This window comes from Ptychodera flava, chromosome 10 (genome assembly GCF_041260155.1).
Source record: "Ptychodera flava strain L36383 chromosome 10, AS_Pfla_20210202, whole genome shotgun sequence".
In the NCBI taxonomy this organism is placed as follows: domain Eukaryota; kingdom Metazoa; phylum Hemichordata; class Enteropneusta; family Ptychoderidae; genus Ptychodera; species Ptychodera flava.
Window position 1 is genome coordinate 9,735,620 of NC_091937.1, and position 104,698 is coordinate 9,840,317.

At 37.6% G+C, this 104,698-nt stretch overlaps 2 protein-coding genes across 2 annotated transcripts; both read left to right on the forward strand.

Moving 5' to 3' along the window:
- Positions 1–4,737: 4,737 nt before the first annotated feature.
- On the forward strand, positions 4,738–63,747 carry LOC139141939 (cation-independent mannose-6-phosphate receptor-like). The gene is made up of 45 exons (XM_070711714.1): positions 4,738–4,906; positions 14,215–14,566; positions 18,338–18,578; positions 19,398–19,636; positions 20,053–20,221; positions 20,806–21,001; positions 21,504–21,607; positions 25,286–25,585; positions 26,062–26,205; positions 26,663–26,800; positions 27,423–27,588; positions 28,000–28,117; positions 28,733–28,905; positions 29,577–29,733; positions 31,202–31,369; positions 32,072–32,293; positions 32,642–32,831; positions 33,234–33,542; positions 34,557–34,744; positions 35,190–35,270; positions 36,171–36,390; positions 37,047–37,178; positions 37,506–37,751; positions 38,489–38,552; positions 38,739–38,886; positions 40,215–40,347; positions 42,111–42,239; positions 43,379–43,653; positions 43,908–44,129; positions 44,839–44,985; positions 45,320–45,502; positions 45,765–45,960; positions 46,404–46,480; positions 47,939–48,099; positions 50,017–50,147; positions 51,101–51,245; positions 51,641–51,718; positions 52,053–52,136; positions 52,748–52,941; positions 53,946–54,052; positions 55,959–56,044; positions 56,570–56,722; positions 57,479–57,551; positions 58,842–62,793; positions 63,154–63,747. The coding sequence occupies exons 1-44, from the start codon at positions 4,752–4,754 to the stop codon at positions 59,160–59,162; spliced, it is 7,515 nt and encodes a 2,504-aa protein (XP_070567815.1). The 5' UTR covers positions 4,738–4,751; the 3' UTR covers positions 59,163–62,793; positions 63,154–63,747.
- A 1,832-nt stretch (positions 63,748–65,579) lies between these two features.
- LOC139141940 (uncharacterized) lies at positions 65,580–79,572 on the forward strand. Its single transcript, XM_070711715.1, has 2 exons — positions 65,580–65,763; positions 78,019–79,572. Exons 1-2 carry the CDS (start codon positions 65,666–65,668, stop codon positions 79,520–79,522), a joined length of 1,602 nt encoding a protein of 533 aa, XP_070567816.1. The 5' UTR covers positions 65,580–65,665; the 3' UTR covers positions 79,523–79,572.
- Positions 79,573–104,698: the final 25,126 nt, after the last annotated feature.

A 104,698-nucleotide genomic window follows, 5' to 3' on the forward strand; every position in this document is an offset into this window, starting at 1 on the left:
TTTTAAATGATTTGCAACTTTACTTCATAACAAATGTATTGATGCTCCTGTTTTGCTTGATAGAAAACTGCCATTCTTATGTTTGCAGATGATATTTGTATCAACCTCACAGCATGGTTTGCAGCACTCACTCAGGTTGCTTGAATCCTTTTGTAATAAGTGGCGGTTATCAATAAGTCTCAAGAAAACAAGGATTGTATGCATAAATATAATGTTTACATTTACGATAAGAGACTAGATATCTTTCCTCATATACTTATCTAGGTATCACTTTTATTCCATCTGGAAATTTCTTTAAAAAAGCAAGGCATTGCGTTCTTTATTTGCTTTTATGAAAACCTCTAACTCTCAAAATGGGACACCTGCATGGTGCAACTGCATCTTTTTTGACTCTCTAGTCAAACCAGTGTTATGTGTAGATCAGAGGTGTGGGGTTTTACTTGTTTAGAAAAGTAAGTTCAAAAGATTTAGTGAATAGTTTCTGAAACCTAACTTTGAATTTGAGATTGTTCAGTTGAAGGCATGCAAACACCTTCTTGGTGTCAACAAAGTGCATGCATCCATGCTTGTTGGGGGAACTTGGCGTATCTCACTTCTGCCGTGTGTTATCGCTAATGTGATAAAATATTGGGGTTTTTTAGAAAGCCTTAAAAACAATAGTCTCCTTGCCTTAGCATTTGAACTTGGAAAAAAATTGCATGAGAAGGATCTACCTACATTTTAGACTTTGTTAAATCTATCTCTGCATTCTGTAATTGTTCACACTTGATGAGAGTGAAGAATTGTAAATTTCTACAGTAATTAGGTCAGTAAAACATTCCTTGAAAGCAAAGTTTGTTGATGTCTGGAAGAAAGCCATAGAAAGTAATGAGAAACTAAATATTTATTGTAATATTAAAAGTGTTTTCAAATATGAGAAGTATCTGTCTGTTGTTCAAAATCCTTTTGATAGAATAGCATTATCAAAAACAAGAATACCAAATCATATTTTCCCAGTTGAAGTCGGTCGTTATAAGAATATTATTAGACACCTTAGACTTTGTACTTTATGCAAAAGAGATGTTTGAGATGAATTTCATTGTACAGTAGAACGTCGATGCAAATAGTTCGGATATGCGATCTTAAGGGAACAGGGTCACCACAGGCCGCACATGTACAGAGGTTAATATGCAGTCAATATTCTGACTAAAACATTAACTCATACCTGACCTTAATAATTTCGTTAGCAGCGCCGCCAGCGGTAGAAATAGGTCAGGGAACCAGACTAAGAGGAGAGTGCCAGAGGGGGTGTCCCCTTTCTTGTGTTGAAAATTTTGAGAATTGATGTATGGAATGGTGCAGTCTATTGCAATCAGAGGTGTTTTCAATTTTTTTTTTACGAAGTAAAACTGTCTGAAACTGATATGGGACACCCCAAGGGGGAACGCACGAGAGGAAGGTGTCCCCCTCTCGCATCGGAAATTTTAAGAAATTTATGTGCACAATAGTGCAATATGAGAGGTTTTTGCACTCGGTAAAACTGTTTGTAAATGACATTGAACACTAATGTATTTATTACATTTTTGTATGATCTGTATTTGAGTCAATAATCAAACAATGACAATACATTTTTTAAAAAGTCAGCCAAAAGACAAAACTAGTTACAAAGCTTTTATCTTTGGCAATCCAAATATGACGAAAGGCTCCCTGACTAGACAATTCATGCTGAAAAGATCTTGTCGTGCCATGCCATATCGTAAAATAATTTAAAGTTGTACGCGCCTCGAAATTGAAAGACTTAGGCTTAAACTTTTGCTCAGACTTTTCGTAAGAGAGCATTAAACTATTCCTTTTCGAGATTCAGAACACAAATCCGGGGTAATAGTGCATTGCACAATTTGTTGGCACGTGAAATTCAAAATTGCCACCATCCCCTTGTTAGTTGTATTTTCGAAAACAAGATTTTCTATTTCAAAAAAATATGTCGGGGGGGGGGGAGGGATGTAATTACTCGATGAGCTGCAAAAGAAGCGGCGATGAGTGTTATACTAACGAATTACTGTAAAAGTTTGAGATACCAAAGGCGCTCTACCTTAGTCATATTTCTTGATAACAACTTTTGAACAAACATTGTGAATGTCACCATCTCAACATGCGGACGGACTGGTATTCCACGAGATATTTTGTTTGGGTAAGGATGGCTTAGGAGATCATACCTTTAGGGATCTGGTCCGTTTCTTCGGCCGGGGGGGGGGCGATGGATTATTTTTCGCCGACGTCAAAAAGTGGCTGACCCCCCCTATTCCAAATTTTGAAAACAGGGTGACCCCCCCTATTCCAAATTTCTAAAACAGGGTGACCCCCCCCCCCGGGCGCGACAAAGGTAAAACAAAAGATGGACTATATATATATATATATATATATATATATATATATATATATATTTTACATTTTACATATATTTATATTTTAAATAGTCATTCTATGTTTTAGTGAAATTGTTGACATGTCAGTTGTAAGATAGGAATTTCAAAGTGTCAATCTTAAAGTTTAAATACAGTACATTTTGAATGAGCTGTATTTTGAATCAGCTGTGAATGTATTTCACACTTTCTCTGCTTAATACCAGATGTCCTGAACTGTTGTACAGAAATGGATGTCAATCATTATATCAAAGAGGAAAAAGCAGTGAATCAAAAACTTTATGGGTGTTAAGACTTGCCAACCATCCAATTAAATCTACTGAGGAGCCATAGAGAGCTTTTTTAGCCAAATCTGATGTGTACAGTGTCTGAGAGGACCTTTTCTTGTGTAACATTGAAACCATAAAAGCACAGCTAATAATGACAAAAACTGCCTTTTTTAACTGTTATTTTGTTCATAAAAAAGCATCTTTCTACAGAAAACCTATGAAACAAAGGAAAATAATTGCATCAATGAGAAGGAAAGATATCTTGTCATTTTTCTATCTCTAAAATAAGTCACTGTATCAAATATATATTGTGAAATATTTGTGCATGTTGCTTTCTCATACTGAATTCTCACAGAGAGAACAGAAAAGTATCAGGAATTTGTCATCCTTTTCATATGAAATGCAGATTTCATATGGTACACTTTCACTTCAGCAAACATCAAGATATCTCTGAAAGTATGGCGCCCGAAGGGCGCGCCAAAAATATGAAACATCCTGATATCTCTGATATATATGCCTTGTATATTAAAGTCATGCACCTGAAGGGCATGCTGAAAGATGTATGATATATTAAAGTAATGAGCTTGAAGAGCACGCTGAAAAATATTGAACATACAGATATCTCTGATGTATGTATGCTTGATATGTTAAAGTTGGGCGTGCTGAAAAATATGACTGATTATTAAAGTTACGCGCCCGAAGGGCGCGCCGAAAAATACAACTGAATGATGAATTTGTGGCTGACACTAGCATTTTAGGCAATGATGAGCCTGTGTCAAAATTCAAAAACACACTGACCCCCCCTATTGGGCATTTCAAAACCATGGTGACCCCCCTATCACCAAGTCAAAAACAGGGTGACCCTCCCCCATGAATCCACCGGCCCCCCAGGCTGAAGAAACTGACCAGTCCCTTAAAGACAAATTCGTCCCTCTCTTTCAACGTTATTTTGGCTATTTGATGGCACAAGTTTTACATATTTTCCTGATAACTGAACCACACTGACTTGCAAGTAGACTAGCCCACAAGTCGCGTTGCGTTTTCTGTTTTTTTTTGTTTTTGTTTTTGACATTTAAATAGAGATTGTCAACTTATACAGTCATTCCGTCTCTCCTATTCCTTTTTTTACCCCACGTTCCGGATATGGTTTTGGCCAGGTCACGTGATCGAGGGGTTTTGCCTTCGTGTACGTTTTTGCCCGTTTATGGGTCCACGCATAGCGACCAAACTGCCATCAACCAATCACACCACGCACGTAAAATTAAATCAATACAACTTTTGCTGAAATGTATTTATTTTATTACAACATTATTAATCCAACAGACTTTGGGCAAGTCTAACATGTGTCCAGCAGTCGCCACTAAATCATTAGTGTAATTGACAACAATGAAGTTACGGAACAGCACTGTTTTTTGTTGCCATGGTAATTTCTCACAATACAAACAGGATACCAATCAGAAAGGCTCATAGCTTGCTTTATAATGATTAACAGTATGTCTAAATAAGTTATCCCCGATATGCAAAATGAAATCTTAATCTGCTGCCATCAAAGGAGTGTTTTTGACATGCGCAAAGCATCACTGATCGAGAAATAGTGTAAAAACAACTAACCTATAGTTGCAGTGGTTATTCAACTACACAGTATGTTGACATCTGTCTCTAGGATGCCTATGAACATATTCCACAAATACTGAGCAAGAATTCTTTCATCTTTGTTCGTTTTAGCTAATTTCTGCTTCAGTGTATTTCTACCACAAGTTATTGCTGAATATGCTTTCATTTTATTCTGGTTCATCCTTTCATATGTGATTTTCTGTTACTTTTTTATTTCCTCGTGAGCACAAAAAAAGCTGACGCGGCGAGTCTGAATTGACGCGTAGGAGGATGAGAAACAAACTTTTTTTTTCTTGGCCTTACATCGGCTTCCCCCTGGAAATCAATAGTTTCACCCTTGCCTTAGGTCGCCCGCATCGCCAAGCGACCTCATCGAAAGGTGACCAATGACCTTATCATCGTCATGTGACAGTCACAGCTGACACGACAACACGCACGACGACTGCGCAGAAGGAGAAATCACAACATGGCGGAACACGGTGCCAGTACACGGACGCTATCCTCTCTGGTATATTTTGTCAAACAGGCGGCCCTCTTACTTATACTTTATTCATATACTGAAAATTTCGTCAACGGAGACTGCACTGCCGGGAACTACGATTTAACACCACTCACAAAATGGTAAGTTTTGTTATACAACCTCGCTCACACTCGGTCGATCCCAATTAACGCTTGCACAGCACACCGCCAGCAGACGTCGATCCACCCCTTAGTTGAAACTACAGTGTTGTTTGTTCGTGTTTCCCACTGCATTCGTTCAGAGGTCCAAGTCCAATGAATGCAGACCATCGAGAAGAGGTCGAAGAGGAACGATGGTCGTGTTTAAACGTGGGATCGCGAAAATGAAAGTTTCCGTTTGCAGAGCAGGTAACATGACAATGACGTAATATTTAACCGCACGGCCCACTGCTAATATATTGTGGTACTTGTACTCCGACCAAACTGTTCTAACGAAAACTTTTCACCCAGTTTGGTCGCAAAACACAAATGATAAGAAATGTTAGCTGCAATACAGTGGAAGATTTTTCAATTACTGCAATTGCAAGTTTGTCATTCTTCTCAGTGGGGAAGACCCGAGCCTTTGCAGACAGCTATGTGTTCACTTCCTGTAGGCTGTAGTAACACCAACCTCCTACAACTTGCAAGTTTCATTGAATCGGTGGATTAAAGCTTATTAGTAAAGGTACCTCCAAGAGAGAGCCTCACGATGAAATAATATTATCCACTGACCACGGTTTGATAATGATGTTGAACTCAAAAAGTGTGACTATCACAGAATCAAGTTCAGACCAGTGAAATTTTTTAAACAGGTACTGTATTTAATTTTGATGTTTCAAAATTGGTAAAGACTTCCTCAAAGGCCCATCTGCTTTCTATGGCAAGTGCTTTTGTGCTTTTGAGGAACTCCATCCCAATTTTCCCAAGTAACCCTGACCTTTGACCCCTTCAAGGTTGGCTGTACAGCGCCAAAGTAATATCAGGCAGTGAAGCCTTCTTCAGAATGTCTTGTACAAAATCAAATGACATTTGATGTTTCTGAAGCAAATTAGTTCCAAGCTTCCTTTTGTAACAGAAGTTCAGGGTTGCTGCCACCAACTTAACGGACCCAGTCTTGAAATCCTAGTGAGTGTGTCCCTCTTCCTTCAGAGTTCATTTCGTAACAATTGAGCAAGTTACAAAGTTGACAAGCAATCGCTGTGAGGTTAGCAGCTTGCACACCTGACAATGATTGGTAATAATAGCAGTCTGCTCAAAAGATACTGTTAGTTAAGATGTAACCTTGCGTATCTATTACCTCCAAAAGCTACAAAACACATAAAACATAGCAGTTTAGTACACAGAACCTACTCTACAGAAAGTACAATGAACGAATAAAGCCATAAAAAGCTTTAAAATGGTGTAAAAGCCCTTTAAAATGGTGTAAAAACTGCACCAGTGCAAGTGAGAACCTACTCTACAGAAAGTACAATAAATGAATAAAGCCATAAAAAGCTTTAAAATGGTGTAAAAACTGCACCAGTGTGAGTGTGAAAGAGATAAAACTATGGTACCGTAAAAACAGCAGATAAAAAACACTGATACCCAGTATTTTCTATCGGCCGTTTTTCCGGTACCATAGTTTTGTCTCTGAATAAATCCATGTACCATAACCCCTGTGATTGTAAGGACCCCAGCCGAGTACTTTCGGGCCGAGCAAGTAGACTAAGGGAGCCGTCATTATTTATTGCCTGGGGGGTTAAGAGGAATTTCGTCGGAAACTCCGAAATTTCGAGTAACCCCCCCCCTGCCAACCATGATGGATTTGAGTAACCCCCCTCTCTAACTCAGAAATTTTGACTGACCCCCCCATTTAGAAAAGTAAAATACAACAAGTGTACATGTATTTGTAAAATTCACAAAAATACGCAACAGTAAAGAACCTTTTAAATCTTGATGTACCCTGCTAGACTATCATTGGTTATATCTCATGATGGTTGAAAAAGGTGAAACCATTAAAATGAAATTCAAAGTCACAACAAAATATAGATGTAAAATCTCACACTATAACCAGTATTCCACCATAAAGTATATTGTTTAATTTGGATGGGTATCATGACAGGGTTTTCACTAGGATATCTGACTGGGCAGAATTTGAAAGTACATGGGAGAGAACACATGAGAGGATGATGGGGAAGTGTCAGAGGGGTGTTCCCCTACATGTATCTTACGTGGAAATTTTTGAGAAATTTACATGTGCAATGGTGCAGTCTGATAACTTTTTTAATTTGCTTTTTACTCTAGGTAAAACTGGCAGTGTTAGGTCACCCAAGGGGAGAGTATGAGAGGGGGGTGTCCCCCCTCGCATGGAAAATTTTGAGAAATTGATGTGTACAGTGGTGCAGTCTGAGAGGTGTTTCATTTATATCACAGCAAAAATTGAGTAACCCCCTTCTTCGTCTCCACATTTTGAGCACCCCCATTTGAAGTTTTTAATTTTTGAGTGAACCCCCCACATTCCTCTGATCCCCAAGGACATAAATCATGACAGCTCCCTAACCTTTTTTATGAGAGCAATGTGGGTAAATTGTGAGATCTAGGCAGTATTCTCTCCCCAACATATAGTATGAGTTCACCCAGTTGGGATTATCCATGGCTTGTAGTCAACATACCATAGGCTTGACTAACTCCATCAACAACCCAAAGAGCTAATCCTCCAGGCAGCCGTCCATAAATGAACACCTCCTGCAGTCCCGGAGGGATTAACTCCTCTCTAATCTCTACTCTTTATGTAGATCAATGTCCTGCGAAAACTAATTCAGATATGTGATGAGTCTGCAAATTCTTAAAGTTTGCGTGTATTGATGTAAAAGTTGATATGCATATCATGTTATCATACAAATCTCTTTCCATCCCTCACTCTGTCACTAGTCCATTAAAAATCGAACATAGCTCATCACAAATATAATCCAAGCAACTATTATATTTTCCTCCCTGTTAGATATTTCTTCTTCCAGCAGATTCAAGGGGGCAGATAACAAGTCAGAAATGATTACACCGTATGTTCCGTACATATAAGTCTATCAGCATGCTCCAAGTACAATGCAAAAGTTGGATAACATTGACCGGAAAAGGGAGGACTCTTGTCCAGTGGACAATCATACTTGATGAAAATAAATGATATTATACTTCTTTGATGATTTTTCAGTAACATTTGTTTTAAATAATCAACTACAGTTTCTTGCTCTGCTGCCAAATCGTGTTTATGATGTACAATGTTGAGATTGTTGACTCAACTTGTGTACAGTATATAGAGACTACATCGCTTATTGTTGACAAGTAAATTTTTATGCAGACTGTTGGTAAAATGTGTACTTTATAAAAATACATACATGCTGTATTGACAAGCTAAATAGTGGGTGTTTCAACATATCTTTGGGAGTAGGACAAGAACTTGCAATTGACATACAAAATTCAGCTAGTGAACTGTACTATCCCTTTAAATGCAGCCTGGTCTGTAGAAATAAGAATGGCAAACTATTTATTGAGAAATGGGTCAATTTTTAAAGAGTGCAAACACAGTACTTCAGATATAATTTATGCCAGACATATCTGTCATATTAAGTTTGTTGATTTCCTGATTTAAATTCAGTGGTAACATAACACATTGATAGATTGTAAATTTATCACATGGTAAATTTGTCTGTACCATTTAGGGATCCGGGACTGCCAACATTAGTCTGTTCCAAATCCAACTAAAAGCTTGTTGAATTCATTTGTCATTTTTGCAAACGTGAGGCCTAACACATGAACAGCTTTCCATTTCCAGGTAAGGCCATTTAAAGAAAATTCTTTGTTTGCCATCCTTGAATTTTTGAAAAACCTACCAGCCAGCCAGGGAAAAAACAAACACAGACAAAAAACACAAGTGTAATATCATAAGCTCAATTTTTATTTATGTTCTTGTGGAAAAATATTAATGTTTATTTTAAAGTGTTAACATTGTGTTTGTTTTCTTAATTTTCTCTGAAAACCTACCAGCATGCGGTCGGCAAACAAAGAATTTTATTTAAAGTGCCTAATGTAAAATATTTTATATGAGTTGTGGCGACCCATTTCCTCATAGGTGTTTGGAAGCACTGTATGTACCAGGGGTGTGTGCGTGTACCAATACATTTACAGTGTAATACTACAATGGCTAATGAAAATCACAGGTTTGACATATCATTATGGATAATCATCTTAGAGAAAATGGCATATAAAGCCTTAGCCATTACTTCCGCTCAGGAAAGTGTTCAGATTTGTTCCAAAAGATGTAAAAAGTATTTGGGCATTTTAAGAAATGAAAGGTGGAGTAAAGGTGGAGTACATGTGCCTGGGGGACAGATATTTAGATGCTAAAATTTCTACATTACCTCGCTTGTTTGCTGCTTGTTTTGACTCATTCAACGTGTAAAGGATGTTTTCATCACTTTGTTTTTGTGAAAGTAGAAACATAATTATTGCTATGTAGAGTTTACATAAAGGGTATTCTGTCCATTTGTGATTTCAAAGAGACTAAATTTCAGGAAAATCATTTCTCTCATTCCAAACTTTGCACAGTGACGTACTGCTCTTTTGAAACTCTTGATATGAAAAATATTGGTTGAGAGTTTCCTTGTGGAAAGTTTGAAAATATTAAAGCTTCTCTTGTATTATATATGAGTGCCTGTGATTGATTGGTTGTTTAACTGATTATCCAAATTACTAGAAAGCTCAGGACAGTTTAAAGAAACTTTCACTGAAATTCAATGGCATTAGGAACACTATGGTATGGTATGTGTGTGTCCTCTGATAATAGAATGAAGAAATGATAGTCTTTTAAAATGGATAGATAAAATCAGAACATCTTTGTCAGGTATATATACTATAGTTCAGCTTACATATAGAGTATAGGGTCAGCAGCTGTAACTAGTGATAATTTTTTCATTATTTTTGTTTAATACTACAATTGCAAATTCCCATTACACCATACTCCCTAAGGCATGTTGAAACACAAACTTATCTATGTCAGAATGCACTGTTATTGTTTACATTTGAATTCTAGCCCGGACCAGAATTCACTTTTGAACAATAACAATGAAGTTCACACATGTACAGGCTGAGTTGACAAGCTGAATACTGTGTATCCCAATGTGCTATGGGGAGTAGAAAAAGAAACTGCAGTCGACATTAAAAACAAAGTTAATGAAAAAAATAACATCAAAATTTATAGCTACTGGCTCTTTGAATATATCATCAAGAGGAAATCTACTGGTATTGTCTCAAATTGGTAGTAGAATAAGGAAGGGGAAAACAAGAATTCTATTTATAGCAAAACAAACCAAGGTACAGCGTTCAGTGCATATGATCAGCCAATGTACTTGTGTAATCCTGAAACTAGTAGAACTGGCAGTTAGTGTAAGTGAAAGATAGTAGTATGTGTAACATCTGTGACAATATGGTGGACATGTAGAAAGATTATTATATGTAAAAGCATGTTTCATGAAAGGGAATTTTGTAAAAATAGAATTGATTTCTGTGTGGGCCTGCGCAGTGTAAATAGTACAGACAATGTTGCAGGTATCATTAGAAGCTACATAAAGTGGTCTGTATAGAATGCACTGAGAGGGGACAGATATTGGACTCTCAAGCTTTTACAATACATTTTTGGTGGTGATTCATTTTGAAGGTGATTGAGAAAATAAACTTTTCACAGGCTTATTTCAGAAATTTCTTTCCTCATAGAGTTATCACAGGGATTGCAGGCATTGAATGTCCAGTGTCCATAAATATCGGGTAATTTGTTTCTTTAGCATGAAATTTTGCTCGATGACCCCTGATTTTTATTCTTGATTTTGAATGAGAATGGTTTCCCTGAGGAACGATTGGGCAAAGGCTTAAGTCTTTTAATTTCAAGGTGTGAACTTTATGTACCTTAACTTTTTTCATCCCATCAACATGGATTTGAATCATACGCAAGTCAATGTTGATGTTAGGTGAGTGTTTGCCAACATTTTGGTCAATATAACTTGCATTGAAAAATGTATAATCCTACATGTATCATCTCAATTTCCTCCCTCCTTATGGTACAATGTGCCTCGAGGACAGATAGTCAGACTCTCAAATTTCTACAATTCTTTTCTGATCCACCACTTGTAGGGGCTCATTTAAAGCTTTTGAAGAAAGAAAAACTTTCACCGTCTTAGTTTTTCACAAAATCCAAAATTTAATTTTCCCCACAGAGTTAACACAAGGATGGCGGCCATTTTGAATTTCAAATATCGCAAAGTGTTTGGTTATTTCTTTTGCTAGTTCCAAACCTTGAATGGTGAACCCCCCGATTTTTATTGTTGATTTGGCAGGAGAATGGTTGAAAGTTTCATTTAGGGAAGTTTGAGCAAAAGATAAAGTCTTTCATTTTCAACGCGCATACTACCTTAAGAGAAAGCACACTGTTGCATCATACATGTCCATGTACGCATACGCATAAATGGCAAAAGACTGAAAAACTGAAAGACTGATCATTAGTACAGTAGAATACAAATGATCTCAGGTGGTTGACAAAATATCAAAAAGGTTTGCCAAAAGCACATTGGGTAACTTATTAACAGAGAAGTGGTTCTAGTACCTGCACCTGCATTTTACAGGTGTGGCTGAGATGCGTACTTTGCCGATTGCATCCATCATTTCAACAGTTTAATGTACTCATGTGAGTCCAGGGATTTAGATGAGACAGTTTGCTGATGGCTTCAAAACAAATAGTTTACTGATGGCTTCAAAATATATAGATTGAAGTACAAATGATGTTGATGGAGTATTCTTGAAAGATCAGTTGAATGGCTTGTCGGTGTCAAAATAGACTTCCGCCCTTCGTGATGATAAATTTTGAGATTACTGAGCAGCTTACAGTGATAAATGAAAAGCTCAGTACTCTATAAAAAATATTCTGAACTATGCGATGTCTTTCTTTTCAGCCTACATTAACTTATTTACTAGGAGAAATATTAAAATTGTTCAAAAATGAAAACTGTCATTTTCAGAAATCGTGAACATCCGCAAAAATGTACAGTGTGAATGATGTCTTGGTGAAATTTACATAATACCCATGTATATTTCTATAATTATAAATTACAGTATTATCAAACAAAGGTCTAATCGCATGGTGATAAACATGTAAAAATATAGTTGCTAACATCAACCAGTTTTTGATGATTTGTCTGCAAAAATTGCTCCAGATCATAAATAATTCAGAGGTATGTCATTTGATAGAGCTCTACATAATACAGTTATACATGTATCAAGCTGTTTCGCTTTTATGTTGTGTCAGTGCAATCATAATATTTGCTTTGTTGCTGTGTGGTGTTCTTCAAACGTCACAGCTCATTTGGAAAATTTAATGAAGAAATACTGATCATATGTTGGTGTTTTCCACAAAGTAATTAAAATGAGAAAAAACTGCTGGTTGAAAAATAAAATCATTATTTAAATAACTGTGAATTATTGGTATGATTGAATCAAATTCATGCACAGCATATCAGTGGCAGCACACTCTTTTCCCCAAAGTGGCTGCCTACATTATTCAATAAAACAAAATACCCCAACAAAAAGAAACCATAGTACGTGTTTTTTTTAAATCTGTGGAAATACTAGCTACATGTACATCCATGCATATTAATTTTCTTGGTGTTTTGTCCAGTATCTATGAAAGAAAATTGTCATCTCCTCTTCTGTTTTTCCAACATGACTATTTGTGACATACAAATTTATATACACATATTACCCAGTCAATATCATATATTATTGCCTGAATACATGTACATGGGTTTATGTGCCCAAGAGCAGGTGACAATTTGTCCAACTCCAGAAGGGCAAATTGTCTCCTGCTGCCAGGGCACATAAACCCATGTATTCAGGCATTAATATTTTTATCACGTGCCTCTTCACAGTTAATGCTATACGACATTTAGTTAAATGCAGGGCATTCTCAAACAATTTTACTGTTATAGACCAGCATCAAACAAATTTTAACGAAAGTCAAAATAGCAGTGCATGCATGGATATTTTACATCTACCATTAAGCTTCTACCTTGACGTCAAAAACGCCAAAGGGCTTCACAAGACCAGGTACATGGAAACTGGTCCATACCTTTACATCGTTCACACAGCCCCCTAACTCCCCGGATGTTCCTATTCAAATCACTGCACTGATATGCACTCACATCCAGGCATGTAATAAATATGTGTATGTTACAAAAGCAAGCAGTTAGTCATCAACTGTTTTTATCACAACATGTGTTGAATCATTTTCTTTTAAAAAGCGTACTGAACTTTCAGTCTGGTTTTTAAATGACAGTGCATTACTATACAATAGATATGTTCAATCCACAAACTCATCACAATATCGGTGCATACGTTTAAAAAATGTTTATTGAGTGATACTTCGTATCCATGGTAATTATTTGGCCTACTTTAAGTGCCTATAGGTGCAACTTTTGAAATTTTTGCACTTTTTTTGATTTTAATATCTACGACAGTAATTGTTATTGTTAACAAGTGAATTTTTGCCAGACTAGAGTTCAAATTTTACAATAAGAGTGCATTTTAACATATATAGACGCTGTGTTGACAAGCTAAATAGTGGATAGAGGGAGTAGAACAAGTAAGTTACAATTGACTGATAAAGTAAAATTATTGAAAAAAAATCATCAAAAAATTCAAGCTACTAGCTCATCAATTGCACCGAAATCATCATTGACAAAGCAGTGACTAATCATTGTTTCCATAATCAAACCTAATTTTCTTGAATGTTTGGTAATTACTGAAAATTTCTTGAATGTTACCTGTCTGTCATGTTGCAGCAATGTTTTATTTCAAAATGCAGAGGAACATGACTACCTTTTACAAACAAACAATCACTAAAGATACCATAAAATAACATTGTGTCAATTTTGTTCAAAATATGGGCTTTTAGCTGTCAAAATGGAGCACTATACCTTTTTATGGAATTCTCAGCATACTTCAATTAATTCAATAATTGTGGATGTTTTCCATATTCTTCCATCTGCTATGTTAGTAAAAGCAACATTAGCCTGAGTGTATTTTCACCTACATGTGCTTGCTGTGGTATGTTATAGCAGTTTTAGTCAGTACAAAAGAGGTTTACACTACATGAATGTATATATTTACTTGGGCCTTCAAGTTCAAGTCATTGTTAGAATGCAATACAGGACGTGTTGTTCCTCAATGGTCTTGACCAACTTGACCTAATGGTAACATATGAACTTGACAGGATAAGGGTTAATGGAAGGTGATACCTAAAGATCTTTCCTTTATCACTGTGAGTGTGAGCACTGTCGTTCATCTTTTGAAGACATGAGCTTTGCCTGTTTGCTGTAAGGTCTAATTATGATAATGTTTGTTGGTATTTTCAGGAATTGGCAAGTCCAGACGAAATCAGCAGACAGCAAAGTTGTGATTTACCACATTGCAATGTGTCAAAATTTTGGGACCAGCGAACAAACAGAGTGTCAAGGAAGTTCAATCTGTAAAGAAGACAATGGCCAATTTGTCAACATTGGCAACTATACGGACACACTCTCCATGGAAAATGATGATGAACAGGGTGGATTCCGTCTAGATTTCAAAGGTCCAGTTTGCCAAGTTCCTCATGCGACACTGCCTCCTGGCACGATGACAGGTGGTGTTTCCGATGGCGACGATGAACCAGTTGAGAAAGTTGAATATGTCACCACCAGCATCAACTTCAGATGTGGCAAAACACTGGTAAGTAATGTGAGCAGATGCACTTAACTTTGTCATATTAAACTTAGTGAGCAAAATCATGTCTGCTAGATAATTCAGTAAACTTGCACTCAGGATAACAGTCTGGATATATATATAGAGGAGGCCTGCCTCTACTATGGTTTACCAGGCTCCCCTCCCCACATCCCTTCAGCATTTCTTGTTAATAATATAGGATCTTTCTCTTCAACTTGCCGTGTCTCATAAGACTTCAAGCAGTCATTGAATGATACAACAGATAAATCTTTGATATCATATATGTATATTTATCCATAGACCGTAAAAAAACTACTGTCTATGATTTATCAGATAAAAATCAACCACAAACAGCGGTTTCAAAATTTATAAAGTCATTCAGTCGTACCAAACTGGTCCATGCTTGAAGTACAACATATCAGTTTTCATTCATGAAATGTATTAATCAGTGTCATTTAAGTAAAGAAATCAAATGATAATAATTTGTTTTGTTATGAACGTCAGCTTATTCATCACCTGTATGTACATGTACGCAAGTATACTCATATAATCCGGCAGGGTTCTGCCCACGCCGGACGGCGCTGGTCGGGCCCGTCCGGCACTCAGAATTTCCGACCAGCATTGACAAGTGACCGACCGGTATGGCGCGTAATCAAGGCCATATTCTAACTCCCAATTTTCAACTATACACTCGACATTCAACATTCAAACTCCCATTTTCAACTATACAACTCGACATTCAACATTCAAACTCCCCATTTTCAACTATACAACTCGACATTCAACATTCAAACTCCCCATTTTCAACTATACAACTCGACATTCAACATTCAAACTCCCCATTTTCAACTATACAAAGCGACATTCAACATTCAAACTCCCCATTTTCAACTATACAAAGCGACATTCAACATTCAAACTCCCCATTTTCAACTATACAAAGCGACATTCAACATTCAAACTCCCCATTTTCAACTATACAACTCGACATTCAACATTCAAACTCCCCATTTTCAACTATAAGCTTACAACTCAACATTCAACTATCGAACTCAACATTTGGGATTGCTATTCCCCATTTTCAACTTTCGAACTCCACATTTTCAACTCTCGAACTCAACATTTAGGATTCGCATTCTCCCTAGGCATCCCTAACTTGCTTCATTGTAGTTACCCACGTTTTTCCTCTGGGCTATACTACGTCAGAACGCGTCATAGATACGTCACATGACGTTTCGGAGTTTTAGAGTTATTCCTATGTGATGTTCTAGAGGGTCCAAAAATATGGACTGGAAACACTTGTGATGCTATCAAGATTTACCGCCGACCTCCGCCATCACGTAGGCCTAATTCGGTCGCTATCATGTCGTCTAATCAAGAGCATGCATGCGTGGCTCGCCATGGCTTATTTTAAAATTAACAACTCGCTTATTAATTTCCACACTATTACAGTCAAAACACAACTCAAACACTAAACTAGCTCTGCGTACGATGCTGTGTGTTCCGCTACAGCTAATCGCCTGGTGAGCGTGGCGATTAGCTGTAGCGGAACACACAGCATCGTACGCAGGGCTAGGCAGGGCTGTGTGTTACCGGCGTTATACGGCCCTCCCACCACATGTAGCGGGAGGCCGTATAACGCCGGTAACACACAGCCCAGTGCAATGCAGAGCTAACACTAAACACACCAAACCACATACAAGACGAGATGGCTGATGAGTGAAGCCACTTTCCCTTTATTACACCGTGACCACTATGTTCAACATCATGTATTTCACGTTGAGCGGCTTGCACCAGCTGGACAATACGCTCACTACACATTCAAATGCCACTTAGGCCTAACTGTGACAAAAGTCTAACAAGACTCTCACACCTACGTGACACATCTCTCCGTCTGTCGGGCTGGTCAAGGTCAAGTAGCAGCCTAGACAAACTCCACACTGACGTGGTCACTAACGAACCCGGTGTCGTCCAAAATTAACTGCGAGGTCACCATATGTTTGGGACTCCCTAACAAAGTGATAAGTAGTTTCATGTAAAATGACACCGACGATTTTTTAAAGTCGTATTTGACTATATGTATGCTAATTTTGGCTTGTGTTCGCTGGCTAGTGGTCTAGGGGGACCTATGACTTCGATAGTTGAAAATGGGGAATACGAATCCAAAATGTTGAGTTCCATAGTTGAAAATGTGGAGTTCGAAAGTTGAATGTCGAGTTGTATAGTTGAAAATGGGGAGTTTGAATGTTGAATGTCGCTTTGTATAGTTGAAATGGGGAGTTTGAATGTTGAATGTCGAGTTGTATAGTTGAAAATGGGAGTTTGAATGTTGAATGTCGCTTTGTATAGTTGAAAATGGGGAGTTTGAATGTTGAATGTCGCTTTGTATAGTTGAAAATGGGAGTTGAATGTTGAATGTCGAGTTGTCATGGTTGAAAAGGGGAGTTAGAATATTGGCCTGATTACGCGCCATAGACCGGCACTTGCAGTCAATGCTTGAACAATCAACATGAATGTCTATGACACTTTGAGGTCAAGCAGTTCATAAAATTGCATGAAGAGTTGATGAAAACAATGGTACTATAGAATGCCTTTCAATAAAATGCTATTTAAACAATACCACTGGTTGATTACCGTACGCTGATTTTGCATATGAAAAGCTGTTCAGCTGTTGAACGTACGTTCACAAGATCATCGCCCCAAATGAACTAGACACGGTTTTCCTGTCACACAGTATCTCTGTACGATCGAAAGAAGGAGAAAAACTGAAGTTTTTTTGCTTTGTATCAAGGTTTATAACACCACAAAAATGAAGTACGGAAGCGAAAATGAGCACAAAAAACAGGACTTCTAACTAAAACGTACTCTTCAATGTTCAGTTCAAACTCAATGAGTGGCATTGTGGAAAGACTGCATGCAATGAAAGTCACGAGCAAGTTTGGTGTCAACGAATCCAGTCTTTGAATTATCAATGAACACTCACTTATTTTTCAGGTCAATAAGCCAAAAGTTACTTGTCCGTGGCAACAAGCCTCTCTGTTTGTGAATTTTCCCATTCTACAATGACTATCAAGAAGCAATTGAAGTGAATTTGACATCGAGAAATTCCACTTTCAAACTATGGCCGATTAGCCAACCCCTAAGTTCTTGGTTTAAACTCTATAGAGTCTGCGCATGAGCAGTAACAAGACCACCTAGGTCATTTGAAAAAACACTGGATGCTGGTACAGTGCAATGGTAATCCAAACTTCATAGTGGTGAGGGATGATATAAGCACAGGAAAATGATGACAAAAAAGTGGTACATTATTTTTCAGAAGCTTCAAAAGATTCCTTTACAACTACTAAAGATTTTTTTTCTTTCTGTTTTGTTCATTAAAACTGAAAAAATACTTTGAAGGTACAGTGGAATTGGCTATTATTTGTATATCAAGCCCTAAGAATGTAAAATACAAGCATATAAATGTTACAGTTTTTCATGAATATTAATGCTCATGAAATATTAATGAGCCGTCCAGCACTCTTGGAACTCCTGGGCAGAACCTGTAATCCAATCTTGCCACTTTTTATACGATTGAAAATTTGTAAAATAATATCATCATTGATTGTATTACTTTGCTTAAACTATTCACTTCTTTTTGTTGTTTTCTTTTGGAATTTTAATATGAAAATTAAATTCTCATTTTTTGACCTCCAAAACATGACATTTCACCTGTCAATTAAGTGCAGTTTTCATTTCATTACGTATCTTCCCACAATTTTTATCATCAAAACACAGGGATCACCGGAATTCATTGAGCAGTCTGGCTGTACGTATTTTTTTGAGTGGTACAGTACAGTAGCTTGCAAAGCAGTCACCAATCCAGCCAAGGAAGAGGTGAAGTGCTTCGTCTACGACAACGACCACAACAAGAGGGATCTAAGTCCACTGGTTAAAACAGTCGGAGGGTACCTGGTTGACTCGGAAGACGGTGAAGACTTGTACATAAATGTCTGCCGTGATATTACACCTGAAACAGGTACATAGTTGGTAGTCCTCTTCACTTCCATAGTGCAGGGTTCAAAGGTCAAATGATCAAAGGTCAAATGATGTATGTTAAAAATGTCAAATATGAGCTGTCCATCTATGTAATTAGTCCCCATGGACACCGTCCAGGGAAACTTATAGGTTTGGTCATGTCCGTGTGTGCGTGTGCGTGCGTGCGTGCGTGCGTGCGTCCGTTCACGCAGATATCTCAGAGATGCCTGGAGTGATTTAATTGAAACTTCGTACAAGGATTACTTCATATGTCATACAGATGCATGTGTATTTGTTTTGTGATACGATTCAATATGGCTGCCAGGTGGCCATTTTATTACAATTTTGTCATGTACAGAGCCATAACTCAGGTATGTTCCAACCGATTTTATTCAAAGTTGGTACAAGGACATTGACCAATGTCATAGCTATGCACATCAATTTGTTTTGTGATACGATCCAATATGGCCGCTGTGCGGCCATTTTGTTATGATTTTTTCCATGTACAGAGCCATAACTCAGGCATATCTCAACGATTTTATTCAAACTTGGTACAAGGACATTGACCTATGTCATACATATGCATGTCAATTTATTGGACATCTCATTGCTCGTCAACAATCTGCATGTGAATATGGATTGGTTTTTTGGTCTATAATTAGCAAAATATAGCAAGCCAATGGTGGTTGTTTTTGCTGAAAATATCTTACATTTCAAAACATCATTAGCTCATGTTAGACTTTCCACAAAATTAACATTTTTAAGCAAAGAGAATGAACACCTGTATTTTGATGAATTTTTTTGTGATTTTCTCATCCAGGTGGCGCCACTGAGAGTTGTCCGCAGGGGTCAGCAGCATGTTTGATCAAAACAGACACACAGACATCGTATGATATGGGATCACCATCCCTTGCGATGGCCCTGACTGTGGCAGATGATAAAACATTATCTCTGCACTATGAAGCTGCTGCTGTGCCAGGGCTGGCTGAGTGCAATGGTCTCAAACCACAAGTTACAATAAAGTTTGTTTGTCCCCAAGATGAGGGCATGCGAGGTGGGGTAAGTGGATATATACTATTTTTGTTGCTACATACTACCATGCCTCTATGATGATAGTCCCTCAAGGCAGAAAAAAAGTAAGTAAATGATAAATAAATAAGTGATAGAGAAAAAAAGTAGATCACAACAGGTAGGATTTAATCAGATTTCGCTCATCATCAAGTAGACTGAAAGATCCATTGCTCAAGGGTGTAAGAGTGGGGAGTGTAAAGAGCGCCCTCAAGTGACAGATCTTTCAGTCTAATCAACAAGCTCAGCACAAAGTGATTACTATGGCACATGCTTGATGTAAACTTTGAACCTTGATCTGACTTCATATTGGGAAACCTACAGAGTTCAAAAGGTTATCAAAGGAGAAGCAAAGACATTTTAAACCACAAGGTGTTTATTTCTTTGTTTGTTGTATTGTCTTTCAGGGAAGAGATCCTGTCCTCTTATCAAACATCAACTGTAGATATGAAATTGAATGGATCACAGAGTATGCCTGCAAGACAGAATACAGTGTTGCTAAGGCTGGCGAGTGTGGTTTTACACAAGAGAATCATGGCATTGACATTGACCTTTCACCTTTGACCAAAGATCCTGGTGAGTTGGACTGACTTTTGTGTGTCTGGTCAGGAGATTAAGAAATGGAGATATTCACATCTGTCACAAATTTCATCCCAGCAACTACATCACTTTGTTAACCTGCAGTCTACAACAATACTGTAAAATATCCCTTGATTCCAAAAATACTGTGAACTTGTACAGAATCTTGCCAGAATTTTCTGACACTCTAAGTATGTGTGTCTTCAAAATCAGTTTCAACCCAGGTAAAGAACATCTGCAGCAAGTTTGTTAGTGAACAGTGATTAACATCAATGCTCTGCGTAATATATTGTCAGGCAACAGTACTTTTTACCCAGTGTGTTTACGAGACAATCATGTGATCTCTTACATTTCCTCTCATAATTACGTGTTTTCCGTATCATGTTCATCATACCTGTTGTCATTATAACGGGTATAATGTCATTATCATGATTTTTAAGTATAACTGCTAAATTTTATGGACTTAAACTGCATCAATCTCAATTGACTGAAGGGTTTTTGAAAATACACGCTATCACTGATCTCTGACTCGTGGCTTAGCTGCAGAATTTGAGAGCTAAAATCTGTTATTTTATTCACAGAGACAGAGAACAAGTACACTACTGGAGGAGTTGGTTGGGACAGCAAACATTACACCTACTTCATCAATGTGTGTGGAACTATCTCAATGGATTGTGATGGAGATGGCCGTAATGAGGAAGACGCTGCCGTGTGCCAGACACTTGATGGAGGTACCTGGGGTGCTGTTATTGGAAGAAACTCTCAAAGGATTCTCAGGTATGTGTGTAGCCTAGTGTGTGACTACAATAAAGAATGTAACTTTAACCCCTTTCCTGCCAAGTTCATATTTCACCATCACGTCAAGTTGGTTAAAACTAGTGAAGCAAAACATGTCCCATATGGTGCATTTTAATGAAGATTTGAAGATTTGAAAGCCCCTGAAGACAGAGATACTGTAAACATGATTTGGTGGGTGAAAATACTTATGGTTTTGGCTAAATACTGCTTTTTACTGACTTGGCAGATGGGGAAGTGATAATGTCTGGCAGGTAAAGGGATAAAGAAGTGAGCCCTGGAACTGAAAGATATCCCTTTAAAAATCAGCTCCAATTGTCAACTCGAAAACTCAGTAAAGCATTTCTTTTTTGAAAATAATGTACGATGCTACCCTATTTTTGTTCATAGACCTAGTTTTTAAAAATCTATGTTTTGTTGTGCTTTCTGAGGCAAATCTTGCTCAATGTAACATCATGAAGTTTTGTCCAATTGTTTCTCATAGATATTCAGATGGGGAATTGGTGTTGATTTACAAACATGGTGCAGTTTGCCACCACAATGGATTTCAACGCACATCAGTGATCAACTTCAAGTGTAACAAAACTGGTAAGCCTTGTTGTATTTTTTCCTTAGAAATCTCTAATTTTGCAGACACAGACTTTCTTTGTTACCTCTCTTGTTATTGTAATATAAAACAGAGGACAAACCCTGCCCAAATGACCAAGGAAGTCTGAGATCATATTTTAAACCTTCTTTCCCCATTTCTTTGTGTAGCAGTCCAATGTTACCATGGAAAACAGTTGGAATGGGCCGAACCATTGTGCTAAAGGGGTGAAAGTACATTAGATGCAACTCTTAAGCCTAATTTGTCTATGCTGTTTACTTTAATTTTGCGGCTAACCATTGCTTGTGGGGCATCTGTTCCTTAAAATGTGAGTGGAGTGTGCTCTATATCTGATAAGAGGGGAGCCAACTCTGATCTCATATCAAAAAACCTAACTTTCTGATCTGATTCGTGTCCTAGTTTTGACTCTGGTCATGAGCAGACATCCAACAAGTGACACACTTGCTCTGTAAAGCAGTTTCCTGTTCCTCCTAAACCAGATTGCGTATTCTCATTTGACTTCAGTCAGCTACACTGCCACTGTAGCAAGCCAAGCCAATGTTTTCTGGAACCTTCAGAAGTTATGTTTATTTTGTTTGAAAATATCTCAGTGATTTGTTAAAGCTAGCTTCAAATACATGTACCTTCTGTAGAGATAATCATACAGTTGCTGCACTGTAGTGTAGCCATCCCCAGAATTTGAGGAAAGATCACTGAACTATTGCTTCAGTCTTCACAGATCATGTACCGTACATAGATTTCTACAACACACAAGGTGCAATAAAGATCTATGAAGACTGAAAAATTGATAATCAGTGAATCCCACTTTGAATTTTTCACATGCTACAATGCAATTTATCTGTAAAGAATGTTATCATAGAAGAAGTTCTACAAGCATCTTTTGTTGGGGTTGTTTTTGATAAACATTTGACATGGAAATTTCATATTAATGAGATAAATAATAGTCGCGCCAGCGGCTTATGACTACGCATGCGCTTATTCATAATATACTATGCGAGTAACCGGAAGTGTACCCTTCTTTCTCATGATGGGCGCCGCCATGTTTTTTTTGTTTTGAATACTCGTAAATAACAAATACGAAACAAATTACTATGATATAACATGCCTTTTATAAAATATACCTCTTTTATTAGCCAGTAAATGTTATTATACACCTTGTCGCTGATACAAAGTATCGTTGATATAGATAAACGGAGAAAACTGTCGTGCATATGAACGGGGCATACGCAAAGAATGCTGGGATTGAATTATAGAAGAGCGCCCCTGTGTCAATAATTAGATTCAAAAATTGCAAGTTTTTAGACGGAACGCTATAGTTTTCAGCTTGCAAGTGGAAGGTGGGCAGTGCGGTTACCATTGCAATGATAATTATTGCATAATACGTCCCTTGTTTAACGCCATAGGCTGTTATCATTGTAAAAATTGCCAATTTTTGTCCAAAATTTTTACACGCTACAGAAAATCTATACCTGCCCTGCTGCAGGGTTTGACGTCGTGTAAGTACGTGAACTGCTTTCATCAGAGGGAAACTGGGCATAGTTTTCATATAAACGTTTATGAAGTAACAATTACAGTTTATCATGAATCAATACAAATAACATTGCCAATCTTAACCCCTGGCGCGACACCAAGGGCTGAGCCCTATATAATATTAGTATAAGAAAAAAAGTAGGAATCAATTTAGGTAAGAAATTATGTACCACAGCAAATTTAGTACTGCACTACAAAGCTTTTATTGAACCAAATATTATGTATGGTCTTGAGGTTTGGAGAAGTACATATCCATCATATTTACATCAGATTTTTATCACCCAAAAAATGCTGGTATGAATAATTACGTTTTCAAGATTTCGAGAATCTACTGCACCTTTATTCTTCAGACTAGGTATACTCGATGTCTATAAACTTCATAAATTACTTCTGGGAAAATTCATGTTTGATTTGCATCATAAAAATATACCGCATAATTTGAGTGATTACTTTAGATTAGCTGATCATTGCTATGACACTCGATTTAAACTAGGTCAAAACTTGCCTTTACCGAAAGTACTTACAACTGCAGGACAGTTTGCAATTTCATATATGGGTGCCAAAGTCTGGAACAGCCTATATTGTCAAACAAAGTGCAACAAGAGATTTATTTATGAACTCATTAAGACAACATCTCTTAAGTGAATACCAAGATGTGTGAATATTTATCTATTTTTTTAGTCCCCACGGACACCGTCCGGGGGGACTTATAGGTTTGGTCGTGTCCGTGCGTGTGTGCGTGCGTGCGTGTGTGCGTGCGTGCGTCCGTCCGTGCGTCCGTCCGTCCGTTCACGCAGATATCTCAGAGGTGCCGGAAGCGATTTCATTCAAACTTGGTACAAGGATTATTTCATATGTCATACAGATGCACGTCGATTCTTTTTGTGATACGATCCAATATGGCCGCCGTGCGGCCATTTTGTTACGATTTTTTCATGTACAGAGCCATAACTCAAACATATCTCAACCGATTATATTCAAACTTGGTACAAGGACATTGACCTATGTCATACATATTCACATCAATTTGTTTTGTGATACGATCCAATATGGCCGCCAGGCGGCCATTTTATTACGATTTTTTCATGTACCGAGCCATAACTCAGGCATGTTTCAACAGATTTTATTCAAAGTTGGTACAAGGACATTGACCAATGTCATAGCTATGCACATCAATTTTTTTGTGATACGATCCAATATGGCCGCCGTGCGGCCATTTTGTTACGATTTTTTCATGTACAGAGCCATAACTCAGGCATATCTCAACCAATTTTATTCAAAGTTGGTACAAGGACATCAACCTATGTCATACACATGCACATTGACTTGTTTTGTGATACGATCCAATATGGCCGCCGTGTGACCATTTTATTACGTTTATTTCATGTCCAGAACCATAACTCAGACATGTATCAAGCAAATTTATTCAAAGTTGGTACAAGGAGATTGACCAATGTCATACATATGCATATTAATTTGTTTTGTGATACGATCCAATATGGCTGCTGTGCGGTCATTTTGTTATTTTTTCATGTACAAAGCCATAACTCAGGCATATTTCAACCAATTTTAATCAAAGTTGGTACAAGGACATTGACCTATCGTATGTCATACATATGCACATTGATTTGTTTTGTGATTCGATCCAATGGCCACCATGTGGCCATTTTATTACGATTTTTTCATGTCCTGAACTACACCTCAGACATGTATCAAGCGAATTTATTTAAAAGTATTTTTATCACAGACCTAATGAAGAGGACTCTATCCTCTCTGAGGACCTGTAATCAAAGCACTCATTAACAAGTGGGGACTGTGTCATCAACGATGACTTGTTTCATTTAAAATATAGAATTTTGATTAACAATTGACGTAATTAGCCCTTTAAAACAAATATTGCAATGTAAATTTCATGAAAATGGGGCCAGGCTCGATTAGCTCTAAGCTATTATTCCTGGCTCCAACTTGCCTCTTTCCTCGTCATTGTATACTTTGTGTACCTTGTATACTTATACTTATATTTGGAATTGGCAATAAATAAAGTAAAGTAAAGTAAAGTAAAGTAAAGTAAAGTAAACTTGTCATGAACAGTCTAGCACTATCCTTTAAATGAATTTATTGTATCACAGCTGGCCATGGCAACCCAGACTTTGTCACAGAAGACGAATGTACATACTTCTTTGAGTGGCAGACAGAATACGCCTGCCGTGACCATTCCCGAGACAGCAACTGTCGTGTCACCAGTGCCGATGGCAAGAAGCGATATGACCTCTCACCCCTCGTCAGAACAGAGGGATCGAATTGGGAGGCGTTGGTAGGTTTGAGTGAAAGTCAAGATTGGAGATACTTCATTAATGTCTGTGGGGACATATTGAAAAGTGATCCAACGACAATGAACTGTCCTACTGGATCTGCTGGTTGTATAGTTGGTAAGTATTTATCATTTTCAGTATTTTAAGTATATATTTTATTATTTGTTTTTCACCACACCACCCCCGAGGTCAATAGGCATGCGATCAATCACAGAAAATCTGAGTCATGTACCTTCTCTGTTAAGGTAGAATGTCCCTCAGGGATAGATAGTCGGACTCTCAAATTTCTACAATTCTTTTCTGATGTACCACTTGTGGGGGGCTCATTTTAAAACTCTTGGAGAAAGAAAAACTTCAACCATCTTAGTTTTTCGAAAATTCAAAATTTAAGCATTCTTCACAGAGTTAAACACAGGAATGGCGGCCATTTTTAATTTCAAACATTGCAAAATGTTGGGTAAGTTGTTGCACTGATTCTTTCACTTTCGAGGCGTACACTACCTTAAGTGCTTCATACTGAGGAAATATACAACAAAAACAAATGGAAAATTGCACAGAAATGTTGATCTTATATCTCCATTCATGAATTTCAGACTCACAAGGACCCCAGAGCCTTGGTAAATATCATGACCCACCTGTCATTGATGGCAACACTCTCAAACTGACGTACTCGGATGGCTCTGTGTGTGCTGATGGGAAAAACATGCAGACAGTCATCACATTTGTGTGCTCACCAGGTAAGTAAAACTTTTTGGGAAAAAAACACTTTTTCACTAGTGACATTTGACAACTTCCCTGTGAAGAGTTTTGATTCATGTTTTAGAATTCTTATGTTTGTTTATGCAAATTGCCACTGGTTTTGGTTGTTAGTTTAATATTATAACGGAAACCCATGGTGATACCGTGCAGGTGCGCCATACTCAGGGTATTTGTACGAGGGCTTGCAGTGTGTTCTGAGGCAGTCTCCCACACAAGCATCTAGCGTCTAGCACCAAAATGAACATCATATGTTGTACACAATGCCCTTTTGTTTCAGAGACTAGTTCTTTGTGTTTGTACATATTTTAGCAAGAAGAAAATTGGAATAGTTAACATATCATCAAAAATTACAGTAATGATCCCTTCAAAGTGTAACCGTAGTATCTGCTTGTGTAACAATATTTCACTGAGACCATGCTTTCAATTTGCTCTCAGGTGACCTTGAAAGTGGGCCTGTTTTGATCCGAAGGTCAGACGGTGACTGCTTGTTTGAGTTTGAGTGGCACACAGCTGCTGCCTGCCCACTGGGAAAGAAAACTGGAGACGACTGCAAAATAGTAGATGAAGATGCTGGTGAGTACTGAAAAATATTGTTTTGATTTTGATGATTAAATCTATACAAAGCTACTGGATACATTAACCTTTCTGTAGTTTAGGGCTTTATTCATCATTATTCTCTTCCACATGGCAAGTATAATATTTGTTGAGCGTGACCAAAATATTTTTTTGCCAGGGAATGCAAAGTGACTTTCACCTCTCCTGTTTCTCTGTGGGAATGGAAACTTGAAAATGTAGAATTCAAAGTGAAAGGATAGAGGCTGCATCTTCACCAGGAAAAAGTGCCAAATTTTGAAAGACTGAAAATCATTTTGCTTGTCCTGGTTGCGAATATCTTATTTCTAAGATTGCATAGTACAAATCAAGGTAACATAACCTCAAATTAACTTATCCCTTTCTGCAAACCACCATTAACAGGGACCAGTCCCCTGATGCTGTTAGCTTTAGCCATCTACCGGTACCATAAATTGGTGGAAGGATTTTTGTTACAGAATCTTTGCAACAGTGCTCAGTGTGAAAAGGATGAGAAAAAATCTCCCTGCAATGGCTGTGGCAGCCTGTAATATATAAACAGTGTGTAGAGTCATGTCAAAAGATACACTCAGATCTGTAGTAAAATCATTTTTCCACATTTCAGGTTTGTCTTTCGATCTGAATCAGCTGGCTGTTGACGATAAAGTGACTGTCACAGACAGTACAGACAGTCACTATGAATACTACATTAATGTGTGTAAGGCTGTCACAGGTACGGATGTCACAGACTGTGACAATGTCGCCGGTGCCTGTCAGAAGGATATAACTGGGTGAGCTGAAAATTCTTATCCATATTTCAAAAGTAATCTGAATCTGAATTGGACTGCAAGTAACATAACAAGTGTTTGTAAGTCAGACACTGAAAATGATTTTTTCTAAATCCAAATATTTGTACACTGATCATTATATGTACTAGTATATCTGAGACTTGGATTGATATGACAATAGATCAGTTAGGAAAAGTTATATTCAGATTTCCATTCATAGTGAGTGCTTTGTTAAAGGCCAGGGACCTGATCCCCGGGATCAAGTTTGTTTTGGTCTATAAGAGGATTATGGAATGTCATAGCCTTTTGTTTTCCATTGAAATTGTAATCTAATAAGTAGCTTTACCTGCGAGACAATCTGACGCTGGCATACCGGTAGGCCTTTAACCTCAGAGTTTTTGATGTTGATTTCAGCAATGGAGCATGGAAACTTGGTGAACCAAGCAAAAAGTTGGAATATTTTGATGGAGTTATACGACTTGTGTATGAACATGGCCATCCTTATGCACATACACCTCCTATAGACAGAAAGGTAGTATCTTTATTCATCTTGAAAGTAGCTATTTCAGCAATGCAGTTGATTTTTTCCTACATCATATAATTCATTCTTCTTTCTGTCAAAATGTATATTGGCTCAAAGAAGGGCAATTTAGCTTTTGTATACAGTGAATTTAGAATATCCGTGCATGAAAGTAAAGAAAACAGACAGTAATTCCATTGTGTATTAATACATGCGCATCTTGTGTCTCCTATCTAATTCAAAGTCATTTCGACAGACTGAAGGCGCTGTTTACTGAATGTCTCATACCTTTGCTGTTTTTTTCACCTGTTCATTCAATCAAATGTCAAACATCTATTTTTGATAAACTCAGCAATGTCAAAAGGGGCGACCTCTGTCTGCAACAAACAGCATCGGTGTGATCTCTAACCCAGGGGACCTTTGACCTATGCAAATCAATCAATTTTTTTTGTGTGCGTCACCTAGCTCCCATCAGTACCTTTGGGTAAATCAGTAGATGTGTGATGTGATTGGGTCATGGAACACATAAATATAGAGAGCGCCTTTAGCATTATTGGTGTCTCTTACTGACCATAGAGGGCAATTCACTGAACAGCTGTACTTAATTTATTAATTTCTATCTTCTAGACTGAGATCGCTTTCCTCTGCAAATATGACGCTGACCCAGGCATCCCTGAGTACATAAAAGAGGACAACTATACATATTCCTTCAAATGGTACACCAAATATGCATGCCCAGTCACACCAGTGGAATGTGTGGTCACTGACACAGCCACCCACGACCAGTACGACTTGTCAAGGTAACATAAAAGTTGAAGTTTGCTTTCCATGATTGCCCAAACCTAATAGTGAATTTCACCACAGAAATTGTCTCTTGTGGCTTTTAAGTTTGTTGAGGATAAATAATGAAAATTCTCCTCTACACTGATTTTCAAGTCATAATTCCCCAGTGTGCAGATGAAATATGACCAATGAAATTGTGCTAAAAGTCAGTCAGGACAAGGTTAAAGTAAGATGCTGAAAATTTGTAACTGATAATTAACCCCTTAAACAGAAGTGCATAGTGTAATAGGCAGATAGCAAACACAGATCACTTTTGAACAAAAATTTCATACAAAGCAAAACGATAAGTCAGTCAGTGAGTCAGTCAGCTGTTAAAATTCAACACAGTGATACAAATTCTATGTCATGAAGTACTTCTATTTATTAGAACTATATTATTGAGAGAACCCACACACTTCATAAAGACTTCAGTGTATATGCTAATGGTGTAATTATTGTCTGGGGTAGCATGATGTATGTTCAGAAAATGTGAATCAAGACTTACATGCACACCAGGGCACTGGTACCTCTTGTTAAATGAGCACACTCGAACAACTAGTGTTCTTGTCGACACTTGCATATACTCAAGAATACATACAGTGTTGAGATTCCTGTCACAAACGTTGTTTTGAAATGCATTTTTTAACAGTCTGTCCAAAGCAGAGAATGATGAAAACTGGTCAATCATTGATGATACAGACCCAAACAACAAGAAGAAATACTACATCAATGTGTGCAGGTCATTGAACCCTGTGACCTTCTGTGACCCCTACGCAGCTGTGTGTCAGACCACGTTCGCACCAGAGGTAAATTAAAGTACTTACCATAACAAAAAGACTTACACACATAGACTGACAGATACACAGACTGATACACACACACACACTCAGACTAACACAGATACACAGACTGATACACACACACACACTCAGACTAACACACACAGACTGACAGAGTGATGACATGGGCCTACAAGTGCCTTTGGCATATGGAGGCAAAAAACTGATAATAAAAAAGGCGGAAAACTAAAATTAACAAAATAACCAATAACATTCTTCAACATCAGTACAAGACATCAGTATAAGGTACATAAATACTATAAGACAGGTTTTTCAAATGGTGTTTGTATTGCCAAAATGATACATTGCCCTTTTATAGACCTTATCGAAGAAGGAAAATGTTGCAGCCATCTGACATTGTAATACTGTCTCTCAGTGTTCTAGTTATACTAATATTCTTCAAGTGAAAGTTTGGAAAATTTCCTTTGAGAGTATGTTACTCTAAAAGCAACAATGCAATCGGGATGTTCATGGTCACAGCTTTGTTACAAAGTATAACTTCAGGTGTGCAACATTAGGCACTGCTCTTAGAAATTTGCTTAAAGCCACAATTTTCGATCCCAGGTTCTCGCATTAGTGGAGTTCTCCTCCCAGTCAAACACTTGGTCAGTACGATGTTTGATTTCTATAACATTAATTACACAAACTGATCTCAACCTTTTGTCACCTTTTGCTTATCTTGCAAACAGAGTTTATACAAGCGTTTGATTGACGGTCGCTTCAAATCGCCAACGATCATTGATTCCCCACCGCCAACGCTCAAATTTCCAAAAAAAATCATCTTCCAATCGCGTTAGAATTTGAATATAACCACAGAGTTCGATCTGCAGCAGCTTCGCACTGACCGCTTGGCAGTCTGTCTGCCGTTTTTGCGGCCGGAAAAAACTAAAAAGTGGCATCTTCTGGAGCATGTGCCCGCGTGTTGCCTGTTTGGTGTCCACTTACACAATGAACGCCGCCATAGTTTGGAGGCTCAGCCTTTAAAGACTTGTTGGTTTTGCTTCGTTGGCTGCAGCTTTTAGTCTGAGTGGTTAGTATGTCTTTGTTAGTGTTCATGATATTGGTAGTCACATGTGAAGTTATTTTGTCATTCCTGCATACGTAATTTCCAAAAATCGAATGTAAATTTCCAGACTAAGGTTAAATTTTGCATAATAATGAGAGAACAGTGATGTTTTTTGTTAACAGCCCTTCACTGTGGTAGTAGCTTTGTTGGCTGCAGGCAGTGTTTATAAAATTGTATGATTAATTCATCAGGAAAAGAAAAAAATCTACAGATCTTGATACAGCCACACTCTTTTAATAAGTAGTTCATTACACTTTCTTTAGACACTATCATAGACTGCTCAAGTGTTCACGATGTGATAATTTGATCAAGATGTTTTAGAGTTGCAAAGCTAGGAACATTTACACATGCACGGTGTTTTCCACACAGGAAATTGCCGGTATCTCCAACATGGGCAGGGCATCATCCGGACCAGTTGTTGAGAGCAGAGGAAATCTGATGATTGAATACACTGCTGGCAGCATGTGTACTGACACTGACGGAAAGAAGAAACCACAGACAACCAGAATCCATTTCATCTGTGAACATGGCACTTTAGTACGTAACAAGTCTTCTTACCTATTTGGGAAAACCTTCCATTGCCACTTTTGATGATTGTTATTCCAGGTTTGTGGAAGGTTAATCTGCAACTTGCCAGGTTTCATTTCACCAATGATAATATTAATGTGCCAGGACTGGTAACTTATGATGATTTTCACTATTTTTGTGTTTAATGCCAACCATAATTTCTGGTTCCTCTCAAAGCATGTTGATACACACAGCATTCACCTTGTCAACTCAACCTGTACATTTGTAGACTGCATTGTTATTGTTGATAAGTATATTCTAGTCTAGACTAGAACTGAAATGTAAATACATTTTGAAGTCACATATAGACATTGTATGGACAAGCAAATAAATGGGTGTTTCTGTTGGACTTCAGGTGCATAAGAAAAACTTTCTATGCCATACAAACCAAAACTAGTGATAAAATCATCAAAAATCACTGGTACGGGCCTTGTAAGTATTCACAGGCAAGACCTTCCAGAGCAACATATGATAACATACATGTGTACCTCATGAGCACAGTCATTTTGTAAAATTCTGTGAGTTAGTGATGTCTTTCATTTTTCAACTCAAAATGCTGTTTCTTTTATCTTAAAGAATCCACAATTGTTACATTACCATGCAATGTTGTCACATTTCTATCATGCCGTTATTTTTCACATATAATATACTGCTTATTCTTTCACTACATAGGCGAGTTCCCCCCGCTTTCTTGAAAAAGTTGGAAACTGCCTAACAGTTTTCACGTGGAATACAGAGGCGGCCTGTCCCATTGAAGACACCACGGGGGAAGACTGCGTTGTGAAAGATCCAAATTCAGACTACATTTTCAATTTACAACCCCTCAGAAAGAAGAATGGAACATACTATACTGTACCACCTGGGAATAATAATCCATCTACAAGCACTTTCAAGGTAAACAGTGGTTGTTTATTATATGCCTTGAAGTGAGTGAAAATCATTGCATTGATTTAAATAGGAGACATCCGGGGAGTTAGCGGGCTGGTGTGTGATGTACTGACTGGTTTCCATGGTTATCTGGTCAAATGAAGCCCTCCAAATGTTTTTGGTTTGGCTATAATGGAGCATGAGGGGGTAGTAGGATGTACACGTAGTGATCAAAATCATGTTTCTGAGACTCCTGACCAAATTCTGCAGTTTTGCAGGTATGTTATGTGTGTGATGGGAATATTTGGGCGTTTGTGAAGTTTTCCTACCTGTAACTTTTTAAAAATGACACATTGTTTTGATTTTTTTTGAAAGATCAATATCTGCAATGGGGTGATTGGAGACGCAAAGTGCCCTGCCACTGGCAATGGTAATGCTCTGACTGGAGCATGTGAAACTACATCAGATGGACAAACCACTGTACTGGGTAGGGTAAACACTGCCCTGGAGTTCTCAGATGATGGACGTCTAACTCTGAAATACATGGGATCCCGTACTTCAAGTGGTAAGATTGGTTTCTAAGAGTAGATCCCATCAACAAAGCTTATTCCGAAAGCTGACTCTATCATATATTTAGATAACTAAATATTATTCCTAAAATTTGTAGATTTTCAGAATTTATGCTAGAAAGACTGTACTTTGTAATCACTTACTTTGTTACATTGAAAAATGTAGAAATCACATGGTAAAGTCTATCGGTATGAAAGTTTAATAGAACATATACAGTCAAAAAGGACAGAAATTTTCCACATATTGTTACTGCCAATGTCATTAGTGAAAAGACATTTTGTATGTATTGAAAAGACAATTGTTATGCCCAAAACTGTTTCATAGCAAACACAGTTTTTTCTGTATAATACAGGTCTTTTCTGATTCTAACTCACATACCATTTGTTTATATTTTCAGGTGACATAACTCAGATTGAGATCACATTCCTGTGTCGCCACAATGTTGCCATCGGAGAACCCAAATTTGTTCGGAAAGAAGAGAACAGATATTTGTTTGACTTTGAGACCTCGTTAGCATGTCTGCCCGAATCAGTCGACTGTCTTGTGTCAGATATGCAAGGCAACCAGTACGACCTTTCGCCATTGGTCCGTGAAAATGACAACTGGGAGGCTGTGGATACACGCGTGGGTTATGATCATCTGCAATACCATATTAATGTGTGCAGACCATTAAATATTCCAGCCAATGGGGAGTACAGCTGTCCAGGTATATGCCAGTCACTGTTCATGAACCCTTCAATACCTGCTCGTGGATAGATATTCACATGGGGTTATTGGTCACCAAGGGGGTCAGGGTTCAAAGATTAACCCTTTGAATGACAAAGTCAATTTTTGTCAACTTCATAAAGTTATCTCAGTAAATTTTTTTCACATTCATGCCAAAGTTTTGATAAGGAACTGTAGCCAATGAAATGTGATGACTATTTGGTCCAAAATTATCCCCAAAATGGGGAAAAGTCCTTAAAAATTTGGTAAAATCTTGTGCTTAAATTTTGATGGCAAAAATTACAGCACTAAAAGGTGAACAGATTCATACTCAGATACAGACCACAGGTTGTATTTCATAGAAAACCTGTTAAAGTTGAATACATGAATATCTATCAAGAAGTATCTCAACAAAGTCTTGTATGCTTAGGCTTAATATAAGGCTGTAATATCGATACATTTACCTGTTGAAAGTCATACTCATCAATTTATTATGTATATGGCAATCTTTTTAAGCTTACATGTATCAGTGGATACAGCAGATAATATCTCTGACTTGGTTTCATATACAAACGATGTGGCCAAAAACTGCCAAATCATAAATCGTATCAGAAATCTATAAAAAAAGCCATGATCTGACAATTTGAACCCCATTCAAATGATATTTTATCTGAGGATATATTTGTGGCACGTATAGTAGAATTACCTGTTTGCCAAGAAATATGAAAACGATAAGGAAAAGTATAAAACAAAATTTTTACACTATTAAACACTGAATCTGTGTCAATATACTATGTGATTGTACCCTGCACTCTTTCCTTGATATTATGAATGTAATATTCACATGGCAGTATCCAACTTGCATATTTTCAGGGTTGTGTACAATTGTTTTAATTACCAAAGTTCATCATGATGCAGATGTTGCTAGCACAACAGCATGAGATCAAATTTTGGTATGTTTTATTGTTTGTGATGTATTAAAAAAAGGTATGTTCACTACATTTTATGTCCACAGGTGGTCCAATTGGAGGCTGTCAAACGAGTTCTTCTGATCCAAAGCTAGACTTCAATCTCGGTTACGTCCAGTCAATGCCTGAGGCAGGAATCGACGGGTCTGTCAGCATCCGATACATGAACGGTGACCTTTGCCATGGAAAATTCCACCGAAGTACGAGGATTAACTTTGAATGTTCTGAAACACAGGTAATTGAATTTTCTAACAGCCTGGAAGTTTATATCTGAATAGCAGATTGTCATTTTATACAGCAACTTAAGGAGTCTGAAAGTAGAGCCGTTCTCTACCCGATTGGCTGTTCTGACATAATTCAAAAGGAACCATGGGTTTCAGCCAACCAATTTGATAAACCTTCTTCATATTTGCCTATTTCTTACCATGGATGCACACCAACGTTTAGTGGTATTTTTAGTCTATAAAAATGCTCAAATGTGAGCAGTTTAGTGGGGTTTTGCCTTTGTCACACAACTTAGTCAAAAATTGTGGAAAAACATACACCTACATACAGACATGTCACATGATTTCAACTGACTAATTATCATGATGATTACTTGATCCAATAATAGTCCTAGTTTGCTCAAAGCATCAACAAACAGTGGAGATTGACACATTATACGTATCCTGTCTCTTTAGGGTTCCCCTGTGTTCCAAGAAGAGACTCCAGAATGTGAGTATGTGTTCAGCTGGGAAACACCAAGTGCATGTGCCCTGAAGGTATGTCTTCAATTTACTTTACTCATCTAATCTGTCCACTTCCAGTTATCTCCTGAAAGCCTTGTCTTAATATTGAAAACTTTCAGACCTAGACTTTGAAAGATCAAGTTATTCACATCAAATGTACAAAACAAAATTCATCTTTGTAGTTGATTTAAGGTAGCTTGTGCCTCTAAAGTTAAAAACTTAAATGTTTTCTCAAACGTTCCTCAAACAAACTTTCAACCATTCTCATCACAAATAAAAATCAGGGGTCACGGTGCAAATTTCGGTACCAGAGAAGTAAATTACCCAACATTTAGCCATATTTGAAATTCAAAATGACTGCCTTCGTGTGTTATCCCTATGGAGAAAATAAAACTCCCAATTTTCACACAATAGTTAAAACTTTATTTACTCCATAAGCTTCAAAATGAGCCCCCACAAGTGGTAGGCCAAAATAATAATTGTAAAAGTTACAGAGTCTGAATATCTTTACCTGAGGTGCATTCTAACTTGAACACTGTCAGTTACTTCAAGTGAGAATTATTTACGTTGACAACAAAAATATGGAAGAATATTCTTTTGACTTTTGTGTTTCAAAGTATGTGAATATGTTTAACAGAAATTATTGGAAATCCTCTCTATGATGCAAACTGTAGATAGAAGTCTTGAACTTGGCACTATGTCAGAGCAAATTTTACATTCTGACAGTTTCAAGAAGCTGAATTTATCTATGAACAAAACATGAAAGCTTTCTTTTGTAGTCTTAATCAAAGTTCACTTTAAATAAGCAAAGTACCACCAAAGAAAAATCTTTATAATTTTATTTCAGTCTTACTATTTTTTCTTCGCTGTCGATAAAAAATATAAAAGGCAATAATACATTCTGACTGTATATTATCATCTTCACCTTTACAGCAAATAGTAGGGTCAGAGTGCAAAGTTGAAGACCCCAGATTTGGCTATGAGTTTGACCTTTCACCTCTGAGGAACACCACTGGCAATTACCAAGTCCCTGTTGGAAAGTACAAATATTTGATCAATGTGTGTGGACCACTGGTTGGTGAGAGTGGTCCTTGCGATGGAAGCCAAGGTGTTGGTTCATGTCAGACCCAAGATGCTAACAAAGTAGATGCTGGTAATTTTTCACATCTTTTCAACTCTCGGTTTGATATGGCTAGTTTTCCTTCCGTTGCGATGTCTGTTTCTATGTATGTTTGGCCACTAGTGTTTAAGGGCTGTTTTTGTAAAGAAACAATGTGATAATTACAACTTTTTATTTTCAGCACATCTGACATCATCATTATTGGGGGTTGTGCTTGATTATAGCCTGATTATCTTGGGTGTTTTCTGATACAGAAAGGCACAAAACACAGAAACTTTTTCAATAGTAAAAGTTAATAATAAAAAACTTAGTTAAAATAAGTCAAACCCTCACCCTACCAAGTTCATTTGTCACCAGTGGGTCAGATTTGTTGAAAACAGTGATGCATAACATGTTGTATATGTTTGATTTTTACAAAACCTTTAATATTTGAAGGCCCCTGAAACCATTGATACTGTAGACATGGTTTTTACTAAAAACAACCTGCTATAACATACTACGCCATGTAGGTGAAAATACAGACACATGTTTTGGTTTGATATATTTTTTACTGACTGATAGAATGGGAAGTTATAGGCTAGGCAGGCTGAGAGTTAATATTACATTATCCGAGGCAGCTACAACTCAATCTTGATGGAAGGCAAGCTATGATGTTTCTTTTTTTTCCCTCTTTTATTCATTATTTTTAGGAAAATTTAATCAGAACTTACGATTTGAAGATGGTCTGTTGGTCCTGAATTACACAACTGGTAAAAAATGCCACAATGATGTCTATGAAAGAGCAACACTCTTGCAGTTCACATGTGACCAGTCTGAAACAGGTAATCCCTCTGCAGTGCTCTTTCAAGGTTTTACTTTCTGTCTCTGTCTCTCCCCTGTCTTTTTTTTCTGAAGTGTGAATTTTCTGCTCATCTGTTTAGCTGAATATCTGTCTCTCTATCAATTTCTGTCTCTCCGTGTATAACCTCTGTCTATCAGTTTCTTTCACTCTGTCACTGTGTTTCTCTCTGTTTCTGTCTGTCTCCTCTCAGTCTGTCTGTCTGTCTGTCTCTCTTTCTCTCTCTCTCTCTCTCTAATTCTTAAGTTTTACAGGTAATTTCCATCACAGATCAAAACCCTATTGAGTTAGCAATTTTATTTTTTCAAAGGTTCTGGCAGAATTGAGTTCCTCAATGAAACCACAGACTGTACCTATGTGTTCATGTGGTACACCCACCATGCCTGTCCTCCCTACCAAGTTGTCTCCTGTAGTTACCGTGATGATAATGGCATACAGTATGATCTCACCCCACTGGCCAAGCTCAGTGAAAATTATATGGTGATACCATCCGTGCCAACGTACAAGAAAGAAACTTTCTACCTGAATGTGTGCCGCTCACTGCTCCAGAAACCAGGTAAAGTCTCCCGTTCATGCCTCAACATAAGATATATAAGAACTTTAGAAACACTCCCTCTCGTCACATTCAGCAGAGTTCAATTTTTCTTTTCAATGTACACTATCAAACACATCTGATTTCTACACTTCTGGTAGGTCTATCATGACCAAAGGGATACTGGCAAGTTTCCACCATTAAGGTAATAAACACCTTGAAAGTGAAAGACTTGAGTCTTTGCTCAAACTTTAGTCAAGGAAACTTTCAGCCATACTTTTACAAAATCAAGAATAAAAATCAGGGGTCACTGTGCAAATTTTTGTAGTAGAGAAAAAAATTACATGACATTTACCGATATTTTAAATTCAAAACGGCCACCATCCCTGTGTTAACTCTATGGGGGAAAATAAATTTTCGATTCACACACGAAATTTTCTTTTTCTCTCAGCTTTAAAATGAGCTTGCATGGAAAGAGAAAATCTAACAAATCACAGATTTTAAGCGGGTGGCCGCTTTTCAAAAACAGCGCCCTCACATGGGCATTTTAAATACCAAGGAACGCTCCTTTGACCATATATGGGCATATTCAGATTAAAGGTGACTGTATACCTTTAACACATACATGTAGTTCATTTTATTTTTCTCTGCAAGATTTTATAGTAACTGCAGGCTGCTGATGAAAAACTGGAAATCTTATTTGCTTTTCTTTTTTTCTGTTTGCTCAAAATTAAAATACCATCTGGTACATTTTGTTGCAGGATTAGGATGTACGTATGAAGCTGCTGCATGTCTGATGTATGAAGGAGACGATGGAAAAAATAGGTATTGAATAGTCCAGCATCCATGCATATTTGTGTGTTATGATATGATACAATGTGGCTTATTATGCACATCATTTGTGCATTCTGAAGATACATTTTCTCAGGATAGCTAGTCTGTCCCATGTTCTGCATTATCCCTCAAGTGTTGGTCAGCTCTTAAACTGATCCGTGTGAACTCTCTTGCCAGGTCTGTGAGTCTTGGAAGGGTCACTGATGAACCATTCATGGAAAATGGCCATCTGGTGATCCGTTACGACCTGGGCAGCTACTGTCCTGACGGAACGGACAGAAAACACACTGCGACCATCAACTTTGAATGCGATGAAGATGCAATGGTAAGTGAAAAGTAAACATGTAAAATGGTTCGTTTACATATTTTGGCCTATTTCCCAAGGTCTACTCAAGATTCACTCTGACCGGCCCTCTCTCTATTCACGCATGTCGTTCTCAATATCATATCAATGAAAGTCAGAGTCTGCTGCCAGAGTGAAATATGTAAATGAACCAGAGATTTTATTAACAAAAGGATATAAGGAATGAGCAATAATCAGAGTTGAGGCAGCTATAGGTCATTTTATTGAATTACACTCACTTTGGTTAATTTTGCCGTTCAAAGTCCCAACCCAAGTTGGGTCGGCGTAATTGACCCATTTTCCCTACAAGGTTTCCAGCAGCTATCCGTGGCGGGGTTGACCTTTTGATGACCCGCATAGACACACTCTACCCTGCCAATGATAGCTGCGTTTCCACAGCTAAATATGTGGATGATGTAGACAACGTACGCAAACGTACTCATACACATGCACCCATAAAAGTACACCTGAACCCATGATACAGTACAAAAAGACGTCTAGCCGTGAACTGCTACAATGTCTCAATGTCTATCTCAGGATCGTTACATTTGGAGTTAGTTTTAGTACAGTAGGGGTGTCCCATGGGCCCATATGTAGGTGGGCCTATTATCAGAAAACTTTGGTAACAACTGTAAGGTTCTCAACAGATGAGCTTATTAATTCTTTTCCCATTATTTATGAACACATACATCATTATGGGCTCTTGTTGTCCTAGCAAGGTACATTTTACAATTTCATATAATTAATTTGAATTAGATTTCTCAATTTTCATACAATGTATGTATCAAACTGTATTCCACAAATTTTATTTAATTTTATAAGTCATTCCTTCAGTTCCAACCAATCCTCTGATCATCAGTATGGATGATACTTGTGAAATATGAAAAGTAAACTTGTGATGCAAGTGCAAGAATGTAAATGGCATTTTTATTGAAATCACTCTTTCAGTGGATATGTATGAAAAATTCAAACACTGTAAAATTTTTATGGAAAAACCATTGTTAAAGATTTAATTGTAGATATTTTACATTAATATAATGATTTGTTATTTTTGCAAAATTAAGTTTATACAGGGCACCTGCCAAACAGAAATTTGCAACTATCATCCCATTGCAAATATGCAAGAACTTGCGATTGGTATTCGTTTGAACTTGAAATTCACATATTTTAAGGAGCACAAGTCAACGTAGGAAAAAAGGGAAGAACTATATTTCTTGGTTCCTTTTGAAGCTGTCTTTGTCTTGGCAAGGATTTCTGTCTTTCCTCCTCTTTGGTTTGTGAGAAACTGACACTGTCTTTCCGTTGTCTAGGGTTCTGAGCCACAGTTCAGCTATTCCAGTGAAAATTGTGACTACTACTTCATATGGTTCACCAGGGCTGCCTGTATGATCAATGAGAAAGATGTAGTTACCAATGACTGCACCGTCTCAAATCCACAAACAGGTAGAGTATATTTAAGCAATAAAGCACATCCAGCAATGGTATACCACGAGATTTTGACCAATTCATGACATCTATGCACGAGCGATAGCGAGTGCATATATGAAGTTAACTGGTCAAAATCTAGTGGTATACCGTCGCTGGGTGTGATTTATTGCTATTATATCATAAGAGTATATTGAAATTCTGGTGTGGAACGTAAAAAACGGATTTTTGCTAAAGCTGAGAGCTCGTGCGTATGCCAGCCGTGGTATATCACCAATATACCACAGTTCTTTTCGTGTCTCAACCAATCAGATCACTGTGTTTGCGCCATCAATATACTGGTGTGATATAATTCAGCAATAAAGCACCCCCAGGGATGGTATACCATCACTTGGTGTACTTTATTGCTTTTATATCATAAAGTTAACAGTATATTGAAATTCTGCCATTAAACGTCAAAAAGGATTTCTGCACTTGCCAAGAGTTTGTGCATGTGCCGAACCTGGTATATTGCAAATATACCATGGTTCTTTTCTCGTCTTGACCAATCAGATGGCTGCATTTGCACCTTTAATATACTGGTATGATATAATTGTAAAACAGATTGTCTCAGAAAATCTCTTTTCACAGGCTGTTAATGTGATATCTGGTATATATCTTGAAAATAAAGTGAAGATGTTGTGTAGGTGTGATTGAGTACACAGTTACTGCAGTGATTGCCAGCTTGATTGTTGTTAGGCACTTTTCAGAAACCCAAAAAAGTGTAGAGACTGTGAAACCTATTAGGAGTAGCGCTAGTTTTAGATCATTTTTAGGGGCGGTCGATAATAAAAGCTGAGGCACAAGAAACGTAATTCCTTCTTTTTACTTGAAACCCCCTCCCCCCTCAAAACGAAAGTTCTTTTGCGAAATCAATTTCGTATCATGATGCTGTTTCTGACAAACCCACACGCATCTCTCCGATCCGCATGCCCGTGAAAAAATACCGAAAGGGCACATTAATTAATAAACCTCCACTTACGCGTTTCACTTTTAAAGACAGAACATTTTAATGTATTTCGCACGCAGGAAAATGTTTCACATATATGTTTCAATTTGAAAAAGCATACACGTTTTTATTTCACATTCATGTCGTTTCGTTGTCTTTTCTGTCTCTGTATTTTGTGGTCATTCTGTTCTCGATGAACGCGAAGGTAGTTTTGCGTTCTCGCTGCAAAGTCCACTTCGAAAACTATAGAAAATCCTTATGCGATTTTGACGCACACAAAACGAAATGAGCTTTTAACCCCCCTAAACGAAAGAATTACGTTTGTCGTGCGTCAGCTTTTACGGTATTATCGATGGCCCTTTAGCGATTTGTTTGAATTTACAACGATACTGTAGGGAGTCTTTGAAAAGTGGTGGCCATTTGTGATGACAATATTCAGAGGTTCTGGTGGTTTTTTTTTAATTTGATAAATACATTTGACAAAACATCAATCTAAAAGTGACAAAACTGGTAGGAATGATGCAGCAATGTTTTTTCCCTAGTTTCGTATTTTAAGAATTTTGATATCATACATTCTTGATCTGAATGAATAGAATGCCTGAAAATAAAAAAAAGTTAGATGAAGAACAAAAAATTTGCACAATTTACTTAAAATATTGAAGTCTTGTGGCATTTGTATGACACAATTTCTGTTATACAAGGGCTAAATCCCACGATGTAAAATTACTTTGCAAAAAAGTTTGTTTATACAAAGAAGTATTCATCTGAGTATGTCATTTAAAATTGCTTGCAGGATTCCGATTTGATTTAAATGTTCTGAGCAAAGAAGCTGGGTACAGTGTTAGAGACGGTCTGGGACATGAATTCAAGATTAATGTGTGCAGCCCGATCAAAGATACACAATGTACCAGTGCAAATGTTGGTAAGTACTCCGCTCTCTCCTCCAGTAGAAACTCAATCAGCAAAAGATGGGTGTTTTTGATGAATTCCGGTCAATGGGCCCGTCAGTCAAAGTCAAAAGTATCATATTATTTCAATTACAATGTCTAGCAATTTAATCCTGTTTCTTTCAACGTACCACAGTTCACAACTGCCGCACTTGTTTTATTTGAAAGTCTTTTCAATTTTTTTATTGACAGACATGACAGTCCATAGATAGCTTCCACAAGTTTCATTTGGCAAATCACTTGTTCAGTGTCCATCAACAGTCTGAATATATTTATTGTTGAAGCATCAAGCCGTGAACTTGCGTACATTTGAAATCACTCATATTGTTACACTGAATATTTTGAACTTGAAACCCATGATGAAATTTTTCACGCCACAAACATTGTGGTGTATTGACGTGTCCCTGTTGATAGGTATAAGAAACAATTGCATTGTTTACATTTGGTCATTTCACCATTGTGCAGGTCAATAACATTAGGTTATTGGCACGATATGGGATTTACATCCCAGTACATTTGGACAGCTGAGGTACTGTCTGAAATGTGCAGCGTCAAGGTCAATACAAAAGTGCAAGATATACAGGGAAAAGATCCCAACATTTTGTTATTAAACTTATGACATCATCATCATGCATGATTGAATTTTATGTGCGTAGTTGAACATGTAGCTTTTTCAGAATGCCTCTAAAGTACACGATGTAGTGCAATTGCGTGCAAACTAAGTGTTCATTTGTAAGCTAGGGATACAGTACAAAAATTTTACCTGCGCTGTGAAGAAATGGTGGGTCAGCAGAATTGTTTCACATGAATTCATTGGTTTATGACGGCAATTGACTTTGTGCAACTTTGTTATCATGGTATGTACAGCTTATAAAAAATAGGAGCTAGTATCAGATTTTTTTCTGGTGATCATTAAAAATGACTGAAAGGGCAAAGGTCAAAAAGCATCCAGTAACATCTGAAGTTATTAGACTTTGTGATACTGTTTTGGAATCACGTGTCCAGTGAAACTTAAATTTACTGTATGATAAAACTCCATAGGTTGCAGAGGCAGGAGTAAAATAAATGTATTTATTCACCTGGAGTTTGCTAATTATTCCCTTGTACTTTTCAGGTGCTTGCCAAGAAGAAATAGCTATCGCAGATGGTCAGTCGTACAATGCAGGAAATTACAACAAGAATCTCTTCTACGATGACGGAATTCTCTTCTTGAACTATTCCGGTGGTGATCCTTGCCACAGCAACAAGTTCACACGAAACACCATTCTGAATTTTGTATGTGCCCAAGACAAGGACACGACAGATTTTGGATCACCTGTCTACATTGATGAGAGTGATGACTGCACGTACTTCTTCTCATGGCACACTCCTTTGGTTTGTGAAACAAAGGTACAAATTGGGTAGTATATGGACATATTATATTGCCTTGCTTTGAGGTGTCTATAAAAGTTTATTGACCTGTAGTTATGGAATCATGTTTTACTATGCCAGGGTGTTCTTTGGGTTAAAGGTCAATGACAATTGCTGTGTATTGACCTGTATGTACACATATTTCTGTCAAGGACGTGATAGTTGTTGTCTTCATGACTGCTGCAATTCTTTATCACAGAATTTTGTGCATTTTTGATGTTTTTTTGTTACAGGTGGAGTGTAGTGTGATGAAGCAGGATGGCGCCAACGAATACAAACTTGACCTTTCACCTCTGATAACAGAGAGGGGTCACTACCTAGCCCCATCTCTAATGGGTGACAACGGCATGTCTTCTTTCTATGTGAACCCATGTCGACCGTTGAACCCAATAGCTGGTGTCAACTGCCCAGCAGGAGCCTCAGCTTGTAGGTCAAAACCTGGAGAAAAGCCGATTGTAAGTAACTACCAATGCAACACACTGCCAGATAAAATTTGATGGGCTTGCCATACTATTTGCCATTAAAATTTCCTACTTTTTTCTTGTGTTTTTTTTTATGGTAAAGGAGATCGGGTTTGGATAAGCATGAGAGGTAAAATATGTGTTAGCATCTTCACCATTAGAATTTTAATTCTTTTATGTTGAATCAGCGTCTGAATTTTTAAATGCAGGCATTCTTAAGGTTCCAGGACAAGTATTTGGCCCTTCCAAACTATATATTCTGGAAAGCCTCGTAGAAATTTGTGAACATTGTGCTTTGTATTTTGTAATCATCATTTACATGAGGCCCAGTACTTATCTTGCACCTATAAATCTGCAGTCAAGTTGGAATTTTAAGTCCCTATTTATGGAAATTAAGAATTCATATATTCAGAATGAAAATTGAACTCCCCCTGTATTTTATTCATTTGGAATGAGCTTTCACAAAGACATATATTTAGCATAACAATTGAAGTTGTTCTATATTTCCTGTATAAGGAATGTTGAAAGTCATCTTAGTCGATCTTTGGATAACTAACATTTTTCACAACTCCAGCCACCCAGACAATACAAATAAGTGATGAATCTTGTCAGGTCAAAAGGAATGGATATTCGGAAAGAAAGGATATAGGAATCCAAATTTAAAGTGAGAAAATTATCTTTATTTTTTAATGACAATTTTCAGAGCATTGGTCATCTTCATCAAGAGCCGTACATCAACGGTGCCGGTGAAGTCGTCCTGAAATACGTCAATGGAACCAAATGTCCTGAAGAACCTCACAGAAGGTTATCCACCATGATAACATTCCACTGCCTACCTGGAATATCACAGGTAAAAACTCCTCCAGCCTGTCAGTTATCACACCTCTCACTCTGAAATATGGTACAACCCTATTGCTTTCAATAATGAAGTAGGACATCAGGATTACATAATGGGAAAGACAGGATTAGGTTTTATTTGACGCTGAAGTTACAGAATATTTTCAATATTTTAGTGAAAATTTAGGTCCACTGTCAGCAAATTTTTCTGTGATTAATGCCCCACTGTACAAAACTACAACCAGTTACCTATTTTTTCTGCATAAAACAGGCTGTACCTGTTTTTCTGTACAATGAAACTACTGTTTTGTCGATGTTGTTTCCATGTCTGGTATTTTTGAATGCAGGGAATGCCAGAAGTGACCGGCTACACAGACTGTACCTACCTTGTGGAATGGGAGACCAACGTGGTGTGTCTACCCTCCACACCAGCACCAGCAACGGTGGATTGTACATATTATGACTCTGCCCTAGAGCATACATTTGACCTTAGCTCTCTCACTGTCAAAGATGCCAGTACATTATACAAGGTAAGAGAAATAATCAGTGTATGGAAAAAAGAAGGAGTGAATATTATTCTCTCTTGGTATATATATCCTATTTCTCAAATGCTGTTTCCAGCATACTTTTTGTGTTGTAAAGTCAATGTGATTCGTTCTTGGAAAAGTAGTTTTAGAGATTGAATAGTTGTTTTCAAAAATGGTTTGCTCTTGAAGAAGATGGGATCTATACTCCCTTAATTATTATGGTCTCTACATCCCAATGAAAGCATACTCCTTCTTTGAATGGCAGGTTACAGCTGGAAATTCTGAATATCAAATCAATGTGTGCAGTGCAATCCCCGGGGCTACCGGAAACTGTCAAAATGCCGGAGTTTGCCTCAAATCACAGCCTGACCAATCCCTGGGCAGCACCGCATCCCAAGAATTCATTTATGAAGAGGGGTTGTTGAAATTGGTGTATTCAAACGGAGATACCTGTCCCGCAAGTAAGTCAAATAAATCTATGGATAATTAGCGAATGATCGTTTTGAAATCGTCAAGGAATAATGTACAGGAAAGAAGACGTTGCAAGTATGTTATAAATAATGCAAACTGGTTTTGCTGATGCCTACCAGCAATTGGAACAGAAGTTTTCCACATAATATGCACAGGCAATATCATGATAGTTTATTGAGTGAAACAGTAGGTTTCTGTTGCTGTGCAGTATACAGAGTTGCTCCAGATTTCACAACCATGAGGTATGTGTTAGCTAGGGCCTTTGGTTTATTTTGACATATGCTCGTGACATGATCTGTGCTGTTACATTTGATTTCATTGAAGGATTGCACTCATGAAAGTGTCAGCGTTAGTGACATGAGCCAACCACATATGTTGTTTAAAATGTACCATTCAGCAAAATGTAATTTTATCCACCTCTTCCAAATTCCAGGCTCAGAAAAACGACAGACAATCATAATCTTTGAATGTGATGAATCTGCTGGAACAGGAGTACCAACACTATTCTCAGTAAGTTTAACCATTTGAGTGCCAAAGTCTGTTTTTGTCACCTTTATAAAATATAGCACAGTCAGTTTTTTCTGATTTTTGCCAAAGTTCTGATAAAAAACTGTAGCCGATGAAATGTGATATCCATTTGGTCCAAATTTATGAAAAAACTTACAGAAACGTTCACAAAAATTGGTAAAATATTGCATTAAAAGTTTGCTGGGAAAAATTACAGCAGTCAAAGGGTTAATACCTTTTTGACGTATGCCAGCAAAGCTATTACATACTAATGATTCTCCAATCCAGATTAAAGCATGGTGGTTTTCACTACAGTTTTGCTATAAACTCGATAGTATATATTTAATACACATGGTACCAATAAATTTGTATTTATTTGTTTATGCCATGCCTACAATTCCCTATCGCTTGGTAACCTGCTCAATTTTTAGCTCATATTTGGTTTATATATAAATACCAAAAGAGCTTATATGATGAGTCCGAGTGGCGTCTGTATGTCTGTATATTTGTGGGTATGTTCGGATGTATGTCCGTCACACACAAAGGCTCCCATACCGCCAAAGCTACCGTCTCAGTATTTGGTGTACAGGTAGATGTAGGGGTTGAGATGTGAATTTGTTCAAATGAACACATCAGTGTCAAAAATGTGCAAATGAGGTAAGAAAAGGGGAAATACTGCAAGTGTGCAGGAGTGGTGGCAGTGAACTGAATCAGCCCACACATCTGAATAAGAGGATTTTGACCTTTAACCTATTTGTATGCAGGGTACCTATTATGTTTGGGAGTGGTAGCAGTAACTGAAACAGCTAATTGTTCATTTCCTGTCATTGTTTATGAACTGTGACATATTAACAGATCTGCTGAAACCATATGGATGTCTATTTGTGTACATCCATGGTAGAAAGATTCTCTGCTATGCATGTTGCTAAAGTTGACCTTCAGTATCTAAAGTTTCATACCTTATTTACTTTTGTCATTCTTAATTTTCTGGTTTAAATATTTCTTGTTGTTTTTCTGGTTGTACTGTGCAGAAATTGTCATAATATCAACGTATAATTTCCTGCACTGAACAGATAGAAATAACACTTATAGTTGATCTTTGGTATGTACCAATTCTGATCAAATTTGAGCGACACCGTATAATTGCGGTATTTTTTAAACATTTTTTATTGTAAGGGTGTAACTTCTTGCAATAGTTATGTAAAATCTATTAACAACTACGTTTCCTATAATGAAAAATCTGTAATTTAAAAGAACAACATTTTATGGGACATGTCATATTTATACGTGATTATAGTTAGTTAGTTTTAGTGGAAACACTAGTAACTCCACATGTCCCTGGTTATGTTGTGGAATTTACATTTTAAGATTTTCAGAGTTGTTTTGTGTGTAGTGAATGTAAAAATTACAACTTATTCCTCATGAACTTCTATGCAATGTGACCGTTGATTTCTCTCACAGGCACATGGTGAGTGTCTGTACATGTTCAAATGGCGTACCAGTCTGGTGTGTGTCCCAACCAATGAGCAATGTGCAACATCTTACAATGGGCAGACGTACGACCTGACCGTCCTCTCACAGACCACTGGTGACTGGGAAATCAAAGATGAATATAATAATGTGTGAGTGACTCTGAGTGAATTATTAGACAAACATTTAAAACAAATACTAGTATTGTAACCTCAAAACAGAAATAATTTATCAATTTTCAGTGTACTACTAGTTACTAAAAACTCTCTTTGCATTCATTACATTCTTAGTTGAAGTTAAGGTATTTTATTTTCTCCATGCTATTACAATTAAGGAGTTCAGTAACACCTTTTTGTGTATAAAAATTGGTTGAGAAAAGCCACCTTAGTAAGCCTAGAGCTGTTTGGCATAGAAAATTTGGTCAAGAAGTTTTGACTTACTCATATTTTGTACTGAAAAATGTTTGTTCTTGTTTAGCTCCGCTGTCAGCGACGCGGAGCTTATCAAATAGGTTGATTTTCCTCCGTCGTCCGTCGTCCGTCAACAATTGCCTTCTCCTCTGAAACCGCAAGTCCAATTGCTTTGAAATTTTATATGCAGCTCACTTGGGGTGACTTCACTTAAGTTTGTTCAAATCGTGGTGAAATTTGCATATTTGTATTTTTGGGGCATTTTTTGGTGTTTTTGGTAAAAAAATCTTCTTCTCTGAAACCGCTTGTCTGATTGTTTTGAAATTTGATATGCAGTTTACTTAGGGTGACTTCAGTCAGATTTGTTCAAATTGTGGTGAAATTTGCATATTGTATTTTAAGGCAATTTTTGTCATTTTTGGTAAAAAAATCTTTAAAATCTTCTTCTTCAAAACTACCTGTCAGATAGCTTTGATATTTGGTAGATATGTCCCAGGGATGATCTATTTTAGATTTGTTCAAATTGTGCAGAAATATGCAAATTTGCATTTTTAAGGCAATTTTTGCCATTTTTGGTCAAAAAATGTATTTCCAAAAAGTACTGGTCTGATAGTTTTGAAATTTGGTATACAGGTTTCTATAGATGAACTAAGTAATATATATTGAATTTCTGATGAAATCTGTAATTTTGTATTTTGGGGGCAATTTTTGCCATTTTTGGTCAAAAAATGTGTATTTCCAAAACTACTCATCTGATAGCTTTGAAACTTGGTATACAGGTTCCTACAGATGAACTAAATGATATTTATTGAAATTATGATGAAATCTGCAATTTTGTATTTTTGGGGCAATTTTTGCCATTTTTGGTCAAAAAATGTGTATTTCCAAAACTACTCATCTGATAGCTTTGCAATTTGGTATACAGGTTCCTACAGATCACCTTAATGACATTTATTGAAATTATGATGAAATCTGCATGTGATATATTCAAAGTACGATGAAATCTTCTATTGTGTATTTTTGCAGCTATTTTAGCCACTTTTTTCTGGCCACTGCATTGAGCTATCAAAGATTTCCACCTTCTTCATCAACATGTGTCAAAAATAGTTATTCTCTACATAAACACAGCGGAGCTGTATCGGCCGCTAGGTCGCTTGTTTAGGATATTATATTGGCACTTACTTAACCCTGTTTTTGCCAGACAGTATCACTTCCCCATCGGCCAAGTCAGTAAAAAGCGGTATTCAGCCAAAACATGATGTATTTTCACCCACTTGGCTTGGTCTGTTATAGCATCTTTAGTCTCAAAAAATCAAGTTTACAGTATTTATGTTTAATAGCCTTCAAATCTTCAGTATTATGTTAAAATACACCATATGGAATGTGTTGTGTTTCATTAATTTTAACCATCTTGACTTTATGGTGAAATATGGACTTGGCAGGAAAAGGCTTAAACTTTTCCTGAGCAAAGTTTCGAACATTCTCATTCAAGATAAATGACTTACTCCATAAATGTCAAAATTAGCTCACACAAGTGGTAGGCCAAAAGAATATCGTTACAGTAAAAGTTTGAGAGTAAGAATATCAATCCCCAGGCACATTCTAACATAATGAAATTCTCTCATGTACATGGATAATAAAATCTGTCTCTTTCTTCAGGTACTTTATCAACCTGTGTTTGCCAGTGTCAAATTCCAAATGTCCATCAGGATCATCAGTGTGTCGTAGGAAACCAGACGGTTCATTTGACTCGCTAGGAAGAGTGGAGACGCAGTCAATGAAAATTGACAGTGAGTAAAAATATTATTTTGTATGCTAGAGATATGTCAAGTACAGACTTTTAGAAAAAGACATGATTTTAACTCCTTGGAAATTTTCAGCGCCATATTAAATTACAATATACGTTGAGATGCAGGAAAACTCCCGCAATATCTTACGTGAGTTCATAGTGATGTTTAGTACAGCAGTTTTATGACACTGTGGTTCTCAGGGGCGGATCATACTGGAATTGTACATGCCGTACACCATGTGTGGAGTCAAGTTCAAGTTTACTCATTTACTGAAAATCAACTGTTTGGATATTTTTCACATGCTGCTAACCAAAACAGTGACCATCATCATAGTTTCAAAAGGTCAAGATCATTCTTTGATCTCTATACATAGATGATCGGATTTCTCCCTTTATCATAAATGGAAATGTTCAAAATATTAGTAAGAGGGTCAGTTTCAGGATTATTTTCAGGCCTTATATAACGTTAAAAGTTACTTTTTTGAGGATTTATCCATGGATTATATGATTTGATATCTGAAAGCAGAAAATCTAGTAGACATGAAGAATTTATAGGGCTTTCCTAATAAGCTAGGTTCAAAATTTGACATTTGGGAAGTGTAGAGATATGTGATGGCACACCTGCAGGACACTGGGTCACGTCATCTGTGTGGTAAAATTTTTACCACACAAAGTCACCCTCAGACAAGTACTGATTTTACGGTAAAAATCAGTACTTGTCTGAGGGTGACTTTCATAGGGAAACAAATACAGCCAAACCCCCTAAGATAATGTTGAAGTTTACTACAGTGTAACACGGATCCAGTGTTCGTCAGCCTTGACTTTGTTATTGTCCTCTGATAGTGCATCGTCTCAGTCTTTCAATAAGTTCTTTCTATAAATCAAGAGATCCCTCATTCAGAGAGTATTCTCTTGTCAATATATAGAATGGATATGTATAATTATTTTATGTAGGTAAAGATGGCAACATGAAGCTGTTAGTTGAGTACTCGGAGGGCAGTAATGTGTGCAGTACAGGAACGTCAAGACGTGAAATTGGCGCCAGGTCTGTCATCGAATTCCAGTGTGCAAAAGTCGTCGGAGGCCCTGTCATAACGAGGTGTGTGAACATTTCATGAATTTTGAGAACAAGAATTAGAAAAATGAATGGCATTTGACTTGCAGTGTATACTAAGTGAAAGAGAGAGAGAGAGAGAGAGAGAGAGAGAGAGAGAGAGAGAGAGAGAGAGACCTGGGTAGAATTCTATCAAATTCAGGAAAGTATTTCCTCATGTCAAAACTTTTATAAAATAATGATAAAATAGTAAGAAATACTCGGAAAATGTAACAAGATGGAAGCAGCTGTGTTAGTCTGCCTCAAAAAAATGTCATTTTTACTTCACTCATTTGTGTTGTCCTCAATCTAATTCAAACTCACACCCATATGGAAACTTCAAATAAGTGAGACACAAAAACCCTACTGAGGGCTCAATCTCTGCCATCTTTTTTTTCAAGGATTCCAACGGCCGATGAGTCAGGAGTTTGTGAATTTTACTTTGAATGGAAGTCCCATGTAGCCTGCAGTACAGAGAGGTGAGTTTCATTCCTATGTGTGGAAGTGATAGGAATAACATTTTCTCGCCCTTTCACTGTTTTCAGTGAGATTCAGCGCTATCCACAGCTTGAAGATATTGAGGATGACTAATTTACATAACAATGTATAATTTGCATACTCTTTTGTCATGAAATGTATTCTTTTGCATAGTCATTAACATATGAATAGACTATTCATGAAAACTGGGGTGGCCCATTCCTCAAAGTCTCCTTGTGGTGAACTTTGATTTTGTTACATACTTTCATATTGTGTATAGGTTTACTGCCTTAAGTTACTTAATACGGCTCACTCATATCTCTGTTTCAACCATAGAGAACCAGTTGAGATGGTGAAAGGTAAAACCACTGACCCTGTGTCTGGAGGGGTCATTGACCTTTCAACCCTGATGGGAAAAGTGTAAGTACCAGTACACGTGATCTGATTGGTTATTTCACAGCCTTTATTTACAATTCATATCAAGACAAAAAGAATAATCTATAGTTTTCACAAGACAGCAGTAAAGAAAATCATCGTCTGTTACTATGGCTACTTTTACATGATCTTGTTTCCCTCTCAAAAAAAGCAATTTCGATCGTTCTTCAGAATATTAGTTATGTAGCAGTCATCAGACTTTCGGTCGAACTCTAGAGATGTAAAAAGATGAATACTTTGCTCATACGATATTTGTATTGATCAGAAATTGCCTTATGAAACTATTCACATCGTTGTTGTTCCTGAAAACATGTTTGAAATGGATAGCAGGCAGTAAAATTTTGTCAGTCTTTGTTTGTTATCACAAATTTGCATAAGTCTTTATATGCTAAAGCATCATATCAACCAGATTGACTTATAGAACATCATTTAGCTTTATGCAGCATTGAGGGCGCTATTTTCTTTGCATGGCCATCCCAAAAAGCATCAGTTGGCTGCTTTAGATATAGGTGACTGAAATCCTTAGTTATGGAACAAAAATGAATGAGATTTTATCCCATTGGGCCATAAATTGGTGGTATCTATTTTTCACTCAGTCATGACGTTGAAGGGGACATCAGAGACAACCTTGAGCATTACATTTACAAGATCAGCCTTGATGGAGAAGGTTTACATGACCTTGACTCCGAGGACGCTGACTGTGAAGGTGCCGCTGTATGCCAAGTCAAGAAAGACCACAGTTTCCACAGAAATGTCGGAAAACCACAGTTCACAAATTTCTTCATGGAAGGTATGTATGCTGGTTGGGAAACCAGTAAGCAATTTTTACAGCTCAAGTGGCACGTGTGATCAGGTTTACATGCTGTGAGAGTCCTAGGACAGTTAACCCCCTTATGTTTATCCACTGGACACCTATACAAATGTTTGCCAGACTCATAGCTGGGAAATGTTGCATCTTGATACCAGAGTAATGCGTGTACTTTTAGGGAGGCAAAAATAGCCCTACACTCCTATTTCCATCTTAAAGAAGCTCACGCTGAGAAATTGAACCACTTAACTTTTGCTCAAACTTTCCCCAATGAAACTTTCAACCATTCTCTTCCCAAATCTAGAATAATAGTCAGGAGTCACAGTGCAAATTTTGGTACCAGAGAAACAAATTACCTAACATTTATTGATATTTGAAATTCAAAATGGCCACCATCTGTGTGTTAAACTATGGGGAAACATAAAATTTGTGATTTAAAAAAAAACTAAGAAACTGAAAATTTTTCTTTCTCCAAGGGGTTTGAAATGAGGCCCCTCAAGTGGTAGATCAGAAAGTGTATTAAATTTGAGGCTACAAATTCCTATCCCATTCTGCCTTATACAGAAATATAATTTGCAAATAAGGTTGCATTACCGGTACATTTCTGCGGCTGACTCGCAGCGTGTTTGCAAGGTTATATCTGATTGGTCGATTGTCACTATTTACAGCAACTTAGGGAGTTTATTTGTATTATTTCATTATAACGGTACGATTCTGCCAACCAATTGGATAACAGCTTCAAAATCGCTGCGAGTACGAGTCGGCCCCATTTCTGTACTATTACCCAAGGTCTGTATGCCTTGTACTTACTTGGATAATTTAGTGTGAAATTGCACAGCAGTGTAGCTTTGGCCAACGGTTTCCAACCTTTTATTTTTCCCAACAGGGGTAAATGTAGTAGCTTTCTGGTAAGTTATCTACAAGAGAAAAATTTAAATTTCTTCAGCCTCTCATATGTTAACACTTTTTTCTCCTGTTCAATTCAGCTGATGAACTTGAAATGGTAGTATCGAATCCAGGAACGTGTGGCAAAGATGGAACTGAAGATGTCAACTCAACCATTGTGTTCCATTGTGATGAAGACGCTGGGGTGGTGAGTTCATGATACGAATAGTCATGTCTTGTTGGTTTATTAGTCCCCACGGACACCGTCCGGGGGGACTTATAGGTTTGGTCATGTCCGTGCGTGCGTGTGTGCGTGCGTGCGTGCGTGCGTGCGTGCGTGCGTGCGTGCGTGCGTCCGTTCACGCAGATATCTCAGAGATGCAAGAAGCGATTTCATTCAAACTTGGTACAAGGATTACTTCATATGTCATACAGATGCACGTCGATTTGTTTGTGATACGATCCAATATGCCGCCAGGCGGCCATTTTATTACGATTTTTTCATGTACAGAGCCATAACTCAGACATGTTTCAACCAAATTTATTCAAAGTTGGTACAATGACATTGACCAATGTCATAAATATGCACGTCATTTTGTTTTGTGATACGATCCAATATGGCTGCCAGGCGGCCATTTATTACGATTTTTTCATGTACAGAGCCATAACTCAGACATGTTTCAACCGATTTTATTCAAAGTTGGTACAAGGACATTGACCAATGTCATAGATATGCATGTCATTTTGTTTTGTGATACGATCCAATATGGCCGCCAGGCGGCCATTTTATTACGATTTTTTCATGTACAGAGCCAGATCTCAGACATGTTGCAACCGATTTTATTCAAAGTTGGTACAAGGACATTGACCAATGTCATAGATATGCACGTCGATTTGTTTTGTGATACGATCCAATATGGCTGCCAGGCGGCCATTTTATTACAATATTTTCATATACAGTGCCATAACTCAGACATGTTTTAACCGATTTTATTCAAAGTTGGTACAAGGACATTGACCAATGTCATAGATATGCATGTCAATTTGTTTTGTGATACAATCCAATATGGCTGCTGTGTGGCCATTTTATTACGATTTTTTCATATGCAGAGGCATAACTCAGGCAAATCTCAACCGATTTTATTCAAAGTTGGTACAAGGACATTGACCTATGTCTTACATATGTACGTCAATTTGTTATGTGATACGATCCAATATGGCCGCTAGGCAGCCATTTTATTACGATATTTTCATGTACAGAGCAATAACTCAGACATGTTTCAACAGATTTTATTCAAAGTTGGTACAAGGAGATTGACTAATGTCATACACATGCATGTCAATTTGTTATGTGATACGATCCAATATGGCTGCCTTGCGGCCATTTTATTACGATTTTTTCATGTCGAGGGCCATAATACTCTAAGGCATATCTTAACCGATTTTATTCAAAGTTGGTACAAGGACATTAACCTATGTCATACATATGTATGTCAATTTGTTTCTTGATATGATCCAATATGGCTGCATGGCAGCCATTTTGTTACAATTTTTTCGTGTCCTTAGCCAAAACTTGGGCATGTCTCAACTAATGAAGAGGACTCTATGCTCTTAGGACATGTAATCAAAGTGCCCATTAACAAGTGGGGACTGTGTCATCAACGATGACTTGTTATCCAGTGCACAGTAAAAGTCTCCCTGGGGTTGCTGTGCAGGGAATCAGTTCAGCCCTGACCTGCTTGGAACCTTGTGTAGAATAGTTAATAGTGGGTTATCAATACAAAATGGAAGAGAAAAGGGGAGACTTCAGTGATTTTTCCCCTCATTCATGGCATAGATGTTGCGTTTGTGTTTTTTTGATGGTGTTTTGTGATTGTTATGAGTAGTTTGACCTCTTCAAGTATGCAAAATAGTATGTGTACTATAAAATGTATAAAATACAATGAAAATTTCCTATGCTTTGAGTTGCATAGACAATAATACAGCCGTATTTCGCAAGTGGTGAATGGTACGATATACATACACACAAAGCAATGCCAAACAGCAGAATATTGTTTGATGCTGTGTCCAGTTGTGCAATGAGTCTAAGACTTTGTGTTTGTTTCACCTTACAGGGAAAGCCTGAATTTTCATATGAATCCAACAACTGCCACTATTTCTTCAGTTGGTACACATCAGCTGTCTGCATCCATCCTAAAGTGTGAGTATTTTGTAATTCAGTGAAATGTGTTTCCAACACTGTGCTTAGAATGGTACATTGAAATAACACCATGCCATCTATCTCTTTGATAACCTATCTGACATGCAACAGATTTGCAGAGTTAAAATCAGCCAAATCGAATCAAACTGGAAACACAGAGCATTTTTCTTTGCTTCATACCCACATGGTGAAATAGACATACTGAAATACACATAGTGTGTAGATTTGGATAGCTGCAATGTAGATAGCTATACATAGTAGCTGACATTATTTGGAGAAATTGAGATGACACCGTTCAGTTTCAATATCAAACATCTGACAACAGTAGCACATATACACCTATCAAGCCTGGCTGATTTTTGAAACTTATCACCAAGGTATCAAAATTAACATGCAGTAAAGGTGTAATGTAAAAACCTTGCCAGGTTTGTATAGTTCTTGGTAGGTTTCCATAATAGTATACATGTACATTACCTCTTACAGCTCTTGAATTGATGGTTTTACTTCCAATCTCTCAAATAACAGTGTTTACCCAAATGAGGAGGATTTGGGACCTGGTGGTAGGCTGTCAGCAGCCATACGCAAAAATCCCAAGACTGTCGCCATAGTTATCATGGTCGTCCTGGTAGCCATTGGTGTGTGTATTCTGCTCATCGTCTTCCACAAACCAGAAAGAAGGTAATTGTGTTGTCACATTTTCAGTTACACTGTTACTGGACGTGAATCTGGAGATATTTAGTAATGTATTCTATGAGTTGGCAGTATCGTGTGTGATGACAGGCAAGATGAGTTAGCAGTATGGTATGTTAAGACAGAAATCTAATCTTGCCTTTCGACAGATGTAAATTTCTATACGATAACACAGAATTGATTTCAGCCTGAAATAATGTTTGTCTTCACTGCTTTTCTATTGGTCTGACATGGCCTGCTTTACAATGAACTGTAATACCAATACCTTTAACCTGTTCACCCCCAATTCCCTGTAAACAGGTCCACATTTACCATTGATAACAATTGGGCCAAACCATGGTGGTGAAAGGGTTAAGGCAGAATGCGCCTAAGGGATAGATATTGAGATTCTCAAATTTTACAATTCTGTTCTGGTCTACCACTTGTTGGGCTCATGTTAAAGATCTGGGTGTAAAAAAATTTCACCTGCTTAGTTTTTCGTAAATTGAAAAATTTTATTTTTCACCATAGAGTTAACACAGGGATGGTGGCCATTTTGAATTTCAAATATTCGTAACTGTTATGTAATTTGTTCGTGTAGTCAGTTCCAAAGTTTGCACATGACCGAGATACATAATGGAAGAGAGTTAGACTGTTCCCAAGTACAAGAGCTGCTACACAAAAACAACGATCTCGATATTTCTTACAGTGCAATTGCATTTGACAAAGCTTTAATAATTACAAATTTCACACTTCTATTTGCAGATCAGCGTTTGCAGGACGTATGAGGAGATGTTGCTGCCCTGCTGCCGCAGTTCCATCTTACAAATACTCCAAGGTATGTATAGTGTGTGTTGTGTGTATGGTCATGGGAGATTTTGAGGGGTAGGGCATCCCCACTCCCCTGTTTTCAAGTAATCAATTCATATGTTACAACCCTTTTCAGAATTAGAGCGCGAAGCCACTGCAGTGAACTGCAATAAAACTGCTCACACCAATTAGTTTCAGCTGTAGCCAGCTGGCAAAGTCGACAACATTGTATGTCCCATGCAGACAGTTTGTCTGGGGAAGTTGAAATAAAAAAGATTTGTACATGGACCAGTGCATGGTAATGTTACATTGTATCTTAATCTTGAACACAGGGTGCCAACCGTAAACTCTCATTTACAACTCGAGCCTCAGGCAGAGCTAGTTTTGCCTTTGTACAAGCAGACTTTTTGGTCTTTATCAAGTAGCCTTGTTCAACACCAAAGTGGCGAAGGCTACAGCTGAAACTAATTAGTGTAAGCAGTTTTATTGCAGTTCACTGCAGTGGCTTCGCGCTCTAATTCTGAAAAGGGTTGTAATAGCAATACAAGAGAGTACATTTTCACAACACAAGAATATGCAAATTACACTTTATCATGTAAATTGACTGCCCACTTTTTTCCAAGTTATTGGGAACTGTGGTGTGTATGTACACTCATTTGTGCTTTGTATGATTGTGTGTGTGATCACATACCTGATGTTTGTTCTCCATTGTGTGTGTACTCTTGCATTGGTACATGTATGTACCAGATGTTGGTATGTGTACTGGTCAGGTATATGTGTACATTTGTGTGTGGATTTGTCAGTGTTGAAGTTGCAACAAACAAAGATGTTAAGCAACAGAAATAAAGAGATGGGTGAAAGAGAACCTAGAATTAGACTCAGGAATGACAGCAAAAATTGAAAGTGACGGAGGAGGGAAAATGATCCCTCTTTCTATCAATCAATCAATCAATCAAACAATCAATCAATCAATCAACCAAGGAGTGAAAGAGCCCTGAGATACCTTAAAATGTGCCCTGTCATTTCAAAAATCACAATAACTATGTATGTTTCTGTGACAAAACAAAAAACTTTAGTGATCGCTTCATAGATTCACCAACACCATGTAGAATCACGTTAACAGACCAAAAGCATGATGGGTAAGTGGAAAGGTCAACCCCTGAAAACTGTAAAAATAAAATATTTTTGGAAAAAAAAAATCCCTGCCTGCCTACCCTATTTTGAAAACCATGTTATTGGAACAGCACTATTTATTTATTTTTTGGCCTAATCTGAGTCAGTAAGAAGTAACTAATGACATGGTCTGTTTTCTTTCCAGCTTGCGGAGAATGACGAAGAATCTGATCTTTTGATTAACACCGCAGAGAGAGAATATGACGATGAGAGCGAAGACGAAATCCTTCAGCCGACTGAAATCATTGCCAGTGAGCCAGACCCTCCACCGAGCAGGAGGGAGAGGAGGCTGAAAGGTGGCGCTACGGGTAGAGATGAAGAAAAAGACAAAAAGAAGAAGAAAAGTAAAAGCAAAAAAGATGAAGAGATGCTGGACGTCAGTGGAACTCGGGTGAAAAATGGTCCCTTCAAAGGAAAGAGTATTGAGTACCATGACGACAGTGACGAGGACATGCTGAATGTTTAACCCTTTCACCCCCTATTCCCTGTAAACAGGTCCATATTTACCATTGATAACAATAGGTTTGGACTAAACCATGGGGGTGAAAGAATTAAATTATTGCCATGCCAATGAAGAATGATATTTTTAAGTGCAATTAAAAATGCTGCTATACCAGCCGATATTGGTATTTTTCCCTGAGATAGGGAGTGAATATGCAGACAAAAATCAGCAGCTTGGATCAGCAGTGTATTTGTACATATGATTTAGGTTCACCTTCAGTGTGGTATTCTAGAATGCCTGCATCCCAGAGCATTGAAGTTTGTGCATCACGGCTCGGTTGCTTATTTGCCAATTTTCTGAATTACATAATAGATATGTTTTCTACAAAAATTAATTTGCTCATTAAAATCATATATGATAATGCATACATAACATTTTGTAGGTAGGGGTTGTTTTCGACTATCCTCTTTTTTCGGCAGTAACATTCTTTGGTAATTCTGTGCCATTATCATCATCATTTCGTTAACAGAAAACTTCAGAGGGATCTCAGGATCACCCTAACTGCAGGAGCAGATAGTCTTAAATAATTCTGGTGGGATTGAGGGCAACGGGATTTTCAAATCAGAATCTTTTATCAGCAATATACAATGCAAATGATTTCTAATGAATGAGGAAGATTTGGTGCTTTGGTATGTCTGATTGGTGAAAGGGCAGTCTTTGTACAGTTTGGAGGTGGTATCATTGACATGTAGTACTGTTTGCTTTAACTCTGTGTCATGTGAAAAAAATTCTATTTACAACTTTTTTTACTATTCATGGGAAATGCATGTCAGCGATCAACATATGTCTCTGTATTCTCAGACGTAGCAAAGTACGAGTTTGCGTGAAGATTCTCAACAGAAGGTCCTATACGCAGGAACTTATGTTTTCCAATGGATATTATCATCTTGGTATAAGGTATACTGTAAAGTGGGTTGACTTGGCTATGTGAAAAATTACAAAAAAAAAGTATTTACAGATTTATGCCATCTTGAAAATGGTTACTTTTCACTTCTGCCTTGTGTGTCAAGTTTAAAGGCCAATGATGCTATCAGTTGCAGTCACAGCAACACAAAAGAGCTTGTCTCACAAAATAAGCTTATCTCACAAATACGGCAATTTTGCATAGTACATACATGCATGGTGTATTCCTCCTAGCACTAAGGTGATGAGTGGTACATGAGGATTTGCCACTCATTTTTGTCCGGTACTCTTTAGTAAATTAAGGAACAACGCACCTCGAGGACACAAATCTGGATTCTCAAACTGTTACAATTCTTTTCTGTTATTATACCACTTATGGGGATTCATTTTAAAGGTCTTGGAGTAAGAAAACTTTTCACTGGCTTTGAAATTCAAAAATTGTGTTTTTCTCCATAGAGTTAACAGGGATGGCAGCCATTTTGAATTTTAAATATCAGTAAATCTTGAGTTATTTGTTTCCCTAGTACCAAGATTTGAATGGTGACCCCCGATTTGTATTCTTGATTTTGAAAGAGAATGGTTGAAAGATTCCTCAAGGAAAGTTTGAGCAAAAGTTAAGTCTTTCACTTTCGAGGTGTGAACTACCTTATCAGTCATGGTATGCATAGCAGTGTCATTACCATAGTTCAAAGGTCATGTGTCTGTGTTTTCATACCCATTACCAAAAACATATATTATTATTTTAGATACTTCTCAACAAGAGTTATACAAAGAGTTTGGTAAACCTGTTGAGTAAGGAGGACCTTGGAAGTTTTTGTTGTCGTTGCCCTTGAACCAGCACCCCATGCTGCAATGCCATCATGTCCTATGGCAAAGTAAGATTTGTACACAATGAAATACAAGTTTCAAATACAATGTGTTTCAGTTTTGTTTCTGTCATGTTACTGACATAAGTACTTAAGTTACTGGGATTATCACACATTGACAAATTCAAGTGCATGGGTTATGATAATGCAGATATACTGGTAGTACAAGGTTTAGTGCTCTTTTATGGAAGCATTCACTCCAAATGAGCGGAGTCCATTCATTACTGTAGAATTGCATGGCAAATCGCCACTAACAAATTGCAATTGAACCCCATTCACACCTGAATAGCTAATAACAGGATTTACTATATGTAATACCGTCAAAAAAGTATGATGGCTCAGCTCCTTGCTTCATCTTGACGTAAATTTTGTTAATCATGTGTATTACATTTGAAGAGCCATCAATGAAAACTATCCTGGCATTCCAGTCTTCCCATCATCTTCAATTGATTGCAAGGGTTTTGTTCGTATTGGTTAAGTACATAAAGATGGAAACTGGTATCAGTGATAGCAAGGGCCATAAATATAAAATAATAGAGATCAAGAGATAATTATGTGGTTGTAAACATAAACAAACACATTTGTAAATTGATCTGGTCCTAACAAAACATCAGAGATGGAGAGAGGGGAAAATATTTATTTTGATATGCAATAATCAGGACTTGCTTGATTTAGTGCCTGCATGAATGACAAATAAAAGAAGGTTTCTCATTGGCTTGTAAGATAGTGCAAGCTACAGTTGCTGATATCAGCAGAAAATCAGGCTCAGCAATAAATAAATTTTATGCTTGAGACAACTGGTACTTGTTCTGTCTGCTTGATGGCTACATCCCACATTGTTTCCTCTCCAGCACTTCCGAAGATGAAAAGATATTTTTTTTCTCCTTGCATATCACTGGCTTTGGTACAGCCCTGTCACTTTTACTTGTGTTGCTAGGTCAATGTACTTTGAGAGGTGTTGGGACAGCAGAACCCTTCACTTCAAGTTCTGGTGAAACTGTGACTCTAGTGAAGCCATAGAACCCAAAACTAGGAACTGACAGCAAACTGGAAAGCGGGTAATAATTTGATTTTAAGTGGATTTATGCTCAGAGATCATAGGTCAGTCAGTTACATCTCCTTGAGCTCTAACATCTGATGTATTTTCCAGATCTCTCGTCTGTGAAAAAAATTTCTTGCTGTGCTTCCCAAGTCATAACAAAACTGCTGAGTGTTGAACTTTCTGATATTCTCTGTGTGATGCTGTCATTGGCAATGGGTTTCCGTCCTGACCAGAATCCATTTTTTGACAGTAACATGACTCTTTCTGAGTGCTTTGCAAATTTCCAAGCTGGTACACTGTATTTCAAAATACTTAGAATGACATAGTGTATTCATTTATTGAACAAATAATGAAATATCAAACTTATGTTTACATGTCTCTTTAAAGTACACCTTCCCAACCCCCAAGTAAAATTTATCCACATAATGTGTGAAGGGATGGGGTGCTTGTAAGAGAATGATCAACTGCAAGCTTGCCACATTATTTAAACAGTGTATTGAAGTAAAAAATGTGACGTTGCATGTAATAATTTTGCCAATTGCTTTGTATATTCACAGCTACCAGTGGGGCTTAACATATTTGAAATACAATGTTCATTTTAGTAAACAGACCAATGCATGTTATCCCATCCCTCATTTTCCTCATTTTTCATCAACAGTGCATGAGGAGAAAAACGTGATTTCTGATTGGTTGTTTTCATTTGCAATGAATTATATTGTGTAAAAATTCAAATGATAAACGCGAATGTAAGAAGACCGAGAAATTTTAGTAGTCTTGATTTAAGGTAGAACGCACCTCGGGGACAGACATTCGGACTCTGAAACTTTTACAATTCTCTTCTGATATACCACATGTGGGGGTTCATTTTAAAGCTCTTGGTGAAAGAAAACTTTTTACGGCTTAGTTTTTCGAAATTCGGAAATTTTTATTTTTCTCCATAGAGTTAACACAGGGATGGCGGCCATTTTGAATTTCTAATATCGGTAAATCTTGGGTAATTTGTTTCTCTAGTACCAAAATTTGCACGGTGACCCTCTATTTTTATTCTTGATTTTGAAAGAGAATGATTGAAAGATTCCTTGAGGAAAGTTAGAGCAAAAGTTTAAGTCTTTCACTTTCGAGGTGCATACTACCTTAAACCTAGTATGTACTGTTACCAAAGTTTGTCAGTTTATTCAAGATGATAATTCTGAAGGAGAGCTTTACAAAGTTGAGAGCTTTTCCAAACAGAAGTTGAACATTTAAATTTACATACCTTATTATTTAAAACAACTTCCTCCAAGGTACAACAGACAAGGTGGTGGAACTACCCAGCAAGCATTATTCAAAATGGCTCCTGATATTCAAATTGAGATAGAATATTACTTACTGTGAGCATGTGAAAACATACTTGACATGGAGTTTAAAGTACTTTAAATAATGCAATTTCCCGAGTGGAATATTTGTCACTTGGTCTCACAGAAACAATGTATGTCAATTTTGAACACTTGCTTATTCAAGAAATGTTAAATTTGTAAAATTTTGACTTTTCTTTTCCTGTATATCTGTCATGCTTATCACTGCACCTTTTGTAAGTGGGTTTGCTTCATTCTATTCGTAATGAGGTTCACAAATGTGCTGTAAATTATTTTTTCTTAATTTCAGTGTCAATTCCACTGGCTAATTTGCCCCGGGATAAGCTTGTAAACAGTTCAGAAGAGATTTAATTTTCAGAAAAAATAAAAATAAGTGAGAATTATGTACAGTGCATTAGTTTTGATTTCATGGAATTTTTGCTGTATGATATAGCAGAGAGTATAAATCACTCGTACCTTCCTTTACTATCCTATGAAATTCACCCAGGCTATCAGGAGGGCGCCCTTTAGGTCAGCTGTCATCATGCTTGCTCAAAAGTTTCAGCGTCCAGTCTGATCGTTTATATCATGTTATCCGCAATGGCAATTGATTGATATTGGTCTCATTGCACCGACGCAGTGCATTGGGAGGCAAATCACAAAAGATTTCAATGTTTTTCTAACCAGTAATGAAATGAGTCTGCAACTTTTTATGTCTGGCTTATCAACACATTTTGTATGTGGACATTACTCAGCTATATGGCATCTAACACTTTTGAGAAATTTGAAAAATATGTTAATCCAATTATCTGTATTAGTTCCAATCGTGTTGTACTGTAGAACCAAATGTGTGATATGAACATGCGAGTGTAAACACTGATCCTAATTTCCTGTGCTTATCAATTACTTATCAAATTGGTTTCCGGTACAAGTTGGCGTCCGCAGTAACATGTCCTTGTCTTTCTTTGTACTCATGACCAGAAGCTAAGACAATCGCATTTCGTCATGTAAAAGAATGTTTCCTCAAATCTGGATATAAACCTCTAATAATATCATATTAATAATATCGAACTAACTGTGCTGAGTGGAATATGGCAGCTTCAACCAAGAGGTTTAACTTCAAAACTTTATGAAAAAGTACCGACATTTCGGCAACTCACGAGTTACCTTCTTCAGGGTACAGCTGTTGGTAAAACAAACAATGAAAGTGATAAAAACTGATATAGCTAGAATAAAGTGTAAAATGAAATTGTTCATGAGTTAGAAACAGCAAGAAAGACATGGCTAAAAAGTTGCAATATCAATGGTAACGTAAAATGACGGTCGAAGACATTACCGTGGACTGAAAACTTGTTAGAAATCACCGAAACATACCTATAATGAAAAACTACCTATTGAATAATACAGTGCCTCTTCCTCTATTTGACCTTGGGCCAAGGACAACTGTCTAATGGTTATTAATATTTGCCAATTACGATGATAACTCCGAAAACCTGATGAAAGACTCTGAAAGTGTAAAGTCACTGAATCACAAGGGTCGAACACCTCTTAGTGTTTACATCTTTAAAAGGGGGACTTGCACCTTTGAAACTGATATCTGTATTCAATACTTGTCACGCTTTATTCACGTGATAGAAATCCATCACTCGTTGGTCGATGACTGCACAAAACAATTGATAACGATAGTTAATATTAAATAAAGTTCGCAGAACATAAACTGTAAACATCAGGTAAGCAGTATAAATGTTGTTGACAGTGTTCTGTACTTCGATTTAGAATTCTCAATCAAATTAAATTTTGTTTTTGTATCAATAGCTTACGAGTATAGAGTTCAGGCAGTTCTTTTTTTATGAAACGGTTCCACAGTCACATCTTTATGGACGTGTCTGAACAGTGTGTAGGTCTTATTTACGCGGTTCATGTGACCTAAGTTTAGTTTCCGAGCCATTTCGCCTCTTTATTGAACAAGAATATGTGTGTAGCATGTGTACGAAGCAAAAAATAAAATGAAGTGTTAACCTGAGACTATCACTAGCAACTGAAATTTCCTGATTGTATCAGCATCTTCGCACGTCAAACCATGTTAATATCGGGTAGATGAGATGGATGGATGTACATTCCAGCGTATTATCGAACCAACATGTAATACAATTTTAGGGTAATAGGCAAAGTTATGTCTCGTCTTTTAAAGCAGTTCGTCCATTCCTACATGTTTTGATTTTTCGTCTTTGTTTTAGGAAACTCATAGTGTACTAGTGCGCTTCAGACACTCTGCACCGTGTATGATTGAATTAACTTGAGAGGTCACTCGAGCCCTGTAAGATGTTTACCAGTAAGACAAGACCCATGTGGTACTATTGCATCCGACTGCATGCATTGAAGCCAATGCACGGGCAGGCAGGTCAACATCCGAGGGCTAGGTAAGTTGTAAAAGAAAGCGGCAATATAATCTTTATCACAGAGCCCTACGCCATCGGCGTCCTGAAAGTTGTGAAGTGCTGTATGTGTACGAATTTATGCACAAAATTGTATTTCGTACACCTCCTCTGTAAGACGTATAGAGTTCGCGGCACAGGAAACTTTTGATTATCGCTAATGACTACATCAATTATCAGTGATAGAGAGAGAGAGAGAGAGAGAGAGAGAGAGAGAGAGAGGGAGAGAGAGAGCTGGAAGGTAGGTCAGATGAGAGTAAACTACCAAAATCTATAATAAACATTGGTATTCCCACGAATGAATGGAACACGATTGGAACTAATTTGGGATAATTGGATGGTGAAGTAATGTCAATTTCATCTACAAATGTAACCTCGTCTGTTTTTCTTTTTACGTTACACACTTGTTTTCATAAGTAATTGCTAATATTGGAACATTAAACTATAGGGCACCTATCATTTTTGAGAAATTTGAAAATTATGAAGATCCAATTATCCCTAATTAGTTCCAATCGTGTTATGGATGAATATATATATATATATATATATATATATATATATATATATATATATATATATATATATATATATATATATATATATATATAAATATACAGATGTCCTCGTGGGAAATTACAGTGCTCGATGCGGGAAGCAGAGCGTTATAAATAATAACACAAATTACTTCGAGTACAAAGTAATAATATCATGATATCTGTAATTGAACATGCTGGTGAAAATATCCTTAGCAACACTCTCATTTAGTTTTGGACGTAGGTGGTGTTAAAATTTGATATATAATATTTGTTTTGGTGGCGACATTTTGAAACTAACTCAGAGCGTTTGTTTCACAGCGTAGATTTGTCGGCCTTGATAATGTGCAGCTTTTCTGATATACAAAAATTACATCGCTTGTTTATGCTAGAGTAGCTCGATGCTTTGTCAATAATTGACCAAGAAATGTCAAAGACTTGGCCCTTTCTTTTTTAAGTTCCATACATACTTTTACAACTCATCAGATATGTTCATATATTTCTCGTCTTATATATATATATATATATATATATATATATATATATATATATATATATATATATATATATATATATATATATATTTGTGTCTGTCTGTCTGTGTCTGTGTCTGTAAATATTTGTCTGTGTGTAACTATGTGTACTATCATTGAAATCGTCGTTTGTAGTGTTTATTCATTCTATCGCTTCATGACAGATTTACAGTGGCTGAGGACAGACGCCGTTTCATAGCATCAGCATGTGTGGGCCATCGTAGGTCAAGTGAGGGCACGCCTATGCAGAGAGAATTCGGGCGGAGACTCAACTTTATTGAAACTATGTATGTGAATAACAGCGACTCCTCCAACGCAACATGGGTGTTTGTGGTTGAATCGAAAGTCAAGATAAGTTTTGACATCTTACGCGGTGCAACGCTGTTATTGAGCAGACGATATCCACTTCTCAGATCAAAGGTCACAAGGGAACCAGATTCAACGGGGAAGAAAGACACTTATTTTTATAGGGAGATCGAAAAGGAAGAAAACTTGGTAGACATACGGATTGTAGACGATGTTGACTGGCACGAAACGCAAGTGACAGATGGAGAAATTCTCCACGATACGGAAAACGGACCACTTTGGCGACTCTGGCTTATGAAGAGTGTTGAAATCACACCTGAAGAGAGTGAAACTGGTCACCCATTCAGGACCAATATTGTCTTAGGTTATCACCATGCGATCATGGACGGCAGAATCGCAATGAAGTTAATAGATCAGCTGCTTACCTATCTTGAAATGATCCAAGACGGATCTGCTTCAAGAATTGAGGTAGAGAGTCTGCCGTTGATGCCCTCCCAGTATGATGAACTCCAAGCTTGGTTTATTCCGAGATACAACCAATACCCACTGTGGAGAAAATCAAAATTAGTAACTCGTGCTCTGAAAGAAATGTTCAAGTTCAAAAATCTCTACATAAAACACCATTCATCTGAAATTGCGAGAAATTCCAATGTTGCTAGGCAAGCAAAAATTTTACCAGTGGTGATCCCCCGATCTGTGACGTCAAAGATACTGACTCTTAGCAAGCAAAATGGCATCAGCGTGCACGGTGCTATAACTGCTGCTTCGGCTGTCGCCATGGTATGTCTCGTGTTTGGTGACAATATTCCAGCCAAAATTACCATACCAACCCTTCTATACGTAAATATGGACAGGTATTTGCCGTCTCATGCGGAAAATAACCATGAGGGGGCGTTCTTCATCGCGGTGGAAATTCCAATCAAAGTTCCAAAGGTGAATAGTTATGAAGATTTTTGGAACCTTGCAAAAATATGCCACCAAAGTGTACACCAGACTTTAGCTGGTGAAGCTGTGAGCGTTGCTAAAATGTGTAAATATTAATATGGCAAACTAGGTCTCGATCCCATAAGAATGGTTAAAAATAATGACAAGACACCAGACGGGCGCTGTAGAGCTTTATTCGCTCTATCTAATTTGGGCAGGGGTGACTTAGTAACCAGAGAAAGTGGGCGTGCCTTTGAATTGGTCGGCAGTTATGGTTGTACTGCTGGGAAATTTGGACCAATATTTTCATGTTATATTCTCACTCTTCGTGGGAAGATACACCTTAGTATGGTTTACCACACACATATTACGAGCCAAGCCCGTGCCCAAGAGTATGCAAATTTGCTTGTAGGTGCCTTGCAAGACGGATTGCCACGGGCTAATGACGAGAACTTTAATAAGTAGACAAGTCATCTTTTTCTTTTCTTCATGGACCAGTTTAGCAATCGACTGCATAACTAGGGATCCTGCAATAGGTCATTTGCAGGTATTTTTTTGAAAGACGTTTGCAAGCGATTCATTGGATAATTATTTATTTCCAATGAGCAAGCAGGTAACGGGCGGACAGGGCTTCTCATTAGCCGGCGGGGAAAAGTAATATTTTTGCTCTGAATGGAAAGACTAAGTTAGTGGGTAGGAATTCGGTCAAATAGAGTTTTTTTTATGGGAAGGTCAAGCATCTGGCACAGACGCACAGGAGTTAGCTTCTTCAGTGGTAGATCAGAAAAAGAATTGTAACAGTTTAAGAGTCCGAATATGTGTCCGCGATTTGCATTCTACCCTAAAGTAAATAAATTGGATTAAGTGAATGAGAAAACACTGTCGTTTTGCCATTACTTTTGGCATAAAATATCTCTGTATGATTTCTGTAGTATCAGGAAAGGCTATGATCGTAGCAACAATAGATTTTGACAAAATCTAAGACCATATATTCAGAAATTACCGCACACCATTTCAATAATACTCGCAGAGATGCAGTTTTTAGGACATGTAAAGAGAGTCCCTGTTACCACAGGGAAAATGTTTGAAAGATTTATTTTATGTTTATGTTGTCATTCTGTATATTTTGTTTTGTACATTGAATATTTGTGGAATATGTAAAAAAATCCAGGAATACTGCATCAAATTTCACGAAACTGTGTACAGATGTTGATATAACAGTGCTGTGATACAATTCATTGACACTTAGAGATATCGTTTATGAAATGTGGTGCTGGTGATGTGTCTGTGTTATAAAAGAATGCAAAATATTTGGCAACATCCTGACCTTTAATTACTTATTGACTTTTTTAATGACCTTTTGTAATTAGGGTGGCAGCCCACATTCGTTTTACGTTTTCACCATCATTGAACTCATTCTTAATCACAGACTTAATTAATTAACAGGACTCTTTCCTCTCCAAGTGCTTGTTATCAGACTACCAATTAAGAAGATTCTTATCAACAAGAGTTATACAAAGAGTTTGGTAAACCTGTTGAGTAAGGACCTTGGAAGTTTTTGTTGTCGTTGCCCTTGAACTAGCAACATATGCTGCGACATATTGTGTCCCATGGTAGGGTAAGATTTATACACAATGAAATAGGGGTTTCAAAGACAGTGTATTTCAGTTTTGTTTTGTGTTTTTCATTTTCAACTTACATAAGTACTTAAGTTATTGAGATTATCACTCATTGACAAATTCAAGTACATGGCTCATGATTATGCATATATAATACAAGGTTTAGCGAAGCATTCACTCCAAGTAAGCATAGGCCATTCGTTATTGTAGAATTGCATGGCAAATCGCCACTAACGAATTGAGCCGCATTCACACCTGAATAGCTAATGGCAGGATTTACTATATTCAATGCCGTCAAAACAGTATGATGGTTCAGCTCCTTGCTTAATCTTGACGTAGATTTTGTCATTTTTACTTATTTAGAAGGGCCGATATACTACGATAGGGGACTCAGTGACACCACGATCCATAGAAAAAGAACTGACAGCAAACTGGAGAGAGGGTATCACATTGATTGTAACTGGATTTACGCTCAGAGGTCATAGGTCATTCAGTTACATCACCTTGATGTATTTTCCAGTTGTTTTTTTGTCTGTGAATTTTTTCATTTTCTTGCTTAATTCCAAAATGTAGAACTTTCTAATACATTCTCTGTGTGATGCTGTCATTGGAAACTGGTTTCCGTCCTGACCAGAATCCATGTTTCAACTGTATAGCGACTCTTCCGAGTGCATTGCAAATTTTCAAGGTGGTACGTTGTATTTCTACATACTTAGAATGAGAATGTTTTTTCGTTTATTGAACAAAAAATGAAATATCAAGGTTATATCTACATGTCTGTTTAAAATACACCTTCCAAACCCCAAAGTAAAATATATCCACATAATGTGTGAGGGGATTGGAGTGTTTGTAAGAGAATGATCAACTGTAAGCTTGCCACATTATTTTAACAGTGAAAGTAAAAATTGTGAGGTTGCAAGTAATATTTTTGCCAAACAACTATGTGACAACTATCAGAGGGCTTAACGTGTTTAAAATACAATGTTCATTTTAGTAAACAGACAAATGCATGTTATCCTATCTCTCATTTTCGTTATTTTTCATCAATAGTGCATGGGGAGAAAAACATTGTGATTTCTGATTGGTTGTTTTCATTTGCAATGAATTATATTGTGTAAAAATTCAAATGATAAACGCGAATGTAAGAAGACCGAGAAATTTTAGTAGTCTTGATTTAAACCTAGTGTGTACAGTTGCCAAAGTTTGTCAGTTTATTCAAGATGATAATTCTGAAGGAGCTAGACCTTTACATAGTTGAGAATTATTCCAAACAGAAGTTGAACATTTAAATTTACATACCTTATTATTTAAAACAACTTCCTCCAAGGTACGACAAGGTGGTGGAAACTACCCAGCATGCACTACTCAAAATGGCTCCTGATATTCAAATTGAGATAGAATATTACTTACTGTGAGCATATGAACACATACTTGACATGGAGTATAAAGTACTTTAAATAATGCAAATTCCCAAGTGGAATATTTGTCACTACTAACAGAAACAATGTATGCCAATTTTGAACACTTGCTTATTCAAGAAATATTGAATTTAATTTGTAAAATTTTGACTTTTCTCTTCCTGTATATCTGTCATGCTTATTACTGCACCTTCTGTAAGTGGGTTTGCTTCATTCTATTCATAATGAGGTTTACAATTGTGCTGTAAAATATTTTTTTCTTAGTTTCAGAGTCAATTCCACTGGTTAAGTCGCACGGGGATAAGCTTGTAAACAGTTCAGAAGAGATATAATTTTCAGAAAAAATAAAAATAAGTGAGAATTATGTACAGTTCAGTAGTTTTGATTTCATGGAATTCTTGCAGTATGTTATAGCAAAGAGTAAAAATCACTTTTACTTTCCTTTACTATCCTATGAAATTCACCTAGGCTAGCAAGACGGCGCCCTCTCGGTCAGATGTCATCATGCTTGCTCAAAAGTTGCAGCGTCCAGTCTGATCATTTAAACCATGTTATACGCAATGGCAATTGATTGATATTGGTCTCATTGCACCAACGCAGTTCATTGGAAGGCAAATTAACATGTCCTTGTATTTCTTTGTACTCACAACCAGAAGCGAAGACAATCGCATTTTGTTATGTTAAAGAATGTTTCTTCAAATCTGGCTGTAAACCTCTAACAATATCATTTTGATGATGATATTAAAATAACAGTGCGTTGTGGAATATGGTAGCTTCAACCAAGAGCTCTAATTTCAAAACTATATGACAAAAGTACCGACGTTTCGGCAACTCGTGGGTTGCCTTCTTCAGGGTTACAGCTGTTGGTAAAAGTAAAAACAAACAATGGAAGTGATAAAAGCTCACATGGCTAGAATAATGTGTGGAAGGAAATTGTACGGGAGGAAGGAAAAGCCGAAAGGCATTGCTAAGAAGTTACACTCTCAATGGTAACGTAAAATGACGGTAAAATACATTGCAGTGGACCGAAAACTTGTTAGAAATCACTGAAAAATACCTATAATGAACAACTACTGATTGAAAAATACAGTGCCTCGTCCTCCATTTGGCCTTGGGCCACGGACGCCTGTCTAACGGTTATTAATATTTGCCAAGTACGATGGTAACTCCGAAAACCTGATGAAAGACTCTGAAAGTGTAAAGTCATTGAATCACGAGGGTCGAACACCTCTGAGGGTCCATATCATAAAAAGGGGAAATGTACCTTTGAAACTAAGATAAATTTTGTTTGAGACAACTGGTACTTGTTCTGTCTGCTTGATGGCTACATCCCACATTGTTTCCTCTCCAGCACTTCCGAAGATGAAAAGATATTTTTTCTCCCCTTGCATATCACTGGCTTTGGTACAGCCCTGTCACTTTTACTTGTTTTACTGGGTCAAAGTACTTTGAAAGGGGTTGGGACAGCGGAACCCTTCACTTCAAGTTTCATTGACACGATGTCTCTAGTGAAACCATACAACCTAAAAATAGGAACCGACAGCAAACTGGAAAGCGGGTATTAATTTGATTTTAAGTGGATTTACGCTCAGAGGTCATAGGTCAGTTAAATCCCCGTGAGTTACAACTTGTGATTGATTTTCCAGATCTTTCCTTTTGTCTGTGAAAAATAAAAGTTTCCTTTCTCTGCTTCCAAAGTCATGACAAAATTGCTCAGCGTTGAATTTTCTAATACATACTGCAACAAAAGTTATACAAGCGAGTCATGAGAATACTTTTCATTGCATATGAATGTGACTATCACAAAACATTTTTTTGTTTTTTGTTAACAACGTAATCGGACCAGCTACAAAACGAAAGTCCTTTTTCCTTCTGAACTGTTTTCTTGCTCCAACAGACCAATTGCGATGCCGCGTCGCCGACAGCCAACATGGCAAATTTCGCAAACATATTGGATACGCCACCAATAGAAATATCTGCGTATTAGTATAATTAACCAAAGAATATTAATGATGCATTTGTACAATTGACGCTTTTTCATGTTTAGGTAAACTTTCGACTACTTAATAATTTTGCGTTGTCAAGATGTGACTTGACGTAAGCTTAAATCGCGACAGAAAGGATAAAAAGGAAAGAAAATGGAATATGTTGTCTACTAAATCCGTTGACTTGGCTTACTTAGGGACGGACCATTAGATCTTGGGAGGGGGGTGGTCAAAAACAGAAAAAAAAAAAAATTCAGAGCAGAAAGTTAGGAAAAAAAAAATCTTCAAACTAGTTTGCAAAATAAAAAAAAATAATAAGAAGACAAAGGCGTAAAAAAAATCTGCAAAAGTCTTTAAAATTTTGAATTTTTTTAGATTTTACTGACAGTAAGCAACTTTCTGTATTTTTAATACATCCTCCCGGCACATTTTTAATTTTGATTTATACATTTAGAGTGACTGTATCCCTTATACTGGAAGTTGTGATTATCTTATCTTTTCAGGATTTTTGTATTCTGATCACTTGAAAATTATGAAATTATAGAGCCTGTTTTCTACTTGTTTCCTGCGTACAAACCAAGCAGGTACACTAGGTAAAACATTGAAACTATGGTATGGTTGTCAAGACAGAAAGTTGTATTTGCCTTTTAAGATCAAGGTAAACAGATGCAGGCCACATCAGTTTCATTTTTTTCACAGCATTTTATTACAATGATGAATGCAAGAATGGGTGAACAAGTAGAAACACGTCAATAATGATAAAACAACATATCAAGTCATTATGTATTATTTTGCTTTTAAAAAGGCATTTTCAATTCTTTTTCTCAAAAAACAGCCTCAAATAACAACAGCAACACATGTTTTAACATTCAACAATACACTACGTAGAATGTCATCTATCCAACAAATCCCAACACAAAAAACACATAAAAGGGTTGAACTTTGAAAGTTTCTCGATAGCAAATACTGAATAAATCTGCATGGTTTATCGTTTTTGTGTAGCAAATTTCAAAGAAATTGGACAAGCCCTTTCAGAGAATACAGATTTTTTGACCATGAATGGCATAAATTGCCCAAAAAGACAAATATTGAAATTTCAACACACTATACACATCCAATCAATTTGGACATGCTGCTACAGAGAAATAGATGTTTTGATCAAAAAGGGCAACAATTGCTCTAAAAACACAAATATGCAAATTTCACATATTATTTAGCTTATTTCAGCTTTCACCTTGTCAAAATCAATTGTAAATCATGAGATATGCATGATGTTTGGTGGGGTGAATGTAGGCATTTCACCACGTAGTAGAAAGGGAAGCCAGGAAACCAAAATAGTCAATTTTCAAAACTATAGCGAAGCTACTGAGGAGCAAGAAGACCATGTTTCAGAGGAGATGTGTAATCCGAAAAAAAATGCTCCCAAAGTGCCACCAAATAACACCATTTTAATCTCTATTTTTCAAAAGCTCCAACGGTAGGAGGGACACCCCCTCCTGACCTCCCCCGGAAAAATACTCCCCAAGTGCCACCAAATAACACCATTTTAATCTCTATTTTTCAAAAGCTCCTACGGCAGGAGGGGGACACCCCTCCTGACCACCCCCCGCAAAAATACTCCCCAAGTGCCACCAAATAACACCATTTTATCTCTATTTTTCAAATGCTCCAACAGCAGCAGGGGGACACCCCTCTCCTGACCTCTTCCCAGTGACCGCTTGCGTGGCCGCTTGTGGTGCTTGGCACCACATGTTTGCCCTCTTTATCTTCAGACAGCGACGAACGAAAAAAAAATTATAAATCTGAAAATTTACTCTGAAAAAAAAAATTTGCACAGCTAATCTCAATTGGAAAAAAAAATTTCAGAAATTTACAATAGTAAAAAAAATATTTTCACAATTTCATTGTGACCACCCCCCTCCCAAGGTTAATGGTCCATCCCTTACAGTAGTAACTTGTAATTATAAGGAATTCAATTAAACAATGAGTCCAGATTTACCTGTAATTCAGTCCCAGGATGGGAGTTACATTGGAAAGACTTATTATCATTTTGATACACTGACTTGTAAGTAACGAAATTTTATTATCGGTCATGTTGAAACTTTTTTCCAAGTCGTCCCAACTTAGAAAGTGTGTCGACCAAGACACTCACTTGTGTGTTGTATCTTGAATTCATCCTGCAGCAATACTTTTACCCAATTGATTGAATTCGAATTATATTGTCTGTTAATATCATGAAAACAGTATACTGCAAGTACATGTAACTCTGAAGTTGATGATGAAAAAACGAAAGATACAACACCCATTTATATTCGTTTAGTTTTCATTTATTAATAGTATTTCGGTCGATTTGTACTTTATTGGTTGAATCGATGCATAATCAGTTGATTTGAATCTTTATTCTTTGACTTGGCTACGTTATTGGTTGTTTTGTACGTCATCGGTTGATTTGATACGTTATTGTTCACTTGGCTACATTATGGGTTGATTCATACGTTATCTATCTATCTATCTATCTATCTATCTATCTATCTATCTATCTATCTATCTATCTATCTATCTATCTATCTATCCGACGATCGATCTATCTATCCAAAGATCGATATATTATATACAGATTTATCAATCATTGTATTAAAGGGACAAAGTTGGCCATTTTTCATGAATTTTGTTTGATACGAGATACTACTTATGAAAGATAATGAATGATACTTGAAACCATCGAGAAAATGAATTAATGGTCATGACCATTAATTCATTTTGTGATGGTTTCATTTAATTTGTCTAAAATCGGGGTCGAATATATGCATGGTCACCCACCCATTCATTCATTATCTTTCAACATGTCAAACAATATAAGTAGCATCTCGTATCAAACAAAATTCATGAAAAATGGCAGACTTGGTCCCTTTAATACATCAATCAATCAATTCATTCAATCATTCAATTGATAGAAAGATCGATCGATTGATAGATCAATGCATCGATCGATCAATCGGTGGATTTATCGATTGATCATGAGAACGATCGATCGATTGAGGATAGATCCATCCCCATGAATCTATTCACATGAAACACTTGATCCAATACGATATCAGTTGATTTGATACCTTATCGGTGAATTTGTTGATACGTTATTGGTAAGGAAATATTACTACGTTATCAGTGAATTTTTACTACGTTATCGGTTAGAAAAAACTGCATTATCGAATTCGTTACTACGTTATCAGTTGATTTGATACGTTATCAGTAATTTTTTATCGGTTAGTTACTACGTTATCGGTTGTAACAAGCCCGAACACCATCGAGTATCTACATCGTAAAAGGGGGAGCTGTAGCTTTGAAACTAAGATCTGCAATTATTACTTGCCACGTGTTATTCACGTGATAGAAATCCATCCCTCGCTGCTGGATGACTCAGCACAAAACGATAGTTAATATTAAATAAAGTTCGCAGACGTAAGCCGTGAACATCAGGTAGGCAGCATGGTTTTTGTTGACGTGCTGGGGTTCTGAAATTCGATTTAGGGCTGGTAGAATTCACAACCTTATTCATGTTTGCATCAATACCTTACGAGTATAGTTCAGGCAGTTCTTTTTTTTGAAACGATTCTACAGTCACGTTTAAATTGGCGTGTATGAACAGTTTGTGGTCTTATCTACGCGGTTCATGTGACCTATGTAAGTTTAGCCTCATAAGCATATGCAGCATGGTTTCCGTGCCCTTTCGCCTCTTTCTTCAAGAAGAATACGTGTATAGGGAACCTCTCCGAGGGAAACCCATAATCTACGGGTCATGGTATTGTAGCTACCAGTCGCGAGGTAAACCTCAACTTGAAGGGTAAGGACAAGTCAATGAATACGATTGAACACTGACTGAATATAAAAATGTTCGCGCCAAAAGGACAAGGGTGCACAACCATGCATGTACAGCCGGCCTTTGCTGACTACGCCATTAATGCATTTCAACTGAGTCGCAAAAATAAAATGAAGTGACACTACTAACTGAAATTTCCTACAAAATCACCGTTTTAAGTCATTGTAGCAGCATCTTCGCACCTCAAACGACATTATTATCGGGTAGATGAGAAAAGAAGGTCAAAGCATGGATGGATTTGCATTCCAGCGTATTATTGATCAAGCATGTCTTGCAATTGAGGCAAATTTGTGTCCGGTTTTTAAAGGTTCGCCCATTAATACATGTTTTGATTTTTCGTCTTTGTTGTAGGAAACTCATAGTGTGCTAGGCTATTAAGTTCATCTAGACACATCGTGTAAGGTAGAATTGACTCGAGAGGTCACAGAGGTCACTCGAGCCTTGTAAGATGTTTACCCGTAAGACAAGACCCATGTGGTACTATTGCCTCCGACTGCATACATTCAAGCCAATGCACAGGCACGCAGGTCAACATCCGAGGGCAAGGTAAGTTGTGAAAGAAAGCGGCAATATGATCTTTATTCCAGAGTCCTGCACCATCGGTGTCCTGAAAGTTGTGAAGTGCTGTATGTGTACCAATTCATGCACAAAACTGTATTTCGCACACCTCCTCTGTAAGACGAATATTGCAATTTCCCGGCATGTGACTCTCAATTGGAGAATTCGGAGGCCCAAAACACAACCAGAAATTAACAAGTGTAAGTTCACCGCACAGGAAAACTTTCGACTTTCGCTGATGACTACATCAATTATCAGTTATAAATGTATTGATGGATGAATGGCTCAGCTGAGAGTAAAATAACGAAAAAAATCTATAAATAGACAGGTATTCCCACGAAATATATATATATATATATATATATATATATATATATATATATATATATATATATATATATATATATATATATATATATCTGTGTGTGTGTAATATCATTGAAATCGTCGTTTGTAGTGTTTATTCATTCATATCGCTTCATGACAGATTTACAATGGCTGAGGACAGACCCCGTTTGATACCATCAGCACGTGTGGGCCATCGTAGGTCAAACGAGGGCACGCCTATGCAGAGGGAATTCGGGCGGAGACTCAACTTTATTGAAAATATGTACGTGAATAACAGCGACTCCTCCAACGCGATGTGGGTGTTAGTGGTTGAATCGAAAGTCAAGATAAGTTTTGACATCTTACGTGGCGCAACGCTGTTGTTGAGCAGACGATATCCACTTCTCAGGTCAAAGGTCACAAGAAAACTAGATTCAACGGGGAAGAAAGACTCTTATTTTTACAGAGAGATTGAAAAGGAAGAAAATTTGGTAGATATACGTGTTGTAGATGATGTTGACTGGCAGGAAACGCAAGTGACGGATGGAGAAATTCTCTACGATACGGAAAACGGACCACTTTGGCGAGTCTGGCTTTTGAAGAGTGTTGAAATCACACCTGAAGAGAGTGAAACTGGTCACCCATTCAGGACCAACATTGTCTTTGGTTATCACCATGCGATCATGGACGGCAACACCGGAATGAAGTTAATAGATCAGCTGCTTACCTATCTAGAAATGATCCAAGACGGATCTGCCGGAAGAATTGAGGTAGAGAGTCTGCCGTTGATGCCCTCCCAATATGATAAACTCCCAGCTTGGTTGATTCCGAGATATATGCAATGCCCACTGTGGAGAAAATCAAAATTAGTAACTCGTGCTTTGAAAGAAATGTTCAATTTCAAAAATCTCTACATAAAACACCATTCATCTGAAATTGCGAAAAATTCCAATATTGCTAAGCAAGCGAAAATTTTACCAGTGGTTATCCCCCGATCTGTGACGTCTAAAATACTGACGCTGAGCAAGCAAAATGGCATCAGCGTGCACGGTGCTATAACTGCTGCTTCGGCTGTTGCCATGGTACGTCTCGTATTTGGTGACAATATTCCCGCCAAAATTACCATACCAACCCTTCTATACGTGAATATGGATAGGTATTTACCGTCCAATGCGGGAGATAATCATGCGGGGGCGTTCTTCATCGCGGTGGAAATGCCAATCAAAGTTCCAAAGGTGAATAACTGCGAAGATTTTTGGAACCTTGCAAAAATGTGCCACCAACACGTACACCAGATGTTGGATGGCGATGCCTTGAGCGTTGCTAAGATGTGTAAATATTTATATGACACTCTTGGTCTCGATCCCATAAGAATGGTTAAAAATAATGACAAGACACCAGACGGACGCTGTAGAGCTTTATTCGCTCTATCTAATTTGGGCAGGTGTGACTTTGTAACCAGAGAAAGTGGGCGTGCCTTTGAACTGGTCGGCAGTTATGCTTGTACTGCTGGGAAATTTGGACCAATATTTTCATGTTATATTCTCACTCTTCGTGGGAAGATACACCTCAGTATGGTTTACTACACACATATTACGAGCCAAGCCCGTGCCCACGAGTATGCAAATTTGCTTGTAGGTGCCTTGCAAGACGGATTGCCATAGGCTAATAACGTGAACTTTAATGAGTAGACAAGTCATCCTTTTCTTTTCTTTCCTTTCATGGACCAGTAAAGCGATCGACTGCACAACTAGGGATCCTGCAATAGGTCAGGAAAAGCTGCTCTGGAAAGATGTTGGCAAACGATTTCTTGGGTAATTATTTATTTCCTATGAGCAAGCAGGTAACGGGCGGTCAGGGCTTCTCATCAGCCGGTGGGGAGTAATCCTTTTGCTCTGGAATGCAAGACCAGGTTATGGTAGGAATTCGGTCAATAGAATTTTAGGGAAGGCCAAGCATGGCACAGACGGGCATTGGTTAGCCTCTTCAGTGGTATATCAGAAAAGAATTGTAAACGTTAAGAGTCAAAATATCTGACCCCGAGGCGCATTCTACCTTAAAGTCATTAAAATGGAATAAGAGTATGACACAACATCGTTTTGCCGTTTCTTTTGGCATAGAATATCTCTGTATGATTTCTGTAGTGTCAGTGGAAAGGCCATCGTACAAACAATAGATTTTCATAAAACCTAAGTTCATACATGTGTAATTGCTATACAATCACACTATTTCAATAATACTCGCAGCAAAGCAATTTTAAGCTCATGTAAAGAGAGTTCCTGTAACCACAGGGAGAATGTTTCAAAGATTTATTTTACTTAATACTTTGTAATTTTGTATGTTTTGTTTTGTACAAATTTGTGATTTTGTGGAATCGTGAAGAAATCACATTTGATATGAACGAGTGGCCTATGATTTAGGTGTAGCCCAGACATCAGCGAAATAAAATAATACAGTAATAGTGTAGGTGAAAGTTCTATTTGCAGTTTCATACACAAAACAAATAAATGTATTTCTGAGACGTGGTATCATAATAACCGTTTGTCCTGTCTTATAATTTGCTTTCATAATTTGTGTGTTTCAGAAAAGTTTTATCTGGCAATTCAGATAAAGCTTTCTGAAGATGCGATAGTCGATCGGAGCTCTTGATAGTGTCCGGGATCTAACTATTGGTTACCACGCTAATCGTTTCGTACGATTGTTTTAAGGAGAGGCTACATAATTTCATGCATGGGTCATCGAGATTCACAGTACGTACAATGCATAGTGTATTTTATACTTTCTCCAAGTCTGTGGTCATATAAATATCAAAAGAGAATAAGGAATGAACTACAGGAGACTGTCAGGCTAGGTGGTAGGCTGGTGCTCTGATCGTGGGCGAACGCTATGCCCCATAGACTTGTGACCTTGCAGGGTTTGATGCTATAAAAATTCATCACGACGTCAGGTCATAAATATGCATGACGGGGAGGCAGAGTTTCCCTAGGAGTTTTGTGTGGAATCATGTTGAAACAACAGAATTCGTTATTACACTGATTAAGGAGTTTTGTTCAAGACTGTTCTATGCGGTAACTTTTTAGTCCCGGGATTTACAGGTTTGATATGTCGTCCGTCTGTCTCTCCATCCGTTCAAGTGAATTTCTCAGAAATGCCTGGAGCGATTTGATTATACTTTGTACGAGGATTACTACCCGTGTCATACATATGCACGTCGATTTTTTGTGATCCAATTCAATATGGTCGTGTGACGGCCATTTTATTAACGCAGCGGGGACTATGTCATTGAGAAAAACGTTTTGAAAAGAGCTCTGTTTCTAGAGCGAGTGCACGAGATTTGATGAAACTTTGTACAGATGTCTGTCACACACAGCTCTGATAGCACACAATGACATTGGTCAATATTGCGTCAATTAATTCCTAATTTGCATTTTTCGTGAGTTTTTGTAATTAGAGTGATATGTCTAGAAATACTGCAGCATATTTGATGAAACTTGGTACAGATCTTTAGCACAGAGTCTCATAATAATGTACAAAAACACATAGCAGTGTCATGCGAACACATTTCTACCTTACACGATTTATATATTTCCTAATAATGGGCGATCTCCAGAAATACTGCATCAAATTCGATGAAACTTGGTACAGATGTTGATGTCACAGTGCTGTAGTACCACTCATTGATACTTAAGGTAGAACGCACCTCGGGGACAGACATTTGGACTCTCAAAATTTTACAATTCTCTTCTGATATACCACATGTGGGGGTTCATTTTAAAGCTCTTGGTGAAAGAAAACTTTTCACGGCTTAGTTTTTCGAAATTCGAAAATTTTTATTTTTCTCCATAGAGTTAACACAGGGATGGCGGCCATTTTGAATTTCAAATATCGGTAAATCTTGGGTAATTTCTTTCTCTAGTACCAAAATGTGCACGGTGACCCTTTATTTTAATTCTTGTTTTTGAGAGAGAATGATTGAAAGATTCCTTGAGGAAAGGTAGAGCAAAAGTTTAAGTCTTTCACTTTCGAGGTGCATACTACCTTAATGTATCGTTTAAAAATGTGGTGCAGGTGATATTCTCTAGTATAATGGAATGCAAAATGTTCGGCATCATTCTGTTTATTAATTACTAATTGACTTATTTAATGATCTTTTGTAATTAGGGTGGCAGCCCATATTGGTTTTAAGTTTCACAACCATGGAATCATTCTTAATCACAGGCCCAATCAATGAAAAGGACTCTATCCTCTCAAAAGACCTGTAATCAAATTATAGATACTTCTCAACAAGAGTACACAAAGAGTTTGGTAAACCTGTTGGGTATTAAGGACCTTGGAAGTTTTGTTGTCATTGCCCTTGAACCAGCAACCATGCTGCGACACGTTTGTACACAATGAAATAGGGGTTTCAAAGACAGTTTATTTCAATTTGTTTTTGTCATGTTCAACTGACATAAGTACTTAAGTTATTGAGATTATCACACATTGACAAATTCAAGTGCATGGGTTATGATAATGCAGAGACAGTACAAGGTTCAATGCCCTTTCATGGAAACATTCACTCCAAGTGAGCGGAATCCATTCATTACTGTAGAATTGTATGGCAAATCGCCTCTAACAAATCGCGATTTTGCCCCATTCACACCTCAATAGCTAATAGCAGGATTTTCTCTATTTAACCCTTTCACCCCCAGTTCCCTGTGTACAGGTCCAACTTTACCATAGAAAACAATGGATTTGGGTCAAACTATGGTGGTGAAAGGGTTAAGGCAGTCAAAAAGTATGATGGATCAGCTCTTTTTTCATCTCGACGTACATTCTCTTGTTCATATGTATTACATTTGAAGAACCATCAATGAAAACTATCCTGGCATTGCAGTCTTACCATCATATTAGATTGATTACTAGGGCTCGTTCGTATTGGTAAAGTACATAAAGATGGAAACAGGTCTCCATGGTAGCAACAGCCGTGCAACCATAAATAGGATATGAAAGTTAATTATCTGGTTGTAAACATAAACAAACATATTTGTAAATTGATGTAATATCAGAGAAGGAAAGAGAGGAACATATTTATATAGCTATGCAATGATCAGGACTTGCTTGACTTACTGTCTGCATGGATGACAAATGAAAGAGGGCTTCTCATTGGCTTATAAGTCGATACAGTAAGTCAGGCTCATCAATAAATAGTTTTATGCCTAAAACAACTTGTACTTGTTCTATCTGCTTGATAGCTACATCCCCAATTGTTTCCGCTCCAGTACTTCGGAAGATGAAAAGATATTTTTTCTTCCCTCGCATATCACTGACTTTGGTACAGCCCTGTCACTTTTAGTAGTTTTACTGGGTCGATGTACTCGGATAGGGGACAGCTGAAGTCTTACTTAAAGTCTCAGTGACATCATGGCCCATGAAAAAAGAACTGACAGCAAACGGAAAGGGGTATCAATTTTACTTTAAGTGTGATTTACGCTCAGAGGTCATAGGTCAGTCAGTTACATCATCTGGATGTATTTTCAAATTATTCTTTGCGTCTGTGGAAAAAATCATTTTCTTGCTTACCTCCAAAGTGTTGAATTTTCTAATAGATTCTCTGTGTGATGCTATCATTGGCAACTGCTTTACGTCCTTACCAGAAACCATTTTTCAACAGTAACATGACTCTTTCTGAGTGCATTACAAAGTTTCAAGGTGGTATGTTGCATTTCTACATACTTAGAATGAGACAGTGTATTCATTTATTGAACAAATAATGAAATATCAAACTTATGTTCACATGTCTCTTTAAAGTACACCTTCCCAACCCCCAAGTAAAATTTATCCACACAATGTGTGAAGGGATGGGGTGTTTGTAAGAGAATGATCAACTGCAAGCTTGCCACATTATTTAAACAGTGTATTGAAGTTAAAAATGTGAGGTTGCATGTAACAATTTTGCGAATTACTATATATCTTCATAACTACCAGCGAGGCTTAACATGTTTAAAATGCAATGTTCATTATAGTAAAGAGACATGTATGTTATTCAGTCCTTATTTTCCTTATTTTCATCAAGAGCGCATGAGGAGAAAAAACATGATGGTTTCTGGTCGGTTGTGTTTGTTTGCCATAAATTATAGGTGTTTAAAAATCAAATGATTCAACATGAATGTTAGAAGACTGAAAAATTTTTGTATTCTTGATTTAAACCTTTTGTATACAGTTATCAAAGTTTGTCTGTTTATTCAAGATGATATTTCAGAAGAAGAACTTTATCAAAGTTGAAACTTTTCGAAACATAAGTTGAACATTTAAATTTGCTTGCATTCATTCATTTATTCCTTACCTTCCTAGTACGACAAGGTGATGGAAACTACCCAGCATGCATTACTCAAAATGGCTCCTGATATTCCAAGTGAGATCGATATTACATGCTATGAGCATGTGAACACATACTTGACATGGAGTATAGACTACTTTAAATTATGCAAATTCCAAAGTGGAATATTTATCACTTAGTCTAACGGAAATATATGTCAATTTGAAGACTTGCATAATCAAGAAATATTGAATTTAATTAGTAAAATTTGACTTTTCTTTTTCTGTATATCTGTTGTGCTTATCACTACACCTTTGTAAGTGGGATTGCTTCATTCTATTCGTAATGAGGTTCAAAATCGTGCTGTAAAATATTGTTTTATTAAATTCGGTGTCAATGCCACTGGCTAATTTGCCCGGGGATAAGCTTGTAAACAGTTCAGAAGAGATTTAATTTTCAAAACAATAATTTAGAATTAAACTTGTGTACAGTGCATTAGTTTTGATTTCATGGAATCCTTGCAATTTGTAATTGCACAGAGTAAAAATAATCTTTACTTTTCTTTAACTATCCTATGAAATTCACCCAGACTCGCGGGAGAGGACGTCCCTTAGATTAGATGTCAGAATTTAGCTCAAATCTTACAGCGTCCATTCTAACCGGTATATGCTATTACGCAATGGAAATTGATTGATATTGGTTCTCATTGCACCGGCGCAGTGCATCGGAAGGCAAATTAACATGTCCTTGTCTTTCTTTGTACTCATATCCAGAAACGGAGACCATAGTATTTAGTTTAATGTCAACGAATGTTTCTTCAAATCTTGCTGGATACCTCTAGTAATATCACATTACAGCGCTTGTCTTTTGAGTTTTGAGTTTCATTGTTTGCCACACAAGGAATTCGTGACTGTAACGTACAAGTTGTTTTACCCTGACACACAACATCAAAGGATGTGAAGAATGCTGTACGTTTTCTTATCGTGCTGAATGTTTCAAAATTAAAACACTGTAGAAGATCTTTCACCTCTCGCAAAAGTGACAGTTACAGTATCTTTCCAATTGGCTCAAAATATTGCAGCCCGGCCAACCCGTGGGCGAATCGAACAGAGTATACTACCTCACAATGGTTAAAGATAAGGGCTAAATTCGACCATTTTAACAACAAGCGGCGTTATTTTTCCGGATAAGTCAATTTTTTATCGGGAATATCGAAATTAATGCAAACTTGAAGCTAGTCTTTATGGAAATTACTAAAAATTACATGTGTATTGAATCCAGAAACGTACTTCAAGGTGTTCTTCTAATTTGTCATTAGGGGGAAAGCTCGAGAGGGGTCCCCGCTGTCTCATCGACAAATTTTGAGAAATTGATGTGTGTCCATCTGAGAGATGCTGCAAACAATAATGAATTGACACAAAATAGTGACTCTGACTGATAGTTCTCTAATATCGTTTACAGAAATGTAAGATTTTACAAATGACTAGGTCTCAGATTTCCATTCCCGCATATTCTTTGGCCTTCATTCTCTGGTAAACTGAGAACTGTTTTTTTTACAAAATGCATCGTCATTGTTTGACTGTTGAATATTGTGATTCAAAGACTGATCATGCAAAAATTATAATAAAATATCAATGTTCAATGTCATTTTCAGACAGTTTTACCGAGTGCAAAATAAATTGAAACATCTCTCAGATTGCACCATTACACACATAAATTTCTCAAAATTTTCGATGCGATAGAGGGGACCCCCTCTCGTGCTCTTCCCCTTTGAATGTTCTAACAGTTTTACTTAGTAAAAACAAATTAAAAACACCTCTCAGATTGCACCAGACTGCACAATTACACAATCAATTTCTCAAAATTTCCCACGCAAGATAGGGAACACCCTGTCTGACACTTCCCCCGTCAGTTTCTTGCGTGTTCTCCCCCTGTATTCACAAATAAATTCTGCCTGGTCAGGTATCCTAGTGGCTGTCATGATACCCATCCAAATAAAACAATATAGTGTATCGTTGGATACTGGTTATAGCATGTGCTTTGATATCTATATTTTGTCGTGACTTTAAATTTCATGTTGTATTTTTGTAAATTTTACAAATAAATGTATCGATATTTAACTTTTTCTAAGGGGGTCAGTCAAAATTTCTTTGTTAGAGAAGGGGTTGCTCAAATTCATGAAGGTTGGCAGGGAGTTATATAATGGTGTGACTAATGATGGCTCCCTAACCACGTACTATAATGACAACTTTATACCTCATGATTATGGGATTGCATTACACAATCGAAAGGCCAAATAAGACGATAACAAAACTCTACACCACATAATGGAAAGACTACCTAACATAATGACAAGAAAACATCACATAGTGGAAGTTTATACAACACAATGGAACCAGCACATCACATAATGACACGTTTAGACCACATAATGGAACAACTACATCACATAAGACAGGACTGCACCACATAATGGAAATATTGCATAACGTAATGACCTTACTACACCACATAATGGAAAGAATACATAAAGTAAGGGAGGGACAACACCAAATAAAGGAAAGACTAAACCACATAATCACAAGTCGCAAAGACTACATGATATAATGACAAAACTGAATCACATAATGTAAAGACTACATAACATAACATATCGACAGGACCACACCTCATAATTGGAAGACTACAAAACATAATGACAGGACTACATCACATAATGGAAACAACACATAACATAAAGACAAGTAGATATGACATAATGGAAAAACTAAAGAATATAATCACAAGTTACTACGACGTACAGCAAAGACTACATGATATAATGAAGAAACTGCATCACATAATATAAAGACTACATAAATAACGAGCGCACAACATCACATAATATAAACATACCTCTGAGACAGCTACGGCGTTCCATACATGTGCATGGGCTGACCGAGACTGCGAAGTTTTGAGCCAATCATAGGCCTGAATCGGGAAAAAATTACTTTTTCGAGACTCTAAATGTTCTGCTACAGTGTATTTATTTTGTATGGTAAGAGAACGTGCGACATCGGCACATACTTTGACGTTGTGTGTTAGAGTAAAACAACTTGTACTTCACAGGCAAGACATCTCTGGGTGCCAAACACCAAAATTCCAAACTCAAATGACAAGCGCTGTAATAATATTGTGTAGTGGAATATGGCAGCTTCAACCAAGAGCTCAATCTTATTTCAAAACTTTATGACAAAAGTACCGACGTTTCGCCAACTCATGGGTTGCCTTCGTAAGGGTTACAGCTGTCGGTAAAAGTAAAAACAAACACTTGTTTCTATGAATAATTTGTAATATTGCAACATTCAGCTATAATAGGGCACCTGATACTTTTGAGAAATTTAAACAATATGAAGATCCAATTATCTCAAATTAGTTCCAATCGTGTTGTTTGGTAAATTGCATATCTTTGACCTCACCTGATCGGACTTTGCCAGGACAACTAACGATCCCAAATTACACTTTTGCAGAAAATGTACAGTTTAGACATCGGTACCAGACCAAAACTGTAAATTTTTGACACTCCCCATTTATTTACAGAAACAATTGTGGAGTTTGTGCCTTGTTGACTGTCCAAGGCACGACCTATACAGAGCTTCCCATTACAAAACACCTAGCCGGGGAGCAGAGCTCGACAGCAATCGTTATGTCAATAGTTTCATATATATGTGCTGTGCAGTTCTAAAACACATTAAGATTTTCGTTGTTTTGCTGGGTGTCAAAATTACCGCATCATGCAAACATTCTCGTTCTGTTATTTTTGAAATGAACAGCTGCACGTTCTCCGAAAAAAATGAATAAATCAAAATAACTTACCGAAGCCCTTTTTGTAAGACACCTAGGATAAGAAGTATAGTTTTATTTGCACCCTTGAGAATAAAATGACACGACTTTAACAGAAATTGTTTAGAATATTATGGTAGAGAGACCAATTACGATCATAATTCTGAAATATGACGAAAGATTCTGAACTAGTGTAAAGTCCTTGAATCATTAGGGCTTGTTACAACCGATAACGTAGTAACTAACCGATAACGTAATTTTTCGTTACCGATAACGTATCAACAAATTTACCGATAACGTATCAACGAACCCAGAACGGGTTAAATCAACTGATAACGTAGAAAAGTCAACCAATAACGTACCAATCAACCGATAACGTATCTGATCAAGCGATTCATGGTAAGCAATAGATCGATCGATTTATAAATAGATAGAAAGCTATCAATGATCTGTAGATCGATCGATAGATAGGTCTATCGGTCGGTCGATCGGTCTACCGATTGATAAATTGATGGGTGGATCGATCGAAAGAACGATGGATCTATCAATTCGATAGAATCATAGATTAATCAATCTGAGATCGATCAATAGAATGATCTCTCGATCGATTGATTCGATAAATTGGTCGATAGATATAGATAGATTGATAGATCGATCTTTATCACATTGTCTCGTACTTAATTTTTTTTTTCTTCTATTTAATTTTTTCCGTTTTGCATAAATTTCTGCAGCAAATCAATCGTGTTTCGACTGTTTACATGGTAATACGAATGACTAGGTTGATCTAAATGTTGTCCAACTACTGGAAATGGTTTGGGAAGTTGTTTCTAGTCTTGCTATAGTAGCTATACAGTTAGTTGTAGTGGGGTAAAATTGAAAGACATAGTATAAGTACTGATAAAACAAAGGCAGGGTAATGAGCGACTGTTGATTTACACTGACAACACCACCGAGAAAGAAAACTATTATGTATCTGTATCGACTACAATTCAATTCCGAGTGGTTCTGTCTGTGGCCTCTCAGCTAGGCGACTGATGCCGTATGTTGTGGGTTCGAATCCGATTGAAAACTATCCGAATTCACACAGAAAGCATAGTTGTAATAGCAAGATTAGAAACAACTTTCCAAACCAACTCTAGTAGCAGATTCCAGTAGTGTAGCAACATGTAGATCAAATTAGTCGTTTGTACTGCAACAAAAGTTATACAGGCGAGTCGTGGAATACTTTACTTTGCATATCAATGTAAATATGACTATAACAAAACATTTGTCTTTTTTAACAACGTACTCGGACAAGCTACAAAACGAAAGTCCTTTTTCTTCGGAACTATTATCTGGCTCTAACAGACCAATTGCGATGCCGCAATCACCGACAGCCAACGTCGTACATTTCGCACACATATTGGATACGTCACCAATAGAAATATCCGCGTATTAGTAATTAACCAAAAAATATTAATGATGTTTTTGTACAATTGACGCTTTTTAAATACTTTGTAATACTTATTGTCATTTTGATATACTGACGTTGTCAGTAACGAAATTTTATTATCGGTCATGCCGAAAATATTTTTCCAAGTCCTCCCAACTTAGAAAGTGTGTCGATAAAGACACTCACTTGTGTGTTGTATCTTGAATTAATCATGCAGGAATACTTATTAATTAGGTCATGTTTCCTAAATTTATTAAATTCGAATCGTGATGTCTGTTAATATTATGAAACAGTATACTCCAAGTACATGTAACTCTGAAGATGTAACTCATTGAAATGAAACTAAAAAATGAAGGATACAACACGCATTTATATTCGGTTAGTTTCCATTTATTAATACTTTATCGGTTGATTGATACTTTATTGGTTGAATTGATGCATTATCAGTTGATTTGAATCTTTATTCTTTGACTTGGCTACGTTACGTTAGTGGTTGACTTGATACGTCATCGGTTGATTTGATACGTTATTGTTCACTTGGCTACATTATGGGTTGATTCATACGCTATCTATCTATCTATCTATCTATCTATCTATCTATCTATCTATCTATCTATCTATCTATCTATCCAAAGATCGATATATTATACAATATAATATATATATATATATATATATATATATATATATATATATATATATATATATATATTTATCAATCATTCTCATAGATCAATCAATCAATTCTACTTCTACTTCTACTAATTCTACTCTACTACGGTTACTACATTATCGGATGATTTGATACGCTATCGGTACATTTTTACTACGTTATCGGGATTGATAAGTTATCAATTAGTTACTACGTTATCGGTTGTAACAGGCCCGAACACCATCGAGGGTCTCAATCGTAAAAAAAGAAAAAGTGTACCTTTAAAACTAAGATCTGTATTTATTACTTGTCACGTGTTATTCTTGGGCACCTCCACTTTACTGACGTTGCCGATTCTACCCGTGCGGGTGACTGGAATGTTGCTCACGCTTATGTTTTGACGTGGTGTCTCTCGAAATCGGCCGACATTCACACGAAAATGAGCATTTTGTAAGCAGATGAAGTATCACGTATGAATTTTTGCGTGTGATTTTCGGCAGAGTTCGGAAGACACCCCGCCAAAACATTGAGCGTAGGCAACATTCCAGTCACCCCCCATGGGTACGCGGCGCTAACGTCAGTGAAGTGGAGGTGCCCAACGTTCACTGTGAGGTGACCGGAATGTTGCTCACGCTTATATTTTGGCGATGCGTTCCGTCGAATTCCGCCGAAAATCACACGAAACGAGCAAATTAAGTACCAGGTATGAATTTTGAGAATGATAAGGAACGATCGACGGTTACATGATAGATGAACTTGCTAATTTTCACAGTAAAATCGAACGTCGAAGATGACATGGTGGCATAATCCCTATACGAAATAGCCATTTGGTCTCCTGACTTTCTACTTCTCAGGTATATGTACACACGACTTTGGGGGCATAGACGCCCAGCGGAATAGACCTAACACAGGTGACTGTGATGTGACCTTTTTAAGTTTAGCTTCATAAGCACATGCAGTGTCGTTTCCGTGCTCTTTTCGCCTCTTTCTTTAAGAAGAATACGTGTATTGGGGAACCTCTCTCTTGATCTACTGGTTATGGTATTGTAGCTACCGGTCAAAAGGTAAAACTCAACTTGAACGGTAAGGCCAAGTCAATGATTACGATTGAACACTGACTGCATATAAAAATGTTCGTGCCAAAAGGACAATGGTGCACAACCGTGCATGTGTCTCGACCTTTGCTGACTACGCCATTAATGAATACCAATTTTATCGCAAAAAATAGAATGCAGTGTTAACCTAAGACGGTCACTACCAACTGAAATTTCCTTTAAAATCACCATTTTAAGTCATTGTAACAACATCTTCACACCTCAAACGATATTATTATCGGGTAGATGATAAAAGATGGTTAAAGCATGGACGGACTTGCATTCAGCGTATTATCTATCAAGCGTGTCTCGCAATTGACGCAAATTTGTGTCTCGTCTTTTAAAGGTTCGCCCATTCATACGTGTTTTGATTTTTTCGTCTTTGTTGTAGGAAACTCATAGTGTAATAGGCCATTAAGTGCACTTCAGACACAACGTGTAAGGTAGAATTGACTCGAGAGGTCACTCGAGCCTTGTAAGATGTTTACTCCTAAGACAAGACCCATTATGTGGTACTATTTCCTGCGACTGCATGCATTCAAGCCAATGCACGGGCCGGCAGGTCAACATCCGAGGGCTAGGTAAGTTGTAAAAGAAAACGGCAATATGATCTTTATTACAGAGTCCTGCACCATCGGCGTCCTGAAAGTTGTGAAGTGCTGTACGTGTACCAATTTATGCACAAAACTGTATTTCGCACACCTCGTCTGTAAGACGAATATTGCAGTTTCTTGGCATTTCAATTGAATCTTAATCGGAGAATTAAGAGGCCGAAATCACAACCAGAAATTAAAAAGTGTAAGGAAGAAGTTTCGATTTTCGCTAATGATTACATCAATTATCAATCGCATAGATCGATGGATGGATATGATGGATGAATTGGTCAGCTGAGAGTAAAGTAACGAAAAAAAATCTATAAATAAACTGGTATTCCCACGAATTATATATATATATATATATATATATATATATATATATATATATATATATATATATATATATATATATATATATATATATATATATATATACATGTGCCCCCGGTTATCACCATAATGGCTTTATGGCAACCTCTGAACTTGGGCACAGAGTGTACGATATACATACATACATACATACATACATACATACATATATATATATATATATATATATATATATATATATATATATATATATATATAATATTTATCACATGAACTGGCCCGTATCTCCACCTGTGTGAGTACACCAGCACAGATAAGAAATCCATATTATCCCTGTAGTACGTCATCAACCGGAACTTTTTTCCTGCAATGGTACCTTTATACATGCATGCCGCGACACAGATGTCGTGCTGTCATGGCCTTTTTGCAAAAAGGTGACCCGATGAATCCAGACATGGAAACATAGAAGGCATGTCCAACGGAATTTGGGGTGCTGAAGCTGTATCCAAGAATCGAATGCGGATACCGTCAATTGTTTCAATGGCTCAGTAACGTCGCAGCTCCAGCCACGTCGTAAGGTTAAGGCTCGATGTGGACGTCACGTCGTACTTGGCGATCGCCAATGACGTCGTACCGGAGATCCTGGTTGGTGATAAGCTTAAAGGTATACTGTCGCCTGTTCCAATTTTGCCACAGTTACCATGGAAAGAGAAACTCTAACCAATTACAGATTTTGAGGGGGTTGCCGCTTTTTAAAATCAGCGCCCTTATATTGGCATTTTGAATACTAAGGAACGCCCATTTGACCATATACAGGCATATTTAGATTACAGGAGACTGTATACCTGTATACGGAATCCAAAGTATTCGAAAGTTGACTGAGACAACACTCACAACAGAACAGAGTTTCCGTCAAGTAGCAAAATTTGGATGTATCTATTAGCCAGCTATTGAACCACTCTTTTTTGGGAGTGGAGATTTAGCCGAGCGGTTCTCTCTGTGGCCTCTGCGCTAGGCGACTGATGCCGTATGTTGTGGGTTCGAACCCGATTGAAAACTAGCCGTATAATGTATCTATTGGCGATATATGTGTAACGGCAAACATCAAAGTCCTTAAGACGAAAACATTGACGGCTGCGATGGGAATCGACAAGTTGACAATGCACCGGCAGAGACCGGTAACGGCAGCGCTCTATCCACCACCGTCAAGCCACAGACAAATATAGACACAGACTTGCAACGGGTATTGTTCAAGGCGTGAAACGGTTACGTAACCCATCCATGTTCGCCTCGCCTCAGGTTGCTCTCGCCTCTCTTTTCCGAAGAGTGCCGACCATGCATCCTTCGGTAATTTTCGGATTTTCGCCAATTGTTAAGCGAAAGTATGTTCGGCAAAGATTGTGTTGTTGTTGTCATGTGGTGCTGAGCGGAATCTGCGTGCTGGCGAAAACGGGAGTGTTTTTAGCTTCAGGAAAGTGAGTTTTACCGTTTTAAAAATTCCTCTCATATTTTTATGAATATATAATGAGTGTGTTTGAACCAAATTTGAAAGTCTTTATCGATACTGTCTGGTTTTACTCAATGGTTTACGGTCAGTCATACCGTCTTTTACACCTTCGTCAAGGAAGGACATGTTTATGAAACTGCTGGCGTGTTATGTTTTGATTGGCGTTAAGCAGTGTTTCTGCCCTGAGAGCTCACAAAGTAACTATGGTTGCTACGCGACTGGCAGCACGATGCCATCTCGTCATATTTTTCGCATAATCTCGTGCAATTATCAACCACAACAAAGTCTCCAAAAGTTTAACACCTTTGAAGCTCATTTTAATATGAAAAGGCAATAGTCTACCGAGACGACCATGGAACAAAAGGCATGCCGCGTTGCTAGTCTGTGTCTATATTTGTCTGTGGTCAAGCGTACACTCTCTGTGCGTCATCGAACGGAATCTTTTGGGCTCGCCAAGGTCGTAAACTTGTGACATTTTTAAAAGCCACGGCATCTCTAAGAATGAGAACTACTGTTTCGATCGTGTCGTTGCATTTACTTCATAAATATATTTGTAAATATTCTAAATAACTCAAAATACTATGGCTATCCGTCGCTAGCGCGGTGAAAGCTATGTCCGCCGATGGCCGACTTGCCTTGGCATCGGTCCAGCGCGAGACAATGATTGACACGTTCACGTGACCGAATCCGTATGTCTGATTGGTGGAGATACCATTCGATGTATCAAATTTTCAACTTGATGGGAGTTATGAATGAAAGTGTACCTCCTAACATTTGAACATCTCCTGGGTGACGGGCCGCTTTACTTAATGAAATATAATGAGAAAAAAACACAAATCGCGACAAAAATCATGCAATTTGTTACAATAATTTTGATCCATTCACATCTAAAGAAAAATAATTAGACTGTTCATGTGATAAACATATAATCCCATGGAATTTTTCTCTGTTTGACGTCATCGTATACTCGTGTTTTTCGCAAACCGCACGTCTGTTTACGCAGATATCTCAGAGATGCCTGGAGCGGTTTTATTCAAACTTGACACAAGGATTACACTTTATGTCGTACAGATGCACGTTGATTTGTTTAGTGATCCAATTCAAAATAGCCGTTTGACGGCCATTTTATGAAAAAGGAGGGACTATGTCGTTGCAATGACTGTTTGAAAAAGGGCCTTATTTGTAGAGCGACTACACTAAATTTAATCTAACTTTGTAAAGATATTTGTTGCACAGATCTCTGATAGCACACAGTGAGATATGTCAGTATTGCATCAGTTAATTGCTAATTTGCATATTTGATGAATTTTTTGTAATTAAGGTGATATGTCCAGAAATGCTGCGCGCAGCAAATTTGATGAAACTCGGTACAGATCTTTAGCACACTGTTTTATAAAAGTGTACAAAGATACTTAGCAGTGTCATACAACATAATTGCTAATTTGCATATTCAATGAACTTTCCTAATTAGTGGGCTATCTCCAGAACCACTTCATCAAATATGATGAAATATGGTACAGATGTCGATCTCACTTCACTATAATACTATATGAAGTATCATGTCAATTGATTGCTAATTTGCATATTTGATGAACTTTCAGGTGCAACAAGTCAAAATGCGGACACATTACGAAAATACGACGCAGTATCGCTCAAACTTCGTGTAATTAATCCTTTATCATACATGCATGCTCTGGTTATGACTGTTTTCCTACGGACATTCCGAAATTAGCAACAAATCAACTGAAATCGACCTTACTTGCTCCTTGCTGTACTTCAAAGTCAGTTGCTAAGGAGTGATGACAACCGTATCACTTCTTGATATTATTCCGCTGTTGGGCCACTTCAAGGGAGGGTTTATGGAGCAGTTTAAGGCGAACAATTTAAATATACGATGTTGACACAGGTTTTCACAATTTGAAGAAGAATTATTTTCAGTTTAAAATGACGTGGGACGTAAAACATAGGCTGGAGTGTGTAAAATGAGTGTGTATTCGTGTTTTGATACATAACTTCATCCCTGCGTGAAAGTTATGAGGCCGCCAAAATCGGGTCGAAATAGTCGCGCCACGCCAGCGTTCGATTTCAAAACTAGATGGAGTATGAACAGCTGAGAGCATAGCTCTGCGACATCTATGAATGCATGCACAGTGGATATTAAATACACGTACCAGTCAGTTTATCTCGAAGAATTAGACATGTCCCAAGACGTCAAATATGCCGAATGTACCATCTTAGAAAGGAATTTGTGAGCGGATTAGGGAAAACATAAAGTGAGTACACTGTAAGCTGTAGTGTCGTAACTCGTTCGTGATTTTGTTGCTGTACGAATAAAACATTTCAAAGGTATTTACGTCGTCTGCTCGTATATTTTCGTTCCTGGCTTGCCTAAATAGAACCATGCACCGTCCCTCCACTCCTGGGTGGAGGGACGGTGATAGACCTAAACTTTCTTTAACAACCTAAACGGAAGTTTGACTTTCCCTAGATCTTACATTGTATCTGAAACCCGCACCGGTGCCACCGGACACGATCATGACCTGTGAATCTCACTGACAGGTACAAATCGGAAATATAATATGTGCACCTTGTCTGTCGCGAGTATTTTCAGTGCGGTTGGATTTTTGTGGCTCATTTATGGCTGTAAACGATGTAATTCACCACCTAGATACTTAAGCTCATCAACAGGAAACTTGTCGTAAAGTGGTTCTATCATGATGCACTGTCAACCGGTATCTTAATCTTCAGCAGCGTAGACGACAAGAAAACACTGCACCGTATGGGACCGGCCGTGAACGATGACAGCTTTTTGTCGGCAAATGATACACATTTTCAATGCGTTCGTTTTGGTACAACTGTACTTGTACCTTGTACCTAAGTGCAATGCCCATGAACTGACTGCAAACAACAAAATTTTGACCACAATCATAATGACGTTTCGGATTGTCATTTGTCTTATTCGCTCAGCTGTTTTATATGTATATGAACATACCAACGAAGGTCATGCATACCAGCGAAGGTCACGCGTACGCGTAGCTGTAAGTAGTTCGGTTACAGTGAAAATATAATTCGTATTTTAACATGTTAAAATACGGGTTCATATCAGTACCGTCTAAACAATAGGAGAATGGCAATACAGGTATAGCATGTATGACAATAATTAGTATGATATGTCTAGCAATACTGTATCAAATTGATGAAATGTGACACAGATGTTGATCTTTTGGTGATGTAATAGTGTGCATAGATATGTAGAAATATCATGTCAATTAACAGCTGATTTGCATATTTAATGAATTTTCGTAACTAGGCTGATATGTCAAGAAATGGTTCATCAAATTTCATGAAACTTGGTAGAGATGTTTAACTCACATTGCTTTAACATTTGAATGAAGACATTTATTAGTGTCATTCAAATTGTTAATCTGCATTTATCCCCTGCAAACGCTGTCAATGCTGGACAAGGCCCCACATCACTGGTAGTGATGCTGTGCCCCAGCCAGCTACAACACCAGCAAAATTAAGGAATACCCAACTCATGTCTTTGTGGGAGAAATGGGCCACCAAATGGGCGACCATTTAATGAGAAACTGTAACTGTAAAATACATCAAACAGGCCACTAATTGATGACATGCAAACATAATACAAAACGTGTGACCTTACAATAACTAACCTACTTACACTTGTGATAAAATTAAAGTTGCAAAGATGAGATACATCAATTAGGCCACAAAATTGGTGACCAATAAACTGACACACAAACAAATTTCCTTACAATGATTAACATGCTGCTAACTGTGGATGATTGCTGGAGAGCCTGTTTTTAAAGTAGCAGTAATGCACTCATATTGATAAAGGAAGGTTAAAAAATTGTCACACTGGCAAACCAGAAAACACAGCTGATTTCGTGTAAAATTGACTCTACTTGAAAGGGGAAGCTGGCTTACAACATTTGACTCTGTACCACGCACCGCGCACAGTTGCTGTACTAAAACTGGGTCTTCAACTGGCAAGTAGATTCCAAACATCTGAAACCTCTGATTGGTTTTTGGAAGGCTTGCCTTTGTAAATATATGTGCAAGACATAGCAAGATAGATGAGCCATTACTATAACTTTGAAGTCTTATGAACAATAATACAGTTTCATATTGATCTAGAGAGGATAAACTTATATATCCTAAAGAATAACTGAAAACAAAAATATAAGTGCATTTTGTAAAGTTGATGTCGTTGATTGTTGCCTTGTAGCCCTACTGTCTGATGCGGGATTTGAATATGCTGAGTGGCAATGAGGTTAGCTGCCTTCTTCTTTTTGTACAGTTTTTTTTTTCCATGAGCCATGCCTGTTGGTGAAAACAAAGGGAGAACTAGGCAGAAAAATAATTCGACAGAGTCTCAATAATGTGGTTGCATTATACCTATTACATAGCTAATAGGTTGAGTGGCAGACAAAATCAAACATGGGAAAACCAGTAAAGGAGCCCGGGCAGTATAACAAGCTGACACTGCCTCCCACATATGACAAGCGGATAAAATAACACTGCTGCTGACCCAGCCGATCCAACAATGTGGGGGAAAAACACAGCTGGGAAACAAATTCCACAAAGGGAAGACGCTGTACCCACAGCAACACCCTACATATTGGACCAGCACAGCCAAATCCAACCATGAGGGAAATTCCACAAGGGAAAAATGCAAAAGCTGAACATACAGCAACACCCAACATAGTGGACCAGCACAGCCGAATCCAACCATGAGGGGAAAACCCAGCTGAAAAACACACTAAATTCCACAATGGGAAAAAGTGAAAATGCTGTAAACACAGCAACACCCCACATTGAGAACCTGTAATGGGCTGTAAGCCCAGCAAAATCCAGCTTAATGGGAAGCAATAAGCAGGGCTGCCAAACATAAATCACATGACTCAGTCTGACGCCACTTTGTTGCAGCAAAAGTTCGACCACAGCAATGAAATGTACAGCAAGCAAACTTTATGAATGAAATGTACAGCAAGCAAACTTTATGAAGTACAATCTTGACAAATGTGAACTGGCTGATCTTGAACACATAACTAGTAATGGTAATGAAAAAGCACACTATTTGTAACCCAATGTTGGGCGACAAGTCTCTCGCGGACATGAAGTCCACCGCGAATTTATATCTCTACTACTACTGCTCTCATAAATTTGAACTGACAGAAATTACTTCGCGTAGAATCCCTCAGACTGACAGCATATGAATGCTCCAAAAGAAGTGCATACGTCATTTGCCTTAACAAACTGTTTTTACCTGTAGGTGAAAACAGGTATCATATACTTACTTTAGCCCCATTTGTGGATAAGGTAATTGTTACCTACATGGAGTGATGTCAGCGTGACTCTACATCTGCCTTTTGATTAAAAGGACCGTGTTATGGATAGTGTTCTGCAGATATGCCTGTTGTTGATGCTGTGGTATCTCAAGTAGGCTGTTTTGACTGTGAAGATCTCAAGCTGAGTTGAAGCCCTTGCCACTGTTGTAGAAGCTGATGACAATGATGCTGTTAACTGTCTGCTGCTGAAGACAACTACCATTGGCAGGAACCATACCTGTAACTGCTCTTTTACTTGAGGCACTGGAGCTAGCTGCCTTCTTCTGTGCTACCTTTGCTTCGAGCCATGGCTATGAGCTAAGAAAAGGAAAACTAGGCAGCAAAAGGAAATTACCTGAGTTCCACTGAATAGTTTACAATAAATCAAACCGTTCCAAACTTACGACAGCTGGTCACATGCTAAACTACTGCAAATCTAAGACAGAAAACTGAAATTGCAACGCTCCCTCACTTGGACATGTGCACGACTACAGGTGATGAGGAAAAGAAAAGCCCTGGTTGAGTGGTAGCAAGATCCAAGGCATGGAGAATCCATTCAGGGACGCTGCCCTGAAAATACATCCACCCCTTCCGCAGCCAAAATGTCAAAGTTGCATGCCCAGCCGGTCCCAACAATGAAGGGGCCCTACAACTGAGGGAAAAAACAAGCTGAATAACACAGCTGAACCCAACAATGTGGGAAAAAAACAACAGCGCTACAAGAGCAGCTGACATTCCACCGAAGTGGAAAATGAACAAGCTGTACAAACAGCAACAACCGACATTGGGGACCTGTAATGGGCTGTAAGCACAGCAACAACTTGAACAAGCCGCGTGGGGAGAAGTATGTAGCAAGATTCACACACATGATTCCCATGTCCTGGTTTGATGCCACTCTGTCGAAACTTCGACCACAGCTAAAACTTTTAAAAAAAATAAAAAGATGCCAATGCTCGACAAGCGCGAAGTAAAGCACCGCGTACACTCGTACACTCCGATAATCCCGGCGCATACCCGGCGCGTTAAAGTGTACCCCGTCACTTTAGAATACTTGTAGCGATGACCGCCATAACCCGACATGTGACCAGAAAACACAAAGGGATTTCCCGCCAAAGCCTCCCTCAAGTTGTTGTACAGGGCGTCTACACGTGCATTGAAGTCCCGGATGTTTTCTGTACACGGGCCCCGGGCACGATGCAAAACTTAGCTTACAACTAATGAAAATATCCGAACGTTGAAATGCCGATGGAAATTCTGCATGAATAAAATAATCCTATGAGCAAAAGCCGCTTGTGAATCGTGCACACTGCAGAGATCGTTTGTACCGATGCCGAAAATACAAAATCTGGCGAAACGTCTCTCGCGTACGATGTCCTCAGGCTCCGAGGAAGCTACCTCCGCTGGTACCCCTCACAAACACGCTTCGAACAAACAGAAAAAAATGAGTGAGTTCCGGCGCGTATATTGTCCTAAACGGCGTATGAAAGAATGCCCCAAAAGTACTACACGGATAGGGGCATGGTTTCTTGTGAAGAAAGGAATGTTATAAATACCGTTACCGTTGTTAAAGTTCAGATGAGGTCCAGCTGCCGAAATGGCAGTCTTGCCTGGAGGACGTCTCAGGGCAAAAGAGGATGGTACAAGCCCACACGATGACCTCTTGACCCCCGCCACAGGCGGCGCTGTATGAACGTTTGCAGGAGATAAAATTCCTTACTTTTGTAACTTCTTATTTTATGAAATTTCCTAATTAGTGGGCTATGTCCAGAAATACTGCATCAAAGTTGGTGAAACTTGGTACAGATGTTGAGCTCACATTGGTTTAACATTGAACAAATACGCTGTTCAGTGTCATGTTAATTGTTACTTTACATATATACTGAAGTTTCCTAATTAGAGTGATATGTCCAGAAACACCTCATCAAATTTGATGAAACTTTGTACAGATATTGATCTCACAGTGCTATAATACAATTCATTGACACTTTGCGGTATTGTGTATGAAATATGGTGGTACACGTGATTATCTTTCAGTGTCATGATAGAAGGCAAAAGTATTTAGCAAAATCGAGTCGATTTATTAATAGTTGACTTATTTAATGGCCTTTCGTAATTAGGGTGGAAGCCCACATTCTTTTAATGTTTTCACAACCATGAAACTCATCCTTAATCACAGACCCAATTTATGAGCACCACTCCATCCTCTCGAGGACTTTTAATCAAAGTACCTATTAAACAAGTGGGACTGTGTAATCAACGATGATTTGTTGATAAAAAGAGATGAAAACAAGTAAACTGCTATCATATACTGTTGTTCGGCTTTTGTTGAAGAAGTGACGAGTACGTGTAAGTTCCTTTTTCATGTTTTTGCTTTTCTCTCCTGTATACTCATTAACGAAACAGGGAGCCCTACTTTCTACAGAGTGGTCTGAGTGCGTCCATTCATTTTACGAATTTTACTATAAAATTTACAATTGACAGTTGCAGAGGTATTTTAGCTTCTTTTTCATTTCCTTTATACTCTTTTCGCTACTTTCGCGGCAAATGCAAATAGCAAAGTTGTCACACTGTACACTGTGCAACAACGAAATGTAGATACTTTAAGTATCAATCAGTGAAAATGATTTAGGTTTGTGTTGAATCCATGGCAAAACGCGTCCAACATTTTCCTTTTTGATACAAAGAAATGAAAACGAGAAAAAGAGTTTGAATTGGCAGCACGTAACTTAGTTTCAGTCGGATGAAGGAGAGGGTCACAGTCAAAATAAACGGGAAGGTATCAATTCAACCTAAATCATTTTACTGATTGATACTTGAAGTACCTACAATTCGTTGTTTGCGCTCTCGAGTGTGACAACTGTTGCATTGCCCACAACGACTTTTCACTCAGCACGTGTAAAGATAACATTGCTAAAAATAAATTGACTATGAATTTCAGGATGACAACTTGGTACAGTCATGTTCCTAATACTTTCGTGGCAGTTTTGGCTATATTAGGATTTACCGCGAAAGTAGACAAAAGAGTAGAACGGAAATTAAAAGAAGTTAAACTATCTGAGCAACTGTCAATTTCACGTTTTGTTGTGAAATTCGTAAAATGAATGTTTGCGCTTTGACCAATCTGTAGAAAGTATCAGAAAGGAATAACTGTTGGACGCGTTTTGCCACGGATTTTAGGCATTACTCAGAGTTCTCTATAGCGATCATCAGACGAATGGTTCAACTTATCTAATCATCGAATATTATATATATATATATATATATATATATATATATATATATATATATATATATATATATATTATATATATATATATATATATGTATTTCTCTGCTGTCCTGTCATGTGATGCCAAATGATCCAAATGGTCTATTGTCTTCGGTTGATACCATTATTCCCATGGGCGTTTAGTTTTTTTATCTAGAATGTTTCTTGTGTTAGTCTATATGACTTACTACTATAGACATAAAACTGCTACACACCACACACACACACACACACACACACACACACACATATATATATATATATATATAATATATATATATATATATATATATTATATATATATATATATATATATATATATATATATATATCTGTGGTGTGTAATATCATTGAAATCGTCGTTTGAAGTATTTATAATTCATTCATATCGCTTCATGACAGATTTACAATGGCTAAGGACAGAGCCCATATGATAGCATCAGCACGTGTGGGCCATCGTGGGTCAAATGAGGGCACGTCTATGCAAAGAGACTTCGGGCGGAGACTGAACTTTATTGAAAATATGTACTTGAATAACGGCGACTCCTCCAACTCGATGTGGGTGTTAGTGGTTGAATCGAAAGTCAAGATAAGTTTTGACATCTTACGTGGCGCAACGCTGTTGTTGAGCAGACGATATCCACTTCTCAGGTCAAAGGTCACAAGGGAACTAGATTCAACGGGGACGAAAGACACGTATTTTTACAGAGAGATTGAAAAGGAAGAAAACTGGGTAGACGTACGGGTTGTAGACGATGTTGACTGGCAGGAAACGCAAGTAACTGATGGAGAAACTCTCTACAATGCGGAAAACGGACCACTTTGGCGAGTCTGGCTTTATGAAGAGTGTTGAAATTACACCTGAAGAGAGTGAAACTGGTCACCCATTCAGGACCAACATTGTCTTTGGTTATCACCATGCTATCATGGACGGCAACACTTGCATTAAGTTAATAGATCAGCTGCTTACCTATCTAGAAATGATCCAAGACGGATCTGCTGGAAGAATTGAGGTAGAAAGTCTGCCGTTGATGCCCTCCCAGTATGATGAACTCCCAGCTTGGTCGATTCTGAAATATAACCAATACCCACTGTGGAGAATATCAAAATTAGTAATTCGTGCTCTGAAAGAAATGTTCAAGTTCAAAAATCTCTACATAAAACATCACTCATCTGAAATTGCGAAAAATTCTGATATTGCTAAGCAAGCTAAAATTTTTACCAGTGATTATCCCCCGATCTCTGACGTCAAAGATATTGACGCTCAGCAAGCAAAATGGCATCAGCGTGCACGGTGCTTTAAGGCGATACCGAAGGATTCAAATTACTAAGCAACAGTTGCTAAGGGTAATTTCCAAAATCAATCAAAATACAAAGTTTTCATGGTTTTCTTTGCATAATAAAGATTTACAGAACCATACGATTCCAAAAGACGCATGTTTGTCGCGCGATTGGTCAGTGACGTCACATATATACAAATTTTCACAGCTCTACTTTAAAACGTTTCAGCTCCTACAAATTTGCACCAAATTTTCCAAAATTTCCAAATGTAACACATTAGATACCCGTTTAGAGCCCCTAGCATGGATTGGGTTACCTGTTCAAGTACAAACGATTTTTGAACAGGAAGATATCTACTGTGTCATTTTGTGAAATTTTGAAGGGTTTTACGGCGATATCTCATAAACGGTCCGGAATTTTTAGAAACGCATGCTTATCTATATTCTTATGTATGACTTCAACAATCCTACCAAACGTCAGCTACGTTGGTTTACAATTGAGAGAGTTGAAAGCTTTTGAGCATTTCCAAAATATAAGGAATCAAAAATCCATAGAAAACAACGGAACGGTAAGATTTTGCACGTGCAAAAGTGCGCGTTTGGAACGTTGCCAGCGATAGCAACCAACGCGCGCTTTGAATCCTTCGGTATTGCCTTAACTGCTGCTTCGGCCGTTGCCATGGTACGTCTCGTATTGGTGACAATATTCCTGCGAAAATTACCATACCAACCCTTCTATACGTGAATATGGATAGGTATTTACCGTCCAATACGGGAGATAATCATGCGGGGGCGTTCTTCATCGCGGTGGAAATGCCAATCAAAGTTCCAAAGGTGAATAACTACGAAGATTTTGGAACCTTGCAAAAATGTGCCACCAATACGTACACCAGACGTTGGATGGCGATGCCGTGAGCGTTGCTAAGATGTGTAAATATTTATATGACACTCTAGGTCTCGATCCCATAAGAATGGTGAAAAATAATGACAAGACACCAGACGGGCGCTGTAGAGCTTTATTCGCTCTATCTAACATGGGCAGGTGTGACTTTGTAACCAGAGAAAGTGGGCGTGCCTTTGAACTGGTCGGCGGTTATGGTTGTACTGCTGGGGATTTTGGACCAATATTTTCATGTAACATTATCACTCTTCGTGGGAAGATACACCTCAGTATGGTTTACTACACACATATAACGAGCCTAGCCCGTGC

What these genes read in the sequence shown, in the direction of transcription:
- LOC139141939 (XM_070711714.1), top strand. Translation starts at nt 4,752, where the DNA reads ATGGCGGAACACGGTGCCAGTACACGGACGCTATCCTCTCTGGTATAT. An exon ending in ATGTACCAGTGCAAATGTTG is followed by an intron (nt 42,240 to 43,378) that starts GTAAGTACTCCG and finishes TGTACTTTTCAG; the next exon opens with GTGCTTGCCAAGAAGAAATA. An exon ending in CGGAGATACCTGTCCCGCAA is followed by an intron (nt 45,961 to 46,403) that starts GTAAGTCAAATA and finishes TCCAAATTCCAG; the next exon opens with GCTCAGAAAAACGACAGACA.
- LOC139141940 (XM_070711715.1), top strand. Translation starts at nt 65,666, where the DNA reads ATGTTTACCAGTAAGACAAGACCCATGTGGTACTATTGCATCCGACTG. An exon ending in GGTCAACATCCGAGGGCTAG is followed by an intron (nt 65,764 to 78,018) that starts GTAAGTTGTAAA and finishes GCTTCATGACAG; the next exon opens with ATTTACAATGGCTGAGGACA.